Here is a 140,139-nt window from a genome sequence, read left to right on the forward strand (position 1 = left end):
TTTCCCGAAGAACTTTTCAAGGTTTTTCCTGCAGAGAACCTACACAGGTTTATTTCAGTCAGGAGGAGGACTTTTGTTGAAATAACTGCCCTTCAAAGGGCACAGCTTGTGATATAAAGGCACTGACAGAAGTGCAGATTAAACTAACATGAGGAAAATTGTTACCAATAAAATCTACTTGTAAGGCAGCAAAATGGTTTCTACCCTCAGATTTACAGCATTGTAATTCTGCTGATGCAAAAGTGATGATTGTTGCCCAGAGAAGCCGTGGCTGCCCCTGGATCCCTGGAAGTGTCCTAGGCCAGGTTGGACGGGGCTCTGAACACCCAGGTCTAGTGGAAGGTGTCCCTGCCCATGGCAGAGGGTGGAACTGGATGGTCTTTAAGGTCCCTTCCAACCCAAAGCATTCTATGATTCTAAACCCACATTTTTGGCAAGAGTGCAAGCTCTATTGCTAAATCAGACACACCAGATACCTCCCTGAACACAAAGTTTGATTTATGTAACAGCACCCCTGCCAGGGGGAGGGTTGGAACTGTGCTCCCCTAATCAGATCAAAATAGGTGAAGTTCTACAACAACTTGTGCCAACAAGGCTCAAATTCCTCTCAGCATCAGCAGTTAACAGAGCCAGTGGGCAGCCAGTGTTGTGTGCCCTTCTCCACAGCTGCCTCCTGTGATCTGTGGCTGCCTCTTGTCCTCCTTTAATCCCTCGGAGCACAGAAAGGATTTTCCTGCTGGCAGAATCGTGTCCAGGCAGGTTTTGAATATCTCCAGAGAAGGAGACTCCACAGCCTCTCTTGGGGAACCTCTTCCAGTGCTTTGCCACCCTCACAGTGAAGTTTTCACTTCGTATTCGTTACCCCTGGTCCTGTCACTGGGCACCACTGGAAAGTCTGGCCCCATCCTTTTGGCACCTGCCCTGAGGATGTTCGTGTGCATTGACAAGGTCACAGAATCATGGAATGGTTTGGGTTGGAAGGGGCGTTAAAGATCATCCAATTCCAATCCTTCCACCAGCCCAGGTTGCTCAGAGCCTCATCCAGCCTGGCCTTGGACACTTCCAGGGATCCAGGGGGAAGCCACAGCTTCTCTGGGCAACCTGTGCCAGGGCCTGCCCACCCTCACAGGGAAGGATTTCTTCTAATATTCTTTCTGGAGATGCCAAAGCCATCTCAGCACCTCAAGAGCAAGGTGAACCCTGGCTCCACGTGGATTTTATCCCTCCCTGCCCTCCCAGGGTGGACTCAGGGCTCAGCAGTCACCCCTGAGCCCCCCACGAGTGTCCTCTCTCACAGCGGGCCCTGGGCACGGCCTTGGGACAGTGATGATGATCAAATCACACGCTCCAGGGATCCTGCCTGCAGGAATAAGGAAAACAGGGGGGGGGAGTTTTGGTCTCTGCCCACTGCACAATTAACTGGAAATATGTGGAGGCTTTTTGTGTGTTTGTGTCTCTTTGCCTTGTCTCCCATTTTGAAGGAAAAGTAAAAGAGAAAAAGAGAAAAAGAGATAAAGAGAAAGAAAAAGAGAAAGAAAAAGTAAAAGAGAAAAAGAGAAAGAAAAAGAGAAAAAGAGAAAGAAAAAGAAAAAGAAAAAGAAAAAGAGAAAAAGAAAAAGAAAAAGAAAAAGAAAAAGAAAAAGAAAAAGAAAAAGAAAAAGAAAAAGAAAAGAAAGAGAAAGAAAGAAAGGAAGGAAGGAAGAAAAGAAGGAAGGAAGGAAGAAAGAAAGAAAGAAAGAAAGAAAGAAAGAAAGAAAGAAAAAGAAAGAAAGAGAAAGAAAGAAAGAAAGAAAAGAAAGAAAGAAAGAAAGAAAGAAAGAAAGAAAGAAAGAAAGAAAGAAAGAAAGAAAGAAAGAAAGAAAGAAAAAGAAGAAAAGAAAAAGAACAAGAAAAAAGAAGGAGTGAAGGAAAGAGGAAAAGGAAACAAAAAGGAAATTACAAAGGAAAAACTTAAAGAACGAAATAGAGAAAGAAAGGAAAAGGAAAAAATAATAATAAAAAAAAGAAACACAAAAGGGGAAAGCAAGACAAGCCACGGTGTCACAATGAGTGCACAGCCATGAAGTCTGTGCCCCACTCGCTTCCCTCATTTCCCTTCAGGGAGGGATTTTTCCACCCAACCCGTGGCCTGGGAATCTGCAGCCTCCCCAGGGGGACAGAACTCACCTCTCCTTGCCTCCTGAGGGAGGGACAACACCCAGACAGGGATGTGATTCCCAGGAAAGAGTGACTGAGACCCGGGTTTAACAGAGCTCTCAGTCCTTCCCTTCCAGCCTTATGTGCCTGCAGATGTTTTCCCGGCACTGACTGCTCTGAGCAGTTATCTGGTGCAGAGTTGGAGATGAAGGTTTTGATGGAGCTTCATTGAAGTGCCAAAACCCTGTTTACTCAGTTATGGCTCTGACAAATGGATCCTTCTGAGCTGCTGAATTTAATGTGTTTGTTTTGTTTTGTTTTTTTAATTTATTACCAACATGTTCCTGTTCTGGGCTGGCAAGAGAGTGAAAGCCAAGGGGAAGGTGTCCAAACAGCATAATTTTGATCTGGTTCAAAACAAAGGCCTTGTCAAGAGGAAAGCTGAAGGTCATTTGGGTTAAAACTAAATTAAAAAATTAAAAAAGGACTGTATTCTCCTCTTTTTGTCTCTTCTCACTTGGTTTCAAGATGAATTCCAAGGAGAACTTCACAAAAGAAAGAGAAAGGCCATTCACTGAACATTTATTTCTTAGAAACCTGCAGCTGATCTCTAATGTGTTGCCATGTCAGCACCTGAAATAAAATTATAACAGTTTTACACTATTTTTTTGAAGGAAACCTTGTTTATCAGCACAGTCCTCCATCCATCTGCCTGCAGCCCTGCTCTACTACATTATTTTCTGTTCCCTCAGAGTATTGTTTGCAATGATTTTGTAAATTGAGCAAAACCACTGGCTCCACAAGTATTTATCAGTGCCTTTTAAATATTTATATACATTAAAACACGTCCTTTTTTTTTTTACGTTGGGATTTTGAGAGAGCTTTTTTTTAGGATAATGTCTGTTCTCCCCATGAATTATCAGGTACTTAAGCCACACTTGAAATCTCCTATATGACCATTTTCCAAGGGTTTTTGTTGTTGTTGAGGGTTTGTCTGCCATGTGAGGCAGGGAAAATATGGATGAGGACCCAGCCTGTGGAGCAAGGGTTGTGAAGCAGATCCAACAGGACCTCTGGGGGCTGCAGCACTGAAGCCCCTGGTGCCAATGGGTGCCCTTGGTGTGTCCTCCACCTGCTGTTAAAACACAGAATCCCAGAATCATCTGGGCTGGAAAAGACCTCCCAGATCCATGGATCCACCTTGTGCCCCATCCCCACCCTGTCCCCCAGCCCAGAGCACTGAGTGCCACGGCCAGGCCTGCCTTGGACACCTCCAGGGCTGGGCACTCCAAACCTCCCTGGGCAGCCCCTGCCAAGGCCTGACCACCCTTGCCAGCAACAAATTCCTCCTCCTGGCCAACCTGAGCCTCCCCTGGCACAGCTGGAGGCCGTTCCCTCTCCTCCTGTCCCTGTTCCCTGGGAGCAGAGCCCGACCCCCCCGGCTCCCCCCTCCTGGCAGGGACTTGCAGAGCCAGAAGGTCCCCCCTGAGCCTCCTTTTCTCCAGGCTCTCTTTGCTCTGCAAAGGCTTGATTGAACATAAGGGACAAGTCACTGCTTCAGAGTGAAGCACCTCTCTGATAAGTCACCTCTTCGTGTCCTGGTGCACCAGCAGAGAACCAAAATGTCACAGAATCACAGAATAGTTTGGGTTGAAAGGGACCTCAAAGCCATCCAGTTCCATCCCATGCCATGGCAGGGACACCTTCCATTAGCCCAGGTTGCTCCAAGCCCCGTCCAACCTGGCCTTGGACACTTCCAGGGATCCAGGGGCAGCCACAGCTTCTCTGGGCAAGCTGTGCCAGGGCCTGCCCACCCTCACAGCCAAGAGTTTCTTTCTAATATCTAATCCAACCCTAATCTCTTTCAGTTGGAAGCCATTCCCCCTTGTCCTGTCCCTCCATCCCTTGGAAATAGTCCTTTTCCATCTTTCTTGGAGCTCCTTCAGGCCCTGCAAGGCCACAGTTAGGTCCAGAGCCTTCCCTTCTCCAGCTGAACAATCCCAGCTGTGCCAGCCTTTCCTCCCAGCAGAGCTGCTCCAGCCCTGGGATCCTCTTGGTGCCTCCTCTGGGCTCTCTCCAGCAGCTCCCTGTGCTCCCTGTGCTGTTCCCAGGGCTGGAGCAGCTCTGCAGGAGGGTCTCACCTGAGGGGGCAGAGGGGCACAGTCCCCCCTCACCTCCTGCCCACACAGTGGAATCAGCCCAGCACAAGGATCCCCTTGGCTTTCTGAGCTCCAAGTGCCCATGGGCAGGTCTTGTATTGCCAGCACCGTTCCAAAGCTCCTTCCCTCCATGCACCTGTGTGTGACAGCACAGGACTGTCACAGAACTGGTGACACACGAGCTGTTTTCCTTCCCATTCCACCCCACGAGTGGGTAAAAGGCCTAAAATAATCATAAACCCTCAGCTTGCAGCAGGTGCTGGGGAGCAGAGGATTGGCTTTACATCAGGAGAGGCACTCAGTGTTTCAGTGCAGGAGGTTGGGAAAGGGACATGGCAACCATCCCCCCCACTGGAGCTGCTTCTTCCCCTCCTGGGGCAAGATTTTGGGCCCAGGTGCCACCCCCATGGGGTGATGGGACCCAGCCAGGACGAAACACTTGCTGAGTTTCTGCCATCAGCTCCAGGTCTGATTTGGAAACAGAAAATCCAGCCTGACAGGCCACCCTTTAGGAGTCCCTGACCTTCACCCATGGCACGTTGCTGAAGTCCTGCTGCCAGCTTTTGGGATGGGGGCCTCACCCCGTGGGTGGCTGTGGGGTGGGCCTGTCTGTAACCCAAAGAGGCTCTGTCACCTCCCCGGGGATTATCCCGGAGCGTTCCCGAGTCCCGCCCGCTGACGCCGCCGGGATCGAGTGTCTGCCAGGCTCTCGTGATGCTCCAGGAGCAGCAGATGAGACTCCAGCAGGCACCCTGAAGACACCAAGCACCAAAATACCTGTGTTTTCAGCGTGAGGCACTGGGAGAAGGGGTTGGTGCTGGTATTAGGAATAGTGATAGTCAGGGAATGGTCACTGTGGTTAAAAACACACCGGTGAGATCAGGAGTGCAGAATACTTTGCTAAGGACAGACAGCACTGGTTGAACTCTCTCTCTTCAGGTGCCTCTAATACACTACTGGCATTCTCAGGTCCTGTATGTCCAGTATGTGCTGTCTCTCCTTGCTTTATTTTCCATTTATTGTGTGATGCCCAGCAGGAATCTGCTGAAGAGCCATTATTTCCCCTTCCTCTGGACTAAGTTCCTTCTCCAGCTTTATGTTTTCTCTAGTCCTGAGTATGAAACAACTTTCATTATCCACTGTTTTTGTGAATCCCAAATTTGGAAACCTGGAAATCTCGCTGCCCTACACCAACCAAGGTCCTCTCATAACCTGAACAGTGCAAGACCTGAATAATTGGAACAGTTTTTCTCCTTTTGGATCAGAAAGTCAAACACTGCACAGTACCTGCTCCAAAGGAGGTGCCAGGACAGTGCTTTGCCTTGTGACTTGGTATTCCCTTTGCTTCTGAAAATAACTCCTTAGCACATCCTCTCATCCCAGCATCACGTTACAGCTCCCCATGGCTTGGACACCAACCTGTGCACACAAACCTTTCCCCCTCCTGGGCCAGTCCCAGGGGGAAGGGATCCCAGTTTCTAGCAGAAGTCCTTATCCCCCTCCAAAGTCCTCCAAGAGCTGCTTCCTCACTTGTTTCTGGATGAGCCACAGTGACAACTGCCCTGAAACCAGCCCAGGGCTGACCAGAAGCTGGAGCAATTTTCTTTTCATGATTCATGTGATTAGGAGCACATGGATGGCAGCACCCGACCCAACTGAATGGGATGCAGCCCACATGAATCATTAAAATCCAGCAATACTATAATGTTTATGGAAAAGGGGAAGGGAAGGGAAGCAGATCATGTCCCTGGTGCTGCCTGGCAAGCTCTGGGACTTGCCAATTTGCTCAGGGTAATGGGATTGGGAAGGCTGAGGTTGGCAATAGCAGGCTCTGTCCCTGTTCCCTGGGAGCAGAGCCCGACCCCCCCTGGCTCCCCCCTCCTGTCAGGGAGTTGCAGAGCCAGAAGGTCCCCCCTGAGCCTCCTTTTCTCCAGGCTGAGCCCCCCCAGCTCCCTCAGCCCCTCCTGTTGCTCCAGCCCCTTCCCAGCTCCCTTCCCTTCCCTGCACACGCTCCAGCCCTTCCGTGTCTTTCATGTCGTGAAGGGCCCAAAACTGAACACAGCACAAAAAATAAAACTAAAAAAAAATCTCTTCTAGGTTCTTGCGTTGTTTCTGCCTCCAGGCTTCTTTTTCTGGGGCTACATTTTCCTGAGGGATTACACTGCTGAAAAAAGTAGAGAAGCAAACAGCTTTTTCCCCACACCTCTCAGCAAAATCCCAGCTAGTGGTGGGAAGGCACTCTGTGTGACATCCTTCCCTCTGGGTGACATCCTTCCCTACACCCTTTAAGAAGTGACCTCTGCAGTTTCAGAAACAGGTTCTAAACTGTTTCAGTGAAGGAGGAAACACAGTTCAGTTCTGTTCTGCTTCAAAATGTCCCAGAATCATCGAGGTTGGAAAAGACCTTCAGGACCGTCCAGTCCCACCCTCTCCCAGCACCACCAGCAAATAACCTCGCCAAGGGAAGAAGGTGCATTTTCATTCCTGCAATTTTTTCCCACTTTCAAGGGGAAATTAAGGTGCAAGGCAGTTAACTGGGTAATCTGTGGTCAAAAACGGGTTTGGATGAACTGGTGTCAAAACTCAGCTTCTCTTAAACCTGGTGACAGAGTTACATCCCTCCCAAATCAAACATCCTGGAAGAGAAAGGAGCTGTGCTCCAAAAGAAACTGTGGCCCCAGAGGCAGTTCCAGCTCTTCTCAGGGAGTCATCCTTTGTCTCTTTGAGATAAGGACTCCACAGTTCCTTCCTAGAGCAGGAGAGAGTTTTATTACTTGGAAGGTGTGTGAGCAGATGTGGTGGCTGAAAGGGGACCAGAAACACTGGCTGGGGGCTGGGGCTGCCCTGGCAAAGCTCCTGAGCATTTTAATTTCCCTCCAATGGATTTCACTTCAAGTTTTCTCAGGAGAAAACCTCTTACACAATTTGGTGGCTCCCAGGTGCTCTCATCCAAGGTTGCCTTCTGGAGCTGCTATTCCAAAGCCTTTATTGTCAGCAGCACCATGAAGCTCCTAACATTAATTTTTCCTAGGAAAACAAACAATTGACGAACCCAATCTACTTAGCTGCTTTGCCATTAGACTTGAAATCACTTCTTTCAAGCCTGTCAAACTTGACAATCAATCATTCCAAAGTGCCAACAGCCACATCCTATGACATAAATGGATCTGTAGGAAGCACAGCTCCAAGCCTTTCTAATTTTAGCTTGTTTCAGTAGACTGGAAGCTTCTAGCATCAACCATCCAGGGAAAATGCTTCACATACCAAAGTGTCACCAAGAAAAAAGGCAGTTTGTGTTTCACTGGGGCTCACTGGGATGGTTTTGCATCCACAGATTCCTGGGAAGTGCTGTGCCCTGGGAGCACCGAGTTAACCAGCTGCAGTTGCTTTCTCCCACTGAAACAGGAATGGTACCAAAATGCAGACAGTATCTTTCCAAATGCAGTTAAACCAACAGCCCACAAATTCCTTCTCCTGATTTTCGTTCAGCTGCGGATAGAAAAGATTTAATTCTTTGCCCAGTCGCGCTAAATTGCTGCAGAAAGTATTAAGTTTACGTAAGCAGAATTAACATCGTGGCTCAGATCACTGAGCAGCAGCTCCCACTTCACCCTTTGCATACTCACAGCCTGCTCTTCCTCTGGCAGAAGGGATGAACAGCAAGTGCTGATCCCAAGGGCAAGTGCTGATCCTAAGGGATGCCCCAAGGGGCTGCTGTGGCAGCAGGACCATCCTGCTGCCCACCAGGCTCTGAGCACCTCAGTCACCAGCTGAGGGCCAGGGGAGAGCAGTCACTCCCACGTGGGAGGCTTAGCATTCCTCACATTCCCTCCCAGCCTTTCCAGATTACACCCTCTGGAGAAAATGGTGGCTCTACTTTTGCCTTCACAGGCGTAGCGGGCTTTGTTTCCAGCCCAGAGCCTCTGGTACTCCCTGATGTGCTGAGTGCTTTTTGTTTCTGGGGGAAAGTGGAGCCCATGGTTCATGGGAAGCTCATGGATACATCAAGACTGCCGTGGCCATGCCAGCTGTTGCACAGCAAACACTGGATTTTACCACCCTTCCAGAGGGATTGACCCACAATTTATTGGGTTTAGGGTTATTGGTGGCTGTAGGATCCACTTCCAAGCCTCCTGTTCCTACCACTGCTCAATACCTTCCTGGGCTCACTGACATTTTCAGCCTCTATAACGTCCTGTGACAGCTAATTCCAGAATTTCCTGACTCCCCACACTCTCTCTTATCTCTTTTGAGCTGATCTACTCATTTCATTGTGTCCACTCATTTTTATCATGGTGTTGCAGGACTTTTTGACTCACAGCTCTGCACTCGTGTTGGGCCCTGCCTTTATGATTTTTGCAGCTTGGCTCCCTCTCCAAACTGAAGAGTCTCTTCAGTCCCTTCAGGGAGCAGCTGTTTCATCCTCTCCAACTCCTGTTTTCTCTGCACCTCTTCTTACATCCCCAGGTCTTCCCTCAGACCAGACTGACAAGAAAGATGGAGAGAGACATTTCCAAGGGCCTGGAGTGACAGGACGAGGGGGAATGGCTTCCAACTGCGAGAGATTAGGGTTGGATTGGGTATTAGGAAGAAATTCTTGGCTGTGAGGGTGGGCAGGCCCTGGCACAGGTTGCTAGGGAAGCTGTGGCTGCCCCTGGACCCCTGGAAGTGTCCCAGGCCAGGATGGACAGGGCTTGGAGCAATCTGGGCTAGTGAAAGGTGTCCCTGCCCATAGCAGGGAGTGGAACTGGATGATCTTTGAGGTCCTTTCCAACCCAAGCTGTTCTACGATTCTATAATTCCGTGACTTTGCCTGGCCCACAACAACAGACAAAACATCTGTAGGAAGGGTTAAATAAACACTTTTGCAGACAAAGAGCAGATATGACAGAAAACACATTTATTTAAACTGCTGCACAGTGGAAATCTCAATCATTTTCACGTGCCAGCTGAGGGAGAAGTGGCTCACATGGCTTGTGCACAGGAAGCCTCTCTGCAGTTTTGGGGGCTGAATTTCTCTTTCTCTGAGGACATCCCTGTGGCTGAGTGACAGCAAAGTGTTTGGCAGTGCATAAACATGGAGAAAGACGTGGTTCCTGCCCTGAGGAGCTTAAAATGTGACGTGGACAACACTATTCCAACATAAAACAATTGACCGAAATGTGATCCATCGGACATAAGACCCATTTGAACAAGCAACTTGATTATCAAATATATATATATATATATATATAAAGGGCACAGGGAGGACACAGTGGTGTGTTCTGCTATGCATTTATAGGTTCAGAAGTCTACAGGCACAAAAGGTAGTGGTGGTTTGCTCGAGGGAGGGATTTTAGTTTCTTTGGCGGGGCTGCTCCAGCTGGTGCTTCCTGAGCAGAAATAAAGACAATTAGGTCAGAACTCAGCAATGATTTTACATGTCTGAACACTGCAAATACTGGGGTGAATTAATTCCCATGCAACAGAGGAACTCAGATCTAGGAGAGGTAATGTGAAAGAAAAGATGGATTTTGTGTCCTGTTGAGGCCCCACCAGCATCTGGTTGGTGAAATCCTTGGCAAAGTCTGAATTAGCAGGGAATCCTGTCCAGGTCGGGTTGGATGGGCCTTGGAGCAGCCTGGTTTAGTGGAAGATGTCTGTCCATGCCAGGTGGGTTGGAATGACACAATCTTTAAGGTCCCTTCCAACCCAAACCGTTCCATGATTCCATGGATCCCCCCAGGTCTAGAAAGAGCACTTTTCACTTTGTGGCTGGGAGGAAATCCCAACTCCCAAGGGAGAATCTGCTGGCAATTCCAGCTCTCTTGTAGGCTGACAGCTTTTCCCCAGTAAGTTATTGCCTGATCCATATTTCAGTGAAGAGGAGAAGGGTCAGCAGGATGAAGAATCACAAAATAAAGATGTGAAACCACAGAACTGGAGAGAACTTGGACACTCACACACCTCCAGAGGCCCTTCCTGTTTGGAATTAAACTTGGTCTAGTTTCAAAGGCAACCAGAAAACGATTATGTTGTGTCATATTTCTGGTCAGGCTTCTCTCCTTCAAGCAGTAATTTTCTTTTTAACATTTCAACTAAATTTGAGAGAAGGGCTTCATTTGGGACGTGAAGCTCCTAAAAGTGTCAGTGAAATCAGAAGCTGAGTAAGGGAGGAGAGGGAGGAATTCTCATAATTCTCATTCCAGATGGAAGAGAAGCTGCAATGATTCTAATGGGCACTTAACACTGACCTCTTTATCAAGTTTATGTTACTTTAAGAATATTTACAAGCTGTGCTCAATTTCTCAATAATTACCTGAAAACCTGTTCAAGAAATAATGTGTCACAGGGAGCTGCACTAAGACTCTTCTGGCTCCTCCACCTCCTCATTTTCTTCTCCCTCTTCCTGCTTCTCTTCTTCTTCCTCCTTTTTTTAAGAGAAAATAGTTGTAGTTACCTCATAGGAATCCAAGGAAAAAATAAACAGTCTTGAAATGCAGAGCTCTGCTTTTGCAACTGTTCTGTTTCTAGCAAATCCTCTGAGATTAAAAAGTAGAATTAATGTATAGAGCTTGTAATGTATAGGGCTTTTTAATCTCCACATTGGGGTTTTAATCTCCACATTGCAGGGCTTTAGTCTGTGGAGTTGATAGGCAAGTGCTGGAATAGAAGAACTCTCTTCTCAGGGAGGTTGGAACACAGTGCATGGTTGAGCTGCAAATAAATGCTCAAGATCAAAATGGGAATGTGAAATACATGACATAAAAGTTTAGTATTTTTAATCATGTGCTTTCTTGGAGCAGTGAACAAGATTCACGGCACAGGAACTGGACCCCTGAATGATCTAAAAATCAATCAGAGTCAGATAATACAGCCTTGGTTTAACTGCAAAACTTATTTCTCTGTTTTATGTGGAAGAAATGGCACAATTTGAAGGCAACAGCCCTTTGCTTCAGTCAACCAAAGGAACAGTTATCTGAAAGCTTGAATTTGTGCAACACAGACAACAACCTGTGCTTATTGCCTTTCAAGAGTAAATGAAGCTTTGGAGTGTTGTTCTGTCCTGAAAAACAACTGAAAATTGCTTTGCAGGCTCTTCTGCTCCTTCTCCTCCAGCAAAGTCTTGTCCAAAGGCACTCCCACGTGGATAAATAATCTTTATATCAAAATGCCATCTCTTCATGTAATGTCTGGGCTGCAGAAGTGATGAGAATTCCTTCCTGGCATAATCAACTTATCAAATAATACAGAATTAGTTCTCAGTCAGGACTGCAGGTCTTATACAAGCAGCTCAGACCTTTGGTTTTCCCCTCAGGCACCTCCTGTCTTAATAAGAGCCACACTTGAATCTCTGGAGTAAAATCCTGCTTAAACTTGTGCCTGGAATGGACCTGTTGGAATCAGATTCCTGGTTTAAATCATTACTTTTCAGGGAAAATCACTGCACTGAGGGATTATCCCTGCACAACCAGAAAGGCAGGATGAACACCCACACAGGTCAGCTGGATTAGAAGTTCTTGTGCCAAAGGAATATCACCCATATATTGGTGTCACTGATTGTCAAAGATAGAGTTGCCTTGGAGGTCCTTGGCAAATTTTATTGAAGATTCTGAAAGGCAATTTTTTCTTCCATTTACAGGGTTTTTTTAATGGTTAAAGGCCTGTCTTTGTTCCCAGACAATAAGGCTGTGATATGACCAATAATTATCTCCAGCAGAATGGAATTTTATATTTAGTTTTGTGAATAAGGATTTACCAAGTTCTGAGTGAAGCAATGGAACTGAAAGGGAATTAAATGCCCACAAACAAAAGGTGAAAACAAAGTGTCCAAGAACACTTACCCCTGTTACTGCATGCTCTTCCTTGCTTTCCTACATAGGAGACACAAAAGAAAATGTTAAAAAGACAAATCAAAGACAGAATAGCAGAGGTCATACAGGACAAAACCACTGCAAAAATCAAACACTGAATTTAGGGAAATTATGTGGCATTCAGTGGATTCACTTTGAGATAATGTGCTCCAGATTAACTCACAGAGCACATTTAAACTAAGCTTTTTTGCAGGAAAAGGGCAATAAAATCATTAAATGGAGCTCCATTTTTCTCGGTTCAATCAAATCTGCTTCATTGACAAGCAAAGCCTCAGAGCTGAGCTTTTGTTTGCTCGTTCAGGGGGAGGTTTTGTGGGTTTTTTGGTAATTAGCTGGTCTGCAAAATGCAAGTTAAATCAGATTTATAGAGAGTCTTATCTGTGTTAGTTTTCATCGCTCAGAATCTGGCTGGTGGTTGTGTTAAGTGTTGTAGGCTGGAACAGATGCCTTGGCTGGGGAATAAGGAACAATCCAAGCTGGGTTTAGGCTCTACATTGAGCAGAAGTGATGAGAGAGATAAAAAAAAAGAAAAAAATATAAATTTATGGTGAATAGAACTTAATGTCAGACCCTAAGCTGGTTGTGACCAGCAGAGAGCCTTTGCTGCTCCACGTGCAGAGGAGCTCGGGGTCCTTTCCTCAAAAAACTCAGAGATAAATGGATACACAAAGCAGGGAAAGGGATACTAAATCCAAACAAAATGGTTCCTAATGTTCTCCATCAGAGGGTGGGGATTAGGAATGAAAAATAAAAAGAGATTAGAAGGAAGTTAAGGCTGAGCTTGCTCAAGTGATTGGGGAAGGAATGTTTGGCAACAGGTTTAAGGTGAAGCAAAATTCCACAATCTAAAGAAATTTGAGTGCAGAGGTCTCTCAGTGGCCCAGGCTGAGAGCTGCTCCTGTCACTGCTGGGTGTGTGGGAGCAGCTTTCTATCCCAGCATCAGCTCTGGGCTTCCCAGGGTTCTTGTGTGGATGAGGGGCTGGAGCAGCTGGAGCTGCTGGAGCTGCTGGAGCCTGAGGAGTCTCATGGGAGTTCCATCAGTTTTTGGGGAAGTCACTGGAGGAGAGCTGGCTTGGTTACACCCAGCTTGAAGGAGTCATTTTGGAAATGGTTTGAAACTGGTGCTAAAAAGGGCCAAAATGCCAAGACTAAATTCCCACTGGCAGATTAACTCAGACACAGAACATTAAACTGCCACCTCTCCATTTTTCTGTGTTGTTACTATGTGTATCCTTTAGGATTTAAAATCCAGTGGAGATACTCCAATGGCAACCTGACAGTCTTTCAGTGGATTTATCTTCATAAAACCCTGAGCAGGTAAGACAATGTTATTCTGACTTTCTTTTATAGGCATTTCGCAGAGACAAAAGGTGGAATTCATCTTGCTGTAGCTGCCTCAGAGCTGTTCTTCTCATCTAAACTTGCCCTCTGTGTGCTGTCTGGAGTGAATGAGGAGACCAGAATTCCTACAGAATGATTCATGCCATCCCAACAGAAGTGATAATTGGGATGAGCTAGAGCAAGGCAGGCAGATGCCACCTCGCTGAAAGGATTTGTCCTGGGTGACATGAGAAGTGGGCGGTGGAACAGGGTGGAAAATGCTTTTTGTGCTCTCTCCCCTGCCTGGGAAACTGAAGGAGAATCTATTTTCCCACTTCCAGCTCCCACCCATTGTGTGAGGAGGGGAGCAAGGTGCTGGCTGTGCAGGAGTGCTGCTGCCTGATGTCACTGCAGAGCCTCAGACACAGCTGCTGACACATTTGCAGATGTGTTCCAGCATTCTGCCCTCATCTGAGGAACATCAGAGCACACTGGCAGCCAGAAGGGCAAGAAACCCAACCCAGCCAGGGAGGAACTGCAGTTTTGTGCTGGGTTTCTCTTGGGAGCCAAGGACAAAGGAATTCAGTGGCACTCACGTGTCAGCTGAAATTCACTGGGACTTAAAAAGGGCTTGGGCATAATTTAAGCAGGAATGTCTGTTCCCACTGAGGGCTGGATCTCCTCATCAACATTTGGAAACTATAATGGGGCTTCCCAGTTCCTGAGGCTGGCAGGAGGCTGTGAAAAGGGGCTTTTCCAGCCCTACAGGGACTGGGTCAGTCATTATTAATAAGGGGAATGAGGAAAGGTGTACAGGGAGGGGTTTCCTCTGGAAAAACATTGCAGCTGGACGGAAGAAAAAAAATAATTAAAAAGAACCATTTGTTTTGGTCTTTAATGAAAGAGAGGATGCATTTGTGACAGATATTCCCCTGGGATGGTCTCATCTCCAAACCACAAAAGAAACTGAGAAGTGTGAGGGCTCAGGTGCTGCAACAGGGCTGGCTCCTTGGGAAGGGTCACCTGACACTGCAGCATCAAAATAAACCCTCCCTTTAATGCCAGAATAAACCCTCCCTTGTGGGTGCCCTGCAGTTTGAGATGTGCCCACGTGGCTGCAATGTCAGACCATGACCCCACAGGAAGGAAAAGGCTGCTCTCTGTTTCTCCAACACCCAGGGGATTCTCCAGAGCCTGGAGGAGCCACTGTCAGATCTGCAGCAAACATTAACAAGGAGATTTATGAGCACTGCAGATGCTGGCAATCTTTTATTTCCACCCAGGCAGGACTCAGATGTCGAGTCCTAAATTATATTCCGTAACTAGAGTCTGGTTCCAAATGACCATCCAAAAGAAAAAAAAAAAAAAATCAGGAAAGCTTGTGGTAGCAATTGGCAAAAGGAAACCACGAAGTTATTAATGCAGGTTTCATAGCATCCTGATATCAAAGAAAATGCACCCAGAAGACGAGTAGGACCCATCTGCAATCAGTCTTCCCACCCTCGGGCACACTGAGGGGACCTGTGGGTTTATCTTTCCTGCGCTTGGCACAGGTTAAAAACCTTCATACCACAAAGGGAAAAGTTACCTGTTGATCTTCTGATGGTGCCTGATCAGACTGAGCCTCCTCAGGAGCCCCTTCATCTGCCTTGTCTTCTGTGTGGGCCTCAGTTTCCTCCACGGCCTCAGGTTTTTCCTCCATGGCCTCAGATTTTTCCTCTGTGGCCTCAGATTTTTCCTCCGTGGCCTCAGATTTTTCCTCTGTGGCCTCAGACTTCTCTTCCACGGCATCTGACTTTTCCTCCTTGGCATCAGACTTTTCAGTCTCCTGGCAGCAAAGGAGAGGTCATTGTCACCTTCAGAGCACATAATCAGCAACTCATTTCCATCAAATTCTTCCCTTTACCACTTTGGGGGTGTTTTTATTTCTAATTTTGTTGCAGCACTCAAATGAAAATCCAACCCTTTGGGGGTTCCTGTGGAAGGAGCACTCACTGGCGTGGGGATCTGTTGGGGTTTGTGTGGGGAAAACATGAATTGTGTGGGGAAAACACGAATTGTGGGGAAAACACGAATTGTGTGGGGAAAACACGAATTGTGTGGGGAAAACATGAATTGTGAGGGGGAAAACACAAATTGTGTGGAGAAAACACGAATTGTGAGGGGGAAAACACGAATTGTGGGGGGAAAACACGAATTGTGAGGAGGAAAACACAAATTGTGCGGGGAAAACACGAATTGTGTGGAGAAAACACGAATTGTGTGGAGAAAACACGAATTGTGTGGAGAAAACATGAATTGTGAGGGGGAAAACATGAATTGTGTGGGGAAAACACAAATTGTGAGGGGGAAAACGAATTGTGAGGGGGAAAACATGAATTGTGTGGGGAAAACATGAATTGTGTGGGGAAAACATGAATTGTGTGGGGAAAACATGAATTGTGTGGAGAAAACATGAATTGCGAGGGGGAAAACACGAATTGTGTGGAGAAAACATGAATTGTGAGGGGGAAAACGAATTGTGAGGGGAGAAAACATGAATTGTGAGGGGAAAACACGAATTGTGTGGGGAAAACATGAATTGTGTGGGGAAAACATGAATTGTGAGGAGAAAACACGAATTGTGCGGGGAAAACATGAATTGTGTGGAGAAAACATGAATTGTAAGGGGGAAAACACAAATTGTGTGGAGAAAACACGAATTGTGTGGGGAAAACATGAATTGTGAGGGGGAAAACATGAATTGTGTGGGGAAAACACAAATTGTGTGGAGAAAACACGAATTGTGGGGGGAAAACATGAATTGTGAGGGGGAAAACACGAATTGTGTGGGGAAAACATGAATTCAAGCCCTTCTTGGCACAGTAGATTCTCTAACTTTTTTTCTGTTGAAAATTTAATAGAATGGATGTTCAACCTGATGGCACATTCAGGTTTCAGAAAAAAAAAAAAAGCTTTTTCACCAGCAGGAATTCCAATTAAGGGTCATCAAGAAGCTATAGAAAAACAGAAATAATAGAGGATTTCATGTGTAATCTCAACTTTCTTGCTGAAAAACATGAGAAAAATTGTTCCCACAGCAGTCGGTCAAGTCTATTTATTCCAGCACTGCCACCAGGCACTTCCTAGAAGGCTCTTTATTTGAAGTCCTGCTGTACTTTCAGCCAGAAAGAGATTTTCCTGTTGCACTTTGGGAGCCTGTTGGTCAGGGATGGTCAAAGGAAGGAGAAGATGGATGTGTTTAAATGGGCACAGAACAACTGAGCCATGGGTGGAACAGTGAAAGAGGGAATTCAGGGGGGGTGACTCTCAGATGTGTCCTCTGGGTCTCTCTTGGCCATCCCAGTCACTCAGGCTCAAGAAAGAGAAGCTCAGACTGGAACAGGTGCAGAGGGGGCTGGAGGGACATCTGAGGGAGTGCAGGGCCCGTCCTGTGAAAGGGGGAACAAAAAAAGCTGCATTGCTTTAATCTGTTGAAAGTGATGCTGGGAGGGGATGTGATGTATCCCAAAATAGATCAGAGTAAACATCAGGGAGGGACAGGATAAGGAAGAGCTCTGAGGTAGATGCAAAATGAGTACAAATTGGCTCCAGCAACAGAGAGCTGGGCTCAGGGGAGGTCTTGTCCTGTGCCATCCTGAGTCCTGCACACTTTGGGCAGAGCAGCTCCTCCCTGATAGCAGAGTGGCTCCTTCCTCCTCCCTGTGCCCAACCCTTACAACTCATCCCCTGCTTCCATTGGAGTTCTGCTGCTTCTCCACAGCTTCATCTGTCAAAGAAAAGCCTCCAGTAATGACCAGATGATTATCCCACAGACCCGTGGCCAGTTCTGCTGGATGGGGACAAAAATGATAGGCAGGAGGTTAGGGATGGATCTTCTTTCCTGAAACTTCACTGTCTGTAAGATTTGGTGCTGTCCTGGCAATCGTCTGCTGAATTATGGAAAATAAGTTTTACAAGTGAGGAACTTGCAGAGAGAGGACAGTGGGCACAAAGGCTCCTGAATTCCCCTTCCTCTCCAACTGGAGCAGGAGCCTGATCAAGATTAAAGCTTTGGAAAGCCAAACATTTCTATCCCACACCATTTTCACACTCTGCTACACAGCTGCAGGAATGTTTCTGCCAGCACGTGGGGGACGCTCAGGAAGAGGGATGAGCAGCTGGGATGGAGCAGGAGGAGCTGCAGGAAGGAGGAAGGAGGAAAGATAATTTCTTTTTCTGGCAATATTGTCTCATTTCAGGTCCACGTAGAACTGTGGGCTCACTGCACTTGATGCTGGTGGCATTGTTATTAAAAGGAGATCTCCAGAAGCATTTGTTTGGCTTAATTTACCTTTGACTTTTCCCCCAGCTGGCCAACAAAATATTTGAAGATGAAAATATGTTGTAACATAAATATGTATTGAAATTCTCTTGTGCAACATCGTGTTAACACATTATTTTTTTTAGCAAATGACGACTTCTTAGAGATACTTTCTTGGCAGAAGTTCCCAAAATGAAAAGGATGGTGTTAATGAAAACTGAATTCAGAGAATCAGGGAATGGTTTGGGTGGGAAGGGATGTTAAAGATCCTCCAGTTCCAAACCCCTGCCATGGGAAGAGACACCTTCCACCACACCAGGTTGCTCAGAGCCTGGTCTGGAAATAAGTTCAATATTTCTTTTCAGTGTGAATATGAACATTTTAAAATCCACACACTAAATTCGTTTTGGCAGATCCACAAAACACGTAAGAGACCAAAGAAGGCATTCTAATGAAAATGAACCCACTGTGGAAATCTGCCTCAGATGAATCACAGACTTACTCAGCTCAAAGGGCAAAAAAAGAGAGTTGTAGCTGAAAGCACTAAAGTCTCGAAGCAGCTTGTTATCAGCCAGGACACACACACACATCCAGAGCTCTGGGTAATTCCCTGGAGAACTCTGACACTGGGAATGCCATCATTACACTCACTTTCCACAGAAACACGGGATTTGATTTTCCACAAATTCCAAAGGAAGTACCATTCATAAAGACTGGCTGGCAGGGCATTTTCTCTTTAAATAGAATGCACAACACTGTCAATTTGTAATTCAAAGCAAACTTAGGAGAAGCCTCCTTCCACTAACAGACTTCAGCTCAAGTATCTGCGGATTTTGGGATATCAAGATTCCGGATATTAAGATCAAGAATACTAAGATTAAAGCTTTAATATATTTAAATACAATTAAACTATTTAAATAAAATATTTGAATATATTTGCTCAGGTAAGTCACTGAGGTCACTGAAAGCATAGAAGTGGCAGTGGCTTTGAAAAGAAACATCCCCAACTTTGGGAGCAGCTGAGACTGACACACCTGACCCCAAACCCACAACCTGCACTGATTACAGTTTAAAAGTGCACACCCCTTATGTGGGGACATCCCTGCTCATGTCACTAATCCAAGATTAAATGGGATCCTCGAGAAATCTATCACTGATTTCAGTGATCTTGGAGTCAGGAATAAAGTGCAGCTGCCCTTGAATCCCAGCCTGCCCTGAAGTGTGTTTGGGAGTGTTCTAGCCCAGATATTCTTTCAGGAGATAAGGTATTTCATATCAGTAGATTAAATTACTTATTACCACAAGCATTATATCTTCTGCTTCTCTTAGAAGCATAAAACTGTGCTGCTCAGCCCTGTGAATTTGGAAAACACAATACCCAGTGGGATGGGGAGGCAAGAGGAGAGAGGATGATGTGAGCTAATTGGCCCTTGCTGAAGTGCCAGAGATATCTATTGATTTCCTGCAATGTCACTGAATTTTATGGGCACATTGCACCCTTTGAGGATAAAGATGTGCTTGGTTTCATAAAATCAGAGAATCATGGAATGAGTTGGGTTGGAAGGGGACCCTAAAGATGATCCAGTTCCACCCCGTGCCATGGGCAGGGACACCTTCCACCAGCCCAGGTTGCTCCAAGCCCCGTCCAACCTGGCCTTGGACACTCCCAGGGATCCAGGGGCAGCCACAGCTTCTCTGGGCAACCTGTGCCAGGGCCTGCCCACCCTCACAGCCAACAATTTCTTCCCAATATCCCATCTAACCCTGCCCTCTGGCAGTTTGAAGCCATTCCCCCTTCTCCTCTCACTCAGGCCCTTGGAAATAGTCTCTCTCCATCTTTCTTGTCGGCTACTTCAGGCCCTGCAAGGCCACACTCAGGTCCCCCCAAAGCTTCTCTTGTCCAGCTGAACAATCCCAGCTGTGCCAGCCTTTCCTCCCAGCAGAGCTGCTCCAGCCCTGGGATCCTCTTGGTGCCTCCTCTGGGCTCTCTCCAGCAGCTCCCTGTGCTCCCTGGAGGCAGCACCACAGTACCCAGGGTACACTGATATCCAGAAAAGCCACAACCAGTCTGATTAACTTTGATGTTTATTTGATATTTCCTACTGAAACAATTGCAGCTCTTTATAAGTAAGAAGACACTTAACTAACAGTGTGTACAGGCTGCTTTGTGTTTGCTGCTGATGTGAGAAGGGTCTCCTTTACACCTGTGGGTATTCAGAGCTTCTTTACACGTGTCTCAGAGTCAGTGTGCACCTTGGTGACAACTCTGACATGTCCCAGACACAGCAGAGTCTCTACAGTCCCTCTGTAAGTGTAGATCAATCTGCACACTGAGCTCTGGCACCAGCCCAGCTCCAGCACTGGGCAGTGAGTGTTCAGTGCAAACAAGTGGATCTGGTGAGCGGCTGTAGCCACGCCACCCTGGGGGAAGTCAGGGCTGCCCAGAGAGGATCTGCAGGACTGAAATGTGCACTTTGCAGTGACCAGTGGCGATTAATTGGTGAAGAATTTCACTGCAGGTGTTTTGTTGGGAGGTTATGATTTGTTGGGGAGCCACAAAAGGCTCATCTGCTTCCTTTAGGAAATGGGTTCAGGACAGGCCTGGATCATCCCATTGGACTGTGCTGTGAAACAGCACTGAGGTCATTAAAGAGCTCCTCTACTCCTGGTGCAGTGTGAGACAGAGGATGGATGGAAAAAGAAGTAGAGTACTTTAAGAGAAGAGCATAAAACGTTCATATTAATCTTATAAGGATTAATCCCTAGTAAAAAATGCCTAGAAAGCGCTTACTGACCTGTGGTGATTCCATGCTTTACAGTTTGCTTCTTTGATAAAGTATCACCACATCCCAGACCAAAAAAATACACCATTTTTAAAGAAGGGATTAGAAGCAAACTCTGTCCCACGTGCCATCATCACCATCCCTTCCACACCTGACTTATTATCCCGGATTTCTGCTGCTGGAAGTCACTGTCACGAGCCAGCCACTGTGCCTGTGCTAAGCTGAGGTGACAGCTGAGAGAGGGGGAAGGTTATTTGTGTGACAAAGCACAGCCAGCCCCTCATGCAGAGGTGCTGAGAGAGACACCTCTGCAAGGAAAGCTGAAACACTTGTACAGAAACAGATTCTGAAAGGGAGAAGGCAGAAATCCCACTTTTCACATGGACTTTTTTGCAAACACTCCCGCTTATCTTCCACTTTCAGGGCTGGAGCCACCACCCAGGAGCAGTTAATCAGCGTAAAGCACACTTGCACTAGCAGGAATCTGCCCAGCAGAATGCACCAAACATATTATTTTCAGTATTTACAAGGTTGTCATGAAGTAGGAACTGTGACAGCCTCTGCTGCCAGCTGGGAAGGAATGAATTCTAAAAAAATTACTACTTTGCTTCATAGACACGGTATCTAACTGAGCCCTGCATGAAGGAGCAGATAATCTACGAAGTGGCAAGGTGGGGAAATGCAATTTTCTTTATCTCATTGATTTTCCACATATCTTTTATAATGGTTATAATATGGAGTACCTGCAGTCCTGGAAGCCTTTCATGGCTTTGTGGATGTTAATTAAAGGAATTCTCCCAAGACCTTTGTGAGGCAGGCGAGTCCCTTTTATTTCCCTGGGTGGGAGATGGCACAGCTAAAGCAGGAAGTTTAAATGACTCTCCTTATATCCCACAGGGCCTCGGTGTCAGAGACATTTACAACAACTCGGGCTCTCCCCTGGGTGCCTTTTTCAGCTGTAGCTCTGCAGGCACTTCCCAAAGGCTCCTTTCCCTCTCTGCTTTTCCAGCAGAGGATAAAAAGGGACATTTACAGCCGTGTGTCACTGCCAGGGGCTGCAGAGCTGGCAGCAGAGTTGGACCAGGAGGCAGATCTGCTGCTCCGAGGCAGCTCCTCAGCCAGGTCACCACAACGAGCAGAGCTCTCTCCTCGCTCTCCTGATTAATTTCTTTGGTTGAATTGCCCACAAAAGGTGGTGAGATTTTATTCTCCTCTGACAGGATCTTGGGAGAAGGGAGCTGTAATGCTCTGTGTCATGAAACTTCTCAACAGAGGAAGACTCTGATGAAAAGAACACACCGAAAAAGAAATGTGGAAAAAGAAACCCCTCAAAATAACACGTTTTTCTTTTCTTTCACCAGAAATATTTTAGAACATTGTGAAAATACAGTGGATGGAGAACCAGGGATAGATTTGCCAGAGAGACTTGGTGAAGTCCTGGGTGAGCCTTTCCCTCCTCAGCCCTGCTGTTGGGGGGCCAGGACAAACCCTGTTTGGAAGGGCATGTTTCTCGTAACCCAGCCTAGAAATTGCAGCAGGAAATTCTGCATCATTTAAGAGCTGAACATGATAAAATACTGCTTTGTGTCAACAACAACAAAACCATCAGCTGGAGCCATGGTAACAAGCCTGCAGTGAAAGAAGGGGGGAAAGAAGGATTTTCTACTATTTACTGAAGCAGCCACTTCCCCCTCACCCCTCAAAACAACACTTTGCTGCACCAGAATCTAAAGAATTGCTTGTGACATGCTGAGTCACTGCCTGTGTTCATCTTTTATTAAAATCAAATAAATGATCCCCCCTGGAAGGACAGCAGCGCATACCTTGGTGCCTGGAGGAGGAGCAAGGCCCAGGAATGAATAAATAATATTTTCTTCCTTGGCAGAGAAAAACGATTCAAAATCCTAAAAAGAAAAAAACCAACAAACAAACAAATAAGAGAATTGGCATCAAAAAATCAAATAAAAAGCATAGGAGGAAGAGAGCAGCCCAGGTAAATCTTATATTGATGAGAATGACCAGGACTTTGTACTCCTGCCTGCATTATCTAAGCCCCAGGAAGAAAACACAGATAAAGAGAGTTTCATATAGGCCATAAAATTAATAAATGGGCAAACCTCTCCAAGAGACTTACACGTTAATTATATCCCATGGATTCCAGAATCAGATAAAATAAAGTGTCTCGTTTTAATGTGCCTCAGCTGTGCACTCCAAGGCCAAACTATTCCCACTTAAAGGTTAGGCTGAAAGCTGCTGGGAGTAAGAACACAAAACAGGCCCTCAAAACCCAGGGCATGGCAAATAAAAGACAACACTCAACATGATAGCACAGGTGAAATGATGACAGGGCAAATTAATTTTAAAGGAAGGCACCCTGGTTAGAAAATACTGATATTTTTCAGATCAAGGGGCTGTGCTGTTCCCTCTGACACGTTTGTAGCAACCAAAGTGTCTTGTGCACACGTGGACAGATAAATCCTCATGTCAAATGCCTGTTTTCAGTGCTAACATAACTGGGAAGATGTGAGGGAGGGCTCCTGTCCTGCCTCTAGAACGTGTGTGGTCTTTGCTGTTCTCACCTCTCAGTTAAGGAAGCTCTGCTGTCACTGTTTGGTTACTGGAAAGCTCAGGACTCACATCTTGCCCAGGTGAAAATCAGTGTGTGTTTAAGATCTGAGCAGAAACTCTGGCCCACAGTCACCCCAGGTCTGGGACAGGGGACTGACCCCATCTGCTGAGTCCTCCACTGCTGCCTTGGCCATGTTATCATCCTCCCTCTAATCCCAAATACCTCCAGAAATAGAAGCCTGTAAATAATAAGGTGCTGAGTCACCCCTGAGAACTTGTTTGTAAAGCTGGGTTAGACCCCACTGGTTTTATTGCCCTGTTACAGCGTTTTCAGGGAATAAATTACAGGCCAGGGGTAATCCCAGGGAAAAGCCAGAGTGGATGGTTTAGGAGTCACCTTAATGTCAACAAGACTGGACTCAGTGACATTTCAGTCCAGTTTGGAAGAGCTTAACAGACATGATAAATGACAGTCAATTCACCAATTTATCTGGGGGACAGATTGGCTTTCACACAGTCCCGAGCAGTGGGAACTGCAGTGCTGGGAGCAGCCCTGGAGCATATTTTGGGCTGAGCAGAAAACCTGCTGATGGCCCAGGCCACTCATTGCTCAGATGATCTGTTTTTGCTGTTCTCCTATTGCTGTGGGACTCCCCTTCTCATCTAAGCCAGGCAGTGTCTGTAGCCTCACCCAGGAACTCAGGGGTAACAAACAAAAATAGAAGGATTTTCTGCAATTCCAAGGGCTGGGACATGTGACATGGCCATGAAAACACAGGAAATTCGTGTCCTCCACGTGCCACACACTCACAAAACAGCCTGAGCAAACTGTGGCATAACGTGCCAAGAGCTGGGAAACAAGAGAAGGCAGCAAAAAGGACAGGCCATGAAGTGGACTTGATGTTTTATGCATCATTTTAAGGAAAAGCAGCAGATGGCAAGTGTGTTAAAAATCACCCAAAACACTCAGCCTTGCAGATAACCAGACCCGAGGGCTAAAGCAAGAGGTGTGAATGACCAGACAACCCCTTATCAGAAGGGGATACATCTTCCATCACATCAGATGTTCTCTGGCAGCAGGGAATGTGCACTGACATCCCACAGGAAAGGTGGCATCTCACGGTAAATGGGAGGTCACACTTTTCCTCACACTGAGGAGGAAGCTGTTATGTATTAGGTGAGGGATAAAGGAATGATTCCAGTGATCATGGAATAGCTTTTCTCTCGCTTTCCCAGTGGTGACCAAAGCAAACGTTCCTAAGGCAGGCAGTAGGAAAAACGAGCACTTTCAGGTAAGCAATAATGTTATATCTGTGTGAGAAGGAATAAACAGTCCAGGAGGAGGGGAGTGGTGTCATTTGTCAGGTGGACATCAGTGGGAAGTTGTTCCCCACATGCCTGGTAGGACACCAGGTCAGAGAGCAGAGAGAGGGTGTGGAAACACCACCCTTGGAGTCCTTTTGAATTGTGGTGGCCAAAGCCCCAGGACGACACCGGCTGACTTTAAGGTCCCTTCCAACCCAAACCCTTCTGTGATTCTGTCATTCATGGAACTGCTACAGCCAGATACATGGAAATACAGGGACCTCTGGAGGCAAGGCAGTGCAGCCTGCTGTCAGAGCAGGGCAGCTTTAAACATCACCCAGTGTCACCCCCTGCCATGGGCAGGGACACCTTCCACCAGCCCAGGTTGCTCCAAGTTTATCCAGCCTGGCCTTGGACACTTCCAGGGATCCAGGGGCAGCCACAGCTTCTCTGGGCAACCTGTGCCAGGGCCTGCCCACCCTCACAGCCAACAATTTCTTCCTGATATCTAATCTAAACCTACTCTTTCAACCTGAAGCCATTTCCCCTTGTCCTGTCCCTCCAGGCCCTTGGAAATAGTCTCTCTCCATCTTTCCTGTAGCCCCTTCAGGCCCTGCAAAGCCACAGTCAGGTCACCCCAAAGCTTCTCTTGTCCAGCTGAACAATCCCAGCTGTGCCAGCCTTTCCTCCCAGCAGAGCTGCTCCAGCCCTGGGATCCTCTTGGTGCCTCCTCTGGGCTCTCTCCAGCAGCTCCCTGTGCTCCCTGTGCTGTTCCCAGGGCTGGAGCAGCTCTGCAGGTGGGGTCTCACCTGAGGGAGCAGAGGGGCACAATCTCCCCCTGCCCTCCTGCCCACAGTGCTTTGGATTCAGCCCAGTTTGGTTTCTGGGCTGCAGGTGCACACTGCAGCATCAAATAAAAGTCTAATAATTCAGAGATTTTTTTTTTCCTAAGTATGTACTTTGGAACTTTTTCCTACAGTTTTCAGTTTACAGAGAATAGCAGAGATTTCAGCTCACAAAGAAAAGCAGAAGTTTACATTCCATTTCTTTCCTAGTTTTCTGGAGTTTTTTCAGTTAAGCCAAAGCAAAGACAAGAGCAACAGAGTGCTCAGTATATTTAGCAAGTGACACAGATGCAGACTCTGTCTAGACATGAGCAAAGAAGCAGCTTAAGGAAAAGATCAAATAAGGACATATTTGCCAACACTGATGGATTAGGATGGGTACTTGTAGCTGGGCATACAGAATGAATCCATTTGTAATCTATTTCCTCAAGTGGCAATACCAAAATCTGAGAGAAAAAAACAAGATCTGAGCTATTTATAAGACAGTCTTAAGCCTCTCTGACCTCAAGGAAAAGCTGCTCCTAGTTATGTATCTTCATGAAAATGCATCCCTAAGAAACTCCCATTTTACAGAATAAGTTGGGAAGTGGTTTTCCAGAAGACGGATAAAAATATCAGTGGAAAAGCAGATTAAGCAGCAGGACTGCATTTACTTGCCCGTTATGCCACTCTATTCCAGCATGAAAAAGAAGACTCCTCACCTGTCCCCGCTATCCCCTCTTTTCCCACCACCACCACTCCCAGTATGTCACTGGAGTGCAGGAGAGGACACTGGAGAAGGTCTCCAAGGAGCTTTTCTCCTTGTGGAGGCAAGAACCATGACCCTGCTCCTGGCAGGTGTTTCCCTGAGCCACTGGTAAGGACCTTCAAGGAGATAACGACACAATCCCCTGTAAACTGTGCCTTTTCTGACTCCAACTTTCTTTACTGCCCTTTTTCCTCATACATCTTGTCCTACCCCTAGTGGGTGTGGAGCAGGAGACGTTTTACAAAAATCCTGGGAGCATGGGATAATTCCTGTGGGAATAAACCTCAGGAGAACAACTGGTCCAACCTCCTGCTCGAAGCAGGGCCAGTGTTGAATTCAGACCAATCCTATCTGAAGGTTGTCATGTCTCTCTCCAAATCTCTCTTTCTCAGGGTGAGGGAGGAAAAGAGGAAAGAAGACTGAGCAGAAATGAAATGTATTATCATATTTGACCTACAGAAGTAGTCCTGCCTGGGAATGAAGGAATTAAAAATCAGTAGGGAGAGAAAGCTGAGAAAATGAAAGGGAAAATATCCTACCAAAAAAAAAAAGAAAAGAGATGTAAGGAGTTTGACGTGTCAAGCACAGCAAAATGGAGATTAACAGAGGGTGTGATTCCCATTTACAAATACATTGGGATTGCAGCTGTTGAAGGTGAAGGGTGATTTGGGCACAGCAGGAAATTGGTCTGAACTGGGTACAAATCCAAGCTGTGGCAGCCCCTAGCCATGTTCTGCAGCAGCCACATCATCCCACGTCACATCACACTCCCTGGGCAGCTTCCCTGAGACTCCTTCCCTGGGGAACAGGGAAAGGCTCCTGTGCTGATAGGGATCTCATTACCTTATTTATTTGGAAATAATGATGCCATAAATTAGTCTCTGTTCTGCACCCACTGGGATCATTAGCTCTGAGCTTTGGGAGCTGGCTGCATTAGAATTCTGGAGAGTTCTTGGCTAATTGTAAATTTGATTTAGTTTTTAGATCAGTAGCTGCAGCTCCTTCCCCCATGGAGGTGTCTTTGCAAAAGGACTATTTCTTCACTTCAATTTATTTATTTCAAGATGTAGATTGTTTGGCTTCCTGAAATAGCTTCAGACATGGAATAAAAACTTTGTATTTACTATTTACTGGCAAGGCTGACCAGCTGCAGCACTTTATAAGGCAATTACTCTTTAATTCCCTATATAAACTCTGCAGGGAACACCAGAAATATTTATTGCAGCGTTGGCTGCCACAAACCCTAGAGTAAGATATATCAGATTATACTTTCCCTGGGTGCAGACTGGGTGCTGAAAGGCACAGGAACTCCAACACCCCAAGTTCTGGTTTAAGAATCCTGTGAGAAAACAGGAGGGGAAAAAAACCTGCACTCCAATACTTTTCCCACCAACTTTTGCTCTGGGAGCACCGAAATGAATTCTAAAAACTCAGTGGCATGTAAATCCCTCCTCTCCCAGTCCAACCTTGCAGTAGTTCACACTGGATTTGTGCAGTAACTTAAAACTGGGCTCGCTATGTCAGCTGCATTTCAGGGCGCTTTGCGGGTTGGTTCCAGCGATCACATCACAGCAATTCGCATTTCCACCCAGACTGGGAGGAAAACAAGGCCTCAGATTATCTCTTTTGACTCCCAATCCTAATATTCAGCCTGGCACAGTCCTACCTATCTGTGGTTTGAACAAACTGTCTCGAGAGGAAGAAGCTGTTACAAGCACATATGAAAATATAAAAGTATCTGATGAGTACCACGAGGTCTGTTTTGAAGAGCTGGATGTTAATTGAATAAGCAATATAATCTCAACAATTCAAACCACGTACTAGAAGTGTTCCAGCAAACAATCATCCCTATTTATTTGCAGGACATGATGGAAAAGAAAGATTCATGGTCACAGCCTCTGGTGCCTCAGATGTCTCTTTGACAGCCCAGATGAGTTCTGTGTCAAACAAACAAAATATCAACACTTTCCGTGCAAAATTAATTTAATGTTTTTCCTCCATGTGTGCTCTGCTCTTGAAAATAAATATATTTTGGTGTTTTTTATTTTTTTTTGCTTTTCTGTGCTTAAAAAGTTCCTCCTGAGGATTGTTCTTTCACAGCCAACCTCAAATTGTCTTAAGGGGTTTGTTTGACACTTCCTACTAATGGAAAAGGGTCATTTCCTTAGTAAAACAACTCTCTGAAGGTATTTAAAGATCCAAACAGTTTCTTACCCCACAGTACCGCTCCTCATTGAAGATCTGGGGAGGGAGGGGGATTCCATTCTGAGGCTTTTTTTCACCTGGCACGTTCTCTCTCATCCATTTCCTGTTGTCCTCATCCCCTGCTATGTCCATCTGCTGGAAGTCAATCTTGTTGGCCTCCAAGAAGCCCACGACTTCTTGCTGCTTCTTTTTTATCTGGGGAGGGAAGAGGAAAACCAGCGTTCCTTCTTTAAAAAGAAAATTGCTGTTACAGGAACTCGTTCAGGTATGTCAAATTTACAGAATCCCAGGATCATTTAGGCTGGGAAAGACTCCAAGATCGAGTCCAGCCTTTGGCCAATCACCACTTTGTCAGCTCGACCAGAGCACTGACACATCCAGTCCTTCCTTGGACGCCTCCAGGGGTGGGAACTCCACCCCCTCCCTGGGCATTCCCTGCCAAGGCCTGACCACCCTTTCAGTGAAGAAATTCTTCCTGAAAGCTGGAAGCTCCTGAAGCTGGATCCAGCTATTCAGCAGCCCTCAAACATTTCAGCACCCACAGTGCTGCCACCCCCCCTGAACATCCACCCCCAGCTCCTCTGCCCTCCCTGGGAGCACTGATAGCTCCATCTGGGAAATGAGGCTCAGCAGGAAGCCTCCCACTCTGTTCCCAGATCCATGAGGGTGGTGCACAGATACCTGAGCTAATCCTGCCTGAGGTCAGCACAGCTCTGAGAAAAATATGCTCCTCAACAGATGAGAGCCTCCTTTTCCCTGCTAATTCCATGTGACATTTGGCTCTCCAGGAGCCACGTTTCTCCCTGTTCTTTAATGCTGAGGGGTAATTAAATATCACAGAATCAGAATTATGGAATCATCAGGGTTGGAAGGGACCTCTGGAGATCACCCAGTCCAACCCCCCTGCCCAGGCAGGGTCACCTGGAGCAGGTGACACGGGAACGTGTCCAGGTGGGGTTGGAACGTCTCCAGAGAGGGAGACTCCACACCCTCCATGGGCAGCTCTTCCAGTGCTCTTCACCCTCCATGGAAAGAAGTTTCTCCTCATGTTGAGGTGGAACTTCTTGTGTTTTAATTTATGGCCATTACTCCTTGATATATAACATCTAAATCCGAGTGAAAGCTCAGGAAGATCCAGTAGAGCTCAACTCCTGTGCTTCAGGATTTCCCTTTGCAGAGTGACACTGAGGTTGGACCAGGAAGAACAGGTCAGATACAATTAAAACATACTGGACACAGTTTCTGTGACACCAAAAAATCTGTCCTGGCCCTTGATGCAGACATCAAGCCTATATCCCATCCATTTACCCTGGAGCTGTAATACTCAGTAGAATTCCCTAATAAAGGAATGCTACTCCTAAACCACACTAGAGGAACTTGCCATCTGACTTAGCCAGAATGATACATCGAGGTAATTTTGACATATGAGCCATCTCATGGTTTGAAACCACGCCTTCCACACATCAGGCATCTGAACACCTGAATTTAAATGACACCAAGCTGGTGGAAATCAGTCCAAGATGGGAAGTGAAACGAGAAATAAAATCATGGGTTATGCATTTCTGTAATCTAACAAAACAGAAGAGCTGAAGTAGAGTGATAGCCTGTTATCCTGGAAGAATGAATTGGCATAAATGAGAACAAATTTTCTCAGATTATTCTGAGTTGGGAAGAACCCACAAGGATTGCTGAGTCCAGCTCTTAAACGTCTGGGGGTTGATCCCCCAGCCCTGGTGTTCTTATCACTGACTGAGCCAATCTCAGGGCCAAGTTCTCCTTGTGTGAGTAAAAAAAGTACCTGTGCTTGCTTGTAAAAAATAACAATCATAAAATGCTGTACATTTTTATGACAGCAATAGTGGTTTATGGTGAGCTGCAAAAAAGCACATCACTTTGAGTGGAACCACTAATCCAAAGTGGTCAGAACCCATGGAGCTGACAGAGCTCAAAGGTGCTTATTTATGCTCGTATTTTAACTTCTCAGAGATAATTTTATTAATGGCCATTAGCAGTTGTTTGCAGAACACGTTCGGGCGGCAGAAGGGATTTTTTTGGAGGAAGAGGCAGAACAATATTTGTGTGAATGGTTAATAAAATCTGCACAAGCCAGTACCAGGAGTTCCATCACATGCTCTGACAGGCAGAGAACTCAAGTGCTGTCAGCTGCAATTCCAGTGTCAGCTTGTCCCCTTGGACACAGGCACTGCAGCAGACACATCTCCTGGAATAGCTGCACACGGATAGTGCCTCTGAGGAGATGGTGGAAACAGAGCTGGAGATTCTGTGCTCCCCTGCCTGTGGCTGGAGATAGAACTTCTAAACCTGGCTTAGCAATCCTTCTTCAGCTCGAGGTTCATAATACACAGGAGGCTCAGGCAGCAGCAGGTCTGACAGCAAAAATCAGGCAAGGGCTGCATAAAAAAATTACTGCTGAGGCAAAGCAGTAAATTCCATGGAATTATGCTGCAGAAGGAAAAGGCAAGGTGTTTATTACTGTGACAGTACCAACAAACCAGGCAGCAGCTGGGCTGTGTCTCAAGGCTCCCCATGGGCAGGGTTCAGTCAGAGCAAACACTTGGGACACACACCAAGTGTGAAAGCACAAAGCAAACCTTTGCTGGGGGGGGGCACAGAGCACTGGGCAACCGAAAGAACGTCCCCAGCAATCAGCACTCAGAGCGGGAAAGGGAGGATGGAACAACCCAGAGGACGAGCGAAGATTTTCCCTGAAGGGATGAGATGGCAGGAGCTTGTTTGTGTCCCCACTTGGGTCTGATGGCACGGGAAGAATTCAAATTGCTTGGGCAGAGATTACTTGGAAAGTGGTGGTGAGCAGGATATTCTTTCATCAGTGCCATTTTCCCTTTCAACAAAGCTTAAGTTCCACCATCCCTGGCTGCTGGTCCATTAAAATAATAAACCATTGGTTTAAATCATTTCTGTCTGGCTAGAGGGGAAGAGTGGAACAGAGGAATTGTGGATGTCCCATCCCTGGAAGTGTCCAAGGCCAGGTTGGACAGGGCTCAGAGCAACCTGGGCTAGTGGAAGGTGGCCCTTCCCATGGCAGGGAGTTGGTATGAGATGAGCTTTAAGGTCCCTTCCAACCCAAACCATTCCATGACTCTGTGAAAAGCTACGGATAATACTGGTTTCACCTGATGGCTAATGAAATATTATCATCTATATGTTCACAATCCAGTGCATTCCTGTTGATCAGCTGCCATGGCAGAAGCAAATGGTCAACAATTTACAGCAAGAGGAACAGTTGGAAGCTGTTCCCCCTTCTCCTGTCCCTCCAGCCCTTGGAAACAGTCCTTCTCCATCTCTCTTGGAGCTCCTTCAGGCCCTGCAAGGCCACACTCAGGTCACCCCAAAGCTTCTCTTGTCCAGCTGAACAATCCCAGCTGTGCCAGCCTTTCCTCCCAGCAGAGCTGCTCCAGCCCTGGGATCCTCTTGGTGCCTCCTCTGGGCTCTCTCCAGCAGCTCCCTGTGCTCCCTGTGCTGTTCCCAGGGCTGGAGGCAGCTCTGCAGGTGGATTCTCACCTGAGGGGGCAGAGTGGTACAATTTCCCCCTCACCTCCTGCCCACGGTGCTTTTGATGCAGATTTGAAGGGGGGAAAGTCCACAAAACATCGCCAAAATCACTGGGAATAAAGGGTTTTAGAGATGCCCAACCATTAGCAGCAGCAAGCAAGACTTTGCAAGACCTGACCCCTCTTTCTCCCATGATTTAAAACCTTGCAGGATATTCCCAATCCCTAAACACCTCTGTGACTAACAACAAAATAATTTTATTTTTCTTACTACTTGCTCCAAACCAAGCATTCAGTGCTTTTTAGAGCTATAAATAAGCTCCCCACTTAATGACTAGTTCAATATCAGCTAAGTTTGGGAGGAGAGAGATAATAAAGCTGAAGATATTTAAAATAAACTTCTGAATCCTCAAGGGCAAAAATACAGCTTAGAGCCACAGCATTCAAGCATCTGATCCAGAGCACCACAGTGTCACTGGGTTCACTGCAGACACTTTTACAAGGTATTTATTAACATGAAAACAAGTAATAATGAGTAGGATGACCATGTAGTACATAGAACAGAAATTATTTTCATTCTTTACCAGTGATCTGATTTAACCAGAGGAGGCTGGACCCATCCTGTTTGAAAATTCAAACTCAGCACCACACATCTGATGGAGATCAGGCACTTTGAAGAGATCACCAGTGCTCCTGGGATGGTTTAAACTTCCAATTTCAACTCTTTAGGGATTACATTAATACTTCTTGGGAAAAGTGTGTACAAGGCTGATGCAAAATTTTCTTTTAATAGGATTTTAGTGATACACTGAATTTTGTGCTAACTCCTTGCACGGGGGAATTTTATTTGATGTCGACTGAAAACTCATTAAAGGTTCATTGAGAGGATTCCTCCCATCCACATTCATCAGTAAGCATGGAACACTTGGCACTGCAGTTCTACATCAGCAACAGGAACACAAACTGCCTTCAGAGTTTGGCAACTTATGAAGTTCCTCAAGCAGCAAATGGACAATTCCAAATTACCAACCCTGAAGTTTCCAACCTCCTCCTCTTTTCTTTTCTTTTTTTTTCCTTCTATTTCATTATAAAAAAGAAGAAATGCTACATGTCAGTAGTAAATTCAGAGCGTCAGGTTCAGTGGGAGAGCTGCAAAGCTCCTCAGCAGCATTAAAATGGGAATTTTGGTGAGCGATCCCCGTTTCATTTTCTAGAGACGATGGTTCCATGAATAAGGAGGGTTTTTTGGAGCTTTTCCACTCTGGAAGCTTCTTAAAGACATGGAGGTGGTGTCAGGGAGATAGAGATGTAGTTACAGCCCTGTGCAAGCAGCAGCCAGTTTGTTTAGCCATGTCATTGGCAGTGAGTGAGTGCCAGAGGAAAACTGAAATCTGAGCCCATCTGGGAACTGGATATAAAAGGAAACAGTCCTTTCCCGGTTCCCACCTCCCCCGGACTTCCAACCTCCCTACTATTGCCATGCCCTTCCCTTCAGCTGATACTCCCTGCTGACAGCTACTCACTGCTAAAAATCATCAGTATAATGTTTCAAGAGACACCCACATCCCCCCAAAAAAAAAACCCCAAAAGACAAACCACCAGGCAAACCAAAAAACTCCCCAAACCCAAGGAAAAGGGAGGGTAGTGGGGAAGAAGTTTTCCTGCATAATTTAATTCAGCTCCAGGCTCTTTCTCAGCCGGAGTTCCCCTTTTGCAGGGGGAGTGTCTCAAAGCCTCTTTTAAAAACAAATACACTTTTTTTCTGCTGCAGATAACCTGACTTTGCTTCTGTGCAAATACAATATCCACTTTGTCCTTCTTCAGTGAATGTATGTTGCATATACTTTTCCAAACACCAGTAAATCTATTAAATGACAGATAATTTAGATGTAAATGTCAAAACTGTGGGAAAAGCTCTCATGCAAGCCAGCCTGCACCACCAGGAACTCTCCACATCTTGAGCAGCTTTCAAGGATAAGGTGGTCAGTGCACAATAAAAATAAGGTTTGTTGCTGCTAAGAATTCCAGTGGTTTTGTTTTTTTCTCAAATGCAAGCTCTGTCCTGGCATCTTCTGGGCTGATTCCCCGCCCTGATCCCAGCAGTAAGAGGATGTTAAAGCAGTCACCTACCGCTGTCGAGCCCGAAGATGTGGCCACAAACACTTTGATCACCATGCTGGCAGCGATGGAAGTGAATCAGCAGAGCCTGCTGTCCACAAGTCCCCACGATCCCAAGAGGAATTCGGCAGCTCCCGGGCTAACCCCGCTCCTAAATGGATGCCCCCTCCCCCAGGCAATCCAGCAGCTTTGCCCTCTCCCTCTCCCCGGGCTCCCAGGTTTTCCCACTCCATTGGCTCTCAGGCATTTTGGGACGAGGATTGGTCCGTAAGAGGAGCCACAGCCAGGGGTTTGCACCTGCCCCCGGCCTTATTGCACTAGATTGACAGGGTGGCAGCCCAAAAAAGGCAAGGGAGAGTAGTGCACCAATGAGACAGGGCTGGAGAAATATTCGGGAGAGGGGGAAGGGACGAGTGAGGAGGGACAGGGAGTTGGGGGCGATCCCAAAGCTGGCGGGTTGCACTAAAGAGCTCGTGCCCTTTCCCTGATCACAGCAAGGCTTTGGGGTTAGAGCTGCAAAATTCAGATTATAGGAGGGGAAGGGAGAAGGGGAGGGCAAGGGGGGCGTAGATGCAGGAGTAATTATAGCAGAGAGCACGTTGAAATGAGCCTTGGTTATGAACGCTCTCGGCTTTAAAGAGTTCAGCTCATCGTCCTCGCTGCAGGCTCGGGGACTTCCCCCCCTGATCCTGAGGGAGGTGATTTGGTTGATTCCATGCACCCAGAACCTGCAGCTGCCTTTTCTTCCTCTTTTTGCATCACCAGTGAAAATTTCCAGGGCACGAGGTGAAAGAAGAGGGTTGGAATACTTGGGACACCCCACCATCCCATTCTGCTCTTTATCCAGGATGCTCTTTTTCCATCTGTTTGTCACCTTCTGCCCCAGAGATGGCCACAATTCGGTGGCTGCCTGCACATATTTGCTCAAGGAGGTCTCTGAGCGTGAGAGGTATTTTAAGAATGTTAAATGATAACAGATTACTTTCAAACTTGAAGGGCAAAGTTTGTTTCTGCTGTAAGGGAGCGACGTGAGCTCAGTAAAGGCTGTCCCTGTGCCAGAGGTGAAACTGGTCTAGGTTTTTAAATGTTAAATATCTTAAACTTCACATGTTAAGATTGACTATAGCAGTGTCCTGAAAACACTCACAATGGAATATAACACTTTATTTCTAGGATTGACTAGGTAGGGCCAAATGCACTACTAAATAGCACTAAAGTAGTAAAGATGCTATTAAAAGGAAGCTTTTTTGTCTATGCAAACCCTTATGTGAAGCTGGAAATGCAGTACTCCATGTATGGAACTGGGATCCTGAAAACCCTTGCTGAAAACTAAAAATAAAACTATGGATAGTTTACACTGTGTGGCTCACCATCTGTCATTTCTTTTTACTTTTGAGAGACAACAGGAGGTCCAGCAAAAAGCCTATTAAAAGCAGGTATTTTCAGAGCATTTTCCTGTAATACAACAACAACAACAAAAACCCACATAAGTGAAAAACCAAAATTTACTGCCAGAAGTTGTTTTACATGCTTGTTTCCCAGGAGATTTTGGATGTGGGTATAGCCTGGGAGACCACGGGCCATTTGGAATTTAATGTTTTCCAATTATTTTGTTATTAGTGCTCTGAAGAAGAACAACCAAAGGCTGCAGTGGTCACTGGCATCAAAGCATACTGATAAGCCTTGTGATAAGGATGCTGATCATTTCATGCTGAGCTGGAAGGAACCCACACTGTCATCGAGTCCAACTCTTAGCCCTGCACAGGACCATCCCCAAGAGTCACCCCATGTGTCTGAGAGTGTTGTCCAAACACTTCTTGAGCTCTGGCAGCCTTGGTGCTGTGCCCACTGCCCTGGGGAGGCTGTTCCAGCACCCAACCACCCTCTGGGAGAAGAACCTTTTCCTGAGATCCAACCTAAACCTGCCCTGGCACAACTTCAGATCATTCCCTCGGGTCCTGTCTCTGGTCACCACAGCGAAGAGATCGGTGTCTGCCCCTCCTCTTCCCCTCACAAGCAAGTTGCATACTCAGTTTATACTCAAAGCTGTAAATATTTGCACCATCAAACGTCCACAGTCAAATTCTGGGGCAGAGTTGCCAATGGACTCTCATTCCTGCTCCGCTTCGCCCCTGAAACACTCACCGACCCCCACGTGGAGAAGCCATTCCTGGAGCTACAGGGAATGGCAGGTGAGGGCTTCAGGACACAACTCCCACCCCAAGGAAAACATCACTTCATTCTGAAGGGCTTTCCCCCATTTTTCAACAGAGGAATGTTTAGTTTAAACCCGAGTTCTGGGCCTGTTGTCTGGTCACCGAGCTCTGAGGGCCGCAGGCCGTGACTCCACACGTGAGGCGCCCCCATGGCCATGGCACAGCGGGGCCCTGTGTTACCAAACTCCCATTAATACCCCAGTGGGGTATGGAAATACGAGGGTGGAAATACACACAGAGGCACCTCTGCTGGGTGCAGGGTGAGGGAAGAGGGAGGGAAGGGGTGAGACCCCGGTCTGGGGGCGCTGCCGCCATTTCCCACGGCAACGGCGACGGAGGAGGCCGGTAATGGCGGCGGCAGAGACGCCCGGGAGGCCGTGAGGGGACGGCACAGAGCGGGGTGGGATGGAGGAGATTTATTGAGAGGGCAGGGGACAAGGTGGGAGGACAGGGCGACAGGGAGAGCGGAGCAAGGGGGTGGCAGGTTGGGGGGCAGGACATGGGGCTGGGTGTGGGACTGGCTCTGCAGGGGGGTACACTGAGGGGACTGCCAGGACAGGGGGCTGGGTGTGGGATTGGCTTTCCAGGTGGGAACCTGAGGGGACAGCTAGGACATTGGGAAGGGCTGTCAGGATGTGGGGCCTCGGTATGGAATTGGTTGTCCAGGTGGGACATCTGATGGGGCTTCCAGGACGTGGGGTTGGGTGTGGGATTGGCTTTCCAGGTGGGAACACTGAGGGGACAGCCAGGACATGGGGTTAGGTGTGGGATTGGCTCTCCAGGTGGGACACTGAGGGGGCTGCCAGGACATTGGGAAGGGCTGTCAGGATGTGGGGCTGGGTGTGGGATGGGCTCTCCAGGTGGGACACTGAGGGGGCTGCCAGGACATGGGGGGATCTGTCAGTGCTCTGAGGTTCCTGAGGTGGTCGGACCCCACCAGACCCTGAGGATCCCTGTGTTCCTGGGGCTGCTGGGCTGGAGGGGTCCCTTGGAGGAGCCAGTGGCAGGTCCTGGACACAGCCCAGCCCTTCCTTATGGAGCAGAGGGGCTCAGCCCCTGGCTCAGCTCCCCCAGGGCTCCGGGCTCGGCTGCTGCTCCGTGGGGCTGGAATTCACACCCTGTTCTCCTGCCTGGGCTGCCCCTTCCTTTACTTACTCTTTTTTTGCACCCAGGTGACAATTAATTCTTCCCTGTGACAGTTTTGGGGTTTATGGATGCTTGAAATGGCATTTTCATCCCTGTCAGATGGATTTGGCCCTAATTATTTTTATTCCTGCATCTTGTCAACATAAATTCTCCTGGTGTATGTCCATTCCAGCCTCCCTTTCAGCTCCTGCTTTTTTTTTCTACTGCAATATCTTTCATTTCATTTCTCTGTTTCTTGGCCTCCACCTTTTGTTTTTCTGTCTTCTCCTTTTCCATTTTATTTACTTTTCAACACCTGCTCGCAGAGCTGGATGATGAGGTTCAGCCCACACTCCTCATCAAAACAAATTAAAGCAGGGCCTTTTAAGTTTCATTTCAGATAATTTGATTTAAAGACAAATTGCCCAGAAACTGTTGGCAGAGCCAAATCAAATTTAAACACAAATACAAATCTGTGTGCCAAGCTGGGCTTTGCCTAATTCTCAAAATATGATTTCTCATCTCTTAGGGGTTATTGCAGTGCCTCACATTCAGCATTCCTCAGTATCCCACAAGGAAAAGTCGTTCTTGTAAAGGAATTAAGAGTAATGAAGCTGTTTTGATTGAACCTAAAATGTTTTGTGCAGTCCTGAATTACACTCTTTAATTTTCCTGGGGAGTGACGTGATCCCCCTCCCTCCCGAAAGAAATTTAATTTAACAATTTAAAAGGAAATGCCACCACAAAGCAAAAACGCCAACAAAGGAGTTAGAATGTTCCAAAATGATCTTCTTTTATATTTTTTTTTTTTTAGGGAAGGCTGCTTGTTAAAATCCATCTGAACTAAAATATCCTTTTAATACCCTATAATATTAATATGGCAGCCAAGGCAGGTTTTGTTCTATTTTAATGCAGAAGTTAACTTTGTGATCTGATTCACTACCTAACTCTTCCAAAATATTACTAAATGATGCTTTTATGATGTGGATGGGAAGTTAAAAAGGCTATAAAAGCACAGGTAGAAACACTCAGCTTCTGGAGACTCGAACAATTCCTTTATTTTAAATACTGTAACTCACTCTGTAGGTGTTGAGAATAAATACAACCACACTCCTTTACACTGAATCCTGGAGAAAATGTATCCATGACAGGAAGCAAAGTGTGGGATCTACTTCCATTTCAGTGGAAATACCTTGCAAATCTTTAAAAAAAAATATACAGGCTGGTATCATATGAAATCCTGAGCTAAAACCAGAATATTCCATATTGCAGTTCATTTTGGAAACAAATTACAGACTGCACAATTATTTTCACGGATTAAAGAGGTGTTTTTTTAAGGGAACTGAGTTTTTTCTTGGGATCAGTTGACATATTTGAACACTTTTGGGTGTTTATGTGACCTGCAAACAACTCAATAACCACTCAACAAGGTTCTGATCCCTGCCAGCTCACTGATTTCCACCTTCTGCCACAGCACAGAGCAAACTCAGGTGATTTTTCCCTCTGGATTTCCCCTGCCAGGAGCTGGAATGCGGCTCCAAAATCGGGGAAATTGAAGATTCCCCACCACCACAAGGCACAGAAGTAGCAGAAGCAGCAGCTGGAGGAGGGTCATGATTTTTGGGCACCCAGCAGAGAAGAGCCAGGGGAATGTTGTCCCACTGAGCTTCCCGAGGGCTCTGCCGGTGATCCACTCGGGAACAGCCAAGGGCAGCCAACCCTTGGGAACAACAGCAACTGAGGAGAAAAAACCACAGAAAAATGGCCCAAAGAAAGCGGGAAATAAGAAAAAAGGTCAGTGTCTCTTCCCCCAAGGGGATAAAAAAGGTGGGTTTTGTTTGTTTGTTTGTTTTTTTCTGGTATGGTGAGACTCTTCTGAGAAATCCAGTTGTTCCCTTTCTTTTCAGTGATTAGGAAAACAGAGGAAGCAGTTTGTCAGTGAGGAAATACAATAACTCATGTTTCAAACACTAGCAAGGGGTTGGAAGAGAGAGAGAGAGATTCTCTACAGTGTTATTCCCCAATCCAAAAGGCAGGATAATCACCTGGGGTGTGGGAGCACCTCTGGAATCCTTGGGGGATTGAAAATGAATCTCCCATATTTTGGTTTCTGACCTTGCATCTCGTGGTGAGCCTGAAAATGCCTTTCATCAAGAAAATTATTAAAAATGATGCACAGAAGTGTCACTTTTTACCAAAAAAAAAAAAACCAAAACCCACATGTTTTGGCCACTTAGCCACGTAAAATGAAGTTTATGCCTCACCAGAATGACCATACAAAACAAATGCATGAATGTACATGGAATTTATGTAAATATTGCAGTGAAGAATCACTCCATGTCTGCATGTTTTCACATCTAGACCCATCCTTTCCTACATCCTCCCACCCCACATCAAAAAATGAGTGTAAACCCAACAACCCTTTTCCTGCTGGGCTTCAAAACCTCATCTTGATCAGCCAAACCACTGATTATCTCTGCTATTATCTGTTAAATGCTGCTCTTAGAAGTCAGAATGGCATGAAACAAGCAGACCAGAAAGAATAATGACTTTTTTTAAATCTAGTTAGCAAAAGAATCATTATTTGCCTCTACCTGCATTGGATAATTTATTTTATATATGTATAAAAGTGGATAAAGTGGTTACTGTAATATATATATAATTTGGATATAGTGGTTATTTTTACTTGTTCGTGACTGCTTGAAATGAAATATAAAGATTTTATAGTGGTTTTGACAGCTTTTACAGGAAGGAATTTTCTCTTTTCCATCCTCTCATTCCATTCTGGCAAAATAAAATAGGATCACAAGGTAATTTTGTAAATATTGGCATGACAACATTTGTAGCCTTCCTGCAGTGGAACTGTGCTACAGAAAACACTGGATTCAATAGAAATTCTTGAAAAGATCTGTCTTTGGTGGTTTTTTTAGGTTTGACCTTGCCTGTTTTATCCCTAAAACATCAGGTGATGCATAAATCACAACAAACTCCCAGCAAAACGTAGCCCACAAATATATATTTCTCAATTCCTGTTTAGAAACCCTTCACACAAATACACCTGTTCTATGCTAATGAGCCTGTAAAAAAATGTTTTTTAAAAAAATATAGTTTAATTCAAAGCTGGATGGAAAGTTCTGGAGAGCTGGTTGGAAATCCCACCTGCAGGAACTTTCAGCATGTGCTGGTTGGGATCGTGGTGGGTTTGGAGCCCTTGCAGACCTGCAGGTTACCCTGATTATCTGCACATTGCTGCCCAGAAATACACAGGGATGCCAAATATTTCAGGGATTTACCCGTGAAATACTTGAATCAGAAAATCACTGAATGGTTTGGGTTGAAAGGGACCTTAAAAATCATCCCATCCCAACGCCCTGCCACGGGTAGGGAACCTCCCACTAGACCTCGCTGATTGAGCAGAGGGGGCTTTGGGAATGTTGTCAAATCCACCAGTGCTGTGGAGCTGGATGAGCAGTGTGGGAGATTCTGTGAGCACAAAAGCCACCCCAATAATTCCCATCTAATAATTCCCATCTAATAACTCCCATCTGATAATTCCCACCTAATAATTCCCATCTAATAATTCCCACCTAATAATTCTGCTTTCCTCTGGCCTCAACGCAGGAGGAAGAACATTCCCAGCTCCACACACACACCCTTGCTCCTATTTAACCCTGCACAGCAACGTGACCTGCCAGGACAAAACCGCAGCGGCTCTCAGGGTGTCATCGGCGAGGCTGCACAAAATCAAAGAGCTGAAGAACGAGATCGCCTATTTACAGCGGAAAATCGAAGCCTCCAGCTTGGAAAACCTCGCCCTGAGGCAGCTCCAGTGCAGACAGTCCAAGGCGATCGGGAAGTACAAGAGCTCCGAGAGTTACTTCGAGGATATTTCGGCCAGGCACTACGAGGAGGTGAGGGATCTGAGGAACCTCCTGAAGATGTCCCAGGAATCGGAGAGAGCCACGTCCAAGGAGCTCAGGAAGGTGGAAACGGAGCTGCTGAAAGTCAAGGACGCTATGACAGCCCTGCTGGCGCTGTCCGAGGACAAAGGGCTGGCAGGGAGGGAGGAGCTTCATCACAGGCTCTCGGTGCTCACTGAGAAGCTGGAAGCAAAGGATGAGAGGATCCAGGTGAGAGCTGCTCGCTGCTGGCTTTGGGGCGTGCTGGATCATGGAATGTCCCGCTGGGAAGGGCCCCACCAGGAGAGGTTTGAGGGCAGGAAGAGAGGGAAGGTTTTGGCTGCTTCTCGTCACGTTAATGATTATGATGCAATCCTATAAAAGAGAATATTGGGGGTTTTAATCTGTCTCAAGCGTAAGGAAGTTTAAGAGAAGGTCATCAATCTCCTTTTAACATCTTGGGCATCTTTACTTTATTTGACCCTTGGACACCAAGATAGGGACAGCTTTTAATAAAAAAATGGAAGAGTGACATTTCCATTGTCCCTCAGGAATTAATTTCTAGTTTCTATGGGGTCTGTTAGGCATGAAATTAAACAAAGAGCCAAGAAATCTTAGAGAAAATGAAAATATAAACAGCTGAGTTCAGCCCCTCTTCTGAAAATTTTCAATTTACAGAAGTCCTGGTGAGCAGATATAAAAAGCACCCAGGGTTGGGTGTCCACCCTCCAGGTTTAGAAACCATCATTCCAGTTCATGGCACTGGGTTCTGATGGGAAAATACTCAATAATACATTCAATAAATTGCTTAATTGTCATATGCACCAAACCTCCTTGTTCTGCCACAGTTAACAGTTCTCTGTGAACAGAAATATCTCAAGAATTCTCAGAGATAATGGTATTTATTAATCTATCAGAAAGGTGATTTGATTGATGCCAAATCCCTTTGCTTTTGCTTAGTGAAATTAGGTTTTAAATCAGTTTTTTTCTTATTTTGAAAGTAACTTTTCAGATCCGTCATCACAATTTCATGCAGGGTTAACAATAAAAGATAGTTATCCTGATATAATAATTATAATTATAAATATAATTACTACTATTACACATAATACAATCAGTTTAATTTTCCTCAGATTAGCACACTTTTAAATCTGGTAAGAAGTGAAGTTTTCCAACAATCACACTGAGGATGTTCACATGCTCAAATGTATCATTTTTTCAGAGTCTGGAAATGCAGCTGAAGCTGAACAACAGCACCTTTAATCGTCAGCTGGCCAGTGAGAGCAAGAAGGCCCTGGAAGCTGGAATAATCACAAATAACCTGAAAACAGAAATCAACTCCCTGCAGCAAAAAATTAAGGTAGTCAAGGTTTTACCCAGGTTTCTGTTCCTGCAAGAAAATTCCAGTTTTTAACGTTACTTGTTCCTTTTGTTCTTTTCTGTTATTTATTAATGGGATTTTTTTCTTTTCCCCCCTGCTTGAATCTATGGTCAAAATATCAAGGGATGGAATTATTGTGGGGTCTCTTTGTCAAAGGTTCAAATTAGTTCAATAAATAATTGAATAATAATTTTAACTGAATAAAAATCCACACCAGTGTGTTACTGTTTTGCCAGATCTGGGTCAATACATTCGCTTTCAATGAGCTCCCTCAGAGAAAAATCAAATTACAATGAGCCAAATGTTTGTAAAATTAGAATTTAACAAGAAGACAGTTTTCTCTGTGTGTCCACTTCTCTAATATTACATTTAGATCCAAAAAAACCTTCTATTGTCTGATCACATCCTAATTATCCTCATTTCTGTGCCAGAACTGAGTTTATTCTTCCACATTCCTAATTTTGAGCTCCTTTCTTATTCCAGCCCATTCCAGGACACACTTTCAGGATAACCTGTTAATTTGTCAAAATAAATGAAGCTCCCGTTTTGGTTTTTTTTTTCACACTAAAATCTGATGTGGTGACATTGGTGCTGAAATCATTCTTCTGTTTTTCAGTAAGATTTCAGGAAAGAAAGAGGAATTTTGCTAAATAAATACTAAAATTGTGCTCTGGAGTTTATGGCACCATCAGAGCAAGAGGTTGTAAAACAACTGAGCACATGAGGACAAGGGCACTGAATAAATCAACTTAATAATTTTTTTAAAAAAAGGGAAATAAAGGCAAAAAATTACCTACTCTGGAAAAAAAAAATAGAACAACAAATGAAAAAAATCCTGAGGGAAGCCTTCATATTCTGAATGTTGTGTTATGGGAAACATCCTGCAGGTGTTCTTGGCCTGAAAAAAGGAGAATTTGAACTCGGATAAAAGTTACAGATTCTTATTTATGTAAATGATGTGAAGTCACTGACAGGTTTCTACCAACCTGGGGAAAACTAAGGTGGTAAAAACTAATTCTTAATGTGTATTGGAAGTTTGGGTTTGGTTCTTCTCAGGAAAAGGACAGGCAGCTTTATAGAAGAAACATCTACGCAAACAGGATGCCCAAAACCCTGAAGGACAGGATTGAGTTGGTACCTGAGGAGCAAAGTAAGTGTATATTTATTTTTCTTTTCTGTTTAGTTACATGACACATTATTTTATAACTGGGGGGTATATTCCCAAATAAATACCAGTGTAGTGCTTTTACATGGGCTAAAAAAGGAATTTTAAAGGCCAGTCTGATGGTCTCAAAGAGATTAATTCCATGCACAGGAGGGATGATATTAAAATAAAATAATGGAATGATAGAAAAGAAGAATAGAAATGAAGTTACATCAAGGAAGAAGGGACTCTACTAAACAGCATTTTCACCTGGATGCTCAGAGAGATATTGGGGAGAAATATCTACTTTATGGAATTGTGGCTATCAAACATTCCAGGAGCAGCTGCCTTGAGTGGGATTCCACTGCCTGATTCCAGACATCCAGTGCTGTGGGAGATCCCTTAATTAAGACACATTCTGCCCTAATTACACCCTTAATTAGGCATCGAATAATTTAAACATGGACTTGCCTGGGTGAGGCAGCTCTTTAAAACACTGGTCCTAAAATTCCTGCTCCTGAACTGAAGGAGAAATTGGAACTTTTTTCCATATGGGTACCAAAGAACACTTAAAACTTACACGGCAGCAAACCCATCTGCTGCAAAAAACTGCACATTCCCACAGAATTCCTCAAATTACGGTACCAAACACAAAGTTTTGTCATGTTCAGTTGCTTTTTTTCTTTCCTCTTCATCACCTTCATCACCAATCCATTGCTCTGCCTGAACTGCAGGTGAACTACAGGGAAAAGACTGGGAATTTGAGGTGTAAAATTAAGAAAAAAACATATTCCTGCTTCTCATCCCAGGACAGACACGTTTGTTGGTTTGTTTGTTTTATGAAGCTCTGAATTTCAGTTTCCCACATAACTAATGTTTTTTTAAAAATTTCACTCCCACACGGCCTCATACAATATTCCCACTAAATTCTGGCACTTAAACCACTATTTATTATTTTAGTTTTTGGTTGTTTTCTTTTTTTAAGCAGGACAAGGCAGCTCAGTTGGAGAGAGCCATGTCATTAAAAGGCTCCAAGCAGAGCTGTCTAATCTTTTGGAATATTTGGCCCATTCTCTGCCAGTTAATTTGGAAACCTAAAGCTGCAATTCCTGACAATACTTTTTTTTTTTTTTCCCCTTTCACTGCTGAATTCTCCTTCAACAAACTCATTAAGAATTGTCTCTTCAGTCCGTTTTTCGGAGTTCTTTCTCCCAAAAGTTTTTCAGCCAGCAGGAAACCGAAAAGGAAATCTGGGGCCGCGTTTTTTAATATTTTGATGAATTGCTGAGGGGAGGTTTCCTTGTGCAGGGAAATCAAATGGATTTATGGGATGAATCCCTTCATTCCATGAGCTCTTCCCGAGGGCAAAGCGCGCAGGTGGCACCAGCTCACCTGGGGGGGCAGCGCCCTCTAGTCCCGGATCCGGGGAACGCGCCGCTCATTCCCGATGGAAAAGGGGCTGGAAAAAGCGGGAAGGGCAATCCTCAGATTGGATACCTGCGACCTTTTCCATGGAGAGCCTTCCGATGGTGTCCGAGATCAAAACTGGGAATAGGGGAGAATGTGGATGGAGGTGAAATCCCATTTTTATGGCTGTGTTAGCAACTGGCTCAGCTCCTGCACTCATGTCCAAATTATCCTAAAAAATAGAATAAACAAACAATTGCCTTCTCCATCCCATCTCCATCCAGGTATTTCTTCAGGCATCTCATTCAGTGTCTCCCGTGGAATCTCTTCCCAAGACCATCAACATCTCACACATTTGCTCTGAAGAGCTGGTTCCATAAAGGGCCAGCTTTAGGAATCTGAAAGCTGAGGGCTCCTAAGATAATATAACAAATATAATATAATAAATATAATATAATAAGTTTAATATAATAAATAAAATATAATGAAATATAATAAAATATAATAGATATATTATAATATAATATACCAGACCTCTTAAATTTAAATTGTTAAAAATTAGGCCCATATGGATCTGGTGCATAGACTCATTCGTCTGGCTTTGCATGTTCTATCTGAACAGGACTTTGTAGGATATTTTTATATATATTTATGTATAAAACATATAAATTATATATATCTATATGATGCACTGACGTGCAGATGAAAAGGCTCAGAAGTCCAGGTGCCTCTTTGTGCTCCAGTTTCAGCCTTTAGAGATCAAGCAGAACCACGAATTTATTAAAGGACATTAAGGACATGCATTAAAAGATAACCATGTTTAAATGCTAGGCCACATACCAGTATTATCATCAGAGACATCTTTTGTTTACATCAACAATGCAATTCCAGAAACTGCTGCCCTGCCAATGTCTGTCCTTTCCACCAGGTGTGAGTGTAAACAGAGCAGTCCAAGTGGATAAAGAGAGTTTCAGAGCCCTGCTGCTGTCCCAGCCCCCGGCCCAGAACAGAGCCCAGTCCAGCTCAGAAAGGTAGGAAAGATCTGGATCCAAACCTAATCCCTCAGTTCAAACTCTCAGCCAAGCTGGATGTTATTCCCAAAGTTTTCAGTAACATGCCTGAACAGTCTGATCCATCACCTTAACTTCCCAGCAGGTGGATTTTGTGTAATTATAGTGCAGGAAAAAAATGTTGTGATGCAAAATAACAGCAGTGGAAATTACTAATCTTTTTACAAGTGCACTTTTAGAAGTCACTAAACAAGCATTCCCTTGTTATTTTTTTTACCTCTAATTGCCAATTACAGGAGAAAAAGCCTTCAGAAGACAAGGATGAAGAAGCTGCAGCAAATGAAGTGAACTCAGATGCTCAGAGAGCAGAAAATCAATCAACCAAGAGAACACTGATGCCAAAAACTTCCACCAGAGGTATGTTTTATAACCTGGCTCACAAACTCTTCTGATCTTTTCAAATTAGCAGTGGTGGTGTTGGTGGTTTAGCTGGCACCTGCCTGACAGGAGCTGGTTCCAAATGATGCACTCAGGTGATGTCACACAGAGCAGAGCAGCTCTGCAGGATCCAACATTTCCATCCTGCTGCTCTCCCAAAAGCACTTCCTGCTCAAGTTGGTAAAAAATTCACTGCTTTATCTGTAAAAGTACAACTGAGAGCTGTTCATTCCCCACTAATCCAACACTGATCCCGAGTTCTGGTTGTCAATCTTCGTGCCAGCTGATGGGAATGTGTATTCCTGTGGCTGGGAAAGGGACAGGACTTCAAGGTCTGGGAGTTTCTCCTCGTTACAGCGATCACTGTAAACAGATTTTATGCAAAGTCTCATGTAAAAGTTATTTGCAAGGGACTCACCACAAACAACCTTTATTTTGAAGTAATTCTACAGAACAGAGGAAAGAAGAAGCCACCAGTGCTCTTGCTCCTCTATCCAAATTTTCCTTTCTGGGCTGTGCTAATTCCTGTGCTTTGGACTCTGCCTTTTTAGCCTCCAGCCTTTCCAGACCCCACCAGGTACCCAAAGCCCCCCTTTGCCTTTCAAATTCCCTTTTAAAACTGGCAGAAAACAGTTCCTCTCCCTGCTGCTTCCAGACCTTCCTACTGAAGCCCTACTCAGCTTGTTGCTGTGTATTCTGCTCCACAAGCGACCCTGTTGTGAATTAAGGGAAAGAAATTCCCACACACATCAAAGTTCCACTCAAAAGCAAGAAAAGGACAATTAAGAGTTCAGCTCTCACATGGTTTCCCTGTTGCATTGTACGTGACTTTTCTGGCCCTATATTTAGGAATCACTGATGATATTTGCAGCTAAATTCATTTAATGAGATTAAACATCGTGAAAAAGGTAAGAACAAAGCCATTAACCTGCTTTCAGTGGCACAATGACCTTGTTTTAATCTTGCCCCATCCTGTTGGGTTTATTATAAAGAGCATTGTCAGAACCCCCAAGATTGAAGTACCATCACTAACAACTAAAGCAGTGAAATAAGGATGGGAAACTTGCTCTCACTGATGTTTCCTGACCCTTTTATATTCCTAAACCCCCAAATATTTAATTTTAGAGTACTTAAGGGAGGGCAGGCCACTGATGGCAGAACACACTTTTTCAGGGCTTAAGAAAGAAAAGGTAAAATACAGAGAATTCCTCAAACAGGAGTGGCAAAACTTCCTGAGAACTGAACCAGGCCCTCAAAGCGACGGTGGGAAAGACAACAATCAAGAGGCAGATGCAGTGGGAGAACCTGGCAAGGGAGAAAAGGCAGGAGAGGAGCAGAGGAAGGGCGGGAAGGAAGGGAGTGACGGTGCAATCCCCAACAAAACACCCGCCAGGCCGAGGAAAAAATACACCTTCTCAGAGGCCATTGAGAATCTGCACCAGGGGCTGCACACCTCAGGGAGGAAACCCAGAGCAGGCAGGAAGGGCCAGGCAGGGCAGGGCTGCACTGAAACACCTCAATCCAGAGGGCAGAATTCCTTGGGATCCACCAGCCACCCTTTGGGAAGGACGCCAAGCCCAGGCGGGAGGATGGAGCGGAAGGAGCTGCCCACGGGGCGTTTGCCCAGAGGAAAAAACAGCTTATGGAAGAACTCTTTGGAGCAGGAGCTGCTCAGGGAGACAACCCTTGGGGTTCCAAAGGGAGAGGAGCAAAGTGCAAGGATGCAGGATGAGCCACGGGCCGAGTTCCAAACCTCCACGGCGAGCTCGTCACGGGAAGCGCCCAACGCGACCCAACTGCTGAGGACACACCGAGTGTTTCTGACAGCTGGGCAAGGACAGCAACTGATCTTCAGAAAACTTCAATATCTAACATGTAGAATTGTTAAATCTGTTAAACCCAAGTGTTTTCCCTTCATTAAATGTGTGTTAAATCTCACAGGCACTGGCAGTTCCTTTCCGTGATTTTTCCGCCACGACACTCAAAACATCGTCCCAGAACGTTCTGCTGCTCTTGGTCTGTGTGTTGTAAATACATCACACTGAGAGTTCCTTAACTTTTTCACCTGCTAGCACATGTCCAAATCAGTCCTTGTTTGGGAACTTCCAGGCTTTTGCATCCTCAAGCAGCTGGAATTTGGGAGCTCACGACAAACCTGCTTTCCTGAGGTTCATCTCGGGTTGGCACCGACAGCTCAACCACAGAAAACACTGCTTGATTTCCTTCCCTCCCCAAACAGCTTCCAGAACTCACTTGCAACCAGAATAACTTGCCATCCCATTGTTTTCCCGGGCATTAGAAACCTCCAAAGCCTCGTTCTTTCCCACTGTTCCCAACTTATCAAAGCACTTTGCCTGGTAACTTCCCCAGCTGACATCCAGAGATGAATGTGCCAGAGTAAAACTATTGTCTGGGAGAAGTCAGGCATGGCCAGCTCCCAAAAAGCCTTTCAAAATCCCGTGTGGAAGGTTATGTAAGCCAGGGCAGGAGGATTGTGGTTTGCTCCTCAGAGGAATTCACAGAACACTTGCTAAAAAGGATGTGAAATTAGGAAAAATTGGGTGTATTCTGGTAGTTTTAAAGGGCAGCAGCAGCTGAAAAACTTCCTAAAATTACACTGCAAAAGCTCTTAAAGATGACAAAGATGTTCAGAGCTGAACCTGCTGTCAAAATTCAAATGTTTCAAAAAAATAAATTAGTCCTGTTGACTCCAGCCCTATTTCCTTATGCACAGGGGGGCTTGGTTTGGTTTGGATTTTGGTGGATTTGGGGTTGTCTTTTTTTTTTTTTGAGGGTTTTTTGTTTGTTTGTTTTTTGTTTGGTTGGTTAGTTCTTATTTTTTTTTAGGAAAACTGCACTAAACATTAAAAAAAAGAGATCAGGAAACCTGAGATGGCTTGAAAAGCTTTATTTCCTAAATAAAAACCGTACTAACACATAACATTCAATCACAACGTTTTTTTATCCTTGATACTTAATGTATCTCTTTTGCATGTTGGCCCAATGTAACTCTGAATATAAACCCCCCATTTTTAAATTAACATTAAAAAAAACAACAAACATTTCATCCATATATACACACACAACATAACACGACCTTTTGACCTGATTTCTAAAGGCAGTGCTAATTTTGGAGGGGTCTTGGCCCCAAAAAAGACCTGGAATAACAAAAGAGATGCATTTCCACTGTGGGAATTCCAGAGTGGGAAGTTAAATCAGGATCATCTCTGCAGGAACAGCATTTTCTACTCTATTAAAATGGAGCTTGAGAAGGTTGGTCAGACCTTCCCTCCCAAAACATGGAAGGAAAGAGTTGCAGTGAAACGTGGAATTAAATCATTTCAGTGATCCTGTTTGGGAAGCAGAAAAAAACAAGGAAGGAAAGGTCAATTATCAATAAAACCAGGAAAAAAAAATCAGTGAATTTTAAAAGTCAGGGAGGAAAAAGCATCCAGCCATCCTGTGCTTGGCTAAGGGAGTCTTTAACAGACATAAAAATTGATTGAACTCATCTACCAATAGCTCATTTTTTTAGGAGAGCCCAGGAATATCCCAATTCTAGGGTAAAAAAATCCCAAGGAAACTCTGTTTTACCCTGAGCCAACCAAACCTCCTCCCTCTGCCCTTTGGCACCCACCAAACGTGCTGGGAGTGGAACCACCAGCACAGAAACAGCAAAGAGCCCAAATTAATTCCCAGTGCCAGCCCATTCCCAGCTTAAATTCCAAATCCACCCCTTTCTGAGAAATCCAAGGGAACACTGACTGATATCCAACCAGAATAACGAGGATTGTCTCCAGTCTCATGAAAAACAACTGTCCTTTTTTTTTTTAAATTAATTTAAAATAGGGAAAATGGTGAAAATGCAGTTGGATTCCCGGGATTCCTTCAGCTGAAGGGGTGCAACATGATGGCCACAACTTTATTGCAGACCACGAGCCAGCAGGTGATTCCAACCCCACCTGGAAAAAAGACAATAAACCACAACTGGAGTCACTGGATTAGTAACCCTGAGGAAAACATTCATCTAAAACCCACTGTGAAAGTGTAAAAAACAAAATGCAGCTTAAAAATCATGAGGTTGACCAGGAACAAAACATCTCTTTATATCCAAGTGGGTCTCTCCAAGAGGTGGCAGAGAACTCCAAAAAAAAAACCTCGGGAAAAGAGCCCCAAACACACAAAAAACGAGCCAAAGTGTGGTGTGTTAAAAGTAAAGCTAAGGAAAAGAAAAAAAGCTACACAGGTTTTTGCTGTGGACCTGAGAGAAAAACACCTGGAAGGCCTGGCCAGTCACAGAATGCTTTGGCTGGACGTAAATTTGGGGTTTGAGGGAGGTAAAAAGCAAAACTCCCCCTGGGATTTAAATCAGCCTTTTTAAAAGCAGATGGTTACTCACAGCAAACATGAGAACAAAGCACATTTTGGGTGATTTCAGAGATTTCTGTGGATTTTAGAATTCAACAGTGATCTCTTTATAAACCAGGACAAAAGATTTGAAAGTGGGCACAACACTTTTTAATTCCCTCCCAAAGCTATTTAATAAAAACCTTCCAAGGAGTATTCCCTCCCCCTGGGGCAGATTCCTCTTGTCCAATAAACCAGCCATGGATGCAAACACACAATTCCACCAACATATATTGGAATTCCCCCAAAGGCAGGCAGGATTTATGAGCCAAATATGAAGATTCACCCCCCTACCCTGTCCTGCCTGTCCTTTATCCCTCAGGACAGGCAGCTGCAACCTGTGCCCCTGTTCTGATTTACATGAAAAACAGGTAAGGCACCCACATTTAGGAAGTATTTACCCATTTTTAAAGCCAATTCCACCATTTCAGTGGACTCCTTAATATAAAAATCTCTCCCATTTAAATCTTCCATTCGACACAGACAAAGAGATAAAGCTGCTGTTTGGAAACGAATAAAAAGGACAAAAAAAAGCCCATTTTGGTTTCCAGTTTGGACCAACAAGATCTGAACACCCAGGGCACAGCTGATGAGGGAGTCACAATGAAGGGGGGGGCACAAGCACTGCTGTTAATCCACAGGAGAGCTTGGGAATGTCCTTTTCCTTACCTGCCACCCCTGTAGGGAAGGCCACCAACCTCTCCAGGGGAGCCAACCACTTGCTTGGCAGCACAGTCACTGGCTCAGAGTAGTACTTCCAAATCAGGGAGATCATCAGGGCAGCCTGCAAGGGAAAGTTTTATGAGCCTGGGGAATGACACACATTTTTTTAGCCCCAATTGTTGCCTGCTAGAAATCCACGGGGGATCTTCAGGGTGAGCACTGCCATCCTCAGCAGCAGCCAGTTCTTTGGCATCAAGGCAGACCCTCAACCTGCTGTGGCAGCTGCAAGGGGACATTTGCATCCTCAGCAAGGGCAGATTTTGTTTTCAAAGCCACAAATGAAACACATTTGCATGGAGCAGAACTTCCCTGGACCCGGTGCAGTATGTAAAATGAATGAAAAAAAACCCCAGTGGTTGAAGAGCCAAGACAGCCTCCTGTCCTGTCACCCCAAAAGCAGAGACACAAAACTCCTTCCATCCTCAACTCCCAGACTTGATCAGCACCATCTCCCATTTCCAGTTCAAGAAACTCTTTCCACTTGGCATGCACTGTGTTATTGGAATCATAATCATGGAATGGTTTGGGTTGGAAGGGACCTTAAGAATCATCTTGTTCCAATTGGACACCTTCCACCAGCCCAGGTTGCTCCAAGCCCTGTCCAACCTGGCCTGGGACACTTCCAGGGATCCAGGGGCAGCCACAGCTTCTCTGGGCCACATCTGCCAGGGCCTGCCCACCCTCACAGCCAAGAATTTCTTCCCAATATCCCATCTAACCCTGACCTCTGTCAGTTTGAAGCCATTCCCCCTTGTCCTGTCCCTCCATGCCCTTGGAAATAGTCTCTCTCCATCCTTCCTGGAGCTCCTTCAGGCCCTGCAAGGCCACTACTGAGGGTTGGGTTTAGTTTGTATTCATAACAAAATATTTACTTACCTGTAAGACGTAGAACACAATGTTTATAACCCACTTTATTTTGGCTAATTGGGCAGTTCGTGCTTTCACTGTTAAAGAAAAAAAATTACTCTGTGATTATTTAGAATGCTGAATTATCCTTACAGAGAATTTATTAATATCTTCCTCAAGTCAGGACATTACACTGCTTAAGAATCTTTTTTTTCACAATGATTCATTGCTATATTGAAAACACCCTTCTGCAGAGGAACCTCTAAGTTCATATCACACCTTGATGTCAGAAAGAAAGAAAGAAATAAAGAAGGAAAGAAGGAAAGAAAGAAAGGAAGAAAGAAAGAAGGAAAGAAGGAAAGAAAGAAAGGAAGGAAGGAAGAAAGAAAGAAAGAAAAAGAAAAAAGAAAGAAAAGAAAGAAAGAAAGAACAGATAAGACGAAAAAGAAAAATTTGAAGGAGAAATACACTTAAAATTTAAAATACTCTTGACAAAATGTTTTTCAGAAACTAGACAAGGGGGCAAACGTTGCACCCTACCATGAGTTTTGAGCTTGTCAGTCATCTTGTTGATCTTCCTCTCCAGCCGGGCGTATCTGGCGAACTCATCCATCATGCTGATGGTGGCGAGCTCCTGCTTCATGGTCTGGATTTCAGCTCTCATCTGGGATTCCTGCTCTGCATCCTTCTGCAGCAACCTGGATATCTAAGAAGTAAAGAAATAGTATCAGTTGTTGATCCAGAATTCCGTTTGTTGTCTTTGATGTGTATAAAGTACGATCTCAAAAGCCTCCTATTACAGAGGTCGTCTCTCCTTTACTTTTCCTTTCCTAATTTCTCTTGATGAGGCACCACCTGCTTGTTGGTTCATGAACTCTTTTTACCGCTGAAATGAAGAGACAAAGGATACAAAACGTTTCCCTTGCTGTTTCTTAAGGAATATTCCCGGCTTTCCCGAGTCAAGTGTAATCTGTTCCCCGCAGATGCCATTCCCAGGACTGCAGCCAGTGAGGACTTTAAGGCCACTTTCAGTCACAAACCACAGCAGAAAGCTGAGCAGAGATTTTCATAGACTCGTGGAATATCCTGAGCTGGGAGGGACCCACCAGGATCATCCAGTGCCAGCCCTGGCCCTGCCCAGGACACCCCAACACTCCCCCCTGTCCCTCAGAGCGTTGCCCAAACGCTCCTGGAGCTCTGGCAGCCTTGGGGCCGTGCCCACTGCCCTGGGGAGCCTGGGCAGTGCCAACCACCCTCTGGGGGAAGAACCTTGTGCTGAGCTCCAAGCTGAGCCTGCCCTGGCACAGCTCCAGCCCTTCCCTGGGTGCTGTCCCTGTCCCAGGGACAGAGGTCAGAGCTGCCCCTCCAGTGCCCCTCGTGAGGAGCTGCAGAGCCCGATGAGCTCCGACCTCGGTCTCCTCTGCTCCAGCTGAACAAACCAAGTGACCTCAGCCACTCCTCCTACAGCTGTTTCATCAGTCATCTCCAGGAACACCGAGTTCAGCCTCCCAAACTGCTGGGAGTAATCCAAGTTTTAAAGGATTTTTGTCCATTATCATTGTACACTGCTCTCGGTGACAGTGGAGTTATTGATGTGAACGAGCAGAATGACAGGGATTTCAGTGTGTGTGTTCACGTGTGAGTTTCTCTGGCAGTCACAGAGTTGATTTGTTCTTAATTCCATTATCCACACTTCCACAGGAATGCTTCAGATCAGACTGGTTAGGGACTGAGACTTAAGGTTTACTCCTACAATGCCTCAACTCCTTAATCTCCGTATCCACTGATCTCCCTTCTCAACAATGGGAATGTCCATCTGTTGAAAACACAGAAGACTGAGCAAAGCTGCCTTTTATATTCCCTGAAAACTGAGAAATCGCGGCTGTCCCTGGGTCCCTGGAAGTGTCCAAGGCCAGGCTGGACGGGGCTTGGAGCAATGTGGGATAATGGAAGGTTCTCCCCATGGCAGGGGGGTGGAACTGGATGATCTTTAAAGTCCCTCCCAACCTAAAGCAGTCTGTAATTCCACGGTACGTCCTCAGGGCTGGGGGCTCAGGAGCATCGTTTAGGACACTGATAACTCATCACCCAGAACTCCATTTCAAAGCTCGGCCTAACCAGGCTGCGGGAGCCAACCCGGCCAAGGCGCTGAATTCCAGCACTTCCAGCATCAGCTTTTCCTCTCCCAAGGCCCGGAGCAGGACCAGACCCTGCCCGACAGAACCGGGGGTGCTTTAGGGGCACCGAGAGCCTCCCCGGAATGGGCACCGCTCCCACCCCATTCACCCCATAGCTGGGGGGACCCCCACAACGCCCTGCCCAGCGGCCTCGGCCCCCCCAGCCGCCCCAAGGGCCCTGTGCCCCCCACCCCCGGCGGGTTCATCACTCACGATGGAGGAGCAGGAGGGCAGCAGGATCTTGAGCGCGTTGCAGAGGAACACGGCGCTGAGCACCAGCAGCCACGCACCGCCCTCCGCCATGGCCCGGCCCCGCCGCCGGCGGCACTGACGGCGCTCCGGGACCGCGATCGCGGCCGGGACGGGGGTTAAGGTCGGGGTCGGGAGTGGGATCGGGATCGGGACAGGGGTCGGGCGGAGCAGCGGGAGCGCAGCGGGCCAGGCGCGGCGCCGTGACCGCCCCTATCCAATGGGCTCTCGGTGCGCGCTCCCGGGCAGGGGCGGAGCGCTCCCCCATCCCGCCCATCCCAGCCCGTCCCGCCGCTCCCCCCGCTCCAATCCGGCTGGATCCTGTTGCGGCGCCGCTGGCGCTGCTGGGATGGGGAGGGGGGGAGGCGGTTTCCCTGCGCAGCCGGGCTGTGGCTCGCAGGCAGCCGCCGCGGCGCTCGCAGCAGCCGCCGGCCGGGAGCAGCCGCAGCTCCGGAGCCTCGAGATGCCGAAGAGGAAGGTGAGGCCGAGCGGGGAGCGGCAGCCCGCGGGGGGGAGCGGCGGCCGCGCAGGGCCGGGGTTGGGAGGATGGGGCGGGGGGGGGAAGCGACGCGGCCGCCCCGCGGGCTCCGGTGCAGCGGGCGGTGGCGATGCCCGGCGCCTGCCCCCGGAGCGGGGCGGCCCCGAGGGGGCCGGAGGCGCCGGGAAGGGCCGGGGGGGCTCGGCGGGACGCGCGGTCCGGGAGCGGCGCGGGAAGGGGCGGCGAGCGGGAGGGGCCGCCCGAGGGCCCGCCCCGCTGACGGGCGCTCTGGGTTGCAGGTGACGGTGGCGGACGGGGACGCGCCGGCGGAGGTGAGTGACACTGGCGACGCTGTGACACTGGCGACACTGTGACACTGGCGACACCGTGACACTGGCGACGCTGTGACACTGGCGACGCTGTGGCACTGGCGACACTGTGACACTGGCGACGCTGTGACACGCGTGGGGCAGGCGGGGCCGGACCCGTCCCGCCCGCTCACGCCCCTTCTCTCTCTCTCTCTCTCTCTGTCTCTGTCTCTCCCCCCGCAGCCCAAGCGGCGATCGGCGCGTCTGTCCGCGGTGAGTGCGGGAGCGGCGCGGCCCCTGCGGGACGGGCGGGGAGTGGGTGGATGGGTGCGTGGGAGCACCCGGGAGGGGCTCACCCGCGGCGGGATCTCCGCCTGACTTGTTCTCTCTCCTCAGAAACCCGCGCCGGCCAAAGCAGAGCCGAAGCCAAAAAAGTTGCCGGCAAAGGTGAGTGGGAAGAGGGGAGGTGGAGGAGGTGCTGAGTGGTGGCATCCCATGTCATGTCCTCGTGTTTTATTCCCTGTGGGAACGCTCGGTTTGGCTGAAGTGCCGTTTTAAGGCGCTTCTGCCGTGTCTGTAGGTACGTTCCACCACTCTGTGAGCAGATCCTTGTTCAGGTCTCAGGCATGGAAATGTGGGCACTGCTCCATTGGTAGTTTGGTAAGGGGTGGAACTACTTGAATGTTAAAGCAATTGGACATCAGGAGGAATTTCTTCATGCAAAGGGTTGTTAAGAATTGGAAGGGGCTGCCCAGGGAGGTGGTGGAGTCCCCATTCCTGGAGGTGCTCAGGAAACAAGTGGATGTGGCACTCAGTGCCCTGGGCTGGGTGACAAGGCACAGGTTGGACCCGATGATCTTGGAGGTCTTTTCCAGCCTCAGTGATCCTGTGATTCTGTTCAGAGGATTATATTTCACCACTAGAACAAAAGGGGATAGAATATATCTACTCACATTTTAAAGCAGTGTTGTTAGGACAGGAAAACACTAATTTCTTATCCACTGAAAAATACCTCACTTTCCATTTTTGAAGAACTTCTGTCATTACTTCTAATTGTTAATTACCAATTAATTGTTAATTACCGGTCAAATGATAGATTTTTTATTTCTGTTTTCTGTATTTGACCCATTAAAATGCACTTTTTCTGCATCAACTTGGTCGCTTTTTAAAACTTTCCTGACAGTATTTTTTCAGGTTGGGAGAAGTTTGCTCATTATGGACTTACTTCGTGGGGCTTTTAAATAAATCCTGATGAAGAATAATAGATTTTGACAATAAAACCATAGAGATCTGTGTGTTGCATTTATGTGATTCTGAAATATTTTGTAAGTAGGGGGATCAGGGGCTGTTGGTAGCTTAGCAAGCCCATCTTGGTTTTCTGTGCTTTTTATTATTTTCAGAGTTTATCTGGTAAATCAGAGGAATTTACTGACTGGAAATGTATTTTTCATTGTAGGATAAATCTGAGGACAAGAAAGCTCAGAAGGGGAAAAAGGGGCCTAAAGGCAAACAGACAGAAGAGACGAACCAAGAGCAGACAAAGGACAACCTGCCTGCAGAAAATGGGGAGGCCAAAACCGAGGAGGTAAAAGTTCTGAGGGCTGGCTTTGGGTCTGGCTGGCAGAGAAGTTTCCTCCTTGCCACAAAAGTGTTTTGACAAACGGAATGTTCTTTTTCTTGGGACTGGAAGGGGATTTCAGTGAGGTAAAACTGAGGTAACATTTACAGACCGTGCTGGGAGAAGGGACAGGTTGGTGCAGGGCTGGAGGAGAAGGTGGGAGAGCCAGCTGAGAGCTGTTGATGGTGAAGTGTTTGGAGTCAGTGCTCAGCTCGAACCTAAACACTTGCACACTGCAGGAGTGCTGGAATGCAGGAATAATTCAGCTCTAACTTAGGACAGCATCTGGAAGGAAGAGCAGTGTCTCTTAGGGCAGCTGCCAACATGAAACACGAGTGTGGTGCCAGCCCAGAACTGCTCTCAGGTGTCTGTGATAGCCAAGCCCTCACTTTGGTGAGTTCAGTGGGCCCTGCTGAGCAGAGTCAGGTGATTTTTTAATTTATTTGTTTATTTTATTCATGCTTCCTGTGGGCTCCTGTTGCACTGCAAAGTGATTTGTTTTTTAAGGTGGAAATGCTGTCCCACTGATCCATCTGTGTACAGACCTTTGAGTAGGAGGTTTTTAGGTAGCAAGGAAAGCACAGGATGGTCCTGGAGTCATTTACTCGTGGTGTAAGTTTGTCATTTGGAAGCTTAGACTCATCTTTGGTGAAAAGTTGGGATCTAACTGGGAATTACTCAGTTGGCTCAACTTTTTGGCATCGTTACAATCACATATTTTGTTGTTTGTTTTTTTTTAACTTGAGCATCTTCATGCTGGACTTGTGCTGGTCAGCCCAGCCAAAGTCAGGGTTGTTCTCTGTGTCATTTTGTGCATTAAATCAAAGAATCTGAGCCATTTTAAAACTTCCTGCACTGAAATGTCCTGGTGTTTTTTTTTTTTGTCTCCTTTCAGCCCCCAGCACCTGATGCAGCTGCAGAGAAAGAAGTGAAGTCTGAGTAAACCCCCCACCCCCCAAGCTGTAACTGGTGGTCCTCGAACCTTTCTTCTTGTACAATTCAGAGGAATATTTTTATCGACTATTTTGTAAATGCAAGTTTTTTAGTAGTTCTAGAAAAACACGTTTTTTAAAAAGCAAAAAAAAAAATAAGAAAAAGGAGAGAGAATCCTGACTCGACCCATTTTTTTACATATTTAGATATGTGTAAATGCTTTTTTTTTTTCTAAGTGGTAAAGTCATGTACTGGTTGTCTGTTTTCTATGAAACCAGAAATGAGCAGCGTGGTAATTAAGGAGAGGGCTTTGAAGCCTTGATGAGGCTTCACTTTCTACAGCCTGGGAGGGACAGTTTTCTACCCTGTTAAATGAAGCAGAACACAGATGAGACTTTGGAATTCGTAACCACGTGTTGAGAATGTCTTAACATTATAGTTATTTATCTTTATGGTTGTACCAGCAGTAGAATTCCTTAGCTAATAAAACTGCTCCCTAGTGTTGGATTTCTTGCTGAGTGATGTCTAATCTGTGACAAAGTTATTTTTGGTAGTTGCAGCTTTATTTTTTGGTTGGTTTTTTTTTCCCCCAACAACTTTGTAGCTGTGCTGAGAAAGATGGGAAAGTTTTTATTTTATATCTTTAAATAGCGGCTAAGGAAAAGTTTCTGCTCGGCAGATGGAAATCGTTAAGTCAATATTTGAGATACTGGAACTTCACCTCTAGTTTTAAAGGACAGCTTGTCTACAAAGATCAAGTGAAAAAAAATATTTGAAATAGTCCTAGGGGAAAAAAAAATTAGTTTTTAGATTTAAAAAAACTATGTGAATAAAAACAATTGTAAAATTGTTCATAGTGTTTGTGATCTTCAAACAAAAGCCAAATAAATCTTGATTATGAAAGTTTCTGTAGCTCCTGCATCGACTGTGACAACTCACAATATAAGTAGTGTGGTTGGGAGTTTTAACTGCATTAAAAATGTAATTTTTAAGAGCTGGAAGTGGAAAAACACAGTGTTAAGCTGAATTTGCAAGAAAAAAAAGAGTCAATAATTAGTAGGCATCAGCAAACTGTCAGCCTGTCCTGGGAGGAGCCAAGATCAAACAGGAACGTTTCTTCTTTGGTTTTTTTTTCCCCCCTTGCCCCAGAATTTGTTTGTGCTCTTTAAGTGACACCTGCAAGCACAGCATCTGCTTCCTGTACGTTTTGGGGGCCTTTGTCAAATTCTCCTACAGTTATTTCTAAAAAAAAAAAAAAAGAAACAAACACTTGAGTTCCACTTCAACTCATTTGCTTAATCAATGTTTTCATTGCAAAAAGAATTTTACCATTTTTATCTCTTCAATATTTAGGCAATGTTTAATTTACCTGTATATATATATATATATATATATATATATATATAAAAGTCCTCTATTGGACCACAACATGCTCCTGGTCCAGTTCCACCACAGGTTTCCTTCTGAATGCACAACTGGCTTTGGCTTCAAGTTCTTGGATATTTGAAAACTGTAAATTTATGCCACTTTTCTTTTCCAGCACCCCCTTCCAGTGGCCTTAGTTGGGGTTTAATTCAGTAGTAACAGTGACGTAGCTCCGTGATGTTTTTTTGCTCTGTGGATTAGACAAGTCAAACAAGTTAAGTGAGGATTAAACTTGCAGGTAAATACCCCAAAATGACACCTTTCAGATGCTTTTACAAAGCACCAGATTTTCATGTGTTTTGAGTCTGTGATGTTGTGATCCTCTGGATCAATTATCCAATGCTCAATTAATTATAACTGACTCCTGTGTGATCCCAAATATATCTGCTCTCCAACTCCAGGACTGGAGTGAGAGCTGATGCAGATGCTCACCCAGCACTATGGAATATATCCAGGATGGAGCACCATCCCATTCAAAAAACAACAGGAAGAGAACAGAAGATGTCTCTTGGAAGTTACTCCCTTGTATTTGTGTGGTGCTACTGGTTGGGTGGTTTAAGAGAGTGACACGTAAAAATATGTTACTTCAAAGGTTTTAAAACTGCATTTCAAGGACCACAGGTGGGGAATGGAATAAGGCAAGAACAGCTTGGATTTAAAATACAACACAAGTACAGCCATTGCTGTTCTCATCACAGTTCATGCTGGGCAGGGTGAGAAACAACTGTGAGAAGGAAAAAAGCTAAGTCAGAGAATGGTTTGGGTTGGAAGGATCTTAAAGATCATCCAATTCCAACTCCCTGCCATGGGCAGGGACACCTTCCACCAGCCCAGGTTGCTCCAAGCCCCGTCCAACCTGGCCTTGGACACTTCCAGGGATCCAGGGGCAGCCACAGCTTCTCTGGGCAACCTGTGCCAGGGCCTGCCCACCCTCACAGGGAAAAATTTCTTCCCAATATCCCATCTAAACCCTACTTGCTGTCAGTCTGAAGCTGTTCCCCTTATCCTGTCATTCCAGGCCCTTGGAAATAGTCTCTATCTCCACCTTTTTTGTTGTCTCCCTTCAGGTTCTGGAAGATCACATTTAGTTCCCTCCAAAGCCTTCCCTTCTCCAGGCTGAACGATCCCAACCCTCCCAGCAGAGCTGCTCCATCCCTCTGATCCTCCCGGTGCCTCCTCTGGACTGGGTCCAGCAGGGCCATGTCCTGGCTGCCAAATCCCAAAACCCTGGCTCCCACAGCGAGGGTGGGATGGAGGTGGCACTGCTGGTTTTGGATGGGTGATGTCAGTGCAGCGCTGCTGCTGCTGCCGCCGCCTCGATGGGGTGGGAAATGCTCCTCCCCAGGACGGCGTTTGGGGCAGCCGAGGTGCCCCCAGGCATCACCTGGGGAGCTGGAGGAGACAGGGCTGTTCCCGAGCTCCTCCAGTGTGGGCAGGGCACCGATGCTTCCAGCTCTCTGCCAGCGCGGGGCACGCTGAGCGCTGTGCAGGGCACTGCCCTTTGACTCACGGGATCAATTCGTTTGGAAAAGAACTGTGAGATCATCGAGTCCAATCTGTGATCGATCTCTTCCCTGCAAACTAAACCCTGGCATTTGAGTGCCACGTCCAGTCGTGTCTCGAACAGTTCCAAGCATGGGGACTCCACCACCTCCTTGGGCAGCCCTTATCAATGTCCAACCACCCCTTCAGTGAAAAATAATTCCTCACGTCCAACCTGAGCCTCCCCTGGCACAGCTGGAGGCCGTTCCCTCTCCTCCTGTCCCTGTTCCCTGGGAGCAGAGCCCGAGCCCCCCCAGCTCCCCCCTCCTGTCAGGGATTGCAGAGCCAGAAGGTCCCCCCTGAGCCTCCTTTTCTCCAGGCTGAGCCCCCTCAGCTCCCTCAGCCCCTCCTGCTGCTCCAGCCCCTTCCCAGCTCCGCTCCGTTCTCTGGACACGCTCCAGCCCCTCTCAATGCCCTTCTCGCACTGAGGGGCCCAGAACTGGACACAGCACCGGAGGCGAAGGCGCTGGCCCCGCGGCACACGGTGCCCGCTCCGCCACCGCATCACGGCGGGCTCTCGGCGCAGGTTCCCGGGAAGGGCTGTTCCGAGCCGGGAGGACCGAGGCGGCGGCAGCCCCACCGTTCCCGCGAGGCGATTCAGCGACGGCCCCGCCGCCACCGCCGCTCCCCTGCCCGCCATGCCCTCAGTCCCGGAGCCACCGCCGCTCCCCTGCCCGCCATGCCCGCAGCCACCGCCGCTCCCCTGCCCGCCATGCCCTCAGCCCCGGAGCCACCGCCGCTCCCCGCCATGCCCTCAGCCCCGCCATGCCCTCAGCGCCGCCGCCTCACGGCGCGCCCGCCCCGCCCACTCGGCCGCATCACCCTATGCCTTCTTCGCGCGACCCTTCCGCGCCCGGTCGTCCCCTTCCCCTCTCCGATCTCCTTCCCCGCCACTCCCTCCCCGCCGCCTTCCCCGGCGCCTTCCCCTCACCCTTCCCCTCCGCCGCACGCGCTCTCCGCCGTTTCCCCGCCGCTCCCGGTGCTCGCTGGAGCGCGGGGACTATTTTTCCCCCGCCCACCCGCGGGCGCGCCCGGCGGAGGTGTCGGCGGCGGCGCCGTGGCGGGTGGTGCGGCGGCGATGGCGGCGGCGCCGAGGCTGCGCTGAGGGGGGAGAGGGAGGGAGCGCTGAGGGGAGCGGGGGGGCGGCCGTGAGGGGAGGGAGGGAGGGGAGGCGCTGACAGCGCCGTGCCGAGCCGGGCCCGCCGCCCTCAGCCCGCCATGGCCGAGCCCGCGGCCTCTTCCAGCGCTGGCGCGCCGCTGCCGCTCATTGAATCAGGTAACAGCGCGGGCCGGGGCCAGGAGGCGCCGCCGGTGCCGCCATCTTCCTGCCCCCCCCTCCGCCACCCTCCCCTCAGGATGGGGCACGGCCGCCCCCCGGCTCAGTCCATCCCACGGGTCTCTCCCTGTGTTTCTCGCAGAGCTTTACTTCCTCATCGCCCGGTTCCTGAGCACCGGGCCCTGCCGGAGAGCGCTGAAGGTGAGTGAGGGAGCGCGGCGCTCGCCGGGGCGCGGGGACCCCGCGCTGCCCGCCCGGGGTCGGGGGGAGGTGGGAGCAGCCGCGCCCCCCCTCCAGCTCTGGAGAAGCCAAATCCCGGCTCGTCCCTCACTCTGTGTTTTTTTTTTTTCCCCTTTTCCACTGCAGGTGCTGGTGCAGGAGCTGGAGCAGCACCAGGTCTGTGTGGGCTCTGATGAAATCCCGCTGTAGTTAAAAGTTTCCCTTGCAAGTCATTCAAGTTTCTGCCGCTGTCTCAACTTTTCCCCCGCCTTCAACACACACATTGTTTTGGATGTGATCTGTAATCCCCTCCTTCCCCTTCAACCGCTCACGGTTTGTTTTTTTTTCCCTTTGTTTAGTTGCTTCCTAAAAGGTTGGATTGGCAAGGAAATGAGCATTATAGAAGTTACGAAGAATTGGTGAGACTTTTACCTTTCAAAAACCCCCCCTTTTGATTACCGTGCTAACAACCGACTTTAGACCCTCTCTACCTTTAAAACCAGGCCCGAACCTTCACCTTCCAGCATCGCTCCGGCTCCGGCCAGCGGAGTTATTTTAGAGAAGGGGCCTTTAATTTCTTTGACACCGGACTAACAAAAACACAAGCGGCGGTTTTAAATCGAGGATATTGTTTACATAGCAGAGGTGGAGCTTGGCGTTGTGCGGTGGTGGATGCCGCTGCCTACACGCAGGCGGGAGCCAATGTGCGCCCAGGTTTCATTTCGGAGTTTCAGGGGCGAGCTTGTGAGGCACGCTTTGATTTGTCGGTATTTATTTTTTTTTTTGCTGGTTGGCTCCTTTCAGCCCCCCTCCAACAGATCAGGAAAGGAAATCGCTGCTCGGAAACCCGGAGGGTTGGCAGTTCTGGTGCCTGTGAATGTGCTCGTTATCTCTGGCTCCTCGCTGGTCACTGCTTTGTCTCTTCATGCTGGAAGGATGGGGGTGATCTCTCTCAGGAAAATGTACTTTCTGCCCTCCAGGGCTGATGCTGCTTGCTCTAAATGTTTTTACTTAAGGGAGGGCTCTGTTCTGCTGCTTAATTTTGCTGCTTTTGAAATGGCAAACTGTGTTTGGCAGTTGAATCCCGTGAAGGGATGGCCTGGGGGTGCCTGCCCAGCGGTGGTTTTTATCTTGCCTTATTCTGGTTGGTTTTGTTTTCTTTAAAGAGGTGTTTGCTCTTGCTTTTTTTTCCCCTCCCAAGATTCAGACATTCTAGGTTAATTGATTATTGTAGTTCAGTCCGTGTTGAGGAGCACTTAAAGATCTCAGGATTGTATTTGGGAAGGAATGAATTTTTCGTTTAAAACATTTTCTTAATGATTCAAGTGTTGCTCAGAACAATAAATTTGATTCCATTTCCTCTCCTTGTCAGTGTGGTCAGTCGAGCAAGTGAGGTTTTAGATGAGTTTTTTTTAAGGCACTGAGAAGCCTAGTCTTGCTAAACAGGAATATCTTCAAGCTCTGACTTGAATTTAGCAAAGATGAAAGCAGGATTAAGTTTAAAAAGGATTGTTGGGAGTTCTTTTGTTGGTTCCTTGTTGGTTTTTTTACCCCATTTCTTCTGGTGAAAAGTGGGGTGTTGGGAGGTGTCCTGTGTGGGTTCTTCTGACTTCAGGAGTGCTTTTTAGCCGTGATTATTGTGCACATACAATTGTCAGGTTAATTCTTTAACGTGTGCTGCTCCTGCCTCTTTTTCCTGCACAGTTGGAAAGAAATGTCTACACAGGGCAGCAGTATTTGAGAATATCTAAATTAATCTTCTGAACTACTTAGTTTCTGCTTTTTGAGGGGTTTGGGGAACCTCTTGTCCCGCTGTTCTCACTCTGAACTTGCACAGCCCACCGACAAATACAACCATGAGGTGTGATTACTCCTTACCCTCTGCATTCATCGGGGCATTTTAAAGCTGTAAAACAACTGTTCCTCCCAAAATTTGAGTGAAACCAATTAAACAGGAGAGGGATTGCCAGGTTTTGCACGCCAGGACTGAGTTTGGGATGCACACTTGCTGCTGGTGGCCCTGCAAACAAAAAGGGGTTTAGTGCTTGGCAGAAAGTGTGCTGAGCTTTCTGTCCTGAGTGCTGTGGCTGGCACTGCTCTGTACCAGTTCAGGGGACAACACTGGTGAAGAAATAATGAGAAAGTCCACTTTGTAATCTTAGAATCGATTTTAAGCATCCCATGAGCTGATTTTCCTGGATATATTTGCCCATAGGATGATGTGACCTGTTGTACTGATGTTCCTGCCTCAGGAACACAACCCGAACCCCCACGAGCCTCAAGCCCGGATTTTTTTATGATTAAAACAAGTGCAGGGCTGTGGCTTTCACTGTTCATTCCCACTGCACAGTGTGCCTTTGAGGAGCTTTTTGTTGCCCAGATCTGCCCTGCTGCATTTTCATTCCCAGTGCTCTGAGGAGGGAGATCAGCCCTGTCAGGACTTGGCTCACCCAGGCTCAGTCATTCAGCAGCAGCAGCAGCAGCACGAGCTGGTTGTGCCTGTGTTCTCAGCTGCCTGGGCAGGAGGCCACATACCTGTGTTGGTGTGGCCCTGTGCCTCTCCTGGATGGATTGATTGCCTGGGAATTGTGAGGTTCCTGAGGAGCAGAGTGGCTGATTCAGCCACCGATTCCAGCAGGGTCTGACTGGTTTCTCTGTGCCACACGGGGTTGATTCACACCTTCCCAGCAGCTTCAGTTCAGGATTCTGGTGCTTTGCTTTACTTGAGGCTGTTCAACCCCTCCTCTGCACCTTTACCTGCTGCATTATTGGGGTTGAACTTGGAAAGAATAAGGATTTTTTTTTCATGGAACACCCAGAAATAAGAGAGGTGGAAAAAATACTCAAAGCCTGCACCCGCCTGCTCTTGGCTGAGCCGTCCAAGTGCGTGTGGGGGTGTGGAGTTTTTAGGTTGTTTGATGCAGATGATGGTGTGGGATCACTCCTGAATGTAGGGATGACTTTTGGTTTAAGGAAGTAGGGCAGGCTTGGCAGTGCTGGTTTTTCAAGGAAGCTATTTCCAGGGAGATTGTACTCAAACCTGCCCCTTTGCAGTTCACTGAGCAAGTGCTGTGTGGCTGAAGGAGTAGCTGCACAGGTTCTCGTGCCTGACTGCAACCAGATTCTCCATGACCTTGAGTTATGTGAGGCTTTGAATTTGAATTCTTATTTTTAATACAGATAATTGGGTGAAATGGGCAAAGACTCTCGCTTGTAGGGTGGTTATTTGAAGCTTCCAGTGGTAAAATACTGATGTGCAGTGAGTTACTTCTTTACTGCAGTTATTTCTACTCTCCCTTGCTTGTAGAGTCCTCACTGAATTTACTAGATCAGACAGCATTGATTTTGGTTTGGAAGTTAAAGTTCTAATTTATTTAATAAACCTGTGAATGTTGATGCTTTCAGATTCATCTGTTCTACAGATTTTTTTTTTTTTTTTAAACTTAAATTCCTGTCAGGTGCTGTCCAACAAACATGTGGCTCCAGATCATTTATTACAAATTTGCAAGAGGATTGGCCCTATCCTGGATAAGGAGATCCCACCCAGCATTTCCAGAGTCAATTCCTTGCTGGGTGCAGGGAGACAGTCCCTGCTCCGGACAGCAAAAGGTGAGCTTTGGGGTTCTTTTGGGATGGGAATGATCCAGTGTTTGATGTGTATAGTTAAGAGTTTGGGAATGCTTGGGAATTCTGTCCATACACTGAAGAAAATCATCCATGATTTAGGGAGTGGTTGGCAATGTGTGAAGATGTACTTTGATACAGAGTGGATTTTAGTGGGGGATTTCCCTCTCTGGGTGTGTCTGGGGTGGGGGTGTTGATGTGTCTGGGTGAGTTCTGGGGGTTCCTGGGCACTGGGATATGGGACTGGTTTATGGGACACTGGGGTGTTTTCACTTGCCTGCCCTGCCTGCTTTAAAGGATGCCCAGGGAATGATGGGCACTGTTCTGTCCTGGAAATTGGGATTGCAGTTATGTCAGCAGGATGTCAAAATGACTGTCAGTTTGGGAGTTGCTTTTTTTTAAGAAGGGACATCTTGGAATTAAAGGATGGTTTGGGTTAGAAGGGACCTCAAAGCTCATCTCATTCCAACTCCTCTGCCATGGGCAGGGACACTTCCCACTAGCCCAGGTTGCTCCCTGCCCTGTCCAGCCTGGCCTTGGACACTTCCATGGATCCAGGGGCAGCCACAATTCCTTTGGGTAACCTGTGCCAGGACCTCCCCACCCTCCCAGGGGAGAATTCCTGACATCCCATCTAACCCTGCCCTCCCTCAGCTTGAGGCAATTCCCCCTTCTCCTTGTGAAAAGCCCCTCCCCAGCTTTCTTGCAAGCCCCTTTTAGGTACTTAAAAGGTCTTGAGATCATCTCAATTTCATACTAATAAATATTAAATAAATCTTAATTAAATTTCTGAATAAATATTCACGAGAACGTTAAAAATCTTCACAGCTTTGTACTGTGAGAACAAGCAGCAAAAATTCAGTTGAAAAGTTAGTTTTGCCATCAGCTGGGAGTGATTCAGAGTTTGGTGGTTGGTTTTGTCTGTGTTCCCTCCTGTTATTAAAAGGATTTTTATTAAATGGATGTTCATTAGGTGGATTTTTAATCTCCTCTGATGCTGCACTGTTTGTGAAAAGTTTGGGGTCATTCCTGGCTTTTTGGTGGGTTCAATCCCGTGCTTGAGGCCACCTCTAGGTGGGCTCTTTGGAATTGCATCTCTCTGTTGGCATTTTTGACATGTGTTGATGAACTTCAACCGAGGTGGTTTTGCAGATTGCAGGAACACTGTCTGGAAGGGCTCTGCATTCGCTGCTCTGCACCGAGGGAGACCCCCCGAAATGCCTGTGAATTATGGCAGCCCCCCAAACCTCGGTAAGCTCTGCTCAGCCCCCCCACTGCTGCTGCTTTTACACCCCAAAAAAATGCAAATACAAAGAAACCTGACTTAATGAAAATCACTTCTAGTGAAGTCTTTAAGTAGTATTTTAATGGAAGTTGAATAAAGGTGTGGTTTAGGATAAACATGATTATTTTTTTAAACAAGATTTCTGTGTGTTGCAGTGGAAGTGCATCGAGCAAAGCAGTTAACTGGATATGCCAAGTTCAGCACCTCATTCCCAGGCACTATGTACCAGCATGTCAAGATGCACAGAAGGATCCTTGGCCACCTTTCCTCTGTGTATTGTGTTGCATTTGATAGGACTGGACACAGAATATTTACTGTAAGTTGATGAAACTCGTCCCAATCTGAAAACCGGTTCGAGATGGATTCAGTGCTGCTAAAACGATCGGCTCCCTGTCAGTGGAACACTTGGCTGGAACTGAAGGCCAGAACCGTGCAGGAAGTTGTTGTCTTCACTGACCATTTCTTTGCAGGGCTCAGATGACTGCCTGGTGAAGATCTGGTCGACTCACAACGGCAGATTGTTTGCCACGCTGAGGGGCCACTCGGCAGAGATCTCTGACATGGCGGTGAATTACGAGAACACCATGATTGCAGCCGGGAGCTGTGACAAAATGATCCGAGTGTGGTGCCTCAGAACCTGTGCTCCTGTTGCTGTCCTGCATGGCCACACGGGCTCCATCACCTCCTTGCAGGTAGGGGGGGTTTCCAAGGGTTCCTGCCTCACCTTATTTCGGTGGGAATATTGAAATATTTGTGTCAAAAACCACGGGATAAACTGCTCAGAAATCAGTAAATTCCTTCCTTCTCTGGGATTGCTGAGTGTTGAACTGAAGATAAGAACTTCTTCACTTAAAAGATCACTACTTAAAACACTTGGGCTGTTGGAACCCAAGGGAATTTCTGGGAAATACCATGTCCTGCTGGTTGTTACTGGAGGCACAGTGGGCTGGTTTATGTGGCTGAGTGTCCTGATCCAGTGTGTGATTCCTACAACTTCTATGATACAGGTTTTTGTCTTAAACCTCCAAAATATGAGTTACCTGAGAAGCACAAAGATGTTCTGTGTGCCATGTTGTGGATTGAAATTTGAAGGCCTTGATGTGTGCTCCTGGTGGTTCTTTGGATTCAGTCTCCCTTTGGCCTTTATAATCCCTTATTTAATATTATTTATTAATCCCTTATTTAACATCCCTTATTATAATCCCTTATTTGCTGTGTTTTCCAGTGGAACCAACAGCTCATGTTGAGGGGTGAGGAGCTGCTTGGGAAGCTCAGTACAAACCAATAATCTTGCTTTTTTTTCTCTGCCTCTGAGAGTAGTCTTCCTATCTGCAGTTTCTGTGGCATTCATTGCATTTTGTTTGGCTTTTTAAGTTTGTTTTTTTAGTGTGTGGATTTTTTTCAATTCAAGATTTCTTACTGATACTGTAGTTGCACCAGGCACAATCTTTATGGCTGTTACAACATCAGTAATTGATGAACAGTTTAATCACCTTGTGTTGTGGGAAGTTTTCTGAAAGGTTGGTCTGTGCACAGCAATAAATCCATGTCTTCGAGGAGTATTTCTGAGGAATTACTGAGTTACACATTCAAATTACCTCCTACCTCATGCTCTGCTTAATTATAGAATTTTTGGAGTACATCTATCCAGCTAAACTTTCTTTTTTTCACTGTCTGCTCTGCTTATTCATCTCATTCCTGGCCAAAATGTGCGGTGAATGATTGTGGTCAGTTCATACCTCACAACCAAACCGCTGAACAAACTGGGTTTATGTGACACAACAATTGAAATGCAGACCACAAAGTTATTTTTAAAAGGTGGAAGATCTTACTTTGTGAACACTAAAAATGCTGGTTTAAAATTGTTTAAAATTTCTTTCTGTGAGTGTCTGATTCCCTTTTATTCCCTGCAGTTCAGCCCAATGGTGAAAGGCTCCATGAGGTACATGGTGTCCACTGGTGCAGATGGAACTGTTTGCTTCTGGCAGTGGGATACAGATTCCATGAAATTCAAGTATGTAAATGGGCTGCTGCTGAACCCCTTGTGCCTAAAATAAGTCAGGTGCTTTTAACTCCATACCAGTTAAAACCAAAAAATAAGTGGGGTTTGGGATGAAAAAACCGTCGTGGAAATAATTAATTCTGTAATTATTATTAAATAATTCACAACATTATGTTGTCCTGGGAAATACATTAACTTCTTCCTGCACTAAAAGGACAACAGGAATGGCTGGAAATGTAAATAGGATGCAAAGCATAATAAAGCTTCTTGTTGCTCTTGGGTTTCCAACATTCCTGGAGTTTTTGGATGCCTCTTACAGAATTCCAGGCAGGGTTTGCATGGCCAGGATAGTTTTACGTGTTCTGTGTGTGGATTGTAACCCCCCAAAAAATGAGATTATTACCAGAAAGAAAAGATCCAGGATGATTTGTCTTTGTCTGCTATTGTGCCATGTCATGAGAGTTGATATAAAATGATCCCTTTTGCATTAGAACTGTTATTAAAAAAACCTCAGAGCCTTAGAAAGCAGATTATATTTTATTATTGTATTTTAGCTTTTTAATTCAAACTTGTGGTCTTAAGGTAGCAGAACTGCAGCAAAAGCTGTAAAAAGCACAGTCTCATCTGAAGAATCTTTCAGGGCTGTGAAATGGTGTTTAAGCTGCATCCTTAATTATTTTCCCTCTAAAATTAACTTCAGGGACTGTGTGTGAGGGAAGCACTGTTAGTTCATGCATAGACTTAAATTTAACTGTAAGCACTGGGAGTCCTGAAACATTTACAGAACTTCCTGCATTGAAGAAGCCCCTGTTATGTAGCAGTTTGAAAAAACATTCCTTTATGTTTTGAACTGTTAAGAAAAGCAAATTTTTGGGTGGTGGGAGCTGTTTCAAAGCATCTTTTGTTGTTTTGTTTGTGTTTTTTTTTCAAGCAACCGCCCACTGAGGTTCACAGAGAAACCCAGACCAGGGGTGCAGATGCTTTGCTCTTCCTTCAGTGTCGGTAAGTCCTGGACAGTCCTGGAATGATTTCTTTTCTTCACAATATTTGCTTGGGACAGCTTTCAAATGGACAAAACCTGCAGCTGGGAGTGAATAATTGTAGAGATGTAAATAACTGCATGTCAGCTGTGACATCATTAAATCCTGAGGCTTCCCTCAGCTGACAGTGAGAAGCTGTTGAAGGAAGTGATTTCACAGAAGTAAAAATCACCTGATGTTTATTTTGGTTTAATCCCTTGACACAACATCAGGGATTTGCAAAACAAGTTCTCTCAAGATTCCACGGTCACCAGCAGTGGAAGTGGCTCCTGCCAGCTGGAGCCTCCTGATTTTGGGCCAGGGATGGTTCTAAAGATCCCTCCTTTCCAAAGGATCCACAAATGTACCTGTAAAGCTGCTTGCAGTTTGCTTTCCTCCAGTTCCTTGGGGGCTTTCTGGGAAATTTCAGGAATAAAATACAAATAATCTGAGTGTAAATTGTTTTCTTGCATGTGTGTCAGTGGAAGAGCATAAAAAATGTGCCATTCTTCAAATAGTTGTGGTTTTTTGTTTTTTAATTTCAATTAGAAATGTTGGTGATCTGCTTTAATTTCTTACACACTACCTTAATTATTGCTCGATTATTTCTTTTACAGGTGGCATGTTTTTAGCAACTGGCAGCACTGACCACGTCATCAGGATGTATTTTTTTGGCTCTGAAACACCTGTGAAAATAGCAGAATTGGCAAGTCATGCTGTAAGTAGTGAGTTAATTAGTTAATTAATCCCTGCAAGCAGTAATGAAGTCACAAGGTAATATTATAACCTGTTTTTTCCCAATTTCTCCTGCAGTTTTTACTGTGATAAAAGTGAAGAACTAATAGTTTATTTCTTTAGTAGGAGTGGGAGCAACACATTCCTCACCAGTGGTTTATGGCACTGGGAATATATTCAAATATTATTCAGTTGGCAGCCAGGTTATTTAATCTGTTAATCCTTCATGTTTCATTTGGGCTGTTCATAAAACCTGCATTTTAAATGTATTAATGCTTAGTGAATCCTGGGCAGTATTTGTTGGACTTGGTTCTCCTTGCAGTTTAAAACTCTTAGAAATTAAAAAATGTTCTTTTTTTTTTTTCCTTCTTTTGGATTTTACTGAGCTCAGATTTGTCAAAAACTGTATTTTCTGTTTAAAAACAAACAAAACAAAACAAATTTTCTAACAAACTCTACTTTTTGTTCCAGGACAAAGTTGACAGCATTCAGTTCTCTAATGGTGGGGACAGGTATGTTGAAAGATGCTTAAATGTGAACCAAAAAAATGCATCATTTTGAAATTAATAATAATTAATAATTATTGTTCTTACCTGGATGTTTCCAAGGAGAAAAATCCACGTATTTGTAACTCAGAGAGGGGAAATCTGGACTGATCCAGGAAAACTTCATTTACCTGGAGGAATGTTACCACTTTTTAATCTACCCAGTGTATTTGTGGCTTCATAAACGTCCCTTTCCCCCTCCTTTCCTTTCACTGTCAGGAAATATTGTAAAGGAAATAAGTGAAAATGCAGTGAAAATGGTCAAAATTAACTTATAATCCTTTTCACCTGATCTGTTCTTGCCTCTGGTTCAGTATCTGATACTCTGCAGTCCCTTAAAACACATCATTAAAGTGTTGGCACTGAGGAGTTGAGGATGATTTCACTTCTCTGACTCTCCCACTGCAAAACTGCTGTGTGCAACTCGAAATCTGCTTCAAAGCAACTCCTTTTGAAGGTAAATGAACTTTTAATTTTAATATCTCTCCAGGTTCATCAGCGGCAGCAGGGATGGCACAGCCAGGATCTGGCACTTCGAGCAGGCAGAGTGGAGGAGCATCTTGTTGGACATGTCTGACCGACTGCTGGGGTAGGTGGGGGGAGATTTCTTGTGTTGTGAAGTCACCAAGATTGAAAAACTCAATTACTCCAATTGCAGATGAAGAGCAGGGTGTTAAGCTGGAGAAACCTGAAGGGTGGATAATTTACAGGATGCTCAGTCAGCTTCGCTGGATGCTAAAGAGGAGTTGATTTGTCAGTGATTAAATGAGGTTTTAATGATGTGATTTGTAGGTGATTAAATTAAAAGCCAAGCCTTGGGTGCAGGAGTTGATTGGAGGGTGATTTGCAGCTCTTCTTGTGGTGCAGCCATGAAAAGTAAACGTGATTTTACAAAGGAAGGAGGAGTTATTAATAATATTTGAGGTTTAACTGGGGTTGTGGGGATCAGAGAGGCCTCTGGTTGACATGGAATCCAGATAATCCTGTGGGAATGTGTGTTCCAAGGAAAGCTTGTTCCTGCACTTGGACTAAAATGCTGAGGAGGGAGTTTTACAGTATCCTGTAAGTGTATTTTGGGCAAAGAAGAAGGAAATAGATTGAGGTTGAAACAAAATATTATCTTTGCTATATTTATGGGAGGACTCAGGATTGAAAAAAGCCCTTTGGCTAAGGTAGAGATTGGCTTCTGAATCAGTTAATTTGGAAAACCTGCCTGAAAAAAGTCCCAAATTCTGAAAGATTTCTGTTAGGACTCCGTAGAAGAGCCAAGACCCCATGGAAAAGGGAAAAAAAATCCTCTAAAATAAATATGCTAAAAATCCAGATTTGCTTTGAGTGAAGGAAGTTGATGGACAAAAATTTCAACCCAAGGTTTAATTTGTTCTTCACTTCCCTTATGTGATTATGAGCAGACAGGTTCTCTTGCTGCATTTTGAGGTTGAAATGTGCTGATTAAGGGGTTGACTCTTTCCCAACAGTGACACTTGTGCAGAAGAAGACAAATTCATGAAGCCCAAAGTGACCATGATCGCCTGGAACCAAAACGACAATTACGTCGTCACCGCCGTCAACAACCACCTGCTCAAAGTGTGGAATTCCTGCACGGGCCAGCTGCTCCATGACCTGGTGGTATGTCCCTTTTCCTTGGAATTGCAGTGGCAATTCACAGGCCCCTTTGGCAAAATATTCCTACAAGTTTTTGCTTGAATCCAGGTAATTCTTACCTGTAGAATTTAAAGCCTTTCTGGCTGCCTGGGGTTTAATTTTCCAGAGGGGATGATCCGGGGCTTTGGCAAACACCTGCTGCACGTGCTGTAAATACCCTGGTGCTGTGGATTTTCCTGGTGATGATGATGTGCAATGTGCAATTGCAGGGCCATGCAGATGAGGTGTTTGTGTTGGAGCCCCACCCCTTTGATTCCAGGATAATGCTGTCTGCGGGTCACGACGGCAACGTCTTCATCTGGGACATCACCAAAGGCACCAAAACCAAGCACTACTTCAACATGGTAGGACCTTTCTAAAACACAATTTATTTCCAACACCTCCCTAGCTTAAGGAATTGTCAGCAACACTCACACCCCCTGCACCTTCTTGGAAAAAAACCCAAAAAACCCAACCTCAACCCAGCAAAATTTATGTTCATTTTTTTACCTTTGAATTTCCTGGTTATTGCAGCTTTTCCATTCTTTTTTTTTTTTTAACTGAAGGATGCACCTCATTCCTAGGAACTGTTTTCTCTCAGCTTGAGGTGTCATCTGCAAGTTTCTGGTTGGGATCTTTTCTGGTTGGGATCTTATTTTCCACTGTCTTAAAAATTTTAATATTATATTACTCATTATCACAGTCCTTGAGAGCTCCCATTACATTTGCTCCGTTGTTAACACTTTAAATCAAGTTATTTTCTCTGAGATTTCAGCTATCATCTGAAGTTCATATAACTTTTTAACCCTTTTAAGAAGAATCAGCTGCACGATCGCTTGGGATGGAATAATGAATTTTTGGAGTGCATTATGATTTGCTGGCACAAAAATCCCCCCAGTAATGTGGAGGTTTTTCTCCCTCCCCTGCAGATCGAAGGCCAAGGCCACGGGGCCGTGTTTGACTGTAAATTTTCCCCGGATGGGCAGCATTTTGCATGCACAGACTCCCACGGGCACCTGCTGATCTTCGGCTTTGGCTGCAGCAGGACTTATGAAAAGGTGAGCCCAGCTTTTATCCCAGCTCTGCCTCAGCTTTCTGACTCAAATCAGATGAGTTATGTTCGGTTCTTTTAAAAAAAATACAGGTTTGTGTGGTTCCAGATGTTTTTTGATGCCTCTCAGTTCTCTTGCTTGTGTGGTCCTGGCCCAGCAGGAACAACCACTGTCTTAACATTCCCTTGGGAGAAGCTCCCAGGAACTTCCCTGGAATACATTTCCACCTTCCACCAATCCACATTAACTGTTCCACCTCAGAATTACTTTTATTTCTGATTTCTGGCAATAGCTCAGTGTCTAAAGGTGACAAAGTTTGCTACCTATGAAACAAAAGCAGCCTCTGTGTATGGGAGGGATGATTGGCTGGTTTATCCTGCCCTTCTTTTGACCTTTCCACATTCAAGCCCAAATTCACAGGAGTTGATTGAAGTCAGTAAAGGTAAATACTCATCCAGCACTGTGGATTTGGAAGTGTTATAAAAACGTGTGTGGGGACCAATGTTGGGCTGTTTAGGATCAGCCTGTTTGCTTTTTGTTTTGATAAATACACGTGGGTTTTTTTTCACTCCCCCTCATTTTTTTCCAGGTTGAAATGATAACTCCATGTATTTCATTTTAAAGAACTATTTTTTTTTCTTGCTCTACCTTCTTAGCTGAAGTTGAAGCTTGTTCTCTTCATCTCTCCCACCTGCCTGGGATCTGATATTTTACATAACTGTTTTCCTTCAGCCTCCTGGACTCAGTAGAATTGCAGTTGCAAAAGAATTTTCAGGTGGACACAGATGAAGATTAGGAAAGAATTCACAGCTGGGAACCTTGAGAGCTGATGTTGAGCTTTAGGCAATGATCTCCTTACATGGAAATCCAGGAAACTTCTCTTAATTGTAGGGAGAAAAAATAGAATGAGATCCAAAATATTTCCAAGTGTCAAAGAGTGCTTTTGCTTCAATTTACTTCAGCTTTTGGGGCAAAAACACGGTGAAAAATCGGAAAACTGCGACACCCCTCCAGGTTAACTGAAGCTGTGCACAACTTCTTGTTGGGAACCTGCCCTTTAGGGAGATTGTGGTGCTTTATTCTGTCCTTTGGCATCTTCTTTTTGCCCAGTTGATGACCCAAAGATCTCATTTCCCTCAGATTCCTGACCAGATGTTCTTCCACACGGACTATCGGCCGCTGATCCGAGACTCCAACAACTACGTCCTGGACGAGCAGACCCAGCAGGCCCCTCATCTCATGCCCCCTCCCTTCTTAGTGGATGTGGATGGAAACCCTCATCCCACAAAATACCAAAGGCTGGTGCCAGGAAGAGAGAACTGTGCAGATGAACATCTGATCCCTCAGCTTGGCTATGTGGCAACAAGTAAGAACCAAACCCTTCCAGCCCAGCTCGCCTGGCGGGTTCTTCCTCCTGCCCAGGCCGTGCTGGAGCTGCACACTCCAGAAATTCTCCCTTGGAAAATAAAGCAATTGGAATAATTCCATCCATTTGGTTTGTTTTGCCACTTGCAAGGTGATGGAGAGGTGGTTGAGCAGGTGATTGGGCAGCAGACCATGGATCAGGAGGAGCAGGGCATGGAGCCCAGCATCCTGGATGGCATGATCCGCCAGCTGCAGCTGGAGCAGGATCAGAGGACTGCAGCTGACCCAGAGGCTGCTCCCAACGCCCCCCACAACGGGGAGGGGACTCCCAGAAGAGGTTGGTAATCACTGGTAACAAAACAGCTACTCCTGTGAATGAATCCCAAAACAAAACCTTTCACTTTTCCTTTCGAACAGCGTTAATTGTACTCCTCGTGGGGTTCTACTCAATAATGCTCAAATAACATTTATGCAATACAATACTTATTTTCCCCAAATATTTGCCAATATAAATATAAATAATGTGAATATAAATGTTTTTGCAATGCTTATTCTTTTTGGCAAAATAAGAATTGTGCCATTATTCAAAATGGTTTCTCCTCTCCCTCCTTTACAGATTTAAACAAGACACTTTTCTGAGCTGTGTCCTTGTAGTTTGAATTATAGAATTAATATATATATAAAAATATATTATGGTATATAATTATTAAATAGGTGATAATATAATCATGTCAATACATGATATGTAATTATATTTAATTAAATAATCATTTATTTTTAATTGTATACACTCAGCTGCAGGGAAAGTGCCTTTTAGAGCCTCAGCAACCTCAGAGCTGCCTGGAAGTTCAAGCAAACCCCTGTGTCACATCCCACCTCCTCCCACTGTATTAAAATAGCAGCAGAAATAATAAGTTTTAAAAATCCTCTCTGTATTTTCTATATAATTTCTCCTTTTTCTACCACACAGAGAACTCTTGAAGGTTGAAGCCACATCCTCACGATCGTAACGATACATATAATAATTCTATATATTATTAAATAATTATATAAAAAACGTTAATTATCTTGGAGCAAGGAGAAACAAGGCTCTAATTCTGATTAAAAAAAAAACCAAAAAGGCTGTTTTTTGTGTGTTTCAGCTTTCAGGAGGCCGAGTGTGGAGATGCAGAGCCCCCCCAACATCGGGCTGAGGCGCAGCGGGCAGGTGGAAGGGGTCAGGCAGATGCACCAGAACGCCCCACGCAGCCAGATGGCCACGGAGAGGGACCTGCAGGCCTGGAGGAGGAGGGTGGTGGTGCCAGAAATCCCCCCCAGCCTGCTCAGGTGGGTGAGCAGAGAGGACACTGGAGCTTGGTTTGGATACACCTGGTGGAGCAAAGCTGCTGTGGGAGTGGTTCAGGGTCGTGGTCAGGTGGGCTTAAAACACTCAGGGGTAAAGGCCACTCAACTGTTGAATGGTTCTCTCATATTTCAATATATTCACTCATCTTCAAGGCCAGCCAGATGCCCTGAATTCTTGCTTTCTCCAAAATAAAAGATAGGGGTTGAATTAATTTACATGAAAGAGTTGAGGGAGGTTGTGCTTTCTGTGAGACTTCTGGGGGTGATTTATGACCAGTGAGGTTGTGCTTTCTGTGAGACTTTTTTGGGGGTGGTTTATGACCAGGAGCAGCACCAAGCACTTGAAATAAAAAGCTGGGAAAGCCTAACCCTAAAAGAGCTGCTTTTCAAAAGGACTCTCAGTGTTAGAACATGGTGGTGGTAATGCAGCAGAAAATCCTCATGTGGGCCACTCACTCCAGAGCTGGGCTGAGATGAGCCTTGTGGGTCACTTCCAGCTCAGAATATTCTGTGATTCACCTGTAAAAAGGAGAATTAATAGCTCAATATTTCTTTTTAATGGTGCAACCACCTGTGCTGCCACACCTCTGAAGGTTTCAAGAGGCATTCCCTGTGTTGGGAAGTAGAAAGATTGCAAAGAGAGGAATGTGGATTAAAAATGGGGTTGGAAAAGTTGGTTGTGTTTGGATGTTTGCAAGGAAGAATTTCTTAATATCCATCTTTTTTTACTCTTACCTGGAAACGAGAGGAGAGTTGTTTGAGCAATAAGAACAGCAATTAATAGTGAAGTGGAATTGGGCATTTTGGGATAGATCCTTTAACGAGATCAGCACTGTCAGAACAGATGGAGAGTGAGATTTTCCCCACTTTCTTGCAGGAAGCAGGAAGAATATCGGATTGCAAAGGGGGAAGAAGAGAGAGATCTTTATGTGACAGAGAAGATAAAGTCATTTGAGTCACTGGAAAAGGTAACATGGCAGCTCCTTGGAAAATGGGCATTCTGTGCCCAGGGACAAGTGGTGTGAAAATTAAAAGCAGGTCTTTCTGAAGGTGTGGCCCTCAGAGGACACTGATGATTCATCTTCCAATTATTGCAGGGCAGAGTTTGAATTATTTTTATGAATCCCTGGAATTCTTTATGTTCTCAGTCCTACCTCCTTCCACCCTTTCACCCTCAGACAGCTGTGCCACGTCAATATTTGCCTGTAATTAATTTCCCACCTCCTGTGTTAATCAGAGCGACTCCGAGTCCTCGTTAATCCAATCCAAGCGGCGACTGCACAGACGGAAATATTCCAATTACCGGACACGGAACAACATCGACCAGCTGGAATCTTCTGATGAGGAAAGGGACGACTGCTTGGGTTTGATAGAGCAGGTGAGTTCTTTCCTGGAGTTCTCATTTGGAGCTGGAGCTGCTCAGTAAGTGAAGTTTCATTTAAATGTGCCTTTTCTCTCTTAAATAAGCAAACAAAGAAACCTCCTCTTTTTCCAGAGGAATTCTTTTCCTGGGCATCGTTTTTTTGTTGGCACTTTGATATTTGTTGCTTTGATACCAACAGAATCTTTTCTATCACTTTATAAACAGCTGAACTGGTTTTACTGAGAATCCTCTAAACCAAACCCACAGCCCGAGGCAAAAATCTGATGGACAATTGACTTCAGCTGAAATTGGGATTTTTGGATGGGTTTTGCTGTTTCTGTGGGAAAACCTCCCAAATTCGTGCACAAAACTGAAAGTGGACATTTGGAAGGTTCTTGGTGATGTGATTGTTCCCCAAGGGGTCTGTTCCTCTTGGTTTGAGGTGACTTTGCTGTGGGCAGCAGAACTTTTGGGTGTTTTGTTACCAGATGGTGCAAATCAGTGGTTGGACTTGGAGGTGTTTTAAGGAGGGAAAGGAAATCTCAAAACTGGGAAAATATTTGAAGTAATGATCTTGCAGAAATCTGAGCACTGATGTAAATGTTCAAGGTTGGTTTTTTTTTTTTGGTTTATTTTTTGGTTTTATTCCTGTGAATGGTAGGCTAAAAAAAGAACTGAAGTTTCAGATTAAATCTTGTTTATTGGGGTTTTGCAATGTGTAAAGTCCTCCCTCTGAGAGAGATTTCGTGCTGTACTTCACATGCCCTAATTCCTTTCATTTCCATTTTAACTTGATTTGATAACCTAAATGTGGGGTTTGTGTTAAAACACCTGCTGGGAGAAAATTTGGGGTTGACTGCTTGTCTTGTAAATTTAGGAAGCTGAAGAAAGTGAGGGCTCTGGCTCGTCAGATGAAGAGGAAGAGTGGAGAAGTGACAAGAAAAGCAACAGTAACAGCTCCAGGTAAAAGTGAACAAACATCCCAGATTTTGCTTGGTGATGAGTTGGATTTGAATTTTGGCAGCTTCAGAGTTGCACTGAAGCCCTGGGGTGCCTCAGATGTGATTCCATCCTGTATCATCATTCACACACTTTTCCTGACACGGTGAATTGGTATTTACTGTTCCATTTCACCACATAATTTCTGTCTTTTAATGTAGTTTCAAACCCTTCTGGTTTGTTTTGTTTTTTTGCTAGATGATGAGAGAGAAAATAGCCTGGAACGTTTTTATACTATGTGGGATTTTTATACTGGGAGGGATTTTGTTTGGGTTGGAGTTTATTTTTTTGTTTGTTTGTAGGGGTTTATTTATTTGAACGATGCAGCAAAGGTCGATTCCTTGCTCTACAAAATGTATTGGGGGAAAAGAAATCTTAATTTTTATAAGGTTCTAGTTTTATGTGGAACTGAAGCTGTAGATAACTTTGTAATCACTCTGGTTTGGCTTTTTAAGGTATTTTTTCTAGAACTCTGTAGTAGTAGAACCTAAAAATGCTGAGAGAGAGGCAAAGAGCAGATGTGGAGCTGTGAGTTGTGTGTAAAGAATTAAGCAGTGTTTGTCTGCTGGGTTCTTCAGGGAGGGCTCCTAACTAGTCCAGAACTTCATTGCACAACTTTATGGAGTAAAATGACTGATTTTAGAAATCACCAGACTTCAGTTGCTTTAAGGAACGTGCTGTGAATTCCTGCGTTCCCAAAAAACCCCGTTAAACTCCAAGTGATTGTTACGATAGTTCAAAGGAATCACAGTGATTTCGATGCTGCTTCCAACAGCAATTGTCACCTGCTGGGAATAGTGACCCCTTCTTTCTTTCTGTGTGTTTGTGTTTGTGTTCCCCTGGCCCCTCTGGCAGCGATTCCTCCAGCAGATATTCCGACTGGATCGCGGATTCCGGGATCAATTTACAGCCCCCCGTGCGCACCTCGCGCCGCAAAGCGCTCAGGTACTGCAGCACCTCGGAGGACGAGGGCTCAGCAGAGAAACCATCCCCTCCCAAGAGGAGAAGGAGGAAAAGGAGGAAAAAACCCAAACCCAGAAGGCAGGAGGAGGTACCAGTCCTGTTGGTTTTGCTCAGTCTTTCAGGAATTTCTCACTGGGGTTTTTGACCTCGGCGCTGGGAACTGTTCGGGTGGTTTGGTTGTGGTTGGACGGGAATATTGGTGTCACCCCCCACGGATTTGTGGGATTAGGGTGAGGCCATCCCAAATGGTGAGGCATCTGCTGATTTGTAGGGAAGGATCAGCATTCCAAGTGAAGTCGTTTTTGCTTTCCACATAAAAAGGGTTCTCAGGGTTGCTGGTGTTAAAAGGGAGGTGTGTTTGTTAAATATCCGCAGAATATCAGACTTCTCACAAGGGCTGGAGTGACAGGACATGGGGAATGGCTGCAAACTGACAGAGAGAAGGGTTGGATGGGATATGGGGAAGGAATTCTTCCCTGGGAGGGTGGGCAGGCCCTGGCACAGGTTGCCCAGAGAAGCTGTGGCTGCCCCTGGATCCCTGGAAGTGTCCAAGGCCAGGTTGGACGGGGCTTGGAGCAACCTGGGCTGGTGGAAGATGTCCCTGCAGGGCTTTGAAATGAGATGATCCTTAAGGTCCCTTCCAACCCAAACCATTCCATGACTGTGACTATAACCCTGTTAAACCCTCTGGTTTTAAGGAACGTGCCTGTTTTAAGGGACACAGTCACTGTATTGATGGTGCCTATTTATACTTAGGATGAATTTTTAATTTTTTATTAGTTACAAGAATTCTCCAAAAATTTGTTAGTGAATCTAAACAATTACTTTTTTTAAGCTACAATAACTACTGTTTGTTATTTTATACCATAAAGGAGCAGACAAAGTTGGTTTTTTGGGGTAATTTTGATATGGTTTTGCCATGTTTTTATCTCTTATCATTCCACTTTCTTCCGAGTAACCTCAAACAGCTTGATAAATTTTTCCTAAGCTGTTATGTACCAAATTAAAATGGAATGAGTTTTGTACCTGTTCTGTCTAATTCTGTGAAGGCTGATGCTGCAGCACAACCATCCAACGTGGAATTGTCCCATGACTGGCACCCCCCAGTTTGGATCACGGACACGGCTCTCCGGAGATCCCCCTTTGTCCCTCAGATGGGTGACGAGGTAGGAACGCTGATCAAAACCTTCCAGTGCTTCTGTGACTGTTCCAGTTCCTAAATGCAGGATAGCATTGACTCTTTGGGGTTTGCTGGGATCTGTTTTAGGTGATCTATTTCAGACAAGGGCACGAAGCTTACATTGAAGAAGTGAGGAGAAATAACATTTACGAACTGAACCCGCACAAGGAGCCGTGGAGGAAAGTGGTGCTTAGGGTAGGTCTGCACTGGGGGCTCAATTCACTCACCTGGGACTGAAGAGTTGCATGAAACTGTTTGTAAAACAACAGGGGAAAGTGTCTTCAACTGGCAGAATGTCCCCAGAGTTCCCTGGGGGAATCCCTGTGTTAAGAATGTTGGGTTTGACAGCTGTCACTGAAATCCCCCACCTAGTTCCAGTATTTTGAGGGGTTCTGCAGTCGTTTGACTGATGTTAAACTGACAATTCTGTGGGTGTTCCCAAAGGTAAAACTCCCTGAAGCTGTTTGTTCTTACCTGCAGGATCAGGAATTGGTGAAGATCGTTGGAATCAGGTACGAGGTCGGCCCTCCCACCCTGTGTTGCCTCAAGCTCGCCTTTATAGACCACGCCACTGGAAAGCACACTGACAAATCATTCTCCATCAGGTGTGTGCACTTCTCCTTCTCTGCAAAGCATTTAAAAATGGGCTGCTGTGGAATCTTCCTCCTAAAGCCCTGAGGAACAAGTGAAATAAGGGATTTCTTTCCCTGCAGGTACCACGACATGCCCGACGTCATCGACTTCCTCATCCTCCGGCAGTTCTACGACGAGGCCCGGCAGAGGAACTGGCAGGCCTGTAAGTGTGTGTGTGTGCTGAGGGCTTGGCTGAGCACTTCTGAAATCAGGAATTGCTAATTCCTGCCTGTCTGTAGGTCCAGAGGCTTCCCTGGTAGGTAAGAATCAGGAATTGGAGCCTTGGAGCTTAACGTGGTCCAAACATCTGTTGAGATCTCATCTCTTTTTTCTCGTGCCAGTGGGTTTAGAACTTTAAAGAAATCAAGAAATAACATTTACCAGCAGTTTTTCTAACTGCCTGGAGAAGAGAAACAGTTAACTGAGTTCCCCTGGCAGAATGTGTGAGCAGAGTGTTGTGCTGTAGCCGACAGGTTCCGCTCCATCATCGACGACGCCTGGTGGTTTGGGACGGTGCTGGGACAGGAACCTTACCAGCCTCAGTACCCAGACAGTCACTTCCAGTGCTACAGTGTGAAGTGAGTACAACAAGATTTTATACTCTTGTGGTGGTGGTGCTGTGGGTTGCCTCTCACACAGCTGCCTTTGTTTGTGTGAGAATGTGTAAATTGCTCAGTTAAATCATTTTCCTGGGTTTCTTGTCAGCTGGTGGTTTTAAGTTGCTAACGTAGTAAGAATGTGTAAGAACTTGGGGCAGCTTGTTAATGGATAAAGGGAAAAGGAGCTGTTGACCTCTTCCCATTTTCTGTGATGAGTAAGGCTGGATCTCTTCCTTGATCTTCTTGTTTGCTTTGGATTCTTTCCCCCAGTGAGGAAGGACTGTGAGGAGAATGAACAGTGAATCCTTATATTCCTATTTCTCCCATGCCCAGATGTTCCCGTGTCTTTTACAGTCCATTTAATATTCACATTTTCCTCGTTGGAGAGCTTTTTAATTTCTGCTTCATTCAGAGCCTTTTGGACTTGTTGCTCAGCACAAAGAAAGGAAATATTTGGAGGTAAAAGACAACTCTGAGAGACTGCCAGGATTGTTACATACGATTTCCAGTGATGAAACAGCCTGGAGCCAATTCCCTGAGCTCCTTTCTGTGCTGCCTTTGGAGAGTTGTGACTGTTCTGACTGCTCTCACAAACAGCTCTTCCAGAGCATTATCCTAAGATGTGGATATAAAAATACCTGGAGTGTTTGGCAGCTGTGTTTGAATCACCAATACTTAAGAAATAAACTGAAGATAAATTGAATTTTTTGTTGCTTTTTTGGCCAGATAATAACTGATATATTGAATTACTTGGATAAAGGGAGCTTAAGCAGAACTAGGTGGGGTTTAAGCTGGACTAAACCGTGTTGAGAAAGTCTCACATGGAAAATTATGGAGTAGTTTATCCATCTGGGAACATCAACAGCTCCTGAGGTGTTGCACAGTAACAGGGGAGGAGAACTGAGCTGAGGAACCTGCAGAGCTCAAACAGGCTGAGTGTGATGGTTCCAAGTTTTCCTGAGTCACTGGATGATCCAAAACACAGGAGAGATGCTGATACCTGAGCAGAGCTTTAATTACAAAACACTCTGAGCGTGGTCACTGCAATTTCCAGTTGGTTGGAAATAAATCCACGGGAGGTCTTAGACCAAATATCTGAGTTTATTAAGGCATCAGAATTCCATGGCATTCACCCAGGAATTTGGGAAACTCTGCCAGGAGGCTGCTGGCAGAGCTCAGGAGGGAGATTGGTGAACTGCAGACTGATACATTTGTTTCTGGTAGCAGGATCATGGGGACTGCAAACAGCACCAATACCTAAAACCAGCTGTAATTTAAATGTTCTCACAGCTGTGGTTTAAATATGCTTGGAGGGAATCCTCCTGAGCCAAGATATTTCAATTAATAACTTGAAATTATTCTTTTTATTTTGCTTTTTTCCCTGGTGGAGTCAGATGGGACAACGGGGAAATCGAAAAGCTGAGCCCTTGGGACATGGAACCAGTTCCTGATAATGGTAGGTAAAAACCTGGTAATAAATTGCTTTAATGTGCTTTTCCTTCTTGCCAGTTTTTTCTTTCTTTCAGGTATTGGGCCTGAGGTGATTCCTGTCTTTGCTGTGAGTTCTTAAAGATAGCTTTGATTCAGATTTAGTGAAATAACTTCAATGTATTCACATTTTTCCCTTTGCACCTTGCAGAGCAATTCTGAAGGGAGTACTTGAAATGTTGGGAGAAAATGTGGAAGTTGCTGAGAGAGTAGTTACTGAATAAGCTACCAAAAAAAAGATAATAAATTTAATTTATTAATAACCTTTGCTGGGTGTTTCCCTGACATCTGAAAGGCTTGTACTGTGTTTCTTCTTAAATCTGAATATACTGCACACAGGAGGATGTTCTGTCCAATCTGTGTCCATGACTTTACCACAGGAAAACAGGGAAGGGGATATAAAAAAAAAGGGAATAAAAAAAAAGCTAAATGCTGATGTGTCCTGGGTGGATAAGGTCAAAAAATTGGGAATAACCTCCTCTGAAGAGGTCATGGATCAGCAATCACTTGGCTGCAGGAAGAACAGAAACTGACGACAATCCAGAACTCTCCCTGGTTTTGTCCTTTCCAGGCAGAAAATGACAACAAAGCTGTTAAACAGACTTAGTGCATTTACACACTGCATTGGTACCATAATAATGCTTCAAAAAAAGGGAATTTAAACCTCTTCTCCTTTGCTTTCCCTTCCTTGTTTTCCACTGGAATGACTCACAGGTTGGGATGGAAACTGCACCTTGTGTTTCCCACTCCCAAAATTTTCCTTCTGATAGTTTGGTTTTGTTGTTTTTTTCTGGATCCTGCCAGCATAAATTTTGTCTCTTGGTTATCAGGACACAGATTGAGATGAGTCTTGAAGAACTTCATGTTTGGTGTTGTTGAAAGTGGATAACAAACACTCTGTCAGGGCAATAATTAACAGAGAATCAGAAATTAGTTGAGTTATTAGGACTAACCCTCTTCAGCTGAAGGGAAGAAAAAAACAGGACTTTTTGTCAACTTAGAGGACCCCCCATTAAAACTTGAATTTTTCCTCTGTGTTAGTTATAGCTGAAAGGGATTTTAATCTTGATATGCAGCATATTCATGGGTCAGAGTTAGTTATTAATGCCAGGGAGGGGATCATGAGCTCTCACCTGCAACTCTTGAAAGGTCTGTGGCCCAAAGTGGCTCATGGAGTTGTGACCCTGTGAAGTTCAGGATGTGCATCTAAAAAAAAGAAGTCCTGTTAAGTCTTGTGCTTAGAAGAAGAGGAGGAAAGAGTTTAGTGGAAGTTGTGGAAGGCCAAAGGATATTTTGCTGTTCCACACATTTTGTGTGCAATCCTTTCCCCAGAGTTTCAGCATCAAACTCCGTTTCAAGGCAAGGTGTTTTTTTGTCATTTACGAGTGTGAGTACCACACAATTGACACTGTTCTGTTTCTCCCTCCCCTGTTGCTGTGTGTGCAGTGGACCAGCCTGAGGAGTTGGGGGGCAGTGTGTCTGTGACCCCACAGGAGGTGGAGAGGCTCCTCTACAAACCCCAGCCAGGGGAGTGGGGGCTGAAGTCTCGGGACGAAGCCTGTGAGCGGATTATCAGTGGCATTGACCAGCTTATGACTCTTGGTGAGCATGGGATCAAAAGTTTTAAGGAATTTGCTGCTAACATTGATTTAGAAAGAGCCCTGGAACATCCCATGGCATCCTTTCAACATTCCCTGTGTTAAAGTGCTGTAAATGTTCCTGTGGTTTTCTGTGGAGACCGGAGGGGACACCACGCTGCAGTCACAGCTTGAGGGGCAGGACTGAGCTCTGCTCTGGGGGGAGCAGGGAAGGGCTGGAGCTGTGCCAGGGCAAGATCTCAGCACAAGGATAATCCCCCAGAGGGTGGTTGGCACTGCCCAGGCTCCCCAGGGCAGTGGGCACGGCCCCAAGGCTTCCAGAGCTCCAGGAGCGTTTGGATGATGCTCTCAGGGACAGGGTGGGGTTCTTGGGGATGGTTCTGGGCAGGGCCAGGGCTTGGATTTTGATGATCCTCGTGGGTCACTTCCAACTCAGCACATTCTGTGATAATTTTATAAGGCATTGGTTTTATCAAGAATAATTACACATAAAAACTGAACTCCTGCCTCAATTGTCATCTGCCTGCAAGCTTTGAAGTAGAATCGTGGAATGGCCTGGGTTGGAAAGGACCTTAAAGATCAGATCATCCAGTTCCAACCCCCTGCAAAAACCCCAAACTGCACAGAAATCCTGTCTGAAGGATTTCATGTTAAAAATATGACCTTCATTTAACAATTCAGGATGCAAATGAAAATTACAGGATCACAGAATGGGTTGGGTTGGAAGGGACCTCAAAGATCATCCAGTGCCACCCCCTGCCCTGGACAGGGACACCTTCCACTAGCCTAGGGTACTCCAAACCCTGGGCACTTCCAGGGATCCAGGAGCAGCCACAGCTTCTCTGGGCAAGCTGTGCCAGGGCCTGCCCACCCTCCCAGCCAGGAATTCCTTCCCAATATCCCATCTAACCCTGCTCTCTGTCAGTTCAAAGCCATTCCCCCTTGTCCTGTCCCTCCTTGTAAATAGTCCCAATCCACCTTCCCCGTGGGCTCCCCTCAGGTTCTGGAAGGTGCAAATCAAACAGTTCAGTTATGTTTTCAAACAGTTCAGTTATGTTTTCAAACAGTTCAATCTTGTTTTCAAACAGTTCAATCTTGTTTTCAAACAGTTCAATCTTGTTGCTGTTTCTCCCCAGACATTTCAGCCCCTTTCTGTGGCCCTGTTGACCTGTGCACCTACCCCAAATACTGCACGGTGATTGCTTATCCTACAGACCTCAACACCATCAGGACCAGGCTGGCCAACAGGTTCTACAGGTCAGTGCTGCCAGGGGACAGCATCACACTGGGACTGTTTGCACATTTACAACCAACACTGACATTTATTCTCGCAGAAATTCGCTGTGGAAATCACCAAACATCATAAAAAAAGCCCTGAAGTTACTTCAGTCCTAAAGGCAGTTCAGGTGTTGAAGTGCTGGACTTCAGACACTTGGAATTTGAGGAGAGTTAAGCCCTTAAGCTCTTAAATTACTTTAAGAAATGGGCTTGAACACAGAGGTGAAATGTTAAATATTGTCAAATATTTAATATCAAAGCATTTCCAATGAGAAAACTTAAGGAGGGGGGAAACTTAAGGGAAGAGTGTTGTGATTTGCTGGATGTGCTGGCTGTGCAGAGCTCTAAAATAATTTTAAATACGTTTTCCATCTGGACCTGCATTCAGCATGTCTGTAAATGCAGTGAAGAGTCACTGATAGTGGTTTTTCCTCCTCTGTAATATAGAAACAATTTATTGGGAAATAATTTGAAATTCTGTACTTGAAGAACTGCCAGTTTAGGGTGTCCCTGCTTCCCAATTGTAAGGAATTAGAGAATTGAGGTATAAAAATGAAATGACACATTGGTGGGAGCTCATTTCTCTCAAGTTTCAGTTTTAATCTGCAGCAGTTTCTCAGATCTGTCACTTCACAGAGGGCACTGCTTGGCCTGGTGGCCTCAGAGCACGGTCTGTGAGGGAAGGCAGAAACTGAGATGTCTTTAATAATTTAATTAGACAAAGCTGCTTTTCACCTCTCTTTGAATTGCTTGTGCCTTGTGTTTATTAATTCAAAATTCCTCAGATACAACTGATGTTCCATTTGTCAGGGCTCCTGATATTTCCAGAAGAAATGGGATCATTTACAGTGATTAAATAGTACTTTTCCCCCCTTCCTTTTGGTTCAGGTGACATGTAAGCTCTTAACCAAGGAATCCACAATCCTCAGGATTATTCCAGTGGCATTTTTATGATGTCCTGGTGCTTACATGGCCTTGTATGGATTTATATCCCAAACTTTGTGGGGATGAGTTGGAAAAGGAGTTGTTTGACACGTGCACTGTTGGTTTGGCTCCCTTGGCTTTTCTATGTGAATGAAAAGTTTGATGCTGACCCAGTGAGACCTAAACCACAGGACATGTAAATGTAACACAGCCAGATAATTCCTGAGGTGCAGTTTTGGCTGGTTTTGAGTTGGCTTCAGTTTTCAAGGTGCAATGTTCTCTGCAGGAGGATCTCAGCTCTGGTGTGGGAGGTGAGATACCTCGAGAGCAACGCCAGAACCTTCAACGAGCCTGGCAGTGCCATCGCCAGAGCTGCCAAAAAAATCACCACCCAGCTGCTCAAGTTCATCAAGTGAGTGGCATTTTCATCTCAACAATGTTGGAACCCTCGTGCTCTTCAACACTGGCAGAGCATAAACATCTTAATATCCCTTATTTCTGTGTCCATTCCTACTTCCTGCCTCCCCTTCCCTGTGTAGCTCTTGGTTGGGGTTGAGTTCAGGGCACCCCAGCCCTGCTTTTGCTCGTGCAGTAACTGAGATTTAATTGCCTTGCAGTGATCAGGACTGCACCAACATCTTCGAGCTGTGCAGCACCACAGATGATGAACAGGACTGTCATGATGCTGACCTGGTAAATGATTTATGTCAGAAAATCCCCCCCAGCCTTCAAATAGTTTTGAATTTTTTGCTAATACAAACCATGGAATATATCACGAATTTTTATGAGGGTTTTATGGTCTTTATTATCAGTGAATTGATAATATTTAGTAATATTTAATCCCTGAGGTTCAAAGTCTTATTGCAACTCCTGGTGCTGCTTTTCCCTTTGTGGTAAGGACAAGAGTTGGAGTCAGGAATCTCCCCTGGTGGGATCCAGGATGTTGTTTTCCAAGTCTCCCAAATGCTGTGCTGTGGTTTTTTTTTTTTCATGTTCATCTTCTGTCTCCTTGAGAGAATTGAGAATAAAAATAATTTTGACCACAATATCAATGTCATGACACTTTGAGCACAAATCACCTCTTTTTTTCATGCTTAATTTTGAAGAGGATTGATTTTCTTTTGTGCAGGATGATGAAAAATGTGTTCCAAGGACATCCTACAGAAGGAGAAAAGTGAGTTGGCTGATGTTTACCATGGAACCCCCAAATATATATATAAATATATATATATATATTTGGGATATAAATAAAATCATTCATTTACCTGAACATGCTTGGGAAAAACACTTAGAGAGAAGGATATTATTCAAATCTTTTGGGACTAATGTGTATCGGAAGGTATGGGGTTTGTGCCTTAGAATTAAACATTTTTAAAGATATTACAAGGAAATAGTATTATTTGCTAGATTTTCTTAATACTTTTATGATATAAATTTCTAATAAAATTTATAGTTTTATTACTAAATATTAGGAACATATTTTTTGGTATATAACAGTGTTTGGAAGTGCATTTTTTTGTCACAAAAACAACTTCAGAGGGATTATCAAGCTGATTTTTTTTCATGCTGTATTTTTTTTTTCCCAAGGGACAAGGCTTAAAAAAAGGGAAAAGTGTGAAAAATGGTTATGATGAGAACTGTTGGAAGAAGCAGTGCATGGAACTGGTGAATTTAATTTTCCAGTGTGAAGATTCCGAACCTTTCAGGCAGCCTGTTGACCTGGATCAATATCCTGTAAGTTCTTAATAAACTCCTCAAATAATCTGTGTCTTTTTAGGGTGAAAATAACCTGTGTCCTTTTTGGGGTGAAGAAAACCTGTGTCCTTTTTGGGGTGAAAACAACCTGTGTCCTTTTTAGGGTCACAGTAATCTCTGTCCTTTTTAGGGTGAAAATAACCTGTGTCCTTTTAGCTCCTCTCAAATTACAAAAATAAAACCTCAAAAATACTGTTTTTTCCTTCATCCCTTCACAGAATCTTTTTTTTTTTTTTTCCCCTGTTTTTTATCCAGGATTACAGGAACATCATAGACACTCCAATGGACTTTGGGACAGTGAAGGAAACTCTGGAAGCTGGGAATTACGACACTCCAATGGAACTGTGCAAGGACATCAGGCTGATATTCAGCAATGCCAAATCTTACACTCCCAACAAAAAATCCAAGGTAGTTTTTCCTCCTGCTTTTTTCCATGGAGTTTTTCATTTTAAAGCTGTCACTCTTGGCTAAGAGGGGTTGGTTTTTTTTTTACCTGCCCTAGATTTACAGCATGACCCTGAGATTGTCAGCCCTGTTCGAGGAGAAAATCCGAAGGATCGTTTCCGATTTCAAGGCCGGGCAGAAACAGAACGAGAAGCTGCGAAGGAACCAGAGGTACAGCAGGAGGTTGAATAACCAGAGCTCAGGGCAGCAGCCCAGCAAGATGCTCAGGTAACAAATCACCCACGTGCAGACCCTGCTGGAGATTTTTTTATGGTTCTGTGGCAAAAAAAAAATAAAGTGGTTTTTGTGGCGTAAAACTCTGAACCAGCAAAGGGACAGAAGAGCAGGAAAGGTTGGAGTTTCATTTTCTGGGGGGTTTTAAAATATTTGAGTCAGGGAGTCAGTGTTTAATTGGACTAAAATAATGAGGAGTGAAACAATAAGTTTGCATATGTTCCATATTTTATCCTGTCCAGAGTAAAGTCAGTCCTGTGGCATTTCTGGAAGTTGTCACTTGCTGGAGCGTTCATTTGGCAGCTGCATTTGCTTTGTTTCCTTTGAGGGCAGACAAGCTTTTGGCACAACTGCTGTTTGACATAATTACCTCGTGTTCTTAATTTACGTGTGAGTTGAAGACAAAAAGGTTACACCTTCTGTGTGCCTTGGAAGCTCAGTCTGTTGGGGAATAACGTTGGTTTGCCTGGGTGTGAGGCTGGGAATTCACCAGCAATCCAGGGAGCAGTTGAAATTCCCTGGGGAACAGCAGGAGGAGATGGATTGATTGTCTGGAGGACACCCAGCATTTCCATTTCTCAGAGCAGAGAAGGAATGGCTCCTCTTGCATAACTGCACTAGGAGGGCAGACTTGTTTTAATGAAAGTACTTAAAGTTTAGCCTTGTCAGAGCTGAAATTGTCCCACTTCAGCTCACAAATGGAATTCCCCTTCCATGACCCTAAAATCCTGTGCTGTTCCATTAGTGACATGTTGGTAAAGTTCATAATTACCATTATCAATCACAGTTTTACAACCTGGCTTGCTTTTCTCTTTCTTTCTTTTTCTTTCTATTTTCTTTCTTTCTTTCTCTTTCTTCTCTCTTTCTTCTCTCTCTCTTTCTTTCTTCTCTTCTCTTCTCTTCTCTTCTCTTTCTTCTCTTCTCTTTCTTCTCTTCTCTCTTCTCTTTCTTCTCTTCTCTCTTCTCTTTCTTCTCTTCTCTTTCTTCTCTTCTCTTTCTTTCTCTCTTTCTTTCTCTCTTCTCTTTCTTTCTCTCTTCTCTTTCTTTCTCTCTTCTCTTTCTTTCTCTCTTCTCTTTCTCTCTCTTCTCTTTCTCTCTCTCTTCTCTTTCTCTCTCTCTTCTCTTTCTCTCTCTCTTCTCTTTCTCTCTCTCTTCTCTTTCTCTCTCTCTTCTCTTTCTCTCTTCTCTTCTCTTTCTCTCTCTCTTCTCTTTCTCTCTCTCTTCTCTTTCTCTCTCTCTTCTCTTTCTCTCTCTCTCTCTTCTCTTTCTCTCTCTCTCTCTTCTCTTTCTCTCTCTCTCTCTTCTCTTTCTCTCTCTCTTCTCTTTCTCTCTCTCTTCTCTTTCTCTCTCTCTTCTCTTTCTCTCTCTCTTCTCTTTCTCTCTCTCTTCTCTTTCTCTCTCTCTTCTCTTTCTCTCTCTCTTCTCTTTCTCTCTCTCTTCTCTTTCTCTCTCTCTTCTCTTTCTCTCTCTCTTCTCTTCTCTCTCTCTTCTCTTTCTCTCTCTCTTCTCTTTCTCTCTCTCTTCTCTTTCTCTCTCTCTTCTCTTTCTCTCTCTCTCTTCTCTCTCTCTCTTCTCTTTCTCTCTCTCTTCTCTTTCTCTCTCTCTTCTCTTTCTTTCTCTCTTCTCTTTCTTTCTCTCTTCTCTTTCTTTCTCTTTTCTCTTTCTTTCTCTCTTCTCTTTCTCTCTCTCTTCTCTTTCTCTCTTTCTCTCTCTCTTTCTCTCCCCAGAAATTCGAAGCAGAAACCATTGAAGTCTCAGGCAAAAGTTGAATCTGAGCAAGAAGATCCTTTCCCCCAACCTACCTCAAGCAGAGCCGCCTGTGTCACAAGCCATAAACAGAACCCTGGCAGATACACCCAGAGTTCCTCCGGAGAATCCTCGGATTCCACGTGCCTGGCACCCTTTGAAAGGAATGGCAAAGCCAGATCCACGGCACTGACCAACTGTTCTGTGTTATCATCAGGTCAGGAGGTTCAGCATTTATAAATTTATAATAATATCAACTTGTTTTAGTGAGAGCCCCCCCTGCAGAGCTGCCTTTTGCTTTGAAATCGTGTAGAATTACAGTCAGTTTACTTAACATTTATTAATCAAGAAACCTGTCAATAGGAAAGCACAGTATCTTTGATAAATTATACCATGTAAGATACAGGTTTTATGCCTATATATATGTATAGAAAACATGAAAATTGGCATCCAAAATCAGAAAATTACTGCAGTTCCACCAGACATAAAAACCTTGTCTTTCCCTCCTTCCCCTACACCTCACCTTGACAAAAATTCAGCTTCTTTCCAAGAATGCAAGTCCTGGTGAGATCTGTCAGAATATGTTTGGTGGTGGTGTTTTGGTTTTTTTTTTTAACAAGCTTTGCTTTCAAATCTGTTGCTTGAAAAGAGCTGTTGTATTTTAATTGCAACTTAAACACAGGTTGAAGAAGCTTCCTGGCACTGCAGGAATATGGAGTGGGATATTTTGCAGAGCTACCTGTGAGACGTTTCAGGCAGGGTTGGGAATTTTAAGACAGAACTGTGAGGAAATATTGAAGATTTCCTGGATCAGCAAAACGTGATGTGACAGCCCTTTGGAATTCTAATTATGAACTATTGTTTGGGTGTTTTTTTTGACAGAAAGTGAAGGTTCAGTGGTGTCTTTATCGACTTCCTCTTCCTCTTCACCCTCCACGAGCAGCTCAGAAGACAGCAAGGAATGTTGTGAGGCCAACGCGTCCCCCCTGCTGCACAACGGGCTGTGCAGGTGGAAGGGCAGCAGCCCCAGGATGACCCGCAACAGAGCTGCTCAGAGACAGCACCCAGGTATGGCCTGGGGCCTGCAGTGGCACCAGCAAACACCACACCTGTCTGTAAATAAATTAGATACAAAAAGAAGTGGAATTAGTGATTTTTTATGACAGCAGAAACACCCGACTTGACCAGGAGTGCCTTTCATTCGTCGTGTCTGCGTGTTGAGCCCGTCCCAGATTTGACCAGACTTCAGAAGCTGCTGTGTTGATATTTCAGATTTCAACCTTTCCTTTGCAGGGCCAGTTCTTCAGGAGAACGGGAACAGCAGGAAAGCTGTCAGGAAAAAGCTGTACGTAAGTAACTCCCAAAACGCTTCCGTGCTGCCATCCCAGCCCCTCAGCAACAGCACCGGCAGGCACAGGAAAACCCCCCGAAGAAGCGCTGCTCTGGCTGCCAATAAACTGAGGCTGATGAGTGACGTGGAGGAGGAGGTTTCCAGCTCGGAAAGCATCGGAATTGGCTGCAGGAACAGGAAGCTGCCCCACCGCAACGCCTCGGCCGCCGCCCGCAGGATGCTCCTGGAGAGATCCGAGGATGACACGGGCTTGAAGTCAGAGAGTGAGAAAGAGTTAGAAGAGCAGCTCACCAAGAGGAAAACTCTTTCTCAGCCTGGTTCATCTGCTCCACGGAGGAAATTCGTGAGCGAATCCGAAAACGGGAGTTCGGATTCCGAGCCGGACGCGCGGCCGTGCCAGAACACCTGGCAAAGCAACGGCCACAAACACTTCCGGGGCTCAGCCCATCCTGTGTCCCCCAAAGGGAAGAATTCCAGCCCAGACTCCTCAGAGGAGGACTCCAAAAGCCATAATTCCGAGGGGGGAGCAGTCCCAGAGTCTGTGACCAATCCACGCCTGCACACGAGAAACCCGCAGGGAGCGACTCCGAGGACGAGGCGGATTCCGAGGTGGACGGGTGGGATGGCAGGAGAGCAGCTGGCAAACAGCTCGGTGCTGGGAAAAAAGCAAAAGTCCTGAGTGATTTAGAGGACACAGCAGAATCTGAGACAGAAACCAGGGAGGAGTGGAAAAGTTTTCCCTCGGAGAACTTGGTGCCAACCAGGATTGCAGGGAATTCCAAATCCGGCCCCCGTTCCAGCTTCCGTCGCTCCTCTGACACAGACTCGGAGGCTGAGTCCAACAACAGCAACTACTGTGAAACTCCTCTGAAAGCAAGGAAGAGGAAAAGAAAAGGAAGACCAAAAATCATCAGAAAAGGTAAAATTTTAAAAGTGAATGCTTTTAACTCTTGGTATCCTGAGGGATGACAGAGGAAAATCTCTCTGTGTGACCTGCTCCTTGTTTGGAGAATTTCAGTAACCAAAACCACCTGGTTTGTAGTTTTCTTGCCCTCAGTTTGTGGGTAAAGATGATCTGAATCTCCTGTTGAAAATTTTCTGTGCTGGCCTGGATTTAAAGCAGTCATTTTATTGATAATTTATTTTTCAAAATATTGATAATTTATTTTCAGAACAAATTTGATTGGGAGGTGTTTTCATTATTCTCACGTCCCCGGTGGGCACCAGAACCTGTCACTTGATTTGACATCTGGATTTTGATCTGTCAGAGTCCTTAACACAGAGAGGCTCTTTGCAAAGCAAGACTTATCATTTAAAAAGCTAAATTCTTTGATTTTGGGTGGGGTTTTTTTTTTGTCTGTCACTCAAATATTTGTGCTGTGATTTGGAGAGTTGGGCTTTGGGGGGCTTTTTTAAGATTATCACAACAATGCTTAAAACAGATCCTGTATATTTTTTTTTGTCTGTATTAGCAGGGAATTAGTCCTGATTTGGAATTTGAAAGAATATTTTGAGCTTGGTCTAAACTGCCTTAAAAATCTTGAGAAGAAAATCATTACCTCTGGAGATGAATCTAAAATCTTAATTTTTATATGTGCTGAAAATATTTCTTACTTTTTTTTATCATTAGCAGTGGGAAAGGATCCAGCTGGGAAATTGGGAGCAGAAGAAAAGGGGGAGTTTTTTGAGTCCTGGACCATTACTTTGAGACTTAATACAACAAAGAGGGAAGATATTTATACATATACATATATATAGTGCACAATTAACCAGCTAAACAATTTATGTGGAAACTTTACTTCTGTTGTTGGGTTTTTTTAAATATATCTATATAACATGCAGTATATTTTAATGTATAAAATGCAGATGAGCTGATGGAGCTGTGGCTGGATTTTCCTACCCAGTATTCCAGGTTTGGAGTTAATGATGAATTCCCCATCATTAACTCCAAATAACTCTCCATTAATGAGAAATTCCCCATCTCTCTCCCAGTTTTTGTGGGCAGTTGGTTTAATATTCCCCCTTTTCTTCCTTGTTTGTCCCTTTGCAGCTTTGAATTCAGGATGGTCAGTGTGGAATTTCACTGAACTTTATCATACAGATTTGTTCCCAGTTTAAGGTCTTGGATACAAAATATGGATTTAATATTCTGCCACTCCTTAATCTTTAGTCTTAAATTATACACTCTCCTCCAATATTATTAAGATTTAACCCTTTTATTTTTTTTATTCTGTGAATGATTCACTTTTTCTACAATATTTTGCAGTATTCAGCAGGAGGTGAATTATCCTTTGGCAGTGTCAAAATAAGGATACACTGAGTATTCCATGAAAGGATTTACACTGAAATAAGGACCAGACTTGGTGTATGAAGAGGTTGTTAATACTGGTGCTGGAATTTATGTCCCATAACTTTTCCCTCTTATTTTTTTATATTTACTTCAAGAACTTCTGCTTTTGATTTTAATTGAGACATATGAATAATTCTTTACCGTTGATCTTCACACAGCATCGTTCACAGCATTTACAGATGGAAAATCGGTTTTAAAGCCCAACATCAGAAGTCGTGTATTAAAAATCCAACTACTGAGTGGAAGATTCGCTGTCAGCAGCAATCTGAGTGTTCAAGTCCCTTAAGTCACTGAAGGGTTTAAATCTCTCTGCATGTGAACCCAGAGTGTAAGGTTAATAAACTGATTATCTCAGGGGGTGTGAGGGATTAAAAAGAACTTTTCCATTTTCATTTTGCAGAATCGGCCGGCGAGGAGACGGAACCGAGCAGGAAAGTGCTGAGGAGCAGGACCTGCATCATCAACTACAAGAAGCACATCAAGATGTCCAACAAGAAGAAGAACCCCCGCAGGTGTGCCACCCTGGCAGCCAACAAAATCAAGATCCTGAGCGATGCCAAGGAGGAATTGTCGAGCTCCGAGAGCGTCTGCACGGGGAGGAAGAACCGGAGGCAGCTCCAAGGCGGCGCCGCGCCCGGGGGGTGCAGGAAGAGGCTCGTGGACAGCTTGGAGGGAGATGCTTCTCTGAGGTCTGAGGATGAGAAAGAGCAGTTTTCTGGTAGGAAAAAACCTCCCTGCCCTGAGTCATCTGCTCCTAAAAGGAAATATATCAGTGAGTCTGAGAATGAAAGGACTGACTGGGAGGCAGAGACTCCAAAGCAGGACCGCGGGCGGGCGCGTAAATCAGCCTGTGCTGGGGCGCTGAATAATCTGGACTGTGACTCTTCCGAGGAGAATTCCACCAACCACAGGGTGGAAAATGGGGGGAGCTGGGGGGTTTCTAGGAAAGCATCCTCAGCCCACAACCACTGTACGAGTAACTCCGAAGAGGAGGTGGATTCTGATGTAGCTAAACCCGAGACTAAAACTCCCAGAGTAGCAGCAAATAAAAAATCTCGAGCTTCTTCCAAAAGATCCAAACTGTTGGCTGGCTCCAAAGAAACAGCAGAATCTGAAAGCAGGGGGAAGAAAGAGGAGAAAAGCTCGGTGTCAGAGGACGTGGAAGCACCTGGGACCGCGGGAAGTTCCAAAGGCAGCTTCAACTGCTCCTCCGACTCGGACTCGGGGACTGCCAACAGCGTGTGCAGCGACGCCACGGAAAGCAGGAAGAGGAAAAGGAAACCCAGAACCGGCAGGAAAGAAACCCCCGTCCCCAACTCCCTGAGGCCTTCCAGGAGAGCCCAGCGGAGGAAACGCTGGAAAGGCAGCCAGGAGCAGGAGTGGGAAGAGGTGGAATACCCCCGAGGCCGGGGGGCCAGGCGGCGCTCCAAGATGCGCACGCGGAGCGGCGGCAGGAGGACTGTGCGGTACCATGACGGTGACGACGACGGCGACACGTGACCTTAACCAAGGAAAGCCAGCACCACCCCTTTTCGTTTCTTTGGTTTATTGTTTTTTTTTGTTGTTTGTTGTTTTTTTGGTTTTTTTTTTTAATGGTAATAGCACTAGAACTCCTCCGACGGCTGCTGGCTCTTCTTCGTCCTACATTTCAGGGAATATATTTATATTTTTCTATGAAAAAGTTACGAATGTGATTTAGCTGATGATGACTTTTCTCCTTTTCGTATTTTTTGACTTGCACTTGCCTGCCCATGTAGCAGCATTTAGCACAGATGCCAAAATGTGCCTCATTATAGGGGCAATTTTTTTTGTCTTTACTGGTATTTTATTACATATAACGAGAGTTAAAAGATGTTAAAAACACTGCAAACAGGTTAATAGCAGTATGTTGAGTATTATTGTTATGGGTGCTGCAATGAAATACTACCTAGGTCATGCAACATTCAAGAACAGATTTCAGACATCTCTCAATGCTGTATGACATCATCTACAATAGTAACAGGCTCCTAAGTAATAGTACACACACTAGAAAAACCTGGTTGGATGCAAGCCTTGCATCAAAGGAGGAGTGAGAGGGCTGATAACTTCACAACTTGGTTCAGTGCAGATGTTAAAATGTTCTGTACTTCCATTACTGATGCCCAGTTACCAGTGAAGAGGTGAATTTGCCAATTCCAGAGGCTCTTGGTGCTGGTGAGGAGGGTTCTGCTGACAGGTAGTACTTTGATCATTAATGTGACTTCTATACTGTAAACTTTTGAGATTATGACATGCAGGTGAACTCTTGGGCCGAAGGGTTTTTGTGTGTTTTCTTTATAAAACAGAAAAAAAAAAAAAAAAACCAAACAAAACACTTTGTTCTGTTTTCTTTATGCGTGGAAAGGTTGAGGTGGAGGATTCTGACATCACTCTGCTTTCCAGAATGTTATCTCAGCACAGAGAAATACTCTTTTTTTTTTTTTCTTTCCCTTTAAAGCTTCAATCTGAAGTTCAAAAAGAACCTAAGTTTCAATCATTTTTGCCCCAGGAAGTTTTATTTAGGGCATAGCCCTGAACAAAGGGTGCAAACAGAGTTTTTTAAATTCAAGATAAATGTTTATCTGGATTGGTGATTTCATTTCTGAAACACAAACACGGTTGTGTTTAGTGATGAAGTTTCAAGGTGGGTTTGTGTAATCTTGCCTTTTAGGGGCAAACTTTGTTAAAAAGAGTGTTAAGTCCACTGGTATTTTTCTATTTTCCATGAGCTGCATTGTTCAGCAGCTGCTTGGGATCAGTGTCCCGTGGAGTACAACCCCCACCATGGGCAGAAATGCTGGTACAGGAGCTCTGAAGGGAATGGCAGAGTGTTTAATTTTAATTTCCAGTTTATAAACAGCCGAAACTGGGCTGGGAGGTTTGTATTTCTAGTTCAGGCTTAGATTTACTAAGCTGGTTTTCTTCCTCACCCTTTCTCAGATGCTGTGTCCTGTCAGTCCTGCACTCCCACGTGGTCCTGGTGATCCCTGAGAGCTTTGGGAGAAGGTTTTTCTCCTCAGGATTTGTGTGTCCCAGAGGGAATCACTGGCTTAGGGACCCTAACACTTATATTTTCCAAGCAAAGCACATGCTTGCTTTTTATTTCCTAATTTTAACACACACAGACAGGTTCCAAAGAGCCAGTGGGAAGGGGAATGGTTAAACTGGAAAGGGATTATTGACCCTTTGAGCTTCTGAGAGTTTATTTATTTTTAATTTATTTAAATGAGCATGCTGACTCTTGGCAGAACTGGCAGTTCTTTCACCTTCCTGGTCGTTTTTAGTCAGTCAGGGTTCTTGGTTTGGTCCAGCTGTACTCAGGGAAGTAAAGCAATGTAAAAGTAGGATCTTTATTTAATAATGACTTTGGAGGGTGTTTTTGTTTGTTTTAAAGCAGGACCTGAATCTGTGATAGCGAACAGGCAGCATTGAATGGAGGGAAAGAGTAAGAAAGTGCAGGACAGAATCATAAAGGAATCAAAATTCTTTAGTATTGGAGACTTTTATGATGTACATGTTATTAGTGGACCAAAGTAAAGCTGTTCATACACCCGTCATGTCACTGTGCTCTTCTTTGCAACCTGTCCGAGGGCTTTGGGGTCGAAACAAGCCCAGGACTGCTCCAGGCTGGGACAGAGGGGATGGGAGAGGCCCTGGGGGTGCTGGTGGAGAACACTGAGGGGCTGGAGCGTGTGCAGGGAACGGAAGGGAGCTGGGAAGGGGCTGGAGCAGCAGGAGGGGCTGAGGGAGCTGGGGGGGCTCAGCCTGGAGAAAAGGAGGCTCAGGGGGGACCTTCTGGCTCTGCAATCCCTGCCAGGAGGGGGGGAGGAAAAGGGACACGGCGAAACGGCCTCAGGTGGAGCCGGGCGGGGTTAGATGGGATATTTGGAAAAATTCCTTCGCGGAAAGGGTGGGTAGGGACAGTAACGAGCTGGCCGGGGCCGGGAAGGCGCCGCTCGGGGAGGCGGCTCGGGGCGATCCCGCGGGGTGAGGGCGGCTCTGGGTGACGGGAACGTCCCTTCCCGTGGACGATCCCGCTCTGGGTGACGGGAATGTCCTTCCCGTGGACGATCCCGCTCTGGGTGACGGGAATGTCCCTTCCCATGGACGATCCCGCTCTGGGGACGGGAATGTCCCTTCCCATGGACGATCCCGCTCTGGGTGACGGGAATGTCCCTTCCCGTGGACGATCCCGCTCGGGTGACGGGAATGTCCCTTCCCGTGGACGATCCCGTGATCCCGCGTGTGTCCCGGGGCGGGGCCGCGCAGGCGCGGGGCGGCCATGGCGACCTTCTTCGGGGAGGTGGTGGTGGCCCCGTCCCGGGCCGGGCTGGACGAGGAGGAGGAGGACAGGGAGGAGACCCCCGAGGACCGCGAGATCCGCAGGGAGCTGGAGAAGAAAAGGTGCGGGGGCGGCTCCGGGCGGGGAGGGGAGGGGGCAGCGCCGCTGAGGGCGGGGGTCGGGACAAGGTTCTCCCCCAGAGGGTGGTTGGCACTGCCCAGGCTCCCCAGGGCAGTGGGCACGGCCCCAAGGCTGCCAGAGCTCCAGGAGCGTTTGGGCAACGCTCTGAGGGACAGGGGGAGTGTTGGGGTGTCCTGGGCAGGGCCGGGGGTTGGATTGGGCTGGGTGATGCCGGCGGGTCCCTCTCTCCCAGCATGGGGACGCTGTGTGGTTGTTCCCGCAGGGAGGTCGATGTGCTGTGGAGCGGGCTGGCCCCGGAGCCCTTGGTGTGCTCCCGCTTCGTCGTGGCCATCGGGCGGAACGCGGCAGGTGGGTGTGGGACGGGCCCGAGTGGGGGCCGGGCACGCTGCTGGTCCCTGTGGGGGCGGGAGGTTTGGAGGAGGAACCTTCCACCAGCACAGGGTGCTCCAAGCCCCGTCCAGCCTGGCCTGGGACACTTCCAGGGATCCAGGGGCAGCCGCAGCTTCTCTGGGATTTCTATCCCAGCCCCTCCCCACCCTCACAGGGGAGAATTCCTTCCCAGTATCCCATCTAACCCTGCCCTCCTCCTGCTTAAGGCCGTTCCCCCTTGTCCTGTCACTCCGTGCCATGGTGAAAAGCCCCTCTCCACCCCTCCTGTAAACCCCCTTCGGGTACTGCTTGTCCAGCTCCTCATTTGGGAGCAGAGTTTTAACCCAGGGACAGCCGAGTTGTGCAGAGAGAGACTGAACTTTGTACATAAAAACCACGCTTTTTGTTCCAGCTCTTTATTCCTCATGAAAATTGATGTTGTTTTCAGTTGAAGGGCAGAAGCCAAGTACGTTTTGGGTTGGGGTTTTATTCGGGACAGCCCCTTTTTCCCTTTACCTGGCTTTTGTTTGGTAAACTCTGCTGGATTATCCTTTAATTGGCAGAAGTTTTGTGCTAATAGTAGTGAGTTGCTCAGTGCAGTCTAGTCTTGTGAAACAGGGATCTGTCAAATATGGGGCAGTAAGCTGTAATTTCTTTAATTTCTAATGAGCAGTGATTTGTTTTTTGTTTCTTTTTTGGGAGGGGGTTAAACTTTTGGTTTTTTGCTCAGTCAATCCCTTTTTCACATTCCAGTTCCTATTTCATATCTAAGTTAACTTGTTTGGTTTTTGTTCAGATTTTCCTTGAAAAATGCTGATAGATACTCTGGATCTGCCTTCTGTAGCTTTTGGGAATTTGATTGATGAATATATTTGCACAGCAGAGATTTCACTACTTAATAAATTAACAGTGATTACTGGGGGTTTTGCAGCTTTCCTGTCCTCTTTCATTCTGGATTCTGTGTGCTGGGAGGTGGTTGGAGTTGTGAAGCTCTGGAACGAGTGGTGTCGAACATCCAGCACCACCAGCGTCCTCCCCACCGATTCCTTCTGCCTGTTCTACAGATTAATATCAGACCCCACGGTGAGTGGCTCAAACTTGTGTTCAAATGGGCTTTATTTAGCTCTGTTAAATAAAATGTTTAGCTCTGTTAAAGCAGGAGCAGTTTGAGCCATTGAGGCTGCAGGGTTCTGGGTGGATCTCATAAATAATCTCAAGGGTTGGTGCTCACTAAAACTACATGAATTTTTTCTGTGTGAAGTTCAGTCCAAAGTGACAAATCCTTGTTGAAATAGAGTTTAAAAAAAAAACCAAATAACTGAACAAGCTGTTGTCTGCAGCCACATCACTTCTACACGGGATTATGAGCTGTTGTTGTGCTTTTTAAACCATTTGTTTACACCATTCTTTTATTTTTTTAAGGTTTTACTGTGCCAGTGCAGTTGCTACGTGGCTGAGGATCAGCAGTTCCAGTGGCTTGAGAAGGTAAAACTGGCAAGACAACAAACTGAGTGATGAAATCTTAGGGGTGGGGATCTCCAGCAAGGGCCTTTTTATCTGATAATCTGAACGTGCCAGTGTTGGAAATAACTTTTCCCAGTGGCTTTCTTTGTTTAAATATCTCAAGTTCTCTTTCTCCACTCGGCTTGAATGAAATAAAATCTGAGTATTTAAAATGAAGTGGTTTAAAATAAAGGCTCTTAGGATGTTGTAGAGGAGCTGGAAGGCACAATTTCCATCTCAGAGGTCCTGCAGCTCAAGGAGCTGCCTGCTTTCATTTGGAGTCCTTTTTCTTCCCACAGCCACCACGAACAAAAATAGTGAGTATTGAGATATTTGCAGGTGAACAGAAAGTGCTGAAAACCTAAAAGAGAACCTCCAGAAAATCACTAGACTTGGTAAACATTTTAGCTGTTCTTTTGTGTGATTTGTTTGGGGATTTTTTATGTCCATCCCAAGAGCAGAAATTTCTACCTGAAAATTTCTGATCCAAATTGTCCTGCAAACCTGAGTTAAACCATCCTTTGCTCTGAAATGAAAATTAATATTTGGGTGGTTTTTTTTTTTTAATGCTGTTACCAAGAAGATCAATTTTCCTGATGTCTTTTTCTTTCAATTCCAGGTTTTTGGCTCGATGCAGAAGGAAGGGTTGCAGGTAACCATCCTCTCCACGTGCCCCGTGGCTGATTATAAAACTCAGGAATCCACTTTAACGCTTGCATCTCCGTTCCTGAAAGCCTTGAAGACCAAAGAATTCCAGGAGCAGGTTTGCTGCCCACTGCTGGAACAGCCCAACATTGTGAGGGACCTCCCTGCTGCTGGTATTTGGCAATTATTTACAATCCCAGTTATTTACAATCCCAGTTATTTACTATTCTAGTTATTTACAGTTCCAGTTATTTACAATTAAGTAGGTTTTATTAAGAATTACTTTCATCTGAGCATCCAAAGTAAAAGCTCATAAATTTCTTTCTGTGTGTTAGAGCTGATCTTTCAAAATGCTTCTGATTGGCCTCAGGCAAAAATTAGCTCCAGTTTTATTATATAATCTAATAACCCCCCCCAGGCTTTTACTTTAGAATAAATTAACAGCAACATGAGGAAAAACTGGTCTGGCAGGAGCTGAAAGTAGATGATTTTAGCTTGTTCACACTATTTTCATTTACCAACAATACACATTTTCCAGTTTCATACACAGTTTATTTACCACTAACATGCAGTTTCCAGTTAAAATATTTGCCAGGAGGAAACACCAACTGTTTTTGGAGTTTTCTTTCCCTGTGGGATGGGGGGTGGCTGGAGCAGTTCCTTTATAAACTTCCACCCCTTTCAAGTTGTCATATTTCTGCACAGAGCTGAGATCCCTTCCCTGCTGGAATCAAACCCCCGTTTTTCTTTTGGTTTTGGTTCAGTTTTGAGTTACTGCCAGGTGTGGCAGATCCCTGCAGTGCTCTACCAGTGCTACACTGACGTCATCAAGCTGGACACCGTGACAATCGAGGCCTTCAAGCCTCTGCTTTCTTCTGAAGTCCTCAAGAGTTTGGTCAAGGTAAAAAAAACCCACATTTCAAAATTACTGGGCTGGTTTGGTCTGAGTTCTGCTGCTGGGGAGGATTCCAAGTGGAAAGGCAGAAAAATACAGATTTCAGTGAGAGGTGATTGCTGGAATTGTACCTGCTGTGCCATCTGTGCTCTCAGCAGTGATGAACCTGCAGGTTTTACTCACAATTACTCTTTTAATCCACTTAATATTTTAATAAAGCTGCTATTCAGAGGAATAAAAATGGGAATAGTGGGGGTTTTTTTTTGGGGGGGTTGGTTTTGTTGCCAGGAATGTGGCTAATGCCGAGCACCTCTCCCCTTTTCCAGGATGCATCTGAAAGCACGAAGATGTTGAAGAAGTTCCTGACGGCCACTGAAAGTCACAATAATATCTACATTTAACAGGGACTTTGGTGCCACAGGCTGCACTTTTGCAAACTCCAGTTTCTTCTGCAGAAGACTTTTGGGAATCTTATTGTTGTTTTCTTTTTTTTAATTATTTTTATTATTATTATTTTAAAAGTAGAATAAATTCCAGGAGGTTTTTACTTCTCATTTTTTGCTGCTTTCAGCTTCAGTGGCTGCAAAACAGGTGGATTCCTTCTGCAGGGCTTGGGAGACTTTCTGCTGGAGTGGCTTTAGCAAAGATATTTTCAGTAGGAAAAGCAGCTCTTTGTTCTCCTCCTGAAGGGATTGTCTTACCCAAATATAAATGATAAATTACGGATGAACTCCTTTTGTATGGAAAAGAGGAAATGCAGTTAAGGGATCCCGTCTGTATCCAACAAGAACACCTATTTTTTACTCTTATTTTCAGTCACAGGGTATTTTCTAATACCTGATGCTCTTTAAAGGTTTGGCTGTGATGGAGAAAACACACCCTGTGCCCTTTTCCATCCATAAATATATCCAATTTTCTTCGTGTGTCTGCATATCCTTTTTTAATGAGTGTGTCTGACACCAAAAATCCAGTGAGTGAAGTGTGGAAAACACCTTTTAAAGACTGAAATAACCTGGGGAAAGGGGCTTGCAGGATCACAGGCAGTATTTTTGTTGCTCCCAGGGAATTCTGCTCCCTGAGTTTAACTCTTGATTTACACTGGAGGGCTCAGTTCCTTTAAATTGCTGCCCGTGTTGTTGCAGAGAAGCAAGAAAATGTCACTTAAAAACGCTGCTGGATTTTTGGAACTGCACGTTGGCTGCACCATTTTATTACTTGTACCTGTTTGATTTGTAATAAATAAGGTAGATAACAAAAAAAATATCTTCAGGGATAAAAATGCAGGCTCTTGTAGGAAGTGTCACTGCATTTCTGGTGTTGGTGTGATCACCCAGGCAGTTGGCAGCGTCTCAGAACAGTTATTTTATTCTCTATAATTCACTTTTTACCACCTGGGTTTATGCTGAGGTGTGAGAATGCTCTTTTAAACACCCTGAGGAAAAAGCAGCAAACAAAACACCGGCAATTTGGGAGATGAAATGACACCAAAAACTGGTGGATGGGCAGAATTCCTCCAGGGTTAATTATTATTATTCCTCCAGGGTTAATTATTCCTGCATAGCTGCAAGTGTTTTGTGTAGGATGTGGTAAGTCAGTCCCATAGGGCAGTGAAATAAGATATTTTAATTTTAAATTCTATCTTTTTCCAGAATTCCATGGGTATTTTAATTTAAAATTCTGTCTTTTTCCGGAATTTCTTGTAGGAAGCAGCTCATTCACCCCTTAAGTAGTTCTGGACTCAGAACTGATGATGCTCAAGGATCTCATCAGATGTGAAGGGTTTTTTTTTTCATATTTGAATGTTGCTGCTCTTTTTTTGTCCCTTTCTGTGCTCCCCAGTACCCACCAAGAGCCTGCAAGAAGGCTTTTCTTATTTCTCACAATATTAATAATAATAAATTTAATACTTGTACGAGTCCATAAATTTAAAACTTGTCAGATGCGCCAGGTGGCTTCAAATCTTTTTTGGGGTGGGGGGGAAAGTTCATTCTTGCCTGTGTGTCTGAAATGTGGTGGTTTAAGGCTTGTTTTCTTAAGGGCTTTTTTTGCTAAATGCAAATAATGAAACCAGGGAGAATAAACTGATTGGAAGAGTTTTGTTTGTTTTGTTTTTCCCAGTTTTTAAAATCATCTGAGCCACTTGGGACCTTCTTGAGGTGATTCTGAGCTTTGCTCTGCTGGGTGTGTTCCAAATATTCAGCCTCTGCCCTGTCTTGCTGCAGGGTGTGTTTGTAGGGAGATGTGCCTTCCCAATCCTCAAAAGTTCTCCCTCCAAGGGGATGTGCCTGCCCTGAAAGTCCTGGAATTAAATCCTATTAATTAAATTAATTAAATCCTATTCATTAAAGCTTTAGGCTTGGGAACACGTTGGGGCCTGGGCAGTTCAGGTGTGTGAGGACAGGGCTGTGCACACCCAGGGAAAGGTGATGGCCAAGCCAGGAAATCTGGGATTTATGGGAATTTGTCCCCAAAATTTCCCTGTTGGAATGGCAGGAGAGTGATCTTGGTGCCACTCTGCTCCCATTGTCCCTCACAGGGAAGGATTCCTTCAGTTTAAAATCATTTAATCAGTTTAAAACCATTCCCTCCTGTCCTGTCACCATCTGCCCATACAAAAAGCCCCTCTCCCTCCTTTTTATCAGCCCCTTTAGGCACTAGAAAAAAATTCATATTTATAAAAAAGGCAAGAATTTTGTTCTTGAACAAAACCTCGTTTTCCTGATTTTTTTTAGATGTTCTGTGGCAAGAACACCGACAAATGGAAATGAGCTAAGAACAAACTGAAAGTAGGAGAGATTAATGATTGGTTTTCTTTTCAGTGCCATCAGATCTTGACTTGGATCCCTTTTCGTGAAATAAAAATCATCTTTTTTTCTGTCGGCCCCGGAGATTTTAAAGCTGCTTCGTAGGGAATGAACAAAAAAGGGGAATGAATAATAATAATAATAACAGTCAGGATCACTGAAGGCAGCAGTTTGAACAGATGAACAGTGAATGTACAGCCTTGCTTGATTTCTGCTGCCAGAAACGAGCAGTTCTTCTCTTCGTTCCTGACAAAGTGTTGGTGCAGAACTGCCCAACCTGACTCCAGAATTCCCAGTTCCCAACGTAGCTCCATCAGGCTGTTGATTTTCTTTTTCCAAGTGGGAAATATTTCCTTTCAGCAACTATTAAAATTTAGTAGTTTTTTTTTAACAAAAAATAATCTGGAGGGGGTTTATAAATAGACTTTGTGTTGTGGGAAGCACATTTGCTATGTTTATGGGACATGGATTTCATCTCTTACAAGGCTCTTTGCAGAGATCTTACCGTTAAAAATTAAGTGTGAATGCTTCACTTTTCCACTAACTTCCAATTCAATAATTGTCTAAGAAAGAGCTGGGTGAAAATGTTCCCCCAAGTCAGTGCTGGAGATCAAATTTAGTATCAGTTTTGAGATGGTTTTTGACTCTGTTCTGGTTCAAGCTCAGCTGTCTCTGATGTTATTTTAGTTAAAGCAGCAAGTCTTGTACTTCACAGAATCACAGAAGGGGTTGGGTTGGAAGGGACCTCAAAGATCATCTTGTTCCAACCCCCTGCCATGTGCAGGGACACCTTCCACTAGTCCAGATTGCTCCAACCTGGCCTTGGACACTTCCAGGGATGCAGGGGCAGCCACAGCTTCTCTGGGCACCCTGTGCCAGGGCCTCCTTACCCTCACAGGGGAGAATTTCCCTTTGATTTCCAATCTAACCCTGCCCTCTGTCAGTTTAAAACCATTCCCCCTTGTCCTGTCCCTCTCTGCCTGGATAAAACTGTCCCTCTCCCTCCTGGGCTCCATCCCTCTGATCATCCTCACGTCCTCCTCGTGGCCAGGGGGAGATCTCAGGTGATGCCGACAGGAGGTTCCCGTTCCTTCCTCGCAAAACAACCCCAAACCAGGAACAAACACCGAGTCTCACCTGCCAAGAACGGGCAGGGCTTTTTAATCATCACATTTATTTGGTTTTTCCCTCACTCAGCTTTCACTTGTTGAACAAAAGAGGCAGGATCAAAAGCACTTGTCTGGCTCTGCACTTGGTGCTTGGCAAAATTGAGCCCAGTTGGGGAAGGTCTTGACTTGATCAGTGCGGGGCAGAGAAAGCAGTGCTGGAATGCTGCTGGAAAAGGTCACTTGTCTGGAAGGAAAAGTGGCTTTCCTTGGATTTTACATCCCTCGCACCTGGGGGGTGCTGCTGCCACAGCTGTAATGTTTGGGAAGTGGCCTTTAATGTCGGAACTTCCAGGGAGCCAGCCTGGTGTTTTCCAGCATCCACATGTGGCTTCCAGACTTTCACATCCAATCCACGTTATGAACGTGCACGAGTGTTGAATTTAAACCATATTTTAATAATTTGGCCACCTGTACAATATCCTAATAACCTTTAGAGAACTTGAGAGCCTCTGTAAAGTTATTGGGAGCAGATGTTAAATCTTTGGTGTATTCCACACATTTACACACTGAGGGTTGGGGGGGGGGGGCACACACTAAACGTTGCCCTCACAAAAATAACCCAAAACATATTTATTTCAAAGAATTCGAAGGGCTCAGAGCAGGAAGTGGGTGCAGGAAGCTCCATCCATTGTTGTGGTTTGTTTTAAAGGTGTGTTCAGAACGAGACGATGGAAAGAAAAAAAAAAGGTTTCAGTCGTTACTGCAGTTGGACAGAATTATTTGAGTGTTTAAAAGATAAAAAGCCTGTTGGTTTTTTTTTTTTTTAATATGTATTTTGTTCCAATAAGTTTCTCAGCTGCTCTTTTTTTCTGGCCCAGCTTTCTTTTTTATTGTTTTAAGTACACTTCAACTCTCCAGCTTTAAAGACGTCATTACAGGGCACTAAACCCTAAGTGCCAAACCCATTCTCTGATGATTGAAAAATTGCCTTTTTGGTCAGAACTTGAGAGCCAGAAACGGAAAACTTGCTGGAAAGAGGCAGAAATCCCAGTCTGGTGTGGCTGGGTGATGAGTCTCTTTGGCAGCAAAGCAAAATGCTGCTTTTAAAGATGAAGACAATGTTGATAAGCAAATATATATATATATATATATATATATATATGGTGTCTGTTGGTGTAGGTAGTTCTAAGTGTACAAATTCTGAATTGACCTCAGAAACCACGACACTTCTAAAATCTGAGTATGTTTTGGGATGGTTTTATTTGCCTGCTGAGGTTTGGGTTTACCCTGGAACTGGGTAAATGAGGGCTGGCCCTTCTTTCCTTGCAGTGAAAGGGAAAGTTATGGCAGAGTCATGGGATCTGATGTTGGTTCCTTGAGGAACTACACTGAGGATGAAGCAGGTGAGACAACCCAGACACATCTGTGCCAGCTCTGCTCTTCCTGAAGTTATGGCCAAATCGTCTTTGGACAAATAGAGGCAAAACCGAAGCTCCCACAAACAGTGGCCTCTTGAATATTTGGTGAATTCAGGAAGGAATTCTTCCCTGGGAGGGTGGGCAGGCCCTGGCACAGGTTGCCCAGAGAAGCTGTGGCTGCCCCTGGATCCCTGGAAGTGTCCAAGGCCAGGCTGGACGGGGCTTGGAGCACCCTGGGCTGGTGGAAGGTGTCCCTGCCCATGGCAGGAGGTGGCACTGGGTGATCTTTGAGGTCCCTTCCAACCCAAACCATGCCATGATTTCCAGTGCCCATTCCATGAGCTGTTGGGTAAGGGTGGTGTTTTTATGGACTTTGTTTTCCCAGCAGCTCCAGCCCTGGAATGAGCAGTAGGAAGGTCCATGGGATGGGAGCACACACTGGGATCTTCCTTCAAAGGTCTTCCAGGGAGACTGAACGGTCAAAGCTGTCATGAAATCTATGATTATCCCAAGAGGGCTTTTCTCGGGGTCACTGTAGATGCTGTTGATTTCTCTGGGCTTTGGAATGGTCTTTCTCTGGGCATAAATCATGGATGAATTTAATAAACACAAAATCACTGCTTTGGTCTCGGTGTTACCGAGGACAGGAACTGAATATGTGGAAATACAACAAACTGGGGGAACATTTCCCGAACTGTCACCGGCAAAAGGGAAAGCCGTAAATCTTGAGGGGTTAATATGGAAAACCTGATGCCTTTTCCATGGACAGCAGCCTAAATAAAACTCTTCCCTTTATCTTTCAAGTCATAACATTAAGAAACGAGAAGCTGGGAGCTCGTGAGGCGAGAAAGCAGAGAGAGCAGCAGCACAACCTGCATGAAGTCCTGGGGTTTGGCTCCCTGGGTGCTGCTTTTCCACAAAATGCTCCTGTGCTGGGAGCGTTCCAGCAGCTGAGGAGCAGTGGGGAACGTGGCTGTGGTGACTGAAGCGAAATAACCTGGGAAAAGCAGCTGTTCTGGGTCTATAAAAACTTGGAAAAATACTCCTCCCTCAACAAAATTAAAAGAAGAATAGAATTTTAGGGGCTTGTTTGTTTTTGGTTTTTTTTTTAAATTGACTGAAGAGCTTAACTTGTTCTAAGTATTCCAGTTTTAAAGGTTGGGGGGTTATTTTGATTTTGTTTTTTGAACCTGGACAAACTTGGCCTTCTTTTCTTTTATTTTATTTTATTTTTTGCTTGAAACACAGAGAAAAATAAAGGTGTGAAAGCACTGCGAGCTGAAAACATCCCGAAAGTGTGGGAGAGGGTTGATTTCTCTTGGTTCTTCTGCCAAGACGATGAATAAAACTGCCCCAAATTCAGGGAATTCTGTGGACTTCATTCCAGGACTATTTTGCGTCCCCCCTCCCCGCTCCGAAGGTGTCCCCACCATCGTGGGTGGGGTCGGATCACCCGGGGTGGGGCCGAGGGCGGGTCTCCAGTGGGCACTGCAGGGACACGCGAGGGTGCTGCGACCCTGCTCGGGAGGCGCCTGCCGGACACGGGTCGGGAATTTTTTTGTCCCTTTTCCCAGGATTTCGCATTCCTCCCGTTTCACGGGCTCACGCCGTGCTCCGGGGAGAGCTCCTCCCGAGCAGCTGAGTGGCACTGCCAGACACCCGTGGGAGCGCTCCTGGCCACGTTTTCCCTCTGCGCCTCCTGCGCTGTCCCCAAAGCTCCGGGAGCGTCCGCAATTCCAGCGAATTCTTCATCAGCGCCGTCCATCAGCGATTTGCTGCTGCGATGGGCACGGCTTCCCCACGCAGCTCTCTGCTCTCTCTCTGCCGTGTTTCCAGCTCGCAGCCCCGTTCCCTCCATCTGTTTTCCATCTGGGAACACGCTGCTCTCGTCAGCCACCTTGGGAGCGGCCCCGTCAGCCGCGTCCCCGCTCAGAAACAAATAAATTGTCTGGTGTCTACTGGATTTCCTTTCGGGCCTCACTCTCCACTTCAAACCTGGCGGCCTTCCAGGGCAATCAAAACCCAATCAGCATCCGTGCTAAGTCCATCTGTTTTATTTCCAGGCTCTGGAGGAAGCTGAGCCGTGTCCTGGGCGTGTGGAGTGTGACACGGCCGTGCCTTTGGTCCCCACTCGGGGGGAAGAGGCGCTGGGGTTTCCCGCAGGAATCCACGGCCAGCCGAGTGCTGAGGATCAAATTGGCTTTCCTGGAAAGCGGAGCAGCTCCAGTGGGGAGCGAAAGGAGCGTGAACTGCAGTTATCTGGATGTGCTGGAAACGCTCCCGGGCTGAGCCTCGCTCAGTGTGAGCAAAGCTGACAGGTCTCCTTCCTGGAAATGGGGTTTGGGACGTGGGGATCGCCCCTGTCACGGGGCTGTCGGCGTGTCCTGCTGGGCTGTGGGCTGGAGCCGGTCAGACAGTCTGCTCCTGACTCCAAAAATGGAGGGATGAATGTAAAAGAGTATAAAAGAGAAGTCAGGGGGAATGTGCCCGCACAGGCAACAGGAGCTTCCCCAGCAGAGCTGCCCGGCATCCTCTGGGATCAGAGTTATCCCCACAGCTTCCACGGGATCACAGAACCACACGATGGTTTGGGATGGAAGGGAACATCAAAGATCATCCAGTTCCACCCCCCTGCCGTGGGCAGGGACACCTTCCACTAGCCCAGGTTGCTCAGAGCCCCATCCAACCTGACCTTGGACACTTCCAGGGATGGAGCAGCCCCTTTGGAGCTGGGTTTATTTTGCCCTGATCTGTGCTGATAGCTGGCAGGTGATGACTGCAGTGCCTGAGCTGTGTTGGCAGGACCACCACGTTCACAGCAGCTTTAGGAAGGTGAAGCTGTGGCAGGGTCAGGTTGGTGCCTGTGCTCTTGCAGCACCTCCCACCAGAGGCAGCCTTGGCCCTACACAAGGCTCCTGACCCAGAGCTGCAGAGCTGAGGAAACTGCTTGCTCAAAAGCTGGCAGGAGGTATGAGGCACTGCTGGGAGTCCTGCTTGAATGTCTGGAGTGCAGAGACCAGGAACCACCTCTCAGAGAAAATTGCACTCCTGTTGTGGTGCACGAGGGGAAAAGGTCAATGTGCATGGGGCAGACTCACCCTGCACACGGGAAAAACCGGCCCCAATCCCAAAGGCATCCCAGTTCTCACTTTGGGGAGTGCAAGGAGGAGAGGGAACCACAGCTCATGAGAGAGGGTGGGTTTGGGTTGGCAGCAGCTCAGGCCCATGTTCTGCCCTGGGCCAGCCACGTAAGTCAGGAGCTGCAGATTAATTCCACGGAAGCTGGAAAGCAGCAGCAGCCTCATCTCCCAGCCTGTGGTCCCGTTTCATTGCTCTCTTTCCCTCTGGCTGCACGTTGGGAGCCTGGCAAGGCACAAACAAAGCCTTCCACTCTGAGATGTCTTTGTGAGAGGGAGTTGCAGCCCTTTCCAGGGGTGTCCAGCGGTGGGGAGAGCTGAAGTGCCAAAGGTTCCTGCCAAAGCACAGGAAGCACCGGCAGAGCTGCCGAAGGTCAATCCGATATTTACCGTTCCGTGGGTTATAAAACCTTTCAGATGGTTTGAGGGCTGTGCAAAGCTTCCCATGGCTACTTCTGCATCTGGCCTGGGGAGTGATGGATTGGAGAACACCTCCAGGATGCCTCAGGAAATGCTGGGAGGCCTCGGGAATGGCACTAAAGCAGGATTTGTCGTTGCCAGGGAGCTGGCTTGAAGGAAGCTTTGAAAAAGCACTCTCAGCACGACCGTGGAGGGCGGAACAAAGCCCAGCAGGCTCCCCCCTCCACAGGGCAGGAAAACCCAACAGGTATGGGAAGCCTGGAAGGTGATGGCCACAGGAATGACGGTGAGAGGTGTTGGTGATGCCCCTGTGCTGCACCTGGAAGGAGTGTGCGTGGAGGAGGGTGTTGATTCCTGAGCGTGTTCCCAAAAAAAAAAAAAAAAGCTTTGGCCAGGTCAGAGAGGGTGAAGGAGAGACAGGTGGATAGTTTGGGAATCCATGTAATGATTAGGATTGAAATCAGAAAACCATAAGGGCTTTGCAGCAAGAAGTAGGCAAAGCTAGTCCCTATTTTTCTGCTTTTTCTAATCTTTTGCCTCCCCTTGGAAGCAGAAACATCCTTCCTGAGGGATCAGCACACAGCCAGTTTATACCAGGTGAACATTTTCCTTGGAAGTCTGAGTGTGTCTGTGACAGCTGAGGGGAGTTTTCACCATGAAAACCTTTACCTTTTTAAGTGTGAGTGTGTCTGTGACAGTTTTCAAAGGAGGACACAAGTCCAGGGAAGTTTGGGCCACATGGACACCAGAGGTTGGTCAGCAGTGGTACCCAGGGCCTAAAAAAGATAAAAAGCTTCCATCATCACCCTTGGTTTGCAGCATCACAGATCACAGAACCGTGGAATGGTTTGGGTTGGAAGAGACCTTGAAGATCATCCAGTTCCAACCCCTTCCACCAGCCCAGGTAACTCGGTGCAGGGAGCAGGACATGTCCTCTCTTTTTGTTGCTTCCCTCAGGGTCTTTGTTGGCCTGTGACAGCTGTTTCAATGGGAGCAGGTGGGAGCAGGTCGTAGGCATTAACATTTTTAATTAAAAATTAATTTTTTTTTAAAATTTTAATCTGGCCAGGGTTAAAGTATTGTGGTTTTCACCCCCTGCCATCCCCCCAAAAACAGAATGCAGAAAAAGTAGGATTAGTCCAATCCAATAATCCATTTCCCCTGTGTTTTAAACCTTGTCCATTGTGTTTAACTGAATGAAAAGAACAGTTATAAATCATTTTTATTTGCAGTGAGGTGGGGTTGGGCTCTTCTGCCGTGTCCCAAGTGAAAGGATGAGAGGAAATTGCCTTAAGTTGTGCCAGGGCAGGTTCAGATTGGAGATTAGAACATTTTTTTTCCCCCTACAAGAGTGGTCAGGCCTTGGATTAAGTGTCCCAGGGAGCCCCTGTCTCTGGGAGTGTTCCAGAGGCATCTGGATGTGGCCCTTGGGGACATGGATTAGGGGTGGTTGTGGTGGTGCTGGGTGAGGGTGGCACTGGATGATCCCGAAGATCTCCTCCAACCGTGATGGCTCTGCAATTTTCAGCTCTAAGATGAATCAATTACAATTTTATTATTTGTTCCTAATTGGGTTATAAAGTGTTAAGCTCAGTTACAAAGCCCAAAGCTGAACCCAGAAACCAAACACAGTGGGTTTTGAGATAATTTTCATGGCTGTGTTTATCCCCCCTCCCTGAGGAAACCAGGGCTTTTATTTCATTCTGGGCTTTTACTTTCCACTTTTCCCCGAGGAGATTCACCTTTCCTGCCTGCCCAGGGAGATCTGAACGCACTGAAGGAAACACGGAGCAAATCCCGGACCCGTCTGTGGTGGGAGAAGCTGCCCGGGCCATCTCCAGCGTTGAACACGGGAAAGGGCAGGAATCTCTCGGAAGCAGGAGGGCAGTGTTGCTACATCGTAGGAGTGGAAGCGCTCTGGTATTTACAGCTTCGCTCCCAACCCCTCCGTCTGCCGGTGCCGATGAATTCCCCGGAGGGAGAAGCCCCAGCGCTCCCAGCTCAGCTCCGGAGTCCCCTGCTGGGACGTTTTCTTTTCGGGAACGAAGTCCCGGTTTGCGACATCCACGACTCGAAGGGTTTTTCTTTCCGGGGACGTTTTTTTGTGTCCCACCCCGAGTTCAGGAGGGTGTTTTTAGCGGCGGTTCTGCTCGCCGTGGGTGTTTGGTGTCACGGATCATGCTATCCAGCAGCACCGCTGTTAACGCGAGTGCCCTGGGTTCTTCCTGTGCCCAAAATGAATTTCGTGCATTCCCAGAACGGTTTGGGTTGGAAGGGACCTGAAAGATCATCCAGTTCCAAACCCCCTGCCGTGGGCAGGGACAACTTCTGCTATTCCCAGGTTGCTCCAAGACCCGTCCAGTCTGGCCTTGGACATTCCCAGGGCTGAATTTCTGCAGAAAATATATGTAAAATAGGATAAGATATACTTCAATTATCTTCTTTTGCCAGAGGTTTCATCTGGGAAGAGAACAAAATAAATAACCTGCTCAGTGACAGCATTTTAACTCACTTTAAATACAACATGTGAATTCCAGTAGCAGATCTCCAGCCTGTGTGCAGGCACATACCCCAGCACACACCTGTTATGCCAAGGCATATCAGGCTCATTTGTTGAATTATTTTGTTGCTTTTTTGCTGGCTGCAAAGTGTCAACTTCGCAAAGATTCACTTCCTGCAGAAACAGAAAGCCAATATTTGAAATTATAATTTCTGTGTTCCATCGATTCCCTTCTGGAGCGGTGAAATCGGGAAGAACTTCCTGTCTGACCAAAGGATCTCGGGTTGGGCACTCCCATCCCCGGGGGCTCTGGCTGTGATTCCCTCCCACCACACAGGCAGACCCATCCTGCAGCTGGTGAGTGGATTTTGTGGTGGGCACAAGGAATGAACTCAGAGTTGAAGTGGCAAAAGGCAATTTTCAGTACCAGCTTTTCTGTGCTGTCCCTCTGGGCTTGGCACCTCCAGACGTTCCCCGAGTTCAGGACTTCTGGTTGTTGCTTTTCCAGGTGTGGTGAGAGCTTTGGAGCGACTGGCCTGGCAGCCAGGGGCTGTCAGCAGGGACCACTGAAGGCTGGGGCAGGATAAAGCTGTCTGGGGAACTGGGAAATTTATCCTCAGGATATAGGGAGGGATCAGAACCCCATTAAAGTGATGGGGTGCAGACAGAGCAGAGCAGAGAGGGGGAGAGCCAGCAGAGCAGCTGGGTGGTTTTGGTGAGGGCATTTCGAGCCAGAAGAAGGTCTAATGGGAAGGGCAGAATCAGAAGGTGCTGGAGAGTGTCCAGGGAAGGGAACGGAGCTGGGGAAGGGTGTGGAGAACATGTCCTGTGAGGAGGAGCAGCTGAGGGAGCTGGGGGGGTTTATCTGGAGCAGAGGAGGCTCAGGGGGGACCTCATTGCTCTCTGCAACTCCCTGACAGGAGGGGGCAGGGAGGGGGGGTCGGGCTCTGCTGCCACATCCCAAGGGAAAGGAGGAGAGGAAATGGCCTCAAAGTGCCCCAGGGCAGGGTCAGAGCAGAGATCAGAAACAATTTCTCCCTGCAGGAGTGCTCAGGCCTTGCAAGAAGTGTCCCAGGGAGGTGGTGGAGTCCCTGTGTCTGGGAGTGTCCCAGAGGTGTCTGGATGTGGCCCTTGGGGACGTGGATTAGGGGTGACTGTGGTGGTGCTGGGTGAGGGTGGCAGTGGATGATCCTGAAGGTCTCTTCCAGCCTTGATGACTCTGGGATTCTGGGATTCCCCATTTGTGCTGTACACACCACCTTTCCCTGCTGACCCTCAGAGAAGACAATTTATCCTCATTTTCCTCTGACAGCATCCCTCAGTTTGGACCTTCTCTTGGTGACACTCCTGGCCTCCTTTATCCCCATTCCCTTCCTTGCTCCCCCAAGCTCTTCCCAATCCTTACAACTGCCCTTTTTTGCCTTGTCTTTTATCAGTCCTGCTCCTGAGCCAGAGGAATGGGGATGTTTTGGATCTCATCTCCAGAGCCTGGGCTCCTCTGTGGGGCTTTATGGCCTCTCTGCTGGCTCTGCTGTGTTTGTGTGTGGGTTCTCTTTGGTTTGAGCAGCACTTGGGCCCACGTCCTGTAAAAAAAAAAAATTTTAGTGGGAATGATGTTTTCCACAGTGTTGATTATTATTTTTCAGCGCCCAGCATGCACTATTTTGAACAGCAGCAGCATTTCTGAAAGCGTGTGTAAAGTAGGGTTGGAGATACTCCTCATTTTAGTGCTGTAAATTTGACTTTCTGTACGGAAGGAGAACAAACAGCTCCACCTGGCAGCTGTGGAGGACAGAGGAGGTGTCAGCCCTGGAGCAGGAGGAGGATGGGATGGATGGGGACTGCTCAGAATCACTGTCCCAAAATTCAGGATGTGCTTTCAGAAGAAAAGTTTTATATTTTACCGATAGATCACATCGCTCAAGGATTTCAAAGGCCTTACACTGGACCCAGGTGAGGGATTGAGCCATTTCTTCTCGTTACTGCATAACTCTTCTCGGTTAGGTTGTATTTTATTAGTCTTTGTTAAAACTCCTTTTCTTACTCTCAGTTCTTCTGAGGCCTGACCTTATCTTCTGCTTCTGCAGAGTCACAGAAGCAGCATAAAATCCACAGAGTCCCAGGATCATTTAGGTTGGAAAAGACTTCCAGGACCATCAAATCCGAGCCTGATCCCCACTTTGTCCCCCAGCCCAGAGCACTGAGTGCCACGGCCAGTCCTTCCCTGGACACCTCCAGGGATGGGGCCTCCAAACCTCTCTGGGCAATGCTTAACAACCCTAAAATTGTTCCCAATTCTAATTACAATTTTTTGGGGAGGGGTTATTTTTAGGAGGATCATTATTTGAGCACGCGGCGGGAGAACAGAATTTGCAATCCAAGCATAAAACGCCGAGGGAGAGAAAATTAAAAACTCAGCCTCGCAGACTGGCTGATTATTTGTCACATAAGCAATCCGTAATTATAGAGCTCCATATAAAGAAAAAAAAAAAATCCAGTTTCCATAGTGAAAAGTGAGAACACCCACCAGAGCGAGGCAGTTGGGAACAACCAGTTTATGTGCAAGGAGGAGAGGCACAAAGAATATCCTTCAGCTTTCCCCACCGCTGTTTTCCTTGGACCACATTTACGCTGGAGGTTCCTGGGAAAACTGAAAGCTTTCTCCAGCGTGCTGAGGAATTCAGATCCCTGTCTTTCATTGTCACTGGGCTGAGGGCACGTATTTACTTGCAGGCTGCTTTTATACAGTGTGATGGAGACATTGAGCTCGAGCCCCGGGTCTGGTGTTCTCAAAATAACTCCCCGTTTGGGGAGGAGAATAAAGGGTGTTAATCTCAGCTCCTTGGCTGAAACCCCTAGTAAAGTTTTTACTTCTCCATTCCCAAGAATGGGCCCAGTGTTCCCTGAGAAATAATTCATATCCAGAGTGTTACTCTGCGTATAAAATTTCAGGGCACAACTAATCCTTAGAAGGAAAAGCTGCCCTCAAAAATCCAGCCAAGCTCGGCGATACTCGAAGTGCACGGGCTTGAAGGATGGGCAGAATGTTGAAGGAATTAAGTTAAATGTAGTTCAGGGAGGGAAAAAAAACCCACTAGGAAAACTCTTGGGCGAATGTTTTGCAGATGGCAGACGGTTTAATTGCTGTGGTGAACCTGTCTGACATTTCTGGAACAATCTGGGTGCTCCAGTAATCCACGGAACCCGAAGGATCCTGGTTTTAATGGCCCAAAGCAAAGACATGCACGTCTTCCTCTTAGCTGGGGTGCTAAAGTTTCACCCAGAGGGGGTTGGGGGGGAGATTTTTACTTTATTTTTTGTTTTGGTTTGGTTTGTGGGGTTTTTTTTCCCATTTAACTCCAATTTTTAACCAATTAAAAAGTTGTCCATGTGTTGTTTGGATGGAGAAGCGACAGAGGTCTTAAAGGAAGGGAATGATGTTACAGGATTCCTCTCTTCCAAATGTCATCCTGGAAAGTTTTATGCTGTCCACAGCTGGATAAACTTTAAGGAAAAAAAAATACATTTTTTTTCATGGAGCACTGTGCAGGACACGACAGGAACTGGAGGAGCACGGCCTCTGGACACTGGAAGAGGTGGAAGGGATCTGCTGTGACTTCTCACTCTCACATGTCCCTCATCCCTTTTATTCATGGATCACCACCCTTGCAGTGCTTGTGTTGAGCTAAATTGCAATATTTTTCCTTATTTGCCCATGGGAATGAGGAGAGAGGCCCAAGCCAGTGTGATGCTCTTTCTTCTACAACCACTTTCTTTGCCATCAGGCTCCAGCTACAGCAAAAAATCTCATCTCCTTCTGCAAAATCAGTCCATGCTTCCCTCCCTTGAGAAGGTGTTTATTCCAGCACTCTTTATTTACACAAATAGCAAAATTCCATGTCATTCCCATAATCTCACTGCAGGGCAGCCCAAAGACTGCCAGAGGGAAACTGGGATTCCTGCACAGTTGTTCTGATACAACCCTGTGTGTCTGAAAACAGGCAGCAAGTGCAGGCTGTGTGAGTGGAGCAAGCACTGCTCGTTCTCCTCTTGCTTTTCTTCCCCCAGGATCTCTCTCCAGTGGTGGAGGAACTTGGCATTCCTCTCTCTTCCCTGAGTGCCAAAAGAGAGCGCTGGCCCTGAGCCAGCAAGGAAAAGGCCTGGGGAGAGCGGGATGGGAAGTGCAGATTATACCCAAAAAAGGCTGAGGAAAGGGCCTCTTTGGCCATCAGGTTGCAGAGGAACTGCTTGATGAGCAACTCTTGAGTCAGCTGGAGCCCTGCAGGAGTTCCTGCAGGAGTCAACCATCCAACCCTCCCTGCGTGGCTGGGACACAAACCCACACTTCCCAGAGCAACAGTGGGGGAAACCCTCTGGTCACCACAGAAAACACTGATTTGGGGAGTGTCTTGAATGGGACTGTGCTGTCACAACAAAAGGCTGTTGTTCATTATGATGCCTCACATGAAATCCCCTTTCTTCTGGTCACTGGAGAGAGCCAGGAACTTCCAGGGAGCGATTCCCTGCTTGTGGCAGGAGGTTGGAACCAGGGGGTCTTTAAGGTCCCTTCCAACCCAGGCCATTCTGTGATTCTGTGATGCTGAATTCCCAACAGGAAGGAAACCATGAGAATGGTTGTGCTGAAACCTGAAACAACTCACCCAGGCCTTGTGGGAGAGATTTCATTCTTTACTCTGGTCTGTGTGGGATGAATTTGATTTACTGTCGAGCGGATCACGGACAGGTGGAAACCAGCACATCATCTACTGTAATACCCAAGTAAAAATACAAATACACTGTTCTTCATTTACCAAGGGAGGTTAAAATACATCTCTGAATGTATTTCTGTTGCTCAAGAGGAAAAAAAACCACACCAAAGTAGAAGGCAGTGAGAGAGTATTCAAATTCTCTGTTGCTTTTCCCTTTGATGCCAAGCTCGCTGTGGTCTCCAGTCCACCTCACTCTTCCTTACTTGCAAGCTGTAAAGCACTCACATCTTGCCTTGCTGTTTGCTTGTGTGGAAAAAGCTCCTTTCATTTTTTAAACACGCTCTTCCCGAGCATCCTTGACTCCTGAGGTGAGCAGGAGCTTTGTAAATGGAAGCACAACGTGATTCCAGCCCTCAAAGGTGTGGAAATATCATCCCCAGATACTCAGAGGAGAATGTTTCATATTGGTTTGTTTTTCCTGTATTTACCCCAGTCACATTTAGTTGACAGCTGATGTTTCTAGCAGGATAATGAGTGTATTTCTCAGGAATCATCACACACGAGAGGATTTCTTATGGGTTTTCTTTGGTCCCTTCCTATTTTTAGGGTTATCTATAAGAACTCGTCATTTTTGTTGACTTCTCTTCACCTTTTTGCTTTCTGAGAGGGATTTTGTTAAAGCATCTTGCACTGATCACCTCAAAAACCGTGACTATAAAAAAAAAGTTGACCTTATCCATCACTTTTCCACAAGAAGTGATGAAGTTGCAGTCTGTTTTTATCCTGGCTCAGTGTCCAACTGCAGAATAGTAAAACTATTACATTTTTTAAAGGTTACTGTGCCTGAAGATCTACCAGCCAAAGGGCTCTTTATTCTTCTCCCTTCTTTTTCTACTCATCACATTTTTATTGCATTCTTCCCTCTCCTGCCTGGTTTCATTCTCCTGGTCTGTGGGCTCAGTGATCTGCAGAAAGCAACGCTCCCTTCAGGGGAACAACATTGTCCTCCTGACAGTGAAGTGAATCACTGACAAATCTGTGACAGACAAAAGCCCAAATAACTGTAAGTATAATTACTAATTAAATTTAAGGTTTAATTTCCAGTCCTACCCCCTTTTCCCCATCGGTTCCTAGCTCCGTCCATCTATATTTTTTTCCCAGCAAAATCCTCGGTGCTGGTCTCTCTTGGCCAAAGGGAAATCCCTCTCTGCGAAGTCTGAGTGGAGCAAACACAACTTACCCTTTCTGTTGTGTTGAAAAGGGCTTGGTGAGGTATTTTGCACGCAGAAATGTCACTCTTGGCATATTTTGGTAAGGTCATCAAATGTGTGGCTGAGCTGGCAGAGCTACTCAGAAACTTTTTGAAGATTTGAGTGTGCAAATGTGTCAGGGTTTTTTGGGGTTTCTCGAGGCTGAGCGTGTCCTGTTGACTCTCACAAGAAATTACAGCAGGAGGTAAAATGCTGAATAGGTCCTTGCATTGAGTGCATCCATAACAGGATGATGGAATTTACCCCAAAGATCTGGAGGGCAGAGCCAGGGAGGAGGCAGCTCCTGTGGGGCTGTGGCTGCCAGAGCAGATATTTAAGACAAAGCCCGTGGTTTGCTCAAAGTGTGAGAGGAGTGGAGAAACAAAATGTTCCTCAGTATTCCCTGAAGGGTTAAAGGAGTAGCTGAAGTGGGAGAAGGGATGGCTCATCCTCAGGATGGGAGCAGAAAGTCACAGCATGAGACTCAAACCCCAAATTTACCAGGGAAAGAAGGAAAGCTCCGATCAAAGCTGGGGTGACTCAGGAAGAAAGAGTGGCTGGAAATAAAGTTAATTGTAATTTGAGCCAGCGCTCCAAGAGGCAAATCACTGAAATAAAGCACCTTGTAAATATAGAGGAGTAATAATGGCCCTGGCACAGTCCCACCTTGCCCAGGGGTGGTAGCTAAAACCATTCATCTCAAATGATCCAGAGACCAAGCCTGCACCAAGTCAAGGAGAAGAGAGCAAACCACGAGTGGGAGTGTTCCTTAGGAAATGCTCCTCTTTCATCTGAGCACTTACTTTGTTGGCTTTTCAGTGCTCCCTTTCAAATCTCAATCCCATCTTCTGAAAAAGCCTGACCTCATCTCTAACATTTCTGGATATTTAATGTCATGACTGGCTGGTAGAGAGAAATCTTTCCAAGGCCACGAATGCATCAGCTAATTTTGCAGTGACTTTGGGGAAGGAAAAGTCGGGTCTTTCAGTTCTATCCATCTGTTCTGTCCAGGCCATCTCTCTCAGATCAAACTGACAAGGTCTCTCAGGACAAAAACTGGAGAGGCCAGGAAAGATTAGTGTTGGAAATCTGAAGGTGGTTGATCAAGCAAGGCTGGTATTGGTAGTCCTAGCTGGGTTTGACAGGGAGTTCACATAAAGATCCTTGTCCCTACACCACCTGGGGAGGACCTGACCCCAGCCTGCTGATAAACCATAACCTCTAGGAATACACATTTCAAAGGAGGGAGAGGGAGGAAGTGAACTGATTATTTGTTATCCCACCTGGCATGTTTGAGGCATGGAAATCTTCCAAATGATGGAGACAAATGTGAACACAACTGCTGTCAAACTATGGTGCTGTGCTGTTTTCTTCTGAGAACTTAATGAAAATAGGGTGTGTGGAGATCAGAATGATATCATTTTAGGACTATAAACTTGAAAATGACTGTGTTCCTGAATGTTGACTAAAAAGGACCCAGATCTGTGACTGCAATGCTGATTTGCCACAGTGGCTGCCTTTTTCCAGGAGGGACTTGGGTTCCTAGGTTGGATTAGAACAATGAGGGCAACGAAGATGGTGAAGGGCCTTGAGGGGAAGCTGTTGTGAAGAGGCTGAGGACACCTGGTCTGTTCAGCTGGAGGGGAGACCTCAGTGCAGTTACAACTCCCTCATGAGGGGAAGAGGAGAGGCAGTGACAAGACCACAGGAAATGGCCTAAAGTTGTGTCAGAGGAGGTTTAGGTTGGATATTGGAGAAAAATTCTTCCCCCAGAGGGTGGTGGGGCACTGAACAGGCTCCCCAGGGCAGTGGGCACAGCACCAAGGCTGCCAGAGCACAAGGAGAGTTTGGATGATACTCTTTGCTCTGACCTGCTACATAACACACACTCTTAAAGTCTACCCCAGACTAAGGTCTGGGGACTGTAAATATTGTCCCCAAACACAATCTTTTTTCCCTACTCCTTCCTGCCTGACTGTTTGAGCAACCTGCCACTGTTTGTTGGCAGCTGCTGTGGAAAAGAAGGTGATGTAAAGGAGATCTTTCTTTATTAAACCTTCTAGCACTCAGCCCAGCTGTCCCCTGGGTGCTGACACAAGAGGAGGGCATGGACAAAGAACTAAAATCAAGCCAGAGCCATGACAGGGGATCAGGTGACCAGCCCATCATCACTTGCTCCATCGGAGGCATCGGCTGCCGTCAGAGCGCTGAGCTCTGTGAGGATGCAGTAGGAGGTACTGTGTGCTAACCTAAAACCCAATGTGTTATTCCTGGCTTTTATACACCTGGTAACCCCTGGATAAAGCTCTATGATATTTATTACAGCAGGGCAAGGCTGCTTTGTAATCTGAATATGCTGCATTCACACCAGCCCCTCGAACAAAGCCTTTCTTCATTTCTCCGGCCCGTTAATGGTTTTCTCATAAGAAACCATGAAGTCAGTTCTGTTGTGTTTGTCAGCTGGGTTTTGACTGCGTGTGCTCTGGTCCACAAAGGGGTTATTCAAAACCTCCCCTTCAGCCTTAATTAATTGCAGGCCCGGTGGAAGGCGAGCCCAGTGGGGCTGGAGAGGTTCCCGTCTGGTTTCCATTTCCCCGGGTGTGGAATCACGGCCGGCTCCCGGCGTGGGGGACGACGCTGGCATTGACAGGCACTCCTGATTTACTGGCCAGCCCCCAGCCTGCACCCAGGGTGCTCATCAGGCAGCTTTGTGTTGGCAAAGGAGGGTGAAGATCCCAAACAGCCTGGTTTCAGATCCCAAACATTCCTGGCTCCAGCGATATCTCCTTTGGATAAAGGCCCGTGTGTCTCTTTGGGGAGACAAACTCCCCATTCACAGCACTTGAATCCTGTGCCATTTAGCTGTGCCTGCTCCCAGCTCCCTGTCTGCTCCAGGATCTCCTCTCTGCCAAGCTCTCCTACCAGGGAAGCACTCAAAGTGAGGGGTTTCACTGCAGTCCCAGCGCCTTCAAAATGCCACCCTGTGTTTTACTGCAACTGTGAAAGTCAGACTGCGAAACAGGAACGTTCCCTGTGAGGAAAATCCCTGTCCTTAATAAATGTACGTAGTGTCTGAGTACCCTGGCTGGCCTAAACTCTTCAGAGCCTCTACCCATCCTTTTAATTTATGCATTTCATCTGCTCCACTGCAAATACACCTAAAGCCCAGAGAATACTTCTGTGCCCTGGGAGAATATTTTCTATTGAGTTTGGCTGTGCTGAGCTCTCTTTTGCAGATGAGTTATGAAGAGCAGACTCATAAAAGCAGGAGGCTCCTCCAAACATTGCACAACACACAGTTGAGATGAAAGGTGGACCCTCCAAAAAACTCATCTCGTCGCAAAGCATCAGGATTTTTAAAAGCATGGCAGAAACAGCCCATTCCAAAGGAGATTTGCATGGAAATATCATCCCCCCTCAGGTACAAAGTGGGTCTCTGAATGAAGTTTGAGGCTCTATCTGCCTGCTGGGTAGACCCTGTGGGGTGGGACGAGGTGCAGGGAGCCACACTCTGCAAAACAAGGTGAGAAATCCATCTGCCAGCACAGCCAGCCCCTCACGGTTACACAAGGGCTTGCATGGTAAGAAACAAAGGCAAATGTACTTTCTGCTTCCAGCAGCTTTCAGCAGGGTAAATTAAAAATCTGACATTAAAAAATGCCCCAGGAAATGCCAAGGATGGTCCCAGCACAGCACAGAACAACCATTTGGTGTTCGGCAGTTCAGTGTCCCCTGCACAGACAGGCAGGAGGATTTCTGAGCGCTGCAGGAAAAGTGGATGCTGCAGGAGGGATGAAATGACAAGAAGGAGTGGAAATTATCCCAGCAGGTGAATGGGCAGCAGAGACAGAGCACAGAACTGAGGCAGGATTTACTGAGTGCTAAATTCAATAATGGTGAAGGGTCACAGAGTCACAGGATGGGTCAGGATGGAAGGGGCCACAGTGGGGTCATCTGGTCCAATATCCCTGATCCACCAGGGCCATCCCAGAGCACATGGCATAGGATTGTGTCCAGGTGATTCTGGAATATCCCCAGTGAGGAGACTCCACACCCTCTCTGGGTGATCTCTTCAGTGCTGGGTCACTGCCCAGCAAAGCAGTTCTTCCTCCTGTGCAGGTGGAACTTGCTGGGCATCAGTTCCTGCCCCTTCCTCTTGTGCCATTGCTGGGCCCCCCCGAGCAGAGCCTGGTCCATCCTCTGCCCCCTCCCTGCAGCCCCCACAGACCTGGGGGAGGTCCCCTCTCAGTGTGTGCTCTGGAGGCTGAACAGCCCCAGCTCCCTCAGCCTGTCCTGCTCCCAGAGATGCTCCATCCCTGCAGCATCATCATAGTCCTTATTCCATCACCCTCCTCTGAAAAGGGATTTCAGACACTCCCAAGGACGGAGTGAGAAATCCCACAGTCAAATTAAGAGAAATGGGGTGAGGGTGTTTAGGAAGAGCTGCGTGGGCAGAGGGCTCTGGCACCAAGGGTTGCCCCGTTGCCCCCAGCCAGTGGGAGCTGGGCTGTGCCACCCTGCAAAGCACCCAAGGAGATCATCTCACCACGTGGGAAGACAGGCAGGAGATTATTCCTCCCATGTGGCTGGTTCCTGAGGGAAGCTGAGAGGCTGTTTGGAGAGCTGTGCCTACGCTCTCCTGCTGTGCCTGAAGGGAACAGAGCAAGAAGAGCCGAGGAAAGGATGTTCAGCTACACAGCAAGCTGAGCATAAAAGTGACAATGCCAAGAAAACCGTGTGAAAAGGCATTTCTGTGCCCAGGACCTGCATGACAGGTCAGGCTGCTTGGGCTTGGTCTAAGAGTGTTTTGGCACTCAAAGCCATTTGGGTCTTTATTCACATCTCTCCTTGGCATCCCCTCTGCTCTGAGTGAAATGTCAGTGTAGCCGTTGATGGAAAAGCTCTTTGTGTCAAGGTCTGGGTTCTAATAATGGTTCCAGGTCTTTGTATCAAGGTCTGGGTTCTAATAACGGTTCCAGCTCTTTGTATCAAGGTCTGGGTTCTAATAACGGTTCCAACTCTTTGTATCAAGGTCTGGGTTCTAATAACAGTTCCAACTCTTTGTATCAAGGTCTGGGTTCCAGTGACAGTCCCTGCCCTTTGCTGGTGTTGGACTGTGTGGTTCTGGAAGGAATGGTTCTCTGGCAGGATGGTTATTTCACAGCCTGGAGCTCCTTTTCCTCCTCCTTTTGCTCCATGAAATTGCAGTAGGGGTTGTCTCCTATTTCAGCAGTTCAGAGCTCTCCTGCTCTGGGTCTTGCATGTCAGGGATAATTCCTCTTGTTCCCCAGGCTGTGCTGCTGAAGAAAGTTGGGTCCCATCATGCTGATGCTGCAGGAAAACTGCTCCCTGATCTGTTGGCTTTGGAGGTGGAAGGGCTTTCTAAGAGAAATGGACTCTCCAGGTATTGTCTGTTTAAATTAATTATGCAGCTCTAATTAATTATTAAGCAACCTCTTGCACAAACACCTGTTATCACAATCTGGTGAAAAATAAATTCTTTCAACCAAAGTTGTTCTAAGAGGAAATACAGTCCCTTAGTACAAAAAGGAGAGTGAACTCCTAGGAAATCATGGCACAAGCAAGATGTAGCAAAAAATGGGAAAAACCAAGCAGGAAAATGTCAGTCTTCAGCCTTTTATACATCTTGCAGAAAAATACTGAATATCCACATGAAACTACTAAATCCAGAGGGGAAAAAAACCCTTTGGTCTGGTCCTGTTTTCCAAAGCACCCACCAACAGAGTTCAGGCACGTGACTCCACCAAGAGATTTTGGGAGCTGAGGGGTTTGGGGATCATTTAGACATAAAAATCCTGTCTTAGTCAGTCCTCTGGGTGCAGGCAGAGCACTCAAACAAAAATGTTTGCCATTATATACATTACAGACCTGGTGAGCAACCCAAAATACACAGAACCAAAACTTTGGTATGTTTGGAAGGTCGATTCTACATTAAGGCTTTTGTAGGTGGAATGATGCTTTTTGCTCACTTGAAATACACTGTCACTGTTGTATGGCTTTAGGGGTGATAAAGGGGTAATAAACCTTAGCTCCTAGTTCTTTTTTTTATAGGAGTTTATTCCATTTGTTATTTGGTGTATTTTATAGTTAATCAGAAAGATATGAGGGGTCTCTGTCCATTCCAGCTGAGCTGGAGGAGTTGGTGCATAATGACAAAATTGCTCTTCCCATCAGGTTTCCTCCTCATTGGTAACAACCTTGAACAGTTGTTGATGTGCAGCTACAGAACAAGAAATGTTTTGTACCTGAGAGGCATTTAGTCAGACCTGGGGCACTGCTCTAATCAGAGCTGTCTGATCTGTGTTTGCAGAGAAAGGGAGAAGTGCTGCAGCTTGGAAATTCTTTTTAAAATCAGGTGAAGTCTCTCCCAAGTGGGACTCCAGCCTCAAAGAGATTGCCTGAGGAGGAGAAAAATAACTCCACAACGCACCTGAAAATGCTTTAAAGGAGGTGTTGAAGTGATAATATTTCAAAATGGACATAAAGTCTGTGTCCTGTCAACTTCCACTCGTTAGGGCTCAGCTTTTACTGCAAACCACAGCACCCAGCAAGGAGCTCTGAGGAACTCTTAACACAAAAAAAAAGACAGCAAGTCATGAACTTCAGTTGTAAGGAATAAAATAGTCCAGTTAGAAAACTGATAAAGCAAAATAGGCACATGTAAATAGGACACCCAGGGACATCAAAAGCAATGGAAATAAACTTCTGTAACCGTGAGTGTAAGCCATTTGCTCAGGGTGGTAAGAGAGAGGACAGAATTATGTTTTAAACCCCAGAGTGGCTCCATCACAGCATGATGGAGTTGGAATGATGAAAAAACAAGCCCCATCCATCTGCCCCAGTGACCAGGTCCAGGATCTGCCCTTCTCTGAGGCCTGAGAAGTGTCAGCACAAGCTGAACCTGAAGCCTGAGTGATGTTTTTCTTGCCAACCTGTGTTAACATCTTCTGTCAGATGGATTTAGTCGTGTTTCCAGGAACAGAGAGAGCACTGAAAGCCTGGGGGAGATTTCTGTACCAGCCTACCCTTGAACTGGAACTTGTCTGTGGAAGGGCAGGAAAGAAAAGAAAGGAGAAGGAAAAGAGAATAAAAAGAGAAAAAGAAAGAAAAAGAAAAAGAAAAAGAAAAAGAAAAAGAAAAAGAAAAAGAAAAAGAAAAAGAAAAAGAAAAAGAAAAAGAAAAAGAAAAAGAGAAAGAGAGAAAGAAAGAAGAGAGAAAGAGAAAGAGAGAAAGAAAGAACGAAAGAGAGAAAGAAAGAAGGAGAGAAACAGGGAGAGAAAGAAAGAGAGAAAGAAAGAGAGAAAGAGGAAAGGAGAGGAGAGGCCTTTCAGCCTTGCAGCCCCTCCTTTAGTCCTTGCTGTGCCCTGAACCTTCCACTTCGTAGAGGTCAAGTGGTGATAAAAAAAGGGAGTTGTGTTATTTTTTTTCAATGTTAACACCTAGAACTGGGAATCTCCCCTCCCCACTGGTGGTGTTACTATTTAGTTCACTTTTTGCTGCCAAACAAACGGTCAAGTTTCCTCTTTTATACATTCTTAAAAAAGGGAATTTCTCCGGACAATTTCCTATTAAGCAAAAGTCCTACAAATGTGTCCCCCTGGGTGAGGAATTGGGCAGTTCCAGCCTCGGTCACCACGGGGGCCCTGCCGGGTTTGGGCCGGGCAGTGTTGGGCACACAGGAGATTGTGGCTGTGCCAGGGAAATGAGGCGCCAACAAATGCAGGGTTTGAAGTTTCCCTTGTGCTGTCCCATTCCTGAGAAGTGCTGGCCAAGGGGGAGATGGGTCAGGAAATCTGGAGAGGAGTCTCTGTTCCCTCAGGCCCCGATCTCTGCTGGCTGGGACAGGGACAGCACCCAGGGAAGGGCTGGAGCTGTGCCAGGGCAGGCTCAGCTTGGAGCTCAGCACAAGGTTCTTCCCCCAGAGGGTGGTTGGCACTGCCCAGGCTCCCCAGGGCAGTGGGCACGGCCCCAAGGCTGCCAGAGCTCCAGGAGCGTTTGGGCAACGCTCTGAGGGACAGGGGGAGTGTTGGGGTGTCCAGGGCAGGGCCAGGGCTTGGACTTGGATGATCCTGGTGGGTCCCTCCCAACTCAGGATATTCTGTGATTCCCTGATTATTTCTGTTCCCAACACCCGCTCTGCTCCTGACATGGCCCAGGAACAGCCGAGCAGGAGTGGAAAACTCGGCATCTTTTCTGAGCAGGTTGTGCCGACCCAGCCATGAGAGAAAGGGAGCACCGAGAGTCGTAAATGGTTGTGGTGGGAAGGACGACGAGAGTCAGAGAGTCCACAAACAACCGAATTGTTTATAAACATGGATTAACTTTTATTAATAGATGTTATTATTATTAATAAATATATTGTATATAATGATAATTGATTGTTATCTCTTATATATTAATATATATTATATTTATTGAACATTGAAATAAATTTATTAAAAGAAAAAAAGAAAAAAAAGAAAAAGAAAAGAAAGGAAACAAGAAAGAAAAGAAAGAAAAAAGGAAAGAAAAAAGAAAAAAGAAAGAAAAAAAGAAAAGAAAGAAAAAAGAAAGAAAAAAAGAAAAAGAGAAAGAAAGAAAAGAAAAGAAAAAAGAAAAGAAAGAAAAGAAAGAAAGGAAGAAAAGAAAAGAAAGAAAGAAAAGAAAAGAAAGAAAGAAAAAAAGAAAGAAAGAAAAGAAAGAAAGAAAAGAAAAGAAAGAAAGAAAAGAAAAGAAAAGAAAAGAAAGAAAGAAAGAAAGAAAGAAAGAAAGAAAGAAAGAAAGAAAGAAAGAAAGAAAGAAGGAAAGAAAGAAAGAGGGAGGGAAGGAGGTAGAAAAAAATGCTTACCGGGGGGCAGTGTTGCCAGCGCTGACCCACATGGTGGGATGATTAATCCTGGTTCCAGCGTCGATCCACGTGATGGGGGAATGGTTAATCCTTGTCCCAACGTCGATCCATATCCAGATGCTGGGATGTTAATCCATGTTCCAACGTCGATCCATATCCAGTTCCTGGGATGTTAATCCTGGTTCCAACGTCGATCCATATCCAGTTCCTGGGATGTTAATCCTGGTTCCAACGTCGATCCATATCCAGTTCCTGGGATGTTAATCCTGGTTCCAACGTCGATCCATATCCAAATGCTGGGATGTTAATCCTGGTTCCAACGTCGATCCATATCCAGTTCCTGGGATGTTAATCCATGTCCCAACGTCGATCCATATCCAGATGCTGGGATGTTAATCCATGTCCAACGTCGATCCATATCCAGATGCTGGGATGTTAATCCTGGTTCCAGCGTGGATCCATATCCAGATGCTGGGATGTTAATCCTGGTTCCAACGTCGATCCATATCCAGATGCTGGGATGTTAATCCCGGTCCCAGCGTGGATCCAGCTGGGTGGCTCTGGCCCATGGGCAGTCCAGGATCCTGGGGGTTCTTTCCCCATCCTGAGGAAGCCTGAGGTCCATCCGCGGGGAGGCGGAGGAAGCAGAGGAGGCCTGGGCGGCTTCTCCTCATCCATTGTCCTGTTCCTGTCGCTGTCGTCCTTTCCTGTGGAGAGAGAGAGAGGGAGAGGGAGGCTGAAGGAGGGAGGGAGGGAGGGAAGGAGGGGGGAGGGGGAGAGGGAGAGAGAGAGAGAGAGAGAGAGAGAAGGAGCCGCTCTAGGGGAGCAGCTGGGATGGGCTGAGCTCTGCACCCCTTATATACCCCCGGGGCAGGGCGGGGTCTGCGATGTCACAAAGGTCTCCGGGCACCCCCATGTCCCGCGTCACAAAGGGCCCTGGAAGGCGCCCGTGTCACAAAGGGCCACCCCCGGCCCCCCATGGACAGCGGGACCGCCTGTGGAGCAAATTGTGCAGCGTCTCTGACAGGATCAGGTAGAGGGATGAATCTGGTTGAGAAAAGAAAGAAGTCTTGTTTCCACACAAATTCTTTGGGAAGAAGAGATATAGGATGGGAAAAAAAACCCAAACCAAACCATCAGCAGTGCTTTAGGCAAATAGATATTTCCGAGTTTACCAGTGTGTGGCAGTGGTCCTTCAGCAATGGCAGCCACACCAGGCTGAACACAGTCAAGTTTCGGGCTTTGCTGTGGAAGCTCAGCTTGGAAGAGGACCCAGACAGCCTCTCACAGAGGATTCAAAACAAGCTTCCAGACAGCAATTAAATAAAACCATGTGAAAAACTCAAAAAAAGACCTACTTGACCTGAGGTGTGACAGTAACAAATTGCTAATAAAACACACCGAGGAGGAGCAGCTTAAAGGGTGCCTTTAACACTTTTCACAATGAAACAGTTTTCATAAACAGCTCATAGATCTCCCAGGCTCCCTCGGATGAGCTGCTGCCGAGTGATTCTGCCCTGATTAACGGATTGCAAACCCCCCCTGCAACCAGTGTTGAATAATAAGAGCTCAGTACCTCTCCAGGACAATCACCTTCTTTGAAATACACCTTGAAATGCACCACCTGTGAGTAACGGGCACAGCTGAAAGCCACCGAGGGTCGGGTATCTCACTGCCTTTTGGAAATTCCCTTGGAAAATCCACCTGGTATTTACAACTCCAGCTCTCAACAACTGCAGGGGCATTGCTTTGGCAGCAGCCTGGGAAGCAAACACGAGGAAAAGATCCGTTTCAGGGCCTGAGTTTGAAGGTGTGATCTCGGAAATGTCCGTGCAGCTTCTGCCTCAGCCTGGAGGCACCTGGTGCACACCATTCACAGGGACCATGGCACAGAGGGGCAGTGGTGCAGGAGCCAGGGGAGTGAAAAGCTCTTCTTGGAGCAGGGGAGTGATGGGTGAGTGGTTCAGCTGGCCCTTACCTGCTCCTCCAAGAGGTGACACTGTTGGATGCCGTACGTGGCGTACGAGGGAAAGGGGAGAGGGAGAAGTGAAAGAATCCCTGGATTCAGAGCCACGTTCACACCCAGCCTGACAGTTTGAAGGTGAAGTGGCAGTTAGTGCCACGGATGGTATTCACAAGCACTTCTGGGTGTGTGCAGAGCACTGAGACAAGGAGACTCTCTGCAGAGACTGTGCTGGCAAGTGGTTACCTTGGCCTTGGGGTGGGATGTGCCTGTAAGAGACTCTGTGCACATTTCAGATGAGGCATTGACAGGCAGCATGATCTGAACCATGAAAGCCCTTCCCCGCTCCCTTTCATGGGGTGGGAAGGACAGCACGTACCAGGCAGCTCCTGAGCCTCACAGAGTCCCTCTCTCACTCCCCACCAGTGGCACTGGGGTGAGAACTGGGAAGGTAGAAGTGAGAAAACCTGTGGGTTGAGCTGAAGACAGTTTAATAGGCAAAGCAAAAGCCACACACACAAGTAGAGCAGAATTCCCCACTTCCCGTGGCAGGCAGGTGTTCAGCCAAGCCCAGGAAAGCTGGAATCCATCAGACTTGGGGAGACAAATGCCATCACTCCAAACTTCCCCCCTTCCTTCTTCCCTCATCTCCACATGCTGTGGGATATCCCTGTGGTCAGTTGGGGTCAACTGTCCTGGCTGTGTCCCCTCCCAGCTCCCTGTGCACCCCCAGCCCACTCGCCCGTGGGGTGGGCTGAGGGGCAGAAAAGCCCCTGGTGGTGTTAAATTGCTGCTCAGCAACAACTGAAACACCCCTGAATTATCAACACTGATTCCTGCACAAATCCAAAGCACAGCCCCACACCAGCTGCTATGGAGAAAATCAGCTGTAACTGCATCAAAACCGGCCCAGGCTGCAACTCCTTTATCTTTGACACAGATTTATTGCAGGGATCCTGCTCCAGCTGTGAGGAGGACAGTGAGGAAAAGAGCTGGACTTCCAAAACAGGGACACCTGACCCTGCAACGCCTTGGCACTTTAGGAAAGGGAACATGAAACCACAGTGCTTTAAAAAAGCAAGTGCTGAGAAGGGCAGTGGTTTGAGAAGAAATGCATTTGGGTGTCTCTTGGCTTTGAGGAATGAGGAGCTGCTTCTCCTGCCAGCTGTAGCAGCAGCTCCCTTGGTTGTTCATTATGGATCAAGCCCTATTGTTTGTCCCTTGCAGATGGACAGACATGGAGCCCTCATGGACCTTCCCTGATGTTGACTGAGGCATTTGAATGGAAATCACGGTGTTGATGCCACTCACAAGTTTGCCAACCCAAAAGTGAATGCAACCCAAGTGCAAGGAGGGCTGCACCTCCAGGGCTGTGTCCAGTTCTGGAACCTCCTGGAAGAGACACTGAGGGGCTGGAGCGTGTGCAGGGAAGGGAAGGGAGCTGGGAAGGGGCTGGAGCAGCAGGAGGGGCTGAGGGAGCTGGGGGGGCTCAGCCTGGAGAAAAGGAGGCTCAGGGGGGACCTTCTGGCTCTGCAATCCCTGCCAGGAGGGGGGAGCCGGGGGGGGTCGGGCTCTGCTCCCAGGGAACAGGGACAGGAGGAGAGGGAACGGCCTCCAGCTGTGCCAGGGGAGGCTCAGGTTGGACATCAGGACTAATTTTGTCATGGAAAAGGTTGTTAAACAGTGGAAGGGACTGCCCAGGGAGGTTTGGAGTGTCCATCCCTGGAGGTGTCCAAGGCAGGCCTGGCCGTGGCACTCAGTGCTCTGGGCTGGGATGGGGCACAGGGGGGACTGGATGATCTGGAAGGGCTTTTCCAACCTCAGTGATTCTGTGATTCTGTGAAGGTACCCCTCACATCCCTTATGAATGTGGTCAGTGCAGGGACACTTGTGGCAGATAACTTGGACTCCACGGGAGGTTCCTCCCTGTGCCACTTCAGGGACACGTTTGTAGCACAGGCATAGATGGCGCAGCGGTTTAAGGAATATCAGGCTGTCAACCCCATCTGCTCTCCTCCAGCTCGGGGTCTGCACTGCCACAGCCACCCCGGCTTGAAAACAGTGGCGTTAGGCAGCTGGGGAGAGAAATCACCTCTAACTCCACAGCAGCTTCAACCCAAACACTGTGCCTGGCCGTGCCCTCAGACTGCAGGCTCTGCTGACCACGAGCCTGCTGGTCTGTCCTGCTCCTGCAGCTGCAGCAGTGAAATGAGTGCTCAAAATCCAGCAAGAGGCTGCCAGAGCCCTCAAAACCTTCTCATTCCTCACGGCAATTAAGGGATTTTTGCCTTCATAATCACCCTGTGATAGGGAAAGCAAGCCTTCTCCTTTTGCCAGCTGCAAACAGATCTGCAGGATTAAGTGACTGGAGCGAGGTCATGCAGGGAGCTGTGGCTGAACTGGAAATTTTGGGGTGGGTCTGCGAGCCCTGGCCTGGCTCCCTGCTGTCATCAGCAGGCTGCCTGCCTGAACCAATAAGCAAATTTGCATCTTCTGAGTGCCTATCACATCGCTGAGCTCGGGGATTTGCATTGCTGTCTCAAGTTCCTGATTTCTATTATTAGGTCTATTGTACATTTCTGCGTGTTGGATTTGCTGTAGGAAGAGATAATAAAAGATATAAAGAGATAATGTTGTATCCCCAGACACTATTTCAATGCAACTGTGACAGTAAGGGCATGAAAACTGTGCTTAACCCAGGCTATTATTTTAATATATCTACTCTCCCAAGCTGTAAAATCAAGGAATGAGCTATAAGTGGAGCTGGTTGCAGTGCAGATATACACTGAGTTTCACTGTAAATGAATTGGTAGAAAATTTGGGAGGCAACACAGCTGAATGAACAGGGAGATGACACTGTTGGGTAATTTAATTTTGATTTCCTCCCGTTTGGTGGATGTGTTTCTTTAGCATTAGTTTGTGTCAACACAAGTATTTCACAACACAGCTTTTTTACTGGCGTGGGTGCAGACCTTCCTCCTTTGATAGCACGACACCAGAGGCCTGTTTGCCTCCTAGGATTGTTTGGAGAGTGTCTCATTTGAATGAGGAAGAGTATTCCACAAGCTCCCACTTGTTGCACGGGCAGAAAACGTGGCTGTGCCGAGGTGGGGCAGGGCAGGGAGAAATGCAGGGCATGTTGATTGCTCATCCCAAGGCTTTATCCTTCTGCAAGGCACGCTTCTCCCCCTGAGGAATATAATAAAGAATATTTGCTTTAAGGGCTGCCAAGGACAAGTCAGGAAGGAGAAAGGCTCACGAGGTAGAGGGATGAATGGAGGAGATCTTGGGACTATGGGGAGAAAAGCAAACCACCCTGAAATGAAGCTAGACAAAGAAAGAGAGCACAAAGACAGGAAAACAGGCCAACAGTTGTGATGGAGAACTGGGTAAAGAGTATTAAAACAGAAACCCACTCAGATTTGTGCATATCATTGAATAAACTTGCTGAAGTGTTCTTGCTTTCCACTTGCACGTGCTGGCCATGAGTGTTCAACCAACTGAGCTGTGGTTTAAAGAATTGATTCTTTCAAAGCTGCAGGTACGAGGATTTGCACAAGCAAACAGCAAAATCACCTCGTGTTAATATTAGCACTGCAATGACTGGCCTTGTCCTCCCCGTCAGGAAATGGAAAAACAATGGCACAAAACTTAATGTGGCCAACAGATCTTGATTGCCAGCAGCAAAAGGTCCCAGGGAACTGCTCAAGAACAATTGATGGATGCAAACTGGGAGATTGCATCACTTGGAGTCATGAAAGAGTCTATGGAAATAGAAATGTTGCTGGTTATTCCAAAGATAGAAAGTCATGGTGTCACTGGATAAGCTGACATGAACATGTAAACACCTTTGGTCGGGGGGAAATGAGGGTAATGGTGATGTGGAGGGGAAAAGAACCAGAATCTGAAGGACAGCATGAAGGTAAAATGATTGATGGGGGGAGGAAACGAGGGAATTTGGAGATCTGATAAGAAAATTGGGATCACAGTGCTCTTTATAAGTGTGGAAGTGCTCAGAAATTGAATAGCCTGTTGTTTCACCAATACCGGTGTCAGGCTCGCTGGGCTGCCCCTTCCTCCCTCGTGAATGAACTTCTGATGATGTTTACTCTTTTCCAGCACTGCTGCATCACTGCATCATTTTCTCTGCCTCCTCAGACAACAGGTAACTAAAGATAGCAGCTCTTTCCTACACAGTTCCTTGACAGCTGGCAGTAAATGACCCGTGTCCCTGCAGATGTATTTTTGGTTCCGTTGTTCCGTCATTTGTGTTTCACTAATCCTAAGTCCTATTATCTCCCAGGCTCCTGTTCCCTTCACCTGTGCAGTGACTGTAACTGCCCAGGGTTTCCCTCATTCCAACAGTTTACCTGAACCCTTGGAAGGGCTTTTGTGCTTTTTCTCTCTCCTCACTCCGTTACTTTCACTTTTGTGCTTCCCTCGGATTTCTAAGGCCTTAAGAAAAACCCTTCTCTGTGATCTGCCCCGCAGCACTCCTTGCCAGCCCTGCTCTGGAGGTGAGGGGGAGAGACACGCTGCTCCAAGGGTGTTTTTTTTGGGATTGACTCTCAATGAAGGCTTCAGGAACCTGAGTGTAGCAAGTGTAGCCAAAATAGAGCTGAGCATTGGTGGGGAGCCCAAACCAGGAAAACACGTGTGGTGCCTCCCGCTGCTGGCTGAGAAAAAGGGGAAAAAAAAAACCACTTTGATGAAGTATTAAAAGGTTGTTTTGCTTTTACAGATTCCACAGAAAATTCACTCCAGCCAGAAACTAAAATACCAGCCTGTAGACAATGGCAGCATTGACTGCAGGCGTGTCAGGGAGGCACTTGGGATCACGCCCCCGGCTTTCTCCGTCTCTTTCTTGACTATATAGGGAATTTGGTCAGCTAACTTTGGTCTTGAATCACACCCACAGCCGATGACTAATGCTGCCCTAAACAGAGATTTGTACTATAAACCCTCACCATTTCCACTGAATGGAGCTGGTGCCCTGGCAGAGGCGGTGCTGGCGCTGCCCAGAGAGGCAGAGGGGGTGACCTCGGCCACCAACCACTCCAGGAGAAATGGAAAGCTCTCCTGAGCCGGGACAGCAATGCCAACCACTTCTCCCTGCCTTCCCAGGGGCACGGTGCTCGTGGGAGCTGGATACAGCCAGGCTTCCTCCTTCTGCTCCCGTGCTTTTTGGGGGAACAAACAGTGCAGGGCAGGAGTGGCTCCCAGATGGAGCGGTTGGTGAGGAGGGGAAGGGGCTGTAGAGCTCCCCAATGCTTCTCCCCATGCTGTAGGCAGTACCAGGGGAGGCTGATGCCTTACCTTGTCTCTAATCCCTGTTTATCCCAGGTTTCTTCAACATCCACCTTGTAGTTTCCTTTTTTTTTTTCTTTTTTTAATCCAGATCTTGATCTTTTCCTTCTTTGTCCAGTTTTCCATAACAAGCTTAATACTTATGGAGTCACCTTGTGGGGGAAACCTCCTCTCTTGAGCCTCCCCGCGACAGGTAGAGCCTTCTCTGAACTCTCACCACCCCTTCTGGAGCCCAGAACACACTTCCCAGAGAGGACCCAGGTGGGAAAAGGCTTTCTGCACGGACAGCACAACGTGCCCACTCAGTGCTGAGGCTTCCTGGCTGCTGGTGGTACGAGGGGGGATGTATTTGTGGGGGGCTGCTGAGAGCACAGCCAGGTGCTCACTCAGCCAAGATCACCCAGCAGCTCCTTGCCAAGGGGTGTTTCCCGGTGAATCCTGGCCCGCTTTCCCGGTTAATCGCTTTTCCAGCAGTGCTGCCACACCTTCCCATTCTCTTTCCTCGGTTTTCAGGCTGTCCGTGGCAAGGATGTAATTGTTTCGATTGCTCTCCGTTGTCACAGGCAGGCTGTAAAACTGAAGGGCTTGAAACGGAGCCCCAGCCTAGAAAACGTGCCCTGGAATCTTGAAAGGCTGAATTCCAGCGCAGGTAAATTTGTAGCCGGCTACAGATATTACCAAACTCCCGCTGAGCCACCAAAATTCCTGAAATGCTCCTGAAAAACTTTCTAATCCATACGGGTCTCTCGTGTTTTGGTTTAATAGACAGGGCTGTGGCAATGAAGCTGTGTCTGCCCCGGAGGTCGGTGCTACAGGAGGGTGATCGTCGCTCATTAAGCACTTAAAAAGAAATAAAAAGCCACATTGAAACCAAGCTTTTGAATTGAAAATGCACTCGGTGCGAGTCAAAACTCACGTGAAAAGAAAAAAACAAACTAGACAGTCGTGGAAGTGTGGCCTGACAGACTTTCCAGCTGTAAAGTGCTCGGAGTTCAGAGCCTGGCAGGGCTCAAAAGCCCTGGCAGAGCTGCAGGGGAAGCTGCTGGAGGGCACACCTTGTGCCAGCTGGGCTCTGCTCACCTGTGCCAGCCCAGAGGTGACGGGGATTGCCAGGAACAGAACCCTGGCCTTTTGCCAGCTTTGTATAAATACCGTTCCCGACAGAAAAACAATAAAGTCGTCGTTTTTTCCTCCCCCACCCGCGAGCCATTAGGGAAAGTCAGGGGCACTCCTTTGGCAGCGGTGCTTCCCTTTGATGGCTCCTTTTCTGATCGGCACAGCTCTGCCGAGAGGCTGGACATACTCGGGGTTTGGTGTTTGAGATCCCAGAGCTCAGAAATAAACGCGGCTAAGAACAGGCAGGACAGCAAATGCAGCTTCCTTCTCACTTCACTGAGGCACCTGGTACCTGATCCTTAGGGCAGTGTGAATTGAAAATTCAAGTGGGCAGGCAGCTCAGCATGCAAACCCCCATTTTTCTGTGTAAAGCAAGCCAAGACCTGGCTTTTTTGGGCTGGATCCGCTTGAAGCAGGGCTGGAGGAGCACAGGACTGGAGATGGGGAGGTTGTAAATCCCCACTCCCGTCCCTGTAGCTCAACCTCGCTGTCCCCACCTGCGTGGCAGCAAAAGCCACCCACGAGCTCTGGAAAGTCCTGTCCCATTTTTCACACTTTGCCTTTTTTTTATATATATAAAACTGAGCTCCAGCACTTCCAGCCCAGCCAGTGGAGAAGGTCAGGGCTGGGTGTTCTCCACAGAGTGAAAAAGCAGCCCTAAAAACCCGAGTCCCCAGCAGGAAACATTTCTCACTCATGCTCTGCTCGCACGTTGCTCTGCCCCGGTGGCCAAGCTCATGGAGAGCAAACACCTCTGCCAGCCACAGGTGTGAGAAAATCCATGGGCTGAGAGCAAACAGAGCACTCTCACAACGGGAGAGGAGGCTCAGGAGCTGCCTGCCCCGGGGAGGCTTCACCCTGTGGTCCCAGACAAGCTGCTCTCGCTTTGTCTCAGCCTTCCCACCCAAGGAAAGAGCATCAATATTTGCTCGCCGCCCTCGCCGGGGCGTTGGATGGGGGGAGATGGCAAGGAATGTCTGCACCAGTGCTGCAAACAGAGAAGGTGTTAGAAAAATGTGAGGCCTTTGGGTGTCAAACAGAGTGTTTGAAGGCTGCAGGAAAGGGAAACGCGGCGCTCAGACAGCTGCGGGGCCAAGCAGGACGGGTTTACTGCAGACAGGAGCGTTTAAACTCGCAAATAGAGGGGCGTGCCAAAATGAGTTTGGGAGGAGGTGATGGGCTGCAGGCACTCCACGAAGGGCTGTCAAGTGGCAGCAGAGGCAGAGAGGTGGATGGTTGACCTGCTCGGGCTGTCACCGGGCCAGCACGGGGATCTGAGGCACGGAACGGCGCCGGGAGGGAGCTTGGCAGAGGTGGGGGCGTGGAAAGGAGGCAGATGTTTGTTAAAAGTCACCTCTGGATAGAGCCAGAGGGTGCTGCAAGCCCTTGCCTGCACACCCTTGTTATCAGGCGGGGCATTTGTGCTCCTGCAAGCGCTGGAAGTGCTGCCACTTCCCCACCCAAGGCCATGTCCTCTGAGACAGGCA

At 46.3% G+C, this 140,139-nt stretch overlaps 6 protein-coding genes and 1 long non-coding RNA gene across 7 annotated transcripts; 4 read left to right on the top strand and 3 right to left on the bottom strand.

Moving 5' to 3' along the window:
* Positions 1 to 9,591: 9,591 nt before the first annotated feature.
* Positions 9,592 to 34,016, bottom strand: SH3BGR (SH3 domain binding glutamate rich protein). The gene is made up of 7 exons (XM_050332889.1): positions 33,890 to 34,016; positions 28,236 to 28,421; positions 22,379 to 22,459; positions 15,058 to 15,297; positions 12,119 to 12,148; positions 10,594 to 10,701; positions 9,592 to 9,667 (listed from the first exon to the last, which is right to left on the bottom strand). Exons 1-6 carry the CDS (start codon positions 33,932 to 33,934, stop codon positions 10,636 to 10,638), a joined length of 648 nt encoding a protein of 215 aa, XP_050188846.1. The 5' UTR covers positions 33,935 to 34,016; the 3' UTR covers positions 9,592 to 9,667; positions 10,594 to 10,635.
* Positions 34,017 to 38,831: 4,815 nt separating this feature from the next.
* On the top strand, positions 38,832 to 48,229 carry LCA5L (lebercilin LCA5 like). Its single transcript, XM_050332831.1, is given in 9 exon segments — positions 38,832 to 39,045; positions 40,840 to 41,348; positions 42,340 to 42,477; positions 43,555 to 43,648; positions 45,978 to 46,040; positions 46,043 to 46,080; positions 46,356 to 46,476; positions 47,656 to 48,033; positions 48,036 to 48,229. Coding segments are annotated over 9 exon segments (1,749 nt in total).
* A 1,161-nt stretch (positions 48,230 to 49,390) lies between these two features.
* Positions 49,391 to 55,098, bottom strand: GET1 (guided entry of tail-anchored proteins factor 1). Its single transcript, XM_050332891.1, has 5 exons — positions 54,864 to 55,098; positions 53,014 to 53,179; positions 52,504 to 52,571; positions 51,574 to 51,688; positions 49,391 to 50,459 (listed from the first exon to the last, which is right to left on the bottom strand). Exons 1-5 carry the CDS (start codon positions 54,951 to 54,953, stop codon positions 50,386 to 50,388), a joined length of 513 nt encoding a protein of 170 aa, XP_050188848.1. The 5' UTR covers positions 54,954 to 55,098; the 3' UTR covers positions 49,391 to 50,385.
* Positions 55,099 to 55,226: 128 nt separating this feature from the next.
* On the top strand, positions 55,227 to 59,139 carry HMGN1 (high mobility group nucleosome binding domain 1). The gene is made up of 6 exons (XM_050332895.1): positions 55,227 to 55,377; positions 55,677 to 55,709; positions 55,929 to 55,958; positions 56,082 to 56,132; positions 57,142 to 57,270; positions 58,199 to 59,139. Exons 1-6 carry the CDS (start codon positions 55,249 to 55,251, stop codon positions 58,244 to 58,246), a joined length of 420 nt encoding a protein of 139 aa, XP_050188852.1. The 5' UTR covers positions 55,227 to 55,248; the 3' UTR covers positions 58,247 to 59,139.
* Positions 58,812 to 62,264, bottom strand: LOC126649080 (uncharacterized). Its single transcript, XR_007630965.1, has 2 exons — positions 62,135 to 62,264; positions 58,812 to 59,851 (listed from the first exon to the last, which is right to left on the bottom strand). It is a non-coding gene; the product is annotated as an uncharacterized LOC126649080 (long non-coding RNA).
* A 107-nt stretch (positions 62,265 to 62,371) lies between these two features.
* BRWD1 (bromodomain and WD repeat domain containing 1) lies at positions 62,372 to 99,786 on the top strand. Its single transcript, XM_050332756.1, is given in 42 exon segments — positions 62,372 to 62,479; positions 62,622 to 62,680; positions 62,846 to 62,875; positions 63,058 to 63,117; positions 66,157 to 66,307; positions 67,475 to 67,573; positions 67,763 to 67,923; positions 68,078 to 68,299; positions 69,521 to 69,621; positions 70,541 to 70,611; positions 71,246 to 71,346; positions 71,835 to 71,875; positions 72,399 to 72,497; positions 73,387 to 73,537; positions 73,783 to 73,917; positions 74,482 to 74,610; positions 75,745 to 75,970; positions 76,121 to 76,306; positions 77,112 to 77,295; positions 78,191 to 78,281; positions 78,551 to 78,691; positions 79,554 to 79,639; positions 80,531 to 80,726; positions 81,688 to 81,804; positions 81,906 to 82,013; positions 82,299 to 82,423; positions 82,532 to 82,614; positions 82,918 to 83,029; positions 84,445 to 84,506; positions 85,985 to 86,140; positions 87,273 to 87,393; positions 88,625 to 88,750; positions 88,956 to 89,031; positions 89,468 to 89,512; positions 89,926 to 90,072; positions 90,349 to 90,501; positions 90,596 to 90,765; positions 92,499 to 92,734; positions 93,400 to 93,585; positions 93,811 to 94,394; positions 94,397 to 94,787; positions 96,619 to 99,786. Coding segments are annotated over 42 exon segments (6,876 nt in total). The 5' UTR covers positions 62,372 to 62,421; the 3' UTR covers positions 97,719 to 99,786.
* Positions 99,787 to 100,501: 715 nt separating this feature from the next.
* On the top strand, positions 100,502 to 106,166 carry PSMG1 (proteasome assembly chaperone 1). Its single transcript, XM_050332880.1, has 7 exons — positions 100,502 to 100,640; positions 100,922 to 101,007; positions 101,960 to 102,111; positions 102,451 to 102,513; positions 103,151 to 103,349; positions 103,941 to 104,077; positions 104,398 to 106,166. Exons 1-7 carry the CDS (start codon positions 100,519 to 100,521, stop codon positions 104,470 to 104,472), a joined length of 834 nt encoding a protein of 277 aa, XP_050188837.1. The 5' UTR covers positions 100,502 to 100,518; the 3' UTR covers positions 104,473 to 106,166.
* Positions 106,167 to 140,139: the final 33,973 nt, after the last annotated feature.

Source organism: Myiozetetes cayanensis, unplaced genomic scaffold (genome assembly GCF_022539395.1).
Source record: "Myiozetetes cayanensis isolate MyiCay16 unplaced genomic scaffold, myiCay2020 scf5-8, whole genome shotgun sequence".
NCBI classification, from domain to species: domain Eukaryota; kingdom Metazoa; phylum Chordata; class Aves; order Passeriformes; family Tyrannidae; genus Myiozetetes; species Myiozetetes cayanensis.

Coding starts and splice junctions, on each gene's coding strand:
- HMGN1 (XM_050332895.1), top strand. CDS start 55,249: ATGGGGAGGGGGGGAGGCGGTTTCCCTGCGCAGCCGGGCTGTGGCTCG. Junction 55,378..55,676: donor TCGAGATGCCGAAGAGGAAG/GTGAGGCCGAGC, acceptor TCTGGGTTGCAG/GTGACGGTGGCGGACGGGGA. Junction 56,133..57,141: donor CAAAAAAGTTGCCGGCAAAG/GTGAGTGGGAAG, acceptor TTTTCATTGTAG/GATAAATCTGAGGACAAGAA.
- PSMG1 (XM_050332880.1), top strand. CDS start 100,519: ATGGCGACCTTCTTCGGGGAGGTGGTGGTGGCCCCGTCCCGGGCCGGG. Junction 100,641..100,921: donor AGGGAGCTGGAGAAGAAAAG/GTGCGGGGGCGG, acceptor TTGTTCCCGCAG/GGAGGTCGATGTGCTGTGGA. Junction 101,008..101,959: donor CATCGGGCGGAACGCGGCAG/GTGGGTGTGGGA, acceptor GGGGTTTTGCAG/CTTTCCTGTCCTCTTTCATT.
- SH3BGR (XM_050332889.1), bottom strand. CDS start 33,934: ATGGTGATCAAAGTGTTTGTGGCCACATCTTCGGGCTCGACAGCG. Junction 28,422..33,889: donor CATCTTCGGGCTCGACAGCG/GTAGGTGACTGC, acceptor TTCCCTCCCCAG/ATAAAAAAGAAGCAGCAAGA. Junction 15,298..22,378: donor CTCCTCCTCCAGGCACCAAG/GTATGCGCTGCT, acceptor CTTTGCTGCCAG/GAGACTGAAAAGTCTGATGC.
- GET1 (XM_050332891.1), bottom strand. CDS start 54,953: ATGGCGGAGGGCGGTGCGTGGCTGCTGGTGCTCAGCGCCGTGTTCCTC. Junction 51,689..52,503: donor TTGTGTTCTACGTCTTACAG/GTAAGTAAATAT, acceptor TTTCCCTTGCAG/GCTGCCCTGATGATCTCCCT. Junction 50,460..51,573: donor CTTCCCTACAGGGGTGGCAG/GTAAGGAAAAGG, acceptor TCTTTTTTCCAG/GTGGGGTTGGAATCACCTGC.